The following is a 109,992-nucleotide window of genomic DNA, read 5'->3' on the forward strand; positions in this document are numbered from 1 at the left end:
GAACAAAGTAACTAGGAACAGTGCCAAATAAATAGAAGGAGCAACTATAATGGAGTAGAAGAAACAGATAAAATTTTAACTTTATTAATCCCAAAGGAAATTTGTCTCAGAGATTGCTCCAAAATTACAAACAACAGAAAGTAATAGAGAATTAAATATAAAGTAAAATATAAAATATAAAGTGTTTAAGGAGTAAATGCAAAACAACACTACCTTATAGAAAAACAATATGATGATGATGATGATGATTATTATTATTAATATTAATGTTATTATCATTATTATTATTATTATTATTATTATTATCATTATTTCACCGTGTACCCAGTACCCTGAGCAGTTCAGTTTTGCTGCAGGCCAGCAGATGGACCTCTACAGTGTTCAGACTGAGGGTGTCCAGTGATGCTCTTTGTAAAATTAATGCCGGTGAGCCTGAATGCAAACAGGACTGGGCGTGTGTTCAAAAAGCCCATCGCTGAATTAGTATTTGTCAGTGGGTCTGAACCTGACTGACCCCCACCACCACAGTTGTATAACTTTCGCTGTCGGGCTGTATATATTCGGAGTTTTAAGTAGCCTGTTGTTCGTACTGCCCCTTTAACTTCTGAGCCGATTTTCCAGAAAGCAACAACCTGTAACAGGCTCAGCGATCCTCCCCCTGATGGATTATTTAGCAGGCAGGCGCTCAGTCCCATGTCGCCATCTGCTATAGGAAGAAAAACACTGCGGAATATTCTCCCAGGCACATGATACACGTTAGCACACGGAGTAAACAAACACATTAAATAAAAGTACAAGTTTTACCGAGACACCAGAATCAAACTAAACTCGTGCAACAGGTGTTCAGCATCCTGAGAGGAGAAGACAAGAAGCGGAAAACAGTCACATCGCGGGGAAAACAAAGACAGCAGGTTAGTTTTGTCGCTCGGATAAAGAATGGAGGGCTGAGTTTTATTTCAACATGTAAAACTCACATATGAAGATGTGCGTGAATGGAAAGGGATATTGCTTTTGACCGTCTGGCTCTGTGAAGATGAGGATCGATCACTGAGCTGTCCTACAACATTAATCTGGTGACTGAGATGATCTGAGGCTTTGTACATACGATGTTGACCTCATCCGCACGGTGAACTGATCGGGTTAGACGCAGACAAGCAGAGGACAAGGAGTGGACGTCCAGTCTTCAGCAGTCATGGTGGTGGAGGGGGACAGGACGCTGCTGGCCGCCAGGCAGGGGGACGTGCAGACTCTCAAAGTGCAATTAGCGGCTAAAGCGCTCACGAGCGACGTGAAGGACGTGCTGGGGGCCACACCGGTGCACCACGCAGCCCGGGCGGGGAAACTCACCTGCCTGCGTTTTCTGGTGGAGGAGGCAGGGCTGAAGGGGAACTGCGTGGCGAACAACGGGGCGAGCCCGGCGCATGACGCAGCAGCCACCGGTAACCTGGCCTGCTTACAGTGGCTGCTGACCCAGGGTGGATGTCGGCCAGAGGTGAGTGACGTGAGCTTCAGATGGACACACTGAGGTGTAGCAGACAGTAGCCTAATTCTCTGTTTCCTCTGACCTGGATGCCATTGATCACCATTTTAGCCTGTACTAACCAACCCCCCCCCCCACATCACCTCACCAAGTGGGGTCGAGGTGATGTGGGGTCTATTTGAACCTGTGTCACTGTATTTTATTAAAAAATGTACACACGTGGGATGTTTTCTAACAGCTTCTGAAACATCATGAGACATTAAACCAATAATAATAAAATTCAACAAGTCTAGCAGCTCATATGCACACATTAGTTTCTTCAAATGAGGATTAAGGAGGCATTTGACTCCAAATTCAAAAATACATATTTTTCCTCTTGTCTGTAGTGCTATTTATCATCTAGATTGTTTTGGTGCCAGTTGCAGAGTTTAGGAGATACCAGCTGTAGAGATTGTCTGTCTTCTTTTAAATATAATAGTAGAAGATGGCACTTAGCTTGTAGTAGGGCTGTGCAATATAATATCTCAGTATTTTTGGCCATTTTGTGATATACATCTTGATATACACATTTTAAGTAAAATAACATACATTTTCAAATGGTGCAGACATGTGATTATATTGTTGGTCTGGGCAACAGGAACAAAATCAAATATCACAATATTTCTGACCACATACCTAGTTATTTGATATTTATTAATATTGCAACAATATTGTAGGGATGACTGTTGGTGTTTTCACGAAATATTAACACAGTTTTGATAAACAATCATCAGTAATGTGGATATAATGACTAAGTGGATAAAGCCAAATAAGGGAATAGCTAGAACAGACTGTAAGTTAAGAAAATGACAGTTGTACTGTAATGCAGCCTTTAAAACCAGGAAAAGACAACACTTATGCTGTATCACAATATAACTATCCAAAATTTCAGACAACATCTGGTCTTATCAATATATTATCTCATCCCTCAGCCCTAGCTTGTGGTGCTTAAACCAAAAAACCTTTAAACCACAGGGATAGACACTAATATTTGAAGCTTAACAGGCTAACAAGCCCCTAAATTTGGTGGCCAAACTACATTTTCGGTGGCCCAAATGTAAACTTATGTAAAATAAATAAATAAATACAGAAAAGATTTATAGAAAATTTAGCTTAACAGAGTTTTCCTTATCTGTGACACATTTGTGGCTCACTTTTACCAAGAATTTTGATGTGACGTTTTTTCGATGTGCTGACTCATCAGTTGAAGAAATTGGCATCCCACACAGTACATTATGTCCATAGAGTCTCAGATTCTAGACACTTCCACTCCTGTTTCTATTCATTCCCAAATTTCCATGTCATTTTTCATCGTCAGCCTTGTATTTGTCACTGTGAGGAATGAAAAATAAATAAATACAACTCAACTCAAAAACTCAAAAAACCTAAGCACATGTCACCTGGCAGGCATTTGACAATGTCAGAGTACCCCTCGGAGCTTTGTGACTTTTGTTTTGGTCTCACTTTAAGAAGTTTTAAATCCACTCATTATGGTGCACCGCCTCATGTTCTCATGGTAATGAAGTATGCAAATCAGGATTTGCAAATGTAATATCGTTTATACAGCAAACACACAGTAACTCATGAAGGGCACAGACAGAAATTACATGTGACAGTGTACGGTTTGATAGGACAGTGGGGAATTTGTTTGGTAAGACGGATGGTTAAATGGATTATGGATGTCATAAGGATTAAACCTTATGAGCCTTTATTACCTCATTTCCATGTCCGTGCTGGTAGTAAGATGCAAAGTACCCACACCAGGGAAGGAATGCAGCAGGCAGCGTGAGACAGTCTTAAGGGCTGTCCACACTAAGAATGGTAACTGCAACAATAACTGGAGTAATAACTAGAAATATATTGTTTTAAAAATCATTCTAACTCAAGTGGATTGCTGAGTCTGGACTTAAACTTCATAGTTGTGGTGTGGTGTAGTTATTGTTATTGCTCTTTAGTAATAGAGCTGTACAACACACTTTGGTGTTCTCTGAAGTATAATACTCTCATGTGTCACTAACTTTATATGTGCTGCTGTATTTACCAGCATGTGTGGATGTTATAGTCTGTTATGCCTCAAATTTTAGAAGTATTTCTTTAGTAGACTGTTATTTTTTTTAACAAAATATAATCCAGCAACAAACATTCTATTCCTGCTCATACTATGTAGGGTATGATGCAGGCTACAACAGCATGCTTTAGGTGAGAGAGAGAATACTCTCCAGTCTATCACAGAGAGACTTAATTACTATAAAGTTAAATGGATTATTTTGACTGTAGAAGGAAACCCATGCAGACATGTAGAGACCATGCAAAATTCACACAGAAGCCAGTTAGGTCAGACGTATCCTCAACTCCTTCTTGGTCTGAGGTGAGAGAACTTATGACTAAACTTTTTCATTTCAAGGACCCACAGTAGATGCACATTAGACCAAAGACCCATAGTTTGAGAGGATTTTGTCTTAAGGAATCCCCTCTGGGTAATTTTTAAAATGTTTAATTTTCATAGTCAATCAATGGTCAAACTAGAATCAATATAAATTATAATCAGTCAAAATGGCCACCCCCATTTCTTTTATTACAGTTCCAGCTTCCAAAGAAATGTAATAAAAGTTAAAATATTCAATTCATCCTTTTGCTGGGGACCCGCTCCTACCCATTCAAGGACCCCTATTGGTCTCTGAGACCCAGTTTGAAAACCACTGGATTAAATCACTGTGCTGACGCATAATTATGTCTTCTTCTTCAAAAATGATTTAATCTAACTTGGACTGCTAATTTTCCTTAACTGAACAGTAGTCAGTATTCTAGAAGTACACTAGTTAGGTGAAATATTAATTCATGACACACAAACAATTTAAATGACCATAATAATAAAACAATGAGGCTCTCTCTCCAAATGGCTGCTCTTGCCCGTCTGTCCTTATCCAATGAATGGTGCTGCCAAACAAAACCATGTCAAATGGGGCATGAACTGCTGCCATTATGGGACTAGCAAGGTAAACCAAACCAAATCCTGAGAAAACCTGTGACCTCTAGAGAAATGGTACACAAAACATGCAGTGTTGATGAATTTTTCATCAGTTGAATTCTTGACAGCAATTAAGCAATTAATGATTAACCATCAACATCCATAAAAGTCACAGAGCACAAACAAAAGTACCAAAACGGAGTCAATCAGGCACTCGATCTAACCTTTACTAATCTGTGATTCTAAATTTGAAACACAGTAATAAGAGCGCTAACTTCTATTTAGTGTCTCCAATACTTTGTTCGTCTGCCTGACGGACCACAGAAGAGCAACAAAGAACGTTCCATGCCACCAACTAACTGATAAGATACTTGGCTGACATTTAGTAAAACCTATCAATTACCACTTGCAGTGCAATCTGCTTGATGGATGGTGAATGTTAGCTTCCACTTTTCACTGTTGTGTCATTTGCTTTGTGTTGCAGTAGCACTTTATCTGATGTTAATGATGTTCATTTGTGGCACTCCACTGCCTCAGGCCACAGCTCTCTGTTGATAAGACTTGAGCATCCAGTAGGAGATTTGAGGGAGGTGAGGGGGGAGGCTATCCCCCTCTTTAGCAAAACTCTCCATACCCAGGTAGCAGAGAGTGCAGGGTCAGGGGGTTGTTTTGTTGACTATGTTGGTTTTATCTGGCTGAAGTTTGTGTAGGATCGAATCTGTGGCCCTGACCATGGCTCTGAAATATCAGTAACCGTAACTGTGACTATTTCTCTAAGTTCACATGAATCCCATGAATGGGACTGTTCATGAGTCAGTTCGCTAGTTCATCCATCCCCCTTTATGAAAATTAAGAAAACTCCTGAATGTAGATATAAAGATAGATAGATATAAATACAATTATTTTCTATTTAAAATTTTTTTAATACAAAAAACTTAAGTATGTTGCAAATAAGACACATTTTAAAGGAACATGGAAGCTGTACACTTGTGTCATTTTTATGGTTTGAGTTGGATGACAGGGTTGCAAAACCTATTATCTTTGTGTCTTTTTCACTTTCAAAAAAAGCTTAAAAACTTTTGTCAATAACCACTTCAGTCATGACAGGTATTTGGCTCTAATATCTAGGACCATTCATATTCTCTTTTCTTTTTTGACTCAGCTTATTACACTGTATGTTTGAGTGCATCTGTCAGTCTATGGTGTTTACATGAAGGTTTCTCATGAGGAGAACTGTGTATTTAACATACAAGGTATGTATTTATACAAAAGTTAAGCAAGGACTTATTTCTGAGCTAAAATATGCCTGCAGAATCATTCAAACCTACTGCGTATACAGTCAACACGAAACATGAATTTGAAAACATTGTATGACACATTCATTTCAAATAGCACAGGAAAATATATGATCTGTTCCCTTTCCCTTAATTTCAACAGTGTACACTACAAAATAGTACACAAAAACAGTAACAGTTACATCCTAAAACAAGCTGGGGAGGAGCAGCACCAGCACTAACCAGTCCACATCTTTAACAAGTTGAAAATTTGCTGGAAGGCACTGGCTTCTCAAAGAACAGAGCAATAAAATCCTAATGTGAAATCAGACAAAGACGTGGTTTCTACAGGAACATACAGTGCAGTTTATTTATTTTACAGTTGGTCTTGCTATATTGCCCCATGCTTTTATTTTCATTATAACTGTTTATTTTTAATCAGTAAAATAATGGGAAATTTAATTTCTGAACCCCATATTTCAGCTGTATTCCTCTTGTGTTTGATTGACAGCACCGGGACAGTTCTGGTGCCACCGTCCTCCACCTTGCATCCCGCTTCAGTCACCATGAGGTCACTGAGTGGCTACTGAAGAGTGGGGAGGTGGACCCCGGGGCCACCACCGACACAGGTGCCCTACCTGTTCACTATGCTGCTGCCAAGGGAGACCTGCCCTCTCTCCGACTGTTACTGGGTCACAGCCCAAAGTAAGAGCAACGCGGTTTTATTTTTACAGCGGCCTATAAGCTTCCTTTTTCACAGTCTTCATAATGTGAGCTAACTGTCAATGTGATTTATAAGTTGATTTTTTCTTACTCTTGTCTGAAAGTGATTTAATTTAGCTTGTATGATTTAAGGTGATTTTTTTGTGTTCAGGGAATCCTAATCATTTACCATGTATTCTCTAAGAGCAGGCTGGGTGTCATTGATTGTGTGCCTAAAATACACAGCACTCAACATTAATTCTGCAAGATTTTAATGTCCACAAGCATCCATATAACTGATCAGTGCTAAAATCCGTTAGTCTTTACGAGTTACTTTCATTCATCACCTCCCTATTAGTCTCATCCTCTGTGGTTAGTCACTGTTGCAATGATTCAAAGACATTTCACTGTACTTCTGTTACTGAAACTGTGAATTTCAAAATGGAAACTAAAATCTGAGGTTGTTTCTTAGCTCAAAAAACAGGACAGTTGTTAAGTGTTTAACATATAACACACAATATGACAAAGTTATATAAAAATAAATGTGTTATACCTAGTCCATCTCATCTACTACTCATTTTCTCCCTCTCCTTGTGTCTTTGACCTGGTGCCCTTCAACACCTCTTCACCTGTGAAGACTGCAGCACAAATTTGATTTTAAATGAGCATTTGAATGTAGAGACCTTATTTTTGTAGGCTCTCATAACTTTTCTCCCACTGTTTGTAACTGAGACATGGTGCAGACTGTTCAGATTCAGATTTCAGACACTTTAGTAGTCTGACATTGATAAATGATCCAGCTGATTTCAAAGGTCAACAAGTGAACTCATTTCTTTTCAGATGTTTACCAAACACATCAGCTGGAGTTGCGGTCAGTAGCACTTTTGGGCTCCTACTGTGGGTAGTATGTACAGTGCCAACTGGCACTGGTGGGCAAGAAATTTGTACTTTGCTTTTCTGATAATGGTGGAGCAATCTGCATTCTTTGTTTTCAAATCTCATTTAGGAAAAAAACCTCTTATAGGTTTAACCTTCCCAAAACACTGCACACTACCACACCATGTGCTGCTTATGTAATATATGTAGAATTATCTCCATAATGATGACACACGTCTGTACAGCTGTATGAGAGCCATTTCAACAATCATCACTGTATGTGATCCAGTTGTTTCGTTACCAACCTGCACAGTCAATAGCTAAATAGAGAATACAATCATTGTCAATATCGATTAACCTGCCTACTATTCTCCCAATGAATTGTTTGGTCTAGAAAATGTAAGAAAATTGTGTCCATCACAACAGAGAGAGCACAAGATGACATCATCTTGTTTTGTCTGACACACAGTCCAAAATCCTCAAATATTCAGTATTTGACATTGTAGTATTGAGGGAAAAGGCGCATTAAAAAGCTGCTAGGTCAGATTCAGTAAAAACATAACCTCACTGAGTCACCAGATGAGATATGAGGAAAATGTGCAGCATTTGCATTGTGAACTGCAGTTTTGATGAATAGTGTCTTATAGAGTATATGTAGGTATATTCAGTCATAACTACACATTATTGTGGTTTAAGTCCAGAGCATTAATCAATGGAAAAGTACTTGAACAGCACTAGAACAGTGACTGGAGTTCACAGTGTGAGGGGCAGAGGGAAAGCTTCATGTTATGACACTTAATCTTTCTAGTAATTGTCTGATTGTGTGGTTTACATATTCTTATGTAGCTATATTGCAACACTATATGCAAATGTATTTAAGTGACATGTGCAGTGAATGAACAGGGTGGATCCAGTGACGTGCATGGGGGGCATCTCAGTAGCATGTTGGTTGGTTGATTGATTGATTGATTCCTCCCTACAGACAGTATTCAACAACTTTAATTAGTTGTTTCCATCAGTGATAGTTGTTCACGAACAGATCCCCCGCAGAAACGTTAAGTAGGCGTGACTACTGGCCTTGTTTGGTTTGTTCAGCATTATTGATAGCAACACCTGTTGGGTTATAAAAGAATAAAAAAGGAAAATGGGGAGATAACTGTTGAGCTAATAGATGTTCTTTGTGCTGGTGTCTAATCCAACTACCAACAGTGCCCGCTAACTGCCGTCATAAAGAAATGTAAGGAATTTACAACTTAGTCTTTAAGCTAAATAGCCTTATCTGTTGAACTGCTTTGACTTTGATAACCTGAGCAGGATGAGCAGCTTGTCCAGGAACTAACCTTGTGCTCTGCACCTCCAATATTGTCCGGTTGCACCCCAGACAGGTGCATAGCTGCTGAAAATTTAATGAGTCTCAGGGACATGGTAGCTCCCTGATAGCTGGGCCCCATTCACTCTTCTCCACCACCACTCCCACTGTTGCTGTTTACCTCCATCTCCACGGCGACACACGGTAGCACCAACCAGCGATAAGATAATGAGGAAAACAAATCCGTTTGAATAGACGGGCTGCTTTCTAGTCACTGGCCTCAGGCATTGTTTATAATGGTACTTTGCAGAAGAGAGATAGCATTCTTGTTCCAGGTTTTATTACGACCTGCAAATTTGTATTAACGAGTTTTAAGAGGTAACTGGAAGGCTCAGAGTTTGTGCTACTTGAAAAATGACAAGGACAACACGACCCCCTCTGTTACATCATCACTTTAGTAACTGGCAGCCTATAGACAGTACAACATAATGAGAGCGTTGCTGTACAGAGCCAATAATACATACACTAACAGGTAATAAACTACATATGAAGTCTTTTGTCGCATTTTTCTGTCTGCAGCAGTACTCTAAACCAATGAATTTAAGTTTTTATTTCTCTCAGTGCCCATTCAGCAGAATTGGGACCAAGTTATTGTTTTAGAAGTCACAAGTAAGTCTCAAGTCTTTGCACTCATGTTGTAAGTCCGAAACCTTGAGTGTTGGGTCCTACAGAGGTCATTGAGTTTCCGGCCTCATTGATTTACAGAGCTACTAACTTTTGTTAAGCATTTGCTCACTAACTATGCTGATTTTGGCCTCTTCATATGTTTTGCATACTGCCATTCATTTTTGTACTAACCACATTTTAGTTTTTGCTATGCAAATAAAATTATCTTTAGTATGATTTTTTTCCAAGTGGCACTCAGTAGTAATAAAACATTAGGTCTTCATGTCCTCCTCTGCAACTTGACTGGATGCTGTAGGATTGGTTCAAACAAAGTGGATCTACTTGCTGGAAATTAATAGCAATAATTTTAGTTGGTTCAGGAAATGAAGGGAAACAAACTGATTTGTGGCACCTTTTTATTTTAAATTACAGACTTCTTAATCTTTGGCCTTAGGGGATGGCAGGAAGTGTTTTTAAGTGAAAAGGCTCAAGTAAAAATAATGTCACAAGTCATTACTGTTAAAGTCCAAATCAAGTTGCAAGTGTTTTTTGATTTGATCCAAGTTCAGCATAATGTTTGAGTCTGATTCAAATTCAATTTATTAACACCTCTGCCACTGAGATGGTTGCACATATTTTTTATGGTACCTTTGGTACTGTATTTGGATAAAAGTATTACAAATGTGAATAAACAAATGACTCTTTTTTTGAATGGCATTTCCACAAGTAAAAGTCCTCTGAAGTGAAGACAAGTATTTGGGAGACTGTCTGCCATGTTGTACTCATTAAGCAATCACAGTCTTTTTGTGTTACCATTGGCACAGCACAGATGCTGCATTGTTTCTCTGCATTTTAGCGTTTGTTAGATTTATAAGCGACATCTGAATTGGTAGCTCGTTTGCTCGTCCATCCCAGAGAACCATAACCAACGGGCTCATGTGCTGTGTCCCTGCTGATAGCCTTGGTACACAAAACAGTGGATGAATAAGAGAGAGGGTGAGAGAGGCTACAGACAGGTTATGCAAGCAATTAGTGCAGATTAAGATCTTTGGACAAACCATAATTCCAACATGCAGTTGAGAAGGGTAGACCTCTGCATGAGGATATTCAACTTAAGTTGGAAACGCACAAGGCCGATTCACTGATCATCTATTTTCTTCTTTAGTCTTATAGTTTTCTGTCATTCCTCATTTATAGAGGAGTTGCTCAAACAGCAATATGTATTGTATGACTGGTTCATCCAGACTAGCATAAAATAAATTTATACTGACATTCATTTCCTTACCCTAAAAAAAAAACAAAAAACAAAGATTTTGTTCTAAAGTGAGGCAGTTCATTCTGTATCCACATATCTGCTGTGGCAGCAAGGCAAAGGTTCAGTGCATGTATAGATAAGAAAGGACAGAAAAGTAAAGACAGTTTGATATATTAATTAAGATGGCAGATAAAGTGATAGATAAAACAGAGTATTTTCTCAGGACAGGAGTACCCTCCCTACTTCTTAATTTTTCATTTGTGTTGTTAAGGGTAGAGGAAATTTTGCATGGGCCCCTAAAGTCAGCCTGTTGCTTATTGTGTATAGATGTAGCAGCTCACAAAAGAGGTTCAATTATGGTCTTCCAATCTTTGAATTATGTAGCTGTTAGTTCTAATGTTAGGTGGCATTCAACGTTTAGACATGGAGAGTAAGGGGTAAATAGGTGAGTAGTTTTCACTCAGCCAAAGGCTGCGCTGCACTTATTTCCTTCAGCACTAATCTTCTTAATAACTTCTTGGTACAAGTTGGACAAAACCCCCTTTCTGTTCTCTTTTACAACAAGAGGTTTAGGCTGAGAAAATGCAATGTAGCGTGCCTTTTTCAGATGCTTTTGGGCCAAGGGCCCACAGTATTACAACTGTAAACCAAAACCTTTGACCTGCAATTCTTCAAATGAAGGACTACATGCTCCTCTGCAGGTTTCAAACCCCCTAGATAAACTGGTGAATGCATGGGTATTGATGTGAACACAAGGTTGTTTTATCTAGTTTTGATTATATGTAGCTTGAATGGAAAATACACCCTAAACCCCTGGTGCATTTCTAAAATGGATTTACCATAAATGTTGATCTTAAATATGACTCAAGCAGAAAACCAGGTATAAATAGTTATCTTAAAACTTTACTTTGACATGGAAATGATCTTAATCTCTCACATCTCTTACAAGCAACACACTCCCAAGCAATGTGTTTGGCTTCTCCTGTCAGTCCAGAACCTTTACTTTTCTTTTGTTCATGCTATTCCAGACTAATCCCTCATTTGTGTTGCATTATATCAGGAGAAATCACTGACTGTAAGATGCAGTAGGATTTTATGTTAATTTGAGATTTATAGATCACAGGTGCTTAAGTAACAAATTTTCCTGTAGTTGTTGGAATCTGCTGTCAACAAGCTGTAGCTTCCAAAAGAAGACATGGATAAGAGCTGTGTATTATGTAATCAGTCTGTTTGCATGATGAAAACTGTACACAAGAAACTTAAGTCAAATAGCTAAATAAGGTGCGAAAATTCTCCCACAACACCCTTCATTATTTAGACAGGAAAAGCCACTGAGAGGCTAACAAGCCTTTATCAGGCACGAAGACCATTAGTGTGACATCAATTACTTTGCAAGTAATGAAGATAACCTTGGTCTTTGTTACCGTGTACATGGGGGGAAGGGAGAGGGTGGTGTATAGACAATTACTGAGGTGAATTACTCATCAGAGCTGAACTGGAAATATATCAAATGTCTGCTACTTTAGAGTGTTTTTTTTCCTCCTTTGAGTGACAGTGTGACTGACGACGTAGCGCCCCGTGTGCCACTTGTTAGCTCTTGTCGTCACACAAGGCTAACCACTTTCTTAGCTCTTTGAAATCTACACCCGTTCTCCAAAAGCACCTTCTTTAGTGGCGTGTTCAGGCCTCTTCACTTTGGAGAGTTCTGACAAAGGCAGTGTATCCTTACCTTACCTGGCCTCAAATACACTCAACTCTGTTACTCTCAGGACATTTGTGGTTAGGATTAATGACAAATGTAAGCTGCTCTCCAGAATGGACCCCAGCGAGCAGGTGAACTTCAGCCCACTTTGGTTACATTCATGAATTATTAAACCGTCTACCCACTTCCTGATGACAGAACCACAGATTACATCCCCGTTTTATTCTGAAATATTTAAGATGTGCTTGTTTAAACTTGGAACTTTTCCCCTCAGTCACCCAGACTTCCATTGTTTGTTCCAACATTGTTTATTCTAACATTTTTCCTGAAAGATAAGCCTCAAACATAGCACATGTGCTTGGTACGCCTACATTTTCCACAGAAGTTGCTATTTTAACAATGTGCATCTCTTTTCTGGCTGAGGATAGGAGTTCATTGAGATTAATAAACAGACACATCCTTGCATGTTATGTTGTTTGAATGTGGGGTCTTTGCTAAACAGAGTTTTGGCCTCGAGCCACATCCTTTTGAGGGAAAGTTTGGCAGGGTCATGTTTGTGTCTACAGGATCCACTCGTCCACTTAAGCCCAGCCTCTCATTTCCCTCACCTCCTCTCTCCTCCTCTTCACCTACCCAGTCTGTCTCGGCCACTGGCGCAACCCTTCGTTAAGCAAAGCAAGTGGGGCAAAGCCAGTGGAGTGATAATCCTCTTAGGAGACTCATTGCTCATTTGTCAGTGTCCAAATAAAGCTCAACCTTATGGGATTTAGTGGGGAAGCACTCGTTCATTCCCTGACATCCCGCTGTGACTGAAAAGATCTGGGACGAGGAGGGATGTGGGTGTTGAGTGAGCTTTTGCATGGGAGGTGGGGCCAAAGGCCTTTAGAAATGAAGGGGAGCGGGATTTGGCTCAGCGTCGCTGCTGTCTGCTCTCAAAATAGCCGTATGTTGACACTGATGAAGGGATGTTTTCCTGTCACAGTTACCTGTTGACTTCAGACTACACTTAGCTACAGATCCACCCTCACAGATAAATCTAACAACACCAAAACATTTGTGTTTCTGCCGTCAGACAACTGAAAGAGTAACAATGATTTCATTGCAGAATCTGAAGAGCACACAATTTGTGTACTGGCTTATTATGAATGAATATTTTAAATGAATTGAGGTTTATGAATGTAGACAGGTCCCAGTTCTAGGCTAAGTAGACAAACCGCCGTTCCTGTGGTGACACATCACTTATAAACTTGTGTACAGCACTGTAATATTTGTAAAGATTTTCACTTTTTAAGCAATTTTGCCAAGAAATCTGCCCAGCAAATCACCTAGAACCAGTTATATGTTGAAATTACTAAAATGGTCACATATCTTTGAAATAAAGGTTATAGCCTTAATTTTGAAATGAAAATTTCATAATTTGTCTCAGGCATCTGTGACCTAAAGGTTAGAGAAGCAACTTTGTGACCAGAAGGTCGTCTGTTCAATCCCCCCGACCGCCAGGATCAAGGCTATCGCTGAGGTGCCTTTAAGCAAAGCCCTTAAAAGGAAAATTTGGTATACAGGCTACACATTTTTATAACTGGAGAATGTAAGAATCACTTTAGGCGTACAATGATAAATGAAAATGATTTCATATATTATTTAATTCTCAAACTGAGGGTCAAGCCCCCTGGGAGGTCGCAGAGCTACTTCAGGATGGGTGCGGATGATCAGAGGAGAAATATAGAGTGAAACAAAGTTGAATGAGAATTAATTATATAGGGGAAATAAACAAACAAGTGTTTGCTGATGCTATCATGCTATCATGGGGAGGCTATGCTTTCTTTGGCTTCTGAAGGGGGGCATGCCAGAAAAAGTCTGGGAACCACGGGTGACAGAAACACTCATCTAGTATGCTGTATGTGCAGGAAGAACAACAGATTTTACAGCAGCAAAAAAATTATTTTGGTTAATATAGGCAGCACTGAGAATTTAGCGCTTATGCAATAAATTGTTGACTATATGTCCCGTCAACACTGACTGGACACCTACCTGAAAAGTGACAAATTTTCCCTTTAACTCTAGCTGCTCCAGTGGAGCTGCTAAGTAGATCAGATTGTAATTGTAGAGGGCAGCTTCTGGGCGTGAATAAGTGTAACTGAGTGAATGTGATCAAGGAGTTCCTGCAAAGGAGATGCTTCCTCTCAGTGAAACAAATAAAGGTTCACAAAAAAACAAATTTAGACCAGTTTTAAGAGATGACAGGTGTCTTTTCTGGGCTGTGCTGTTATAGATGCTCCAACATAAATTGAGGTTGAAACAAGAAGTAAAAGCTGCAAGTCTCTGCTCCAAATCGAGTTTACTTTCCTAAATCTGCATCATTACTTAGTCCTCATATTTTGTTTGCATTCTGAGCAGCTCGCAGACAGGAGACTGAACAGTGGCCACTAAAGACTGAATCTCTTATCTCTTACTAACGTGGTACTATGTTTCCCCACTGAATTTCCATTTTTACAGTATCATGTGTTTCTTATTTTTAAATGATGAATTGCTTCTAACTACAAGGTAAGAAATCATGTAGCAATCATGAGCTCATAAGTAATTTCATGCAAGTAATTCACTGTGGTTGCAAGATGACATCATTTCTCAAAGCCCGTTATATCCGGTTCAGCCTCGTGTTTAGACACTGAATAACTTGCACATTTACATAGAGGATCTTCAGCCGTCAGGGAGTTTGACAGCTGACTGTGATTAGTGTCTCTGCTTTCATTGTCAGTGTAAATGTGTTCGGTTCCACTCGATCACCGCAGTAAAGGCAGCGGCGCTTGAGACTGCAACACATAAATCAGCTGCCAGATTTGTCTATGTAACTCTTCCTCACCCTGTCAACGAAAAAGATTTTTCCAGTCTGCATCTCGAGGTGGAAAAATTGCAAGAACTGAATTCTGGTGAAACACAGAACGTATTGCATTTTGAACAGAATTCGTTATTTTCTATTAAGGAATTAAATTAGCAATTTTCACAGTAAGCACAAATTGTCCTTATAGATCAAGTTACGTAAGTTCGTGAATTTGACTGTTTCTAGGCACAACAGAGGTGTTTTGTTTTGTTTTTTTGACAGGGTCTGCGTAATGGTTTTGCATTCAATTCAAATGTCACATTGTCATTTGAAACCAAAGCTCTCCTCTTTCATCGGTGAGGCCTGAAAAAACGATTGCTGCAAATAATCAATGCTTTAATTCTACTGTATTAGTAATATTAAATCATTTTCACCAAATCGTTTGCTTCTGTGTGCTAAGCCTTTTGAGATAGATTTGAGGCAGCAGTGGTTGTGGACATGAGTCAGTGAAACCATTGAGTCAACGTTTGTACCACAATACTATAACCTGAATCCATCCAACAGCTGAGATCCCAGTGAGCTGTAAACCTCACTGATGCAGACCTAGGTGTCATTATTGGTGAATAATTAACTCTTCCTCTGTTTCTGAACAACCAGTGATGAAAGAAGGACAGGCAGACAAATAAAACCACCATGATAGAAATTATTTACTGCAGGGGTGTCAAACTCATTTTAGTTCAGGAGCAACATACAGCCCAATTTAATATCAAGTGGGCCAGACCAGCAAAACCACTGCATAATAACCTACAAATAACAACGCCTCCAAATGTTCCTGTTCTGTCTTAGTGAAAAGATTTTAAAAAATCACAACTAATGAACCATTCATTACAAAATAGATGATGAACAACCTGAGGTGTCTTGAGAAAATGAACTGCAATTGCAACAGTATCTCAGTTTTTCTACATTCTGTCAGTCCACTGCCATTACATAGTTTGGAAGTGAACAACAATATTGTACTTTCTTTATGATTTCTATAACTGGTTGAGATCTAAAAAAGCTTTTCATTTTCAAAACATTTCTGCTCCTGTGTAGTTATGTAGGCAGTCAAGAAATCAAGAAAAAGGTGAAGTTTTAAGTTATGCAGTCTTACAAACCATTTACTGATCAAAATTTTGGCAGTTCCTTAGCAACAGCTGCTGATTGACAAGATTTTGAAAATGTTCAATATTTTTTAGTATGTACATTTTTTTTCATTCATTATCAATAAGCAGTTATTCTAGAAGAGTCACAGGGGGCTGGAGTCCATCATAGCAGACACTGGTCAAGAATTGTTTGTTGTTTTTTTTGTTGTTTTTTTTTTCACATAACTTTATTCTAGTCTGGACTTAATGACTACCCCAATTTCTTGTACTTAGTGTAAAGTCATCTAGTGGGCCAGATTATACCCTTTGAAGGGCTGGTTCTGGTCTGCCAGCCATACTTTAAAACCTCTGATTTACTATATTTACTCACATTTACTTACTGTTTATTTTCACTACAGTGTTGTCAACTCCCAAACTAAGAATGGTGCCACGCCGCTCTACCTGGCCTGCCAGGAGGGTCATCTGGAGGTCGTCCAATACCTGGTCAAGGATTGTGGGGCGGATCCGAGCATCAGAGCCAATGACGGGATGACACCTTTGCATGCTGCGGCCCAGATGGGCCACAACACAGTCATCACATGGCTGGTACGTTGGAATATCTGGCCACATCAATCATATTTTGCAAATAAATAAATTGATTTATTACTTGGTCCACAGGACATACTTTACTTTTTAAAAAACTAAATCAACTCTGTATTTTATATACAAAATCACTCTTCGATTACACCAAAAGACCTTTGTTGCATCATTATTTAAAACTAACTTTGTCTAAAATCTTTTTTTGTAAAGAACTGTCTAGAAAGCATATATGTGAAATTTAACATGCTACCTTTACTGCTTTATAATTTTGACTAAAAAAATGTTCCCTGACCAGGTTCTTATTTACTTTTTCCCCACAAGCAGCTTCCATTAATTCTTCCTGTTTTAGCAGATGACTGTAACTTGTGTCCTCTCTGCTTTAGATGAGTTTTACAGAGATCAGCCTGACAGACAGGGATGGGGATGGGGCCACAGCCATGCATTTTGCAGCCAGTCGGGGCCACGCGAAGGTGCTCAGCTGGCTGCTGTTACACGGTGGAGAGATCGTCACTGACAACTGGGGAGGGACCCCGCTTCATGACGCTGCGGAGAACGGTGAACTGGAGGTGTGTGTTTATGTCTTATAATGACCGGTGTAATGTAAGCAAATATCGTTCTCCTCAAACCAACCAAATTCCAAAAGTGAAATTAGACATTTTACCTTGCAGAACACAGGACCTGCTGGTCTGCAACTGCCTTGATCGGTTAGTTAATTAATGTGGCTACGCCTGCGTTGACAACTCGCATTGCCAATCACGTGACATACCTCACTCGAGATAGTACATACCAAACACAGCCTTTCAATCTGGCGGTCCATTTAAACTACTAAACCTCCCATTTCCCCCTCTGCCTGCATGCATTGCTGCCTGTTCATTCATCGTCTCAGCGTATTGGTAATCGGCTATTATTGCTCATATGATTGTCATCTTACCTGCTGTTGGTTGATTTGGATAACCTGCATCTGCGTCGGAGCTCGCGCACGGGCCGCAAACGACCTGCTGAATGTCCTGAACACCGCGTCCTGCAGAACTTTACACCTGTGGCTTTATTCCACCCGGCCTCGGCCACGAGGAGCTCTTCAGTTACCTCCAGATTCAAGGAAACTCCGCCACGCTTATCCCAAAGAAACGGGGAAGCTCCAGCGAGAGCAAGCCGCTTCCCAAGCAGTCTCCCCACGCAGCTTCTCCCACACCTGCAGTTTCCCCTAAAAGGCCGACACGAACACAACCCGGTACCTCCGCCGAGTCCGCCTTCCTGTCCCCTCTTCTCGAGTCAACATCGACACTCACCACCATGGATGCAAACTAAGTCCTTTGAATCAACGCCAACTTTTGTGCCGGAATGCAAACAATCCGGGTCACCGTCTGCAACGTTTGAAACGGGCCAAGACGCGCCGCTGCTGCCGACGTCACAACCCAGAGGCCTCTGGGAACTGTAGTTCCAATTCCACCATGGGTTCTCGGGTCCTGCCCTCTGCAGCTGCAATTCTGTTTTCCTGGGGGATCAAATTTTAACAGGTAATCTGTTCCGTTATTATTCCATATGTTAACTAAAGAAGGGGACAAAGAAATATTACTGTCTGATGTACTGATATTACATCACTAGTTTACTGGGGAAATATGAGTAAATAATAATCTTGTCAACTTTCTGTTATGCAGGTCCTAATCTGCAACCAGAGGTGGATGTAACCATAACCAAATACTCAAATTACTGTAATTAAGTAGTTTTTTGGGGGTACTTGTACTTTTATGAGTAGATTTTCAAGTCTGTACTTTTACGCATACTTAAGTATGCATCACAAGATATAATCTACTATTTTTATTATTTTCAACTATTGGTTCAGGAAAACACACAAAATCTGCAGCCCTAGCTTGGAGAGGTGACAGTGACATCAATGGTTAAAAGTAACCAATACTCTGCAACTGCAGCTTTAGCCTTTGTATCTTTGTCACCTTGCCAAAGGCATTACGCTGGATTCTGTACATTTGCAACTTCCCTTTGTCTTTCAGCTTTAGGATGAAATCTTAGTGGTTGTATTTCCCTCATTGCTGACAGTTCAGCATCTCCAGTTAAAGCTTTTCAGGAGTAAGGTGTCTTTCAGAACAGGCAGGCATAGGCCCTTCCTCATGCCTAAAATTTCCTGTTATAGCTCTCAGTAGTTTGCTATGCAGGCATCTTTAGCACAGGGCAAGCATTCATATCACCCTCACTAGTACTGGTTAATTCTGTAAACCTAAAAGACACTGGTCTTAGACAAAGGCTGTTGCCGTCTGTGGTTATGGCCTCTGCATGGCATGTGTGTTTTAGGATTCTGTCCTTCGTTAGGGATGTGCGTGATTAGTCAGCTACAAAATTGAACGTCACCACCCTTGCTAATCGGCATCACTGTCGTTAGCCACACTGTGGGGCAGGTTGGCAGCTGATGCTGGCAACGATTAGACTGCTTCTTGATATTCCACTGGTGTTTAGTTGGTGTCCAGCTCAAATTAAGATTGTTTCTCACCATACTGACATTATGCTGGAAGCAGTTCTGTTGATGGCTTCTATGGGTTATGCAAGTTTGGTGACTACAGTTTCTCTCCTTTAACCCTCACCATGATCTCACCTACTCAGATTTACTGTAGAAGAGCACTTGTACTCAGTTGCCTCAAACACTTAAGGTCTGACAGATCTTGCCAAGGCACTCAGTTATCTTTGCAAAGCCTAACACCACTCTCTGTCCTTTATTTTCCATGATGAAATTCCTCCGTCATCGATCCCTAACGCTTCTGTTGGCATACCCTTTTCTTCGCTGATGGTGGCAAACCCATGACAAGACTATAGTTCTCATCAAGCTGTGTGATCGCTGCCTGAGCTGCATCCTACCCTGAGTGCTATTCCCCTTCACTCCCTAAGAATTGGCACAGCTACAGCTTCTGCAATCCACCTGCTACATCAACCCTGACGTCCATGGGCCACTGGTCATCCTCTGCTTACCTGCTACTCCAGACTCCAAATGACTTTTGACTGCACAGGCTCTTGAGTCTTGCTCCCCCTAACCATCAAACCATTGTATTTGCTCAATACCTAAAATATCTTGCATATCAGGTGGTTGCTAGGTATAGCGTATTCATCCATCTCTGCGTTTGTTGGGGGGAATAGCCATACATACCAGTCTCTCTAAGTAGTATATTCCCTTTCAAGCCGTGGTGCTCATCAGGAATTGCCTCTAGGTGGCTGATCAGCCCCACACATAGCAGTTTCATGGATGGCCATGAAAGCTGGTGCCTAGGCCATCACTTAGAAAATCCTCACATTAGTAGCATCAGGCTTGATTCATGTTCTGCTGCTGAATAAACATTCTAAAATGTGTGTTGTCTGACTGAAATGTTATTGTGTGACTTTGATGTGTTGAAAAGATAGTTTGATTCACTGGAGTAATACAACAACACTAACAAACTAACTGATCAAGGCAGTAAATGACGAGCAACTCCTGTGTTCAATGAGAAAAAATGACTGATTTTGCTAAGGAAGTCTGGTGGCTTTGAAGAGAGCAGTAATCGGCTTATATAACATTCATTTCCTGTCAGAAAAGGTTGTCTGATGGAAAAGTATAGCAGTGAAAATATTCAAAATATAGTGTACACTTAAACTGATACAGATTTTTTTAGATGGACTTATTTTAAATGACTAAAATAAGATTTGTTGCTGACCCTGTCCACAACAGTACATTGCTTCTCTAAACTGGAGACATGCTGACTGCCATCTACTGTAGCTAATGCACTGACTATTGATAGGTAGTTATCTTCCAAGAGTCAAATAATACAGTGCGAATTTAATATAGTGGCATGTGAATATTGGAATATAAAGGCTTTCTGAGGAAAGATTTGGTGTTTGATGTCAGAGTTGTTCATAATCCAGTGGTGGAGTGATTTTGTGCAGAATGTTGGCTGTCCTGATCCTTTCTAAATAGTAATGGCAATGCGAGCAATAACAGAGATGACGTAGCCTAACAACAATTACATGTAAATGATATTCATCCAAGTTATGTAGGAGCTGTTTAATTCTTGATGGTCACAAATGCCACTTGAACCATCTGTTTTGAATGAATGGCCTCAAGCTCTCCACCACTCTAACCTACTACTTTGACTAACATTTTGTTGTATCCAAGTCAAGTCAGGTCTGTCAGCTGTTTCTGTCAAAGCTTGGGGTTTTACATATATAGAAAATTGCAATTTTTGTCTGACATCTGCAAGAAGGGTTTGAATGAACTTGACCTGAACTCAAATGACATTGACTCAAACCCTGACTTACAGGGTTTTGAAACTATAAAACCATTATTAAGAAGCTAATGAGTCAATATGGCAACACAAAGCGCTCTCAGTGTGAGAACAATAAGCTCAGCCTGGCTTCCACCTGGCTCAGGTCAGATGCTTTTAACTGTTTAAGTTTCTTTTGATCACGAACACAAATGCTTTGTGTTAGACAGGAAGAGGAAGATTTCCCCCATCAGTGGGAAACCGCTTAAGTAAAACACATCAAAACTTTTCTCTTAACTTTTTTACACTGTTTTCCACATAACTAATTATCTGCAAGTTTTTGGTGACACTGACCCTGTTATTTTCTCCATCTTATTCATATCTGACCTGTGTCCTGTCACTCTCCAGTGCTGTCAGATCCTTGTGGTCAATGGGGTGGACCTGGGCATCAGAGACCAGGACGGCTTCACAGCAGCAGACCTGGCTGAATACAACGGCCACTCCCAGTGTGCCAAGTATCTGCGCACTGTGGAGAACATGGTAAGAGACACAGCTGTGCCTAACACGTGTTGCTGACATGCAGCATGACCTCTGACATCCCCAAACCAAGAGGCAACTTACCAGTGAGGATCAAAGTATTTTAATCTACACAAACTTTGAATCCTGACTACAAAAGGAATCAAAACATAAATAATAATAAGTGGAGACTTCCTTTCTCATATTTTCACTGTTTTTGTGAAGTCTGGACTTTTTCATCTTTTTCAGTCCTCTAAAAATTCTCTAAATGAAACAATCCAACAAAGTAGTATCACTCTTTTTGGTTGAATTGTTCAAAATTTACACCCACGCAAAGACCATAATGTGGGACGGGGTGACAGGGGGTCAAGTGCACTTTTCCTCATTTTAAAGGGTCAAGAACCTTGAACACTGGGAACCTCAAATTTGCGTGCTGCATTGTTTTTGTGTGACAAGTTATTCTACAATATCTCAGACACTGCAGGTTTGGTTCATACATTTGATTTTATATTTTCTAATAATACTTAATAATTCCAAATTTAATTTATTTTAATAATTTAATTGGCAAAACATAATTACATTTAATTTTAATTATCTTCGGCACTCCTCCATGAAAAATTATTTTATCTTTGACTTATTTATTTACCCATTTAATGTACATAATTTTGTTTTTCTTTTTAGTAGCAAAAAGGGGACTACAACCAGCATCTCATTATACAACCCTGTGTTGTAAAATGATAAATAATTGAACCTTGTAATCTTGTAATTGTTGCACAGTTGGCCCCCTAGAGCTAAAATGCAACCTTGAAATACACCAGACCATGGATATTGCAACAAATAAACAGCTGTTTCTGAGCCAACGCGTCCCTTGACTGACATCAGTTTATCGCTGCTAATTACAAGATCTGTTAACACTTGACATACAGTGGCTTTCACAGCTTCAACCCACTGAAATTCCCCAGTGGCCAGAGGAATAATAACTCCTCCACACTGTGGGAAACATATTTGCCCCCTCTTGTGTTATTCCCATCAGAGACATTCAGCCAACAGAGTGCTCCGCTGTGGGAAAAGCAGAGGGCCCCAGAGCCTCTCTGATCAGCTGTGAGATGTTTCATTAGTGTGCAGTAATTAATGCTGTTCTCCTCACGTAAGTCATCAGAGACTGAGAGGTGGGATTTAAGAACTCATGAATGAACAAGAACATGATTCATATTAACAATTAATTTATCTGTATTGTGTCAGTGACACTGTATCATTTTATATCTGAATAAAATGACATTGTAAAAATAAGCAATTACTTAAGAATTACTCAGTAAATAAATGGTTTTATTGTTTTTTTATTGTGGAAATTATAACCACATATTGAACAGTTCAGTGAAACAGACATATTGATGCTTATGTCTATTAACTGTGTCCTCTGACAGAGTGTGGAGCACCGTGTTTTGTCCCGGGACCCCTCAACGGACCTTGAGTACAAGCAGCCAGACTCGGGCCTCTCGTCCCCAAACACCACCATGCCCCCCGCCAACCAGGCAGCACACTTTGACATCAGTTCACCATCCAGCTCCCTGTCCAACTACGACTCAGCCAACTCCAGCCAGTCCAGCACCGGGGAGAAAAGGAGCAGCTTAACAACTTCACGAGGCCCGCCTGCTCAGCTGAACACAGTCGCACACGCAGGTCTGCAACCCATATAGTAAAAATAATCAACTTTTCACACTTAAGACCAGAATTTTCTTCTCTGACATTAACCAACAAGGTGACTATAAATACCTCAATGAGCATTTTTCTATTGAAAAGACATTTGCAAAACAAACATGGTCACCAGTAAAAAGCTGTTCTTATAATCAATCAAATATTTGAAGTTGATTGATCGTTCACATTTATCCCATATTTCACAAGGATTTGCTGTGACTGCAGAGAGTGCCTGCATGAAAGTCCTGTATTTAACCCGCTCATAATATATAATATGTTCCAAAGCATATTTTTTTTAATAGTTGAAGTTTGTAACTAACATGCCTAAGTATTTGGCATTAGTCTGCAGCAAGAAGCACAGTTTATTATTTTTGTTACATACAGAACTTAATATTGTAATAATGTCATTATTACAATATTACAAATTCCTATTGTGATAATGGCCTTATTACAATAGAGGAGTTGGTTCCAAAAAGTGGTTTGGTTACCAAAGATCAGATGTACAATAAACCACAGTAATACACTTGAAAGAAGTGCAAGAAGACAACAAAATGGGGCAATACAACAAATTAATTTCAGCATCTCAAAAAGAGGCACCTGGTTTAGTGTGAGGAGAGCTCAATAGCTATAGTGAGAACAAACCACTAATATTTCTCAACATTTTGTCATAACAAATAGGCCTTTAGAGAAATAGCTTTACACTAATCAGTATTGTCTCTCTTTCAACCTACAATTGAACAAATCATCAGAAATATTAAACAAATTTGTGTTTTGTTTTAGCCAGTTGAAAAGAGGGCAAAAAGAGACATTCAGACCTAACATCAACCAATTTTCAACTAGAAATCACTGTTGAAATCCCACTTGGTGCTTACTGGCATAGTTTTTATGATATTTTTCAACCAATTAATTCCAACAATCATTTAGCCATAAATTCTCATCTGTAATTTCTTTTACGTACAACATTTCAGAAATGTTGGAATCCTCTGCTTATTTACTCAAGTGGAACTACAATCATGTTGTAGTTTGTTGTTCTGTCACAGGTGCGTGGCATACAGGTGCTGCACCCTAGTGGCCTGTGTGCAAACATTTTGTTTTGGATGGAGAGGTAGACCATCTAAGAGTTATTCATGTTTCTCATTCATGTTTGAATGGTTTTTTTTTTAAGAAAAACAGAGTAAATCTTGAAAGGTTTACTTGATGTTTTGTTTTGGTCATTGAAACCAGCAGTACTCTTGTGAGAAACTCAATAAGTGCCTACATGTGTCTTTGTCACAGGTGCATCAGAGTCTGCCATTTCGGACATGCAGGCGTATATGGACATGCTAAACCCAGACATTGGCTCGGACATGCCCAAGAAAAATGAGATACCTGCTGATGCTCCCTCCAACCCTCCGCCACCACCAGCCTATCCACCTCCACCTCCTCCACAGACTCCCCCGGTGCCCCCTCCACCCCCAAGCTACCCGCCACCGCAGCCCCCTAAAGAGCCATCTTCAGCAGAGTTCCTGAAGGTGAAAAGCAACTTGCGGCACGTGGAGAACAAGAAGGAGGTACGTAATGAAGTCAAAAACTGAAGCCTCGGCTTTCCTCATCTCTAACGAATTCCTGTCAATTACATTTTTATTGGATTTATTCCATTGCTTGTGTTTGTCCATCAAACAGTTTCACTGTGCAGAAATAGTGCTCTGGTTTATTGAAATTTAAGACAAGAAAATATATGATGATGATATGTAACAAGCATTAAGAAGAACAATGGGGTTGTGTGAGATAAATTGGCCACTAGCCTCCATTTTCCCATGTGTCTAATCAGTTGGGCTATAGCTCTTATGTAACAATGTGCCTTGTCTGAGTGCCCACAATGCTGTTATTGTATTAGCATGGCTAACGAGGCTAACAAAGATGCTCATTACTGTGGCAGGTCCTCTGGGTTGGCACACACAATGGTTGTTGTGATGGGTTTGATCTTAATTTCCAGTAATTAATCTGGCTTCAGATCACTCAGAAGTATGTTTAAAGAGCAGACGAGGAGCAGCAATTAATATTGGCGTCAACATTAGTTTCAGCGCGGCTTCTGGTGGTCCAGCTCTGCTGTGAAATTACTTTAAAAAAGGTTGTGAAGATGTTATTCTAATTGAAGTGTAATTGAGGCGCTCAGAGAACATTGTAATTACGACAAAGATAACCAAGAGAGATGAGAGATCACTTTCAACTGTTAACAAATAATTAAATTATAATAAATAGTATTTGCAAAGTAATATTAGTAAAGCTGTCATTTATGTTATTTTACCATTAGTTCATCTAATATAAAATAAAAATTATATTTCGCATCATAGCTTATAGGAGACGATAACAATTACATCCTTATTACATTAGTAAATAGTTTAATTGTTGCAGACATAACAAAAACATCTAAAACAATGTTAATTATAGCATTACTAATAGTCAGCATTATTATCATTTCACTTGTTATTAACAGTGAAACAACTATTAACTAATGCTCATATATTCTGTATAGGTGGTCCAGTTTCATACACACTGTGAGCCTGTGCAGTACTCGTTGTCAGGTAGCTACCAATATGGCAAGGCTACTTAAGTGTGGGTTTAGTAGCCCTACTCAAACTACTATCATGATTACAGAAGAAACCAGAAATACAAAAGGCAGACAATGAAGAAACAAAAATTTGGGAGTGAATAAAAGGAAGAGTGTAAGTGACTACAATATGACACATCTTAGGATGTAGTGCGGCGTGTGCTGTCAGTTTCCTTAACTAGTCAAGAAGTTGAGGTTTTTTTTATCAGATACAATTCTTTAAAGAAACGTCACATCGCAGTTCATGGGAGAAGTAAATAACATAAGTATGTTATGTGATCTTGTTAAGTTTATCAAATTTTGGGGCTTGTGTGGCTTGTGTGGCCATTGTTTAAAAACACTAGCATTTATAGATGTAGTAATTCTCAGATGACACCATCCTGATCGGCCTATTTAAAAGTGATCGGTGTTTTACTGTTTCATGTAAAACCAGAGATGCAGTGTCAAGTCACAGAGCTGCAGAAGCATCTGATTTGCAGGAAAAATTAATTATTCAGACAGAAAGACTGAGGCTGTGTGTATGGATTTGCTATACAAGGTCAGTTATTGTTAGTTAGTATGAAGTCCACAGGAAGCACTCATGTCCTGTCTCTAGGGTGAGCTCTGTGTGCGTTTGTGTGCGCACGCATGCGCCATCAGCCATGTGGGGGAGAGTTTTTAATTAGTGCCACCCCCTCTCCTCTCCTCTCCTCTCCTCTCCTCTCCTTTCCTCTCCTCTCCTCTCCTCTCTCCACCCACTCACCCTGGGCTGGTACCCAGGTGACCAGCCCGGGGCGCGCCCTCATTAACAATTTAACAAAAGCCAGTGCTTGGAACACTTGCACACATGCATGCACACACACACACACATACAAACACACACACACACACACACACATACAAACACACACAATTAAGATCAGCGTGTACCATATACATCGGGAAAAACAATCTACCTTGGGCGCCATAGTAACAGGGAACAGTAACCTCATCCAGGGACACAGCCTATCAAATGGAGCAATCTCACAACCTGTAGACGGATTACAGGCCAGTGTGCAGGAAACAGTGGAGGAAACCTGTGGAATGGAGTTGTAAGTGTAGTTTCAGGTATGCTTGTTTTTACAGCCTGTCCCTGCTGCTGCTTCTCTCACCTCATTTGTCTGTATTTGCTTTGACTGAAGTCAAATGTTTCGTGCGACACGAAACATTTGCCTCCCACATGTTTTTTATCCTCTAAACCTACTGTAGTCCCTTCTGGAAACTTAGACTTTGAGATCAGACTTGCGATTAGTAGATATTCTGACCTTTTTTTTGCTAATTCAGGGCAATGAAGGCTTGAATATTCTAATTCTGCTAAAGCCTGGGCGATTTGAGTGCAGTTGGCCATGTTGAGGGCAGCACCTGGGTCTCTCTGTTTTGCATAAGAGGCAGTGGACAGGGTTTGGGAGTGGTTGGTTTGTGGGCTGGTGGTGACATCATTACCACCACTGTGGCCAGCCTGATAGGTTATTGATGAGGCCTGTGGGTAAAGTGAGAGGGCAGGTAGAGTGACAGGCGTAGCACTGAGCAGAGAGGAGGTGACGCTCTGGATTTGGTGACAGCTACTCTCTGTGCTCCGCTGGGTTTTGTGGATGAGGCTCTGTGTAAACCGGAGGAGAGGATTCTTAACGCTAAGGTAAGGTGTTAAGAGGAGTAAGAAAGCTTTTTTTTTTACCAAAGAAAAAAGTGATGTAATGTAGAAGTATGGGCTGGAGACAAAGAGTAAAGATTTAACAAGTTGTTTTGCGTATTTCCTCCAGGCTTTCAAGCTGTTTGTGCTGCTGTGTGGTTCTATATTTAATTAGTTAGTTTTCTTATATTACATGTTGCATCTGTTGTCGTGTTTTGTGTACTTTCCTTTCCCTTTCTGTTATAATAGATTATTGTGAAGTATTAATGTAACTATTTACTTATATTAAAATGACACAAACACCCTTCCTGTGTATGACCTTTAATAATAGAGGCTTTTGCAGAGCCACATGCAAATATGCTGAATAATCAAACCACAGCCAAACTAAACAAGCTTAGAGAATACATACAATATTGGACTCTAGAAACAATTAAATAACAATGACTTTATGCTGACAGACAGATCCTTATAATGGGAAAGCTCTCTTTCTGTGTGTGTGCACAAGTGCTTTGTACATTTGCTGTTGTTGGCCCACATCCCTGGAGGATGACAATCAAACCATCTGTAGCGCTCGCCTGCTCACATTACCCTCCCAGCTGATGAGTGCTCAGGGACCATTTCTTTGACAGCAGACGTGAGTCAACAAAACTAAACAGCTTATAAGAACTCAGAACATGACACCACAATAGAGGAGAGGTCAGAGGTCAGCTGTCAATTGTTTCCACTTAGGTTAACATTGGACATCTGGTTTGAAGTTCTTGTCTGGTTTTTGTGAAAAGACATGGCTTCTGTAGGGATTAAAATGTAAATGAACGCAAGTCTGATTTGAAAGGCAAAGTAACTATACACTTTGCTTTGCTGGCCAAAATATGATTGACTTTACAGCTTTAAATGTTAATTTTTTTAACATACAGGTAAAAATGGCCTTCCTTTTTCACATCTGCACTCTGTTTTTCTGATACACTTTGTTGGTAAAAAATAATTCCTTCTAGGATGAGACTTAATGCAAAAGTTTTTTGAGCTGAGAACTAAATGCAAATGTGAGGCTTTTTGCATTAGGGAAATGTATCCACAGATTGACCTGAAGGAGCATGTTAGTCCTCTGAAATGCAGACAGTCAGGGCTGCAACTAACAATTATTTTCATTTGTTTATTAATTTGATGATTATTTTCACAATTCATCATTTAAATCTATCAAAAAAGTGAAAAAATTCCCAGAGCACAATTTTACATATTCAAGTTGCTACTTTTGCCCAACCAACTGTTCAAAACTTAAAGACAAAAAAACAAAACTTACATTTAAGAAGCTGAAATCATTGGCAATTTATTTTCTTTCAGCATACAGTAAAGACTCAGATTGACAGGGGTTTGATGTCCTGCCTTTACAGCTCCAGTTGTCTGAGATAGATGTCAGGGCGGAAAATGAGAGGGCTCACCTGAAAGGGCCAAGTTAATGACCTCTGACCGCACTCTGTGGACAGGAGGGTCTCTCTTACATTGGTGCAAAATCTACATGTGAACCCTGATGCTCTGTCGCCCTGCAGTCTTCACATGAAATATAAAGGCTAATGTTTTACTAGAACTGAATAAAGCTTTTGTTCTGCTATTCAAATAAGGCTGCTTTGGTCACACGAGAGAGCTAATCTGGTAACAAAAGCTACTGAGTATGTATGTCTTACAGTGTGTTGTCCCACATATGTCAGGTTTGTTCCATAAGCACTTTTGAGCCATGATAAAACCATTTTCTGCCATTCAGAACTCAGTATTTCTAAAATGTCTGTCTTTTTGTCAACCAAATATTCGTACTGCGATTATCCCTGCTGCTAAGCAGATGCTGGCTTTACATTGGAAACACAGAGTAACAAAAGCTCAACAGATTAACACATATATTGATATAATTAATAAGGAACGGTGGCAACTTCAGCTGGCAAGTGATGGCAGATAAAATCAAGGAATTACTGTAATCATCATTTCTACTTTTTGTTAAATTTTGGATCCTGGAGACCCATGGGATTAAGGTGGGGGGTCGAACACATTTTTGTTTGCCTTCATTGTGCTATTTTTACTCTTATCTAAAACACAAAGACAGCAAAAAAGTTAATCACAAAAATACTCAAAACCCTATGTTTAGAACTATCATTTTAAATTATAATCTCCACTTTTTATTTCTTTGACTCGTTTTTCTTTTTGTGCAGTGAATCATCTAAACAAATTTACTACCTTTTAATTTGTAGCTAATTTCACTTTGGCCTGCAAATATATATATTTTTTTCATTATTGATTAATATCCCAATTGTTTTCTTTACAGAATGATTTTTTTCTCTGTAAAATACCAGAAACTAGTCAGACCATTAGGCATCAGGCAGAGACTTGCAGCAAATCCTCAGGTACTGTTACTGGGGTGGTTATTCAAATGTCAAACAATTCACTTCAATTGACGTATCACTTAATCAACTAATCACTTCAGCTCTGATTTTACTGCTAAAAACAAAGACAGCAGTGTGTTATTGTCACAACCCTTTCCTGTCTACAGGGTTACTGGGATTAAGATTAACTGATTATTTCTGTACTACTAAAAAAAAAAAAATCTGAAGAACATGCAGATGCTAATGAATGTGTTAAATCAAAAGTATTTAAGCTATTTCTTATTATTTCGTCTCCTACACAGCTGACTCCTGAAGAAAGCCACGACAAACTTCGGCGTGTGGATTCAAACAGGAAGTCAAGAAGCTTTAGCAAGCAGCCCAGCACTGGGGACTACTACAAGACACTGGGCAGCGACACAGCCGAGCCCCGAGGGAGCAAAGGCATGGCGCCCAACGAGGAGGTGAGCCACATCTCTGCTGTTTATGACAATTTCAATATGTTCAGTGTTGTGACAACATTTGAATTGATTTGCTGTGTGTGGGAGGATTACGTAACAGTGGTTATGAATGTATTCATATTCCTCTGTACCCTCCTTTTTACCATAAATAAACAAGAACTGACTTGATGACTGAAAGAAACCATTATTGTAATGTTGTAAATGGTTTATGATATTATTCATGGTGGTGCATGGAAACACACACACTGAGATATCATGGATTACCTTCTTCCGTCAGAGGGGATTTGTCACAATTCATTCGCATGCACGTGTAACAAAAAACTCATGTTGGTCATGATTACTGCCAGTAAACATGATGTTACATCATCCACTCATAAAAAGTAGGCCTCAACTCTCAAAAACAGGTTACCACACAAACTTCACTGTCAAGTCATTTATTATATTATATTATATTATATTATATTATATTATATTATATTAAGATCAAATATAACATATAACACAGACAACAGTCTATGAAATGTAACTGTAATGGATACTGGTATAGTGTAAGTACCAGTTAATATACTGCACCCTGGTCAGTCCTTTATAAAGGTGTTACTCAAGTTTAGGATTAGTTTGGTGATGGTGTGTTGCTGTTAGGTTACCACACTGATTGCACTACTTGCCTGTACATTATACCACTCAGAATGTTACATAATCTTGTGACCTCTTGAGCTTTTGCTTGCCACCTGACGCAAGCTGACGCCTCATTTCCATCACCTCTTGAGTCACCATCCCATTGTGTAAACTGTCTAAGTACCTACAAACTCAGGACAGTCACAGACAAGAGGGCGCTTAGCAGGAAGTCACCAGTGACCAAACCTGATAGGAAGGAGAAAGCCACTGAATCTCATATTATACTTAAATTTTCTTCTATTGTCAAGGATATGTTATATGTATTAGCTTATGTTAGTGACAGCTTGTCCTTATGATTTCTTAATGAGTGCTTGTTATTTTCTTTTCTAATTGAGAAAGGGAGGAGGTTGACCTACAAACAAGCCTGAGATCACATTAAACACATTACATAAAAGGTTAATTCAACCCTGACATTCAGGTATTATGTGATGAGAACATTCACATTATTCCACAAACACTTTGATTAACCATATTTCGAGTTTGATATCTTTAATTGAAGCAATTATACTCCACATAGACTGCAGAGGTTTGTATCACAAGGCCTCCCATACTTGCCAGAGATGTAAAACCTGTGATGGAGACTTACTTCATATACTTTGGAATCGCTCTTATCTGGGGGAATTTTTGAAATATGTCGTTAGAATAACTTGAGACATTATAAGTAATGTACTCTTGTATTTTAATTTGTACTGTAGATGTAAATGATATAGAACTGTACTCTAGACTCAAGTATAACTAATTACTTTGGGTGTTTTGGCTCAAAAAGCCGTACAAAGCCTCAAACTACTGCTCTGAGGAGATGTAAAAAAGAAAACATTCTCATTCCTTTTTGCGTCACATAAAAAAAAAACTGTACTACATGAAATTCTAAACATTTTATAGAGGCTTGATGCTTGAATTTAGTATCTGGGTTACAGAGTCCAGGTGGATTCTAATATTCTGAGTTGATTTTTCTCTGAGCTGATTTTTGTTGTCGATCTAATGTGCAATACAAAAGATTTAGTTTTCATGAAAGAAGGTTTACATAAAATAACATATTCTAGATACTAAACTACAAGTTAAAATGTATTTGCCATTGTACTAGAGATGTAACAATTAATTAATTAGTCGATCGAAAAAGAAATTAGTTGCCAACTATATTGATAATTGTTTCAGTCATATATCAGTCAAAAATGTCAAACATCTGCTGAGTCCAGTGTCTTAAATGTGAGGATGTTCTGCTTTTCTTTGTCATTTATGATAAGTAAAAGTCAATGGGTTTTGGACCATTGATTGGACAAAAGAAGCAAATTGACGATTGCACTTTGTGCTCTGGTAAATTGTGATAAACATTTTTCACAATTCTTTTTAGATTTTTATATTCTGCCAGGTACTTTTGAAAATAATTGGCAGATTAATCAATAATGAAAATAATTGTTAGTTGTAGCCCTACATTGTACGTGCCCTAAAAATATTCACCAAGTGAAATTTCTGTCTGTTTGTACTCAGCATTATTAGTTAAACTACCTGTTTGCTGCCACATGCCTGCACAGGCAGCTGAATGAACAGATGAACAGAGTCTGTTAACTCTCATCAGTGTCTCTGGGGAGGTGTTCTTATAATCTCAAGGGTATCAGGGGTGGGGGTGTTATTGGCGATACAGGGTACAATCCACATTGAGCCAATTACGTCCTCAGTGGGGCCCCTCATGGTCTCAGAGGCACCCTAGCAGATGGACGGGCTAATCAGCGGGACCAACGGCACGTGCTGCCAGGACCCATCTGGACACAGCCCCCCCCCCAAGTCTCTAGGGGGTTTGAAAAGCAAAGGGGACAACAATGATGAGCACGCGTCAGAAGAATAAAAGAGGGGCGTGGTCGAGTTAAATGTCATGGTCCATTAATTTGCTTCCAGCAGAGTTGTGGCACGCTTTCAGAGCGTGTCAGACACGTGCATGCTGGGAGGGAGGGGTGCAGGGTGTGTGTGTGGGGGGGGTTAAAGCACTATCACTTGCAGTGACAGATGGCTTCTTCCCACTGTTTTCCCTCTCAATTTCCCCCCAGAGATTAGATCATATTAGCTCTGTTATTAGCAGTAGGGTATTCTGTCTTTATGAGTTGATTAAAGACGGCAGGAAGCAGAGAGACGACACATCTAACAGGGCTGCGTACATCTGTCACTGTCACTGTGGGATTTTAAGTGGCATGCCTACGCAAGGAGTCAATCGCAATCAAATTTACTGTCACCATTTCATGTTTAATTGACTATTTTCAATTAATGAATACATAATTGTTATTTTCTGTTTGCTTTTTCACAAGTAAAATGTATTTTGAAAAAAGCTGATGTGTTAAATGAGAATTTTACATTTCATTTTACATTGTTTTAACAAAAGTAGGGATGCATGATAAATTATCGGTCAATAATGGGAAATGTATACTATTATTTGTTATACTGCTAAAATTGAAATTATAGGCAAAAAATATCATATATAATACCGTTTAATTTGAATTCTTACGCAAAATACTCTATAAAGGCCAAAATATATTTGTGGAGTTTTTTTATGTACTTTACTAGAAAAAATAAATGAGTGCTTCCTGGATTCAAAATGAGTTTGAGGTACTCTTTGCATAGGGACATATGTAGACAAATATCACAAAAAACTCCAAGGCGCTCTCTTTTAAAACATTTAAATGCCTTTATTGTAAAGCAAAGTCTTATTGGACCTTAAGACAAACAAACTGTGATGCATTTTGGCATCTCGCCTCCAAAAACCACTTGACTCCCTGACAAAGTCCTCCTTTTTAAAAGAGAGTGCCTTAGACTTTTTTGTGTTTTTTTCTGTTCTTTGTTTTTGTTGTTGTGGTGATGTCAGTTAGATTTTGGTCTGTCAGAGATGTGGAATATTAAATCATCCAGCTTTGCTCACAAAATCTTAGTCTTTCTCATTCTCAAATGTGCATAAACTACAGGTTATATGAGCCAAAATACAAACATGTGAAATTATCTGTTATCTTATTGTATCGGCCAGGAGAAGCAGGTAATTATCAGTTATTATCCACATTATGCATTCCTAGTTTTAAGTTTTACACAGCTGGATAAAGTAATGTAATTGATCATCACAGACAAAAAGAGCTTTGGGATTTTAATTAGCAACGTTCAAGTGGTGTGTAAATTTAAGTGGACAATCCTTAAATGGGCCACCTGTCACGTCCTGTTATCAGTGACCAAATATTGGCCAACAGAGTATTACAACAATGTGGTTGCTAGGAGAAACCCTGTAAGGGTGACTACAACAAGCTAATGGGTATAAAATAAGACTGATTAATCCTCCTCTGTCCCTCCCTCTTCTCCAATCAGGGCTCTGTGTTATTGGAGGAACCGACCGACAGCCCGGCCCATAGCTCTGAGAATGGCACCACAGAGGACTCGGTTGTGCCCCCACCTCCTCCACCTCCGCCCCCTCTTCCCCCGAGCAACCCGACGCCAACACCCCCTCCACCTCCTCCTCTGCCCCCAGAGACGCCAACCACCCAGAATCACTCTGCCAGTAGCACCTCCACCAACCAGCGACGCCCTTCTTCCTCATCAGGAAGTAAGTCTCAACTTTTTTCCTCTTTCACCGTCTTTTCTTTTTTTTCTTCATTTCTTACTTTTTTCCTGGCACTACAACATCTATTAAAAGTTCATAAAAAAGGCAATACATTTATGCACATTCCTGGTGAAATTTATTTTTATGCATGATTGTCCTAGAAAGCAGAGCCCCTGGTAATAATCGGCACTATGTAATCTCTCTTGGTAAGGATAAGTAAAGTCCAACCCCATGCATCCTAAATAACAGATTATAAATTAATGATGTAGGGCTACCGTTACCCTGAGAACTGGTTTAGTGTTCAGCCATTTCCTTAAGTGCCCCGTGCTGCCCTGGATGCTGCTGTCTGACAGCGTATGTGTTGTAGCTGTAGGGAAGTTTAAACTGTTGTGTAATATTGTGACTTTTGAAAATACATGGAAATGTTAAGATAGGAAAATAAAAGTCCTCATCGTGAGATATAGTGTGAGAGTTTGATGAATGCAGCAACATCTTCCTCCAAATTGGAGTCAGAGAATTTCAACCAACAAGCTTTGAACATTGAAAGAGTTGATGCCCAATAAAACGTGTAATCCTTGTTAAAGTTCAAGATAGTTCAAATCTCACTGTTTCTCATAGGTATGCCTCAAAGGACTTTACAGAAAGATCTAAGTAATTAATAATCAACCACAATACAAAATTAAGGACTGAATTATATAAGAAATAAAACACCTATAAGTCAGTTAAGCACAACACACTATCATATAATGAAGCTCACATAACTTAGACCAGCCTGTTAACCCCAGCCAATTTTTGAACCTCAGAGAAGATGAAGAAAAAGGTCCCAAAGTAATCATTATTTGTCAAAAATGGGAGGAACCTTAAGACAGTCAGTTCAAATAGGGATCCATGATAGCTGGGCATACAACAGGTACTCAGATATTTGTTTTTATAATCGATTAATCAGTCACACAATGGTAAAAAATGTGGATCAGTTTTTCCCAAAGCCCAGTACGACTTCCTCAAATGTTTTGTTTTTCTCACAACCCAAATATATTCAGTTTACTGTCAAAGAGGAGTAAAGAAGCCAGAAAATATTCACATTTAAGAAGCTGAAATCAGAGAACTTTGATTTTTTTTCTTGAAGAAATACTCAAACCAGTTAATCAATTATCAAAATAGTTGATCGATTAACCATCAATTAATCGCTGCAGCTCTAAGTGACCAAGAAATAAAAAACAGAATTTTTGGTATTAATTAACAATATCATATAAATGCTGTTCTAGTTCAGTTTCATGATCCTCAGAATGAAAAACAGATTTATTGCCAGGTAGGTTTTCACATGAGGAATTAGCCTCAGTGTTGTTTAATTAATATATTAAGTGGAAAAATACAAAAAAAGATAAAAAGCAAGTGGGCCTACTGCAGGTTGAGAAGCACATATAGAAAATTGATCAATATAAAGAAAATAGTATAAAATATGTTCGATATGTTATTTAAATTAAAGTGAAGGCAACACTGTTCTTCTGCTAATATTGCTAAAATAATATTTTTTCTGTCCATCAACCCCTTAATGCACATTCCTGTTTTCATGATCCTCCTTTCACCTGCTCCATTTCCACCTGTTTCTCTCCATTTTTCGTTTGTTTTGTTTTATTTCTTCCTCTTTTTGCCTGCCGTGGTCTGTCCTCACTGCTGCTCTGTCAAGGCGGGGATATGTCTGCCTCTCAGGCAGAGGGAGGGGCACCAAGACTAATGAAGAGTAAGTACAGATTGCAAAACCGTCTTTTACTAAATGACTTGACTGTTACACATAGCATAGCATTTGACTTTTATATAAAAATGTCATTTAAAATCATAATCTAGAGCCTATAGTAGTCAGAAATGTTTTGCCGCCCTCTATCGCTAACATCATCTTTTTTTAAAGGAACAGGAAGAAAAAGCCGTTTGTTCAGAAAATAGTAGAAATGTGTATATAGACTGAGATCCACTGTGGCAAGACAGACAAAATAGCAACACCTAAAGGAAGCAGCTGTGCCACCACAGGAAGTTCACTGCAAATTAAAACACCACCGTAATTACCATATAACAATACATAACTTATAACAAAGAAAGATATCAACAAGACATGTGATTATATGTTTTTACAGTATTAAAATTTGACCATCACAGCAGAAAGTCTGAACCACAGACAACCTTAAATGTTTTAAATCTTGTTATTCTTTCAAATATTGTATTTTTATCTCAATACAGGAAAGAGAAACCAAAGAAAGGCTACATATAATAGAAAAGGGACATGCTAGTTTAAAACTGAATTTCTGGTTATACACAGTATGCACGAAAGCTCAATATCTCAAACAAAGGTGTCGGTAAAGGATCAGTTACAGTATATGGCATCAGCTGTGTGTCATATAGCTGACAAGCAGCTCACAGGACAGTTCTTTAAAAGCCAGTCATAAACAGCAACTTCAGTCAAGCTGTAAAACTATTAATTGCTTAATTTAGACACCTTTTAATAATCAGTGTATTTTATCTTTATGCTTTGTTCACCAAATATCCAATTGTCTCATCTGTTTATGCTTCACCTGCTGCCTATTGGTAGGAAAGCCATAAAATACTTAAAACTAAAGATTGGCTTGTGCTCGCTAATGGCATGATTTATGCTTCAGCGTTAATCAGGTAATAAACCTTCAGTTGGGCGGCCATAAAACTAAAAGCCACCAACACATTTGAGATCTCCAGCCGAGTTTACAGCTCAGATGCTTGTTGAGACGACAACAACACAACAGGTGGCTGATTGAATATGCTGCTGCAACCATTTAGATTGTTTGAGCTTCTCCGTTGTTTTCTATTGATCAACAGGAGGAAGAAGATAATACTTGTTAAACTGTACAGGACGCGTCTCTGTCTGAAATGCTAAGGAGCAGCATGTGTGCTTGCTAATGATATGATTTGTTCTGCAGCGTTAATCAGGTCATAAACAGGCAGTTTTGGAGGTCATAAAATTAAAAGCCGTCAACACATCTGAGAGCTCGAGATGAGTTTACAGCTCAGATGCTCAGTGTGATGACAGCAACAAACCAGGTGGCTGACTGAAAACGCTGCTGCAACACTATAGGCGGTTAAAAGTTCCTTGTAGTTTTCTACTGATTAACAGGATGGAGAGGATCCTACTTTTTATACTGCAGGAATATACAGGACACATGTCTATCTGAAGTGCTTTGTGACAGCTCGTAAAGATACAGCAGCTCTTAAAGGACCAGTGTGTAGAATTTAGTGGCTTCTATGATGGTGACCTTGCAGATCGCAGACACGTTAAGGAGAACCTACAGCAAATTTTGTGCATTTTCCTTGACAACTAATTGATTAATCAACTAACTGTTGCAGCTCGAAATCATTAAAAATGAAAAAGCCACGAAACACATGCCTTTTTCTCAGTGTAAGTGTTGTTTAAATAATTGAGCAGTACATTAGTTATGTGAAACATTCATTCATGAAGAACAGACAATTTAAAAACCTGTAAGGCTCTCCAAATGGATGCTCTTATCCGTGTGAAAACTCTGGAGAAATGACAAAAACTAAAAAAAAAAAACCCTGAAAGGCTCTATCCATAGCTGATGTTTGATTTGTTTGTTCTGAGCTAGTGTAGAAACATGGTGGTTCAACATGGCAGTTTCAATAGAAGAAGACCTGCGACCACTGCAGATATAAATGTCTCATTCTAAAGTAATGAAAACTCAACTATTCTTAGTTTCAGATGGTTGTACAGTAAGGAAAACATATGTATAAATATTATTTTCCAATTCTGCAATATTGTACCACTAAATACCTTGTGAATCTTACACACTGGACTTCTTACACCTTTAAATTTCTAACCCAGAGGAGAAAACCTTTTGTGCTGTGATGTCCATCATGAGGGGCAATTTGTCAAATGTTCTCATACCTGTCACAGCTCCACCCTCCCTTTACACTCACGCTGGCAGACCTGTTGAGTCCACACCCCTAGCCCAAACAGAATTTAACTAACACAAACACACAACCATTGATTCAAAAAATACAAAGGCGTATTGAAACAGATACTTGGAGTCAGAGAATTTCACCCAACAGTCTATTTCTTTTTAGCCTTTTACACAGAAAATCAGTTGTTCTGGAGCTCTGCAATGAAGATTTGTCAGGGGAAAATGGGTGAAGGTAGGCTCTATATATATTGCCTAAATCAGAGGTCATACTTTTTGTGCCTGACTCAGTGATATTTATGAATATTTTTTTTTACAAGAACTCTACAACAAGAGTTTTAGTTGCACTCATTGCACCTAGCAGTTAAGATTTATTGAACAATCTCTTGACTGTAAATTTAAAGAGCAGTCACATGTTGTTGTAAACGTGTGCCAGGGTTCAGTTTCCTTTTTACTTTTAACCATAATCTTCACAAGCTCCCGTTTAAGTGCCGGTCAACAGTCTCATTCTCTGTAATCCAGTAAATGTAAGTGAGATTGTGAGATTGTATGTATGTCATGAATGTGTGTATGACTGTGTGTCAGGTTTGCTGTGGTGAGGATTGGTCTGGTAGAGCAGACTAACAAGCTGGGGATTGAAGGGTGACTGTGTGTGTGTGTGTGTGTGTGTTTGTGTGTGCGCGTGTGTACATGCGTGTGTTAATTCCTGGCCAGCTTGCCAATGGCTCCCTGTCACTTCCAGTTACTGGTGATTCCTTTAGATTTCCCCCGACTGTGATGATGGGTCTTTAATAGAAAGCTGCTCTCTCCTCCCCGAGAGAGAGAGACAGAGAGAGTGAGAGCTGGCGAGAGTGAGGAGGGGTGGCAGGCTGGCGAGGCTTTGTGTTCAGCTAGACCATTGTGGTCGACTCAACAGGGAACATTTTTACGAGAGGACGTTGTTTTTTTTTTTTATATTCCTCAAACAGAGAATGAGAGATCAATGAGGGACTGAGGATATTCAATTCATTTGAGATTCACTAAAACAGGTGAGGTAGGTGCTGGCTCTGGGTGTATTGGGGCCAAAATATGTGAAGTTTAAATGTTTTAAAACTAAATATGTGTAGCTGCTGTAATAGTTAAGTCTAGATTGCATTATCCAGCCACATCTTAAAGTTTGTTGCATAGATCAAACTAAAATAACAGCTACATTGTTATTGTTCAGTATTTTGGTACTTTACCACCGATATTTGAGTTTGCTGTTTGAATATATCTGTAATGTGAAAATAAGTGTTAAGTGTACAAAATATGGTCTTGGCACTACTTTGATGTTGCCTGGCTGACATTTCAGATGTCTTTCATTTGGTCTTTCCTTTAAAGGAGTGAAAACAAACTTCCTTTGTAACAGCATTACTGTTAGAGTTCATAGTTGAAGTCTGTCTGAATTTGTTGCATTGTTCACAATAAGCAGATTAGGGTCAGTGGAAGCTGAATGTATATATTTTACCATAGACCTACTTTTTAAAGAGTTCAGCAGTAGCTTAGCTGTGTATACATCAGGTGACTCTTTAAAGGGGTTGTGTGCCTCCCCTCTTTGGATTCATTGTAGTGAAATAATTTTGAATTCATCTAATCTTGGCTCACTGCAACAGTTGCCTAATGTTCTGAAATCTCTTTGGTTTATTTTCATTGTCTTTAAAATGTACTCAGTAGAGTTTGGTAGCTGGGAAGCCATTCGATTAATCTTGATTGTGTGAAACCAACATATTTTAAGCAAACCCTGAGCCCCAAGAGTCATAAAGGTACACTGAAGGGAACAAATCTCGAAAGAAAGTCACCAAGCTTATCAATGAGGCAGCAGCTCAGTAAACCATAATGACCTCCCGTCACTGTCCAACATTCTCCAGGTCAGCATTGTTACCTGCCTGATTGGATGAAATATTTAACGCTGAAATGCCACCCAACCCGTCTCTCACTCCCTCCTCTTCAGTGTATCTCTCTCACTCTCTCTGTTCCTCCTTCCCTCTATTCTGTCTTTCTTTCGACCCGGTTTCACTTTTCTGCTCCATCCTTTTGTCTGCAGGCACAAAATCTTTCAACATGATGTCCCCCACCGGTGACAACTCAGAGCTGCTGGCAGAGATCAAAGCAGGGAAGAGCCTCAAGCCCACACCTCACAGTAAAGGCTACACCACCGTGTTTTCCAGCAGCGGACCCACGGGCAACAATGTAGGTTTACAGCCTTCCACCGCTACTGATGATATAATTATCAGTCTCAGACAAATACAGAATTTCTCATTTTAGTGAGTCAGCTTTTGCAATTACTTGCGGAGACAGAAATTAAGTAAATGTCAAAGGAGCAATTAGGTATCCAGTGACACGCCTGTGACGCCCCTCTACATCACTGTCAGTCAGTGAACCCCTCAGTAATGTTTGCTTCATGATCACATCAGTCATAATTTACCTGACCTCAATGGGTAGATCATCTCAGTCATGGTAAATGTAGTATTGTACTTACTGTCTCTAATTCTGAGACATTGGTCCTTCTAAATGGTGCATCACTCGACAGTGTTGTCAATGGTCCAGTAAGGCTAAGAAGGAACTGGCAACCCATGATCTCAATTACTTAACACACATTACAAGTGGTCAATGTGGTCATACGCCATATAAGTTCAAGCTACTTTAAAGCTACAGTAGTGAAAAGACTGACAAGAATTTGGGATAAATCTTGGCCATGTGCTTGGCTTGACTCAATGTGCTTTTGGTACCGAGTATTTTTCTTAATTTCATTTTCGTCTGAATGCAGTACCCCCTCAACATAATGGGCAGGATTCTTAGCTGATCCTCATAATGATGCCTGGTGATACACTGCTGCGACATCATGTTGAACGTGACACAGAAACACAGAAACAAAAGGAGGATATCCATTCATACTGGGATCCTTTCATTGACAGCCAAACAGAGGACAGGCTGCACTTTTGACTAAGACATGGTTTTGTGAGCTGACATTTTTTTAAAATCTAGGTCAAGTGAATTAAAAAACTGCGACCAGTGTGTGTCATGTAGACAATCTATGTGACGATTCTCTCTGACCAATCAGTGGTCTCTAGAGAATATCACATTAAGTACCAGGTATCAGATACTATCCACAACTTTTGCCAGTGGAAAACAAGAAAATGAACAGTTCCAAGTGCGTCAAGTCTAGCTGTACGGCATTATTTCCACAAGAATAAAGGTTAATGGCTAAAAAATCCACCAGGTGTCAGTTTTGTAACACCCCATGTTCTCCTGTATATCTGCATCTTTATTATTCTCTAGGGAAACACTGCATCTCCACCAGAGACCCGCACATCTAGTCCACCACCCAAGCCAACATCCCCTCCACCATCCAATACATCTGTCACCTCCCCACCTGCCACCCCAAGTCCCAGCCCCAGTCCAACTGGTCCCGGATCTGCCAGGACCATGTCGACCTCTGCAAGCTACGAGCAACTGTCCTCCAACTCTGTGGTTAATGGCGGCGGCACAGCTGGGGCAGAGTCAGGGCGGAAGATGAGCCTTGCAGATGTGGAGGCGCTAGTACCCACTCATGACGAACAGGGGAAAGCGATCCCTGAGTGGAAGAGGCAGGTGATGGTGCGAAAGCTTCAGGTCAAGATGCAAGAGGAAGAGGAACACAAGCGCAAGGTAGGCAACACGTTCCAAGGCTGTAGAAAGGTCCAGACGTTTTGTTGTGTCTCACCTATCCCATTTGTGGTCCTATAAATTTAAAATCCTCGGTATCCTGAAGCATATAAGGCTTTAGTTTCAAAGAATTAACTTCACAAAAGGGATAGCTGATGCTTGGATTTGAGTGTGAATTTTTGTGATTTTGAACAATGAGGTATATAAATGTGTTTTAAGTATTGATGCACGACATACGTTTTGCTCTTTTTGTGACTTGTCCAATAGTTGAGGGTGAAACACTCATTCATTTAGCATCTATTCTTTGACGTGATAGGTGAAGGAGATTGTTTCTGTATTGTCAAACAAGGCGCAGTTAGGGTACTTGAACAATTTTTGACCATTTTTGCCACTTAATTGCCATCACCTGCCTCATACTTATCCTCAGAACAAATGCCATGGCCAAAGTTATTCACAAGGGTTTTAGTCAGCATACTGAATTTGTTGTATAAAGAAGCTTGATTTTTTTTAGCTGTAGATACAATGACCTCTTGGTTTCTCTCCTGATGAATAGTCACTGCAGTGTGTGGTAATATTATGTTTATTTAGACAAGGTATTTATTAGTTATTCATACTGTAGCAATCTGAACACTTGTTAGTCCTGTGTAATACAAGAAGGACTCTATTCAATATGCGAATTGATTGATTAAATTTGACTTATTAATAATTTAGCACTATCAAGGATTGCAATTGTATACTCTTGAATTATCCAGCAGGGATAAATTTCTCCCCAATGTACTTTACTGATAGTGACATGTAGTGTTTTGTATATTTGTTGTGATACGGAGGAGTCATGAGAGTGTCTAACTGGCTGTCAGGCCTAAAAATAGCACAAACTAAACTTACCATAAAGTATTTTAGTAAATTTTTTGTGATCCCCTGTTAATCACACATTGGACCTATCTAGGTCTAAATCTAGGTGTTTATAAATTATTTTGTTTCTTAATTCATCTCTGTGCATGTTTCTTTTTTCATATTTTTTCATATTTATAGTCTTCATAAATAGACTCTTTGGGGTGCAGTGAGTTGAATACTTGGCTACAATGCCCATCACAACATTAACACACTTGACTAATGGATTCACAGTGTGGGCTGGTGTTTGATGATGGAGTTTTGCTGCTCCAAGTTTTTACATGCCGATTCAGTGGTGTGATGCCAGGCCCATTCACACTACAGGTCACTCATTAATAACAAAAATACTAAATACAATTTTAAAAAAAATAACTACATCTATATTACACTTTACACTTTAAGTTGCGAAATACTGCCAATAAAATATGTGTGCAGTGAGGATAAAAAAAAACTGAATTCCATCTCCTTTTTTCAGGCAGATCATGATACATTAAAGAGTAACTCTACACCAAGTTCCTTAATCAGAAAAACCTTTGTTGCACTGACCTCTTTAGGCTGACAGTTTCAACTCTGGTGCACCTCTAACCACACCCAGTGTGGTTTCCTATCACTGTTGGGTGTGGACTGAAGTGTGTCTGTCTGTTGCACTAGTGCCAGTGCTCAACAGTGATGTAACACGGCACTGTAGTATATATATTTGGGAAGCAGACAGATGCAAAATTCAATGGTAAAAGTAGTAGCAGCAATATCTCTCAGCATTTGTGTAGTTACTCTTTAAACTAACCAAGAACATAAAAAAAATACTCATAAAAATGGAAGAGGGATATTACAAAGAGGGGCTGAGCAAATAAAAAAAATCTGCAGGGTCAAGTGCCTAAATGTAGACATGTTGCAAACCTGTAACACATCAACAACCTATACATATCAATACTGGTAAGATACTTTGCCAATTAATTCAAAATGAACATATCTTTCTCTTTTCTCATTGACTCAAAATTACAAGTAGAAATTTCTGATTGTCATGAGGCAGTGCCATTGCACCACTAAATCCATGTAAATCCAGTGTGTCGAGGTGGATTTGCAAAGCGTGAAACGTGTGTTCACACCAGGAACTTCGAGCTGAAGGAATCCCTCCTTCCCTCCCTTTCTTCTTGTCTTTTGGTCTCCTTTGAACTCTGATATAGTTTGCGGCAAGCGGGCGCTACCAGCCTCAGGAATGGCACTACTCCCACGTCCACAATGCCATTTTGGGCCCATTTGGGGAACTGATGACAGAGGCTGACCTGAACCGTATAGAGAAGCAAATTGAAAATCTGCAAGTTATGCACAAGGTGTCAGAAGTTGAGAAGGAGCTGGAAGAACTGGAGCGGGAGCTTCACCAGCTCCTACCGGTTTCTGCTGCCCTCAATCAAGGGCACTTCTCAGTCAATCCAAAACAAGTGCACGGCCAAGCTGAAGATCTTCCAGCCTGGTGTAGCAAGATTTCTACCCTGCTCAAGAGTATGGCCATTCTTCTTGCCACCCTTGGGGGGAAAGAGATAGACATCCTGGATCTTATTTGTCCTGGATATTCTCAAGAAGAGGCCAGGAATGTGAGCACAGTTCAGTCTGAATCAGCAGGATCAGTTGGTACTGGATTTATTGGACGGTCTCAGTCCTTCTCAACAAGAGAGGATGTGGAGAAGGAGATAAAGCAGTGTGGAGTTTCAGTAAAGAATCTCAAGGCAAATTATGAAATTCAGAGTCAGTCGCAGTCTGCAGATAACAAAGCAAATAAGGTGTACAAACGCAAGAGGTCACTCCCTGTGGTAAGTGAGTCTAGTTATCGTCCAGAGACAGTTCGTGAAGATGATGTCCCTTGTTCCTCTGCTGAAGTCCCTCAGCCCCATACTAATGGAGATCTACCTTCAGTGGAGGAGTCAGTCTTACCACTTGTTGAAGAGCCAGTTATTGTTGCATCTCGTGCTCCTCAGACATACGCGCCTTCAGGAGTAATGGCCCCAACTAATATTGAACAGTTCAATCAGGTTCTTTGTGCAGACCCTATTTTAAATAATGGTCAACTAACGAGAACCTTGGAGGTACAAACAGATCTGAGTTACGTCCAAGAATGCATTGAAATGAGGAAAGAGAGAATCGTCTTCCTGTTCCTTGAACACTGGAGGAAGTACACCATCTCTGAATCTTATCGGACTAAATATACTGGCAGCAGGAGAGGAAATCATTTAGATGTTGGCTGGGAGGACTACAACCAGTTTAGTGCACAGCTTGGTGGGGAGATGCAGAGTGAAGATGACAAACTGCTGCTTTTCATGAAGTCAAAGCAGGTAGTAGGGAATCTGATTGGGCACTGGAGGACAATTATGAGTCAGGTGCCCACACGTCAGATCCGCAGACTGAGTCGTGCCCAGATGATATACTGGCCAGAGCACTTCTTGCCACATATCAACGGGGCACCTGTGAGCTACGAAAGCCTAACCCTTGACCTCTTCATGCTTGGATATTTCCAGTTGCTGGAAATGAACATGTCTCGTAATGAGCGCAAATTCCGCCATCTCCTGTGCTACGAGATGTTTGACCGTCTTGGTAGCCATAAATGGGAAGTCATGAGAGAGTTTCACAAGGAGGTAATGCTGGAAATTGAGAGAGGGAAGCGAGACTGGGTGGACGGTTTTGAAGACATAAAAGTCAAGTATTTTGGAGACTCTAATGATGGTGGAGGTGTGATGACGGCTTCGTTACATTCCATGTCTCCTGACATGTCCATTATGCCAATGCAGGAGCCACTCCCTCCCCCACCTTCTCATCCTCCACCACCACCACCCACCCATCCTGCACCCCCACCTCCAAATCAACTGTCTACTTCCCCACCAGCTACACAACTAGATGTTTCTCCACCATCATCATCACCTGCTGCAACCTTGGATGGTGTATCTGATGATGGCCAGTGTGTGGAGCAGAGAACCCAGAAGCACTCACTGGAGGTCAACGCTCAGGGGGATTTAAAGGCCAATCAGCAGATGTTACCACATGAGGCAGTGGTTCCTAATGGGAACAGTTCAGAGCAGGACCATATGCAGACTTCAACAACCAAAACTGAAACACTGCAGGACACAACAGGATGCTCAGCACCAGCTCCAGTGAAAGATGTTCCTCCTGTTTCTGTGAAAATCATAGAAGAACCTCATGTTGATAAACCTCCACCCAGAGATGAATATAATGACAACTCAATTAAAACAATCTATGAGCTTAAAGAGTTCAGCAATGAGGAGATCATCAGATACATTGATCGAAGCTTTGCTTTTTGGAAAGAAAAGGAAGCTGAGCTTTTTGATATATAACAACTACATGGACCACAGGGGTCCACTAAAAGCCCAGTTCACTGGTACGACCAAAGAGGAAATGCATAAAGAGCTGGCCTGCAAAGTCGAGTATGCTGAGAAAGGAAACTAATCTGGTTTGTTACCTTTTAGGCCATGTCACATAAGGGACTTACCTGTGGCAAAGCAAAGAGCATCCACTTAGCTGTTCTGACTTTACCATTTGCATATGCTGAAGTGGGTGAAAGGAAAGCCTGTGTGATGTCAAAAGACACACAAATTTGCTACAACCATTAAATTTTTGAATTGTGTTGAACCAAGAGCTTTTTGAATCTAGTATGATCGATTGCCATGGTATACTACTTATAGGATGTTGTTAAAGGAAAAGATTTGCCATAAAAGTCACAAGGTGTATTTGTTTAGATCATCTTTGTAATGAAGGGCATAATTGATTTGTTTATACTGAATACTTCAGGTTGTATTTCATGTTGCGATAGCCTTAGTGATCCACTATCTCAAAAAGACAAGGTATTCACTTCACAAGCAAAAAAAAGCATATTATTTCAAGCTGTCTTTGTCGTTTGAAATCAAGGGCAAAGAAACTAGTGGGTTTAATGTTTAAGGACAAATGGCCTTTGTCTTTAAGTCTGTGTCCTCCTTGTTTATACAATTTGTGCCTTTGAGTGTAGATTACAAAGACTAACAAGTATAGGAAATTAAGGACCTGGAGAAAGCGCTCAGAGTTTGTTACTGTCAGTAATTCAGAACTCGGCATTTGCTAATTTTTTATCAGCAAATGAAAGCATTCACTTGACAATGCTATTATTATTTAAATGACGCATCATATTAAGGATTTGCAATTGTTCAATGATGTCTGTTCCACCTTTTTGTTACTCTATTTATAAATGTGTTTTTTGAGAGATTGCTTAAACTTTCCACAATTTAAATTTGTGTTTCTTTATTATTTGGTTTCTACATTGCTGTTAAAAATAAAAAAAAGTTTGTTGACATTTTTGTGATTATATGATTTTAGTAGTCTTAACTGTTGGGTTCACTCAACTGAAACACATGGCCAACATAATATTTCAGCTGACATATTTAAAATTATTACACTGATATACGTACTAATGAAAGAGCCAGTGTGACACACCAAGGTACTGAGTGTGTAATCTTTTGCTTTGATGCTTGTAGCAGTGAAGAACCACACTATTCTCATAGTGTCTCTTCTGTAGCATCAAGATTACCTTCAAATAACCCTCTTAGCGCCACCCGCTGTCATGCTATCTGTGGCTTACAGGTGCTCTAAGGAGGTTACAGTGAATCTTGATCAACTCACAGCCAAAAGGGAAGGCAGTCAGCTGGTAAACTTAAAGGCATATATATAGATTTGTTATTATGTACAACAATTGTTTCAGATTTGGTGGATGGAAATAGCACAGTACTGAGTGTGTTAATGGTTTAATTCATTTAACATGTTTAGTGGCAGTAACATTATAAAAAGTACCACCAACTACTGGCACACGATAGCATAATAATAAAGCATCTAACTTAAATGTTAATAAATACCTAGGTCTTTTACTAATATTGGCCAGATTATCTCAACTTTTCAGAAGTTCTTACTCTGAGGAACTGAACAGTTCACAGAGTCATAATCCAGAACAGTATACAAGCACAAGCAAAGGTCATCATACGTGTTTTAGCTGAATTATTGGGAATTTTGAAGACTTACCTGATAAAAAATTCATTGCATCTATTATTGATTGCAAAGGATGCTTGCCAGCCTAATGCAATCTACACTCTCTGGCTCACATGGATGTAATCCGTTGGCACAACATGGCGACATGAACCTGACGTAAAAACTAATACCTTTTTGAGTCCTACTGGGTGTGGGTTGGGTAGTACAACCTTAATCGTATGATTGTATTGTGTATTTAATTGTAATGACCAGAGTACCTTTTAATTTTTTCCCTTTTCCGCTGTTTTTAACTAAAATGGTCCTGCAATTTTTTAGCAGTTACAACTGATTACCTTAACAGTTGCCTATACTACTTAGTATTTATCAAAGTTATTGGCCACATGCCTAAATTTTAAAGCTGTATTTCCCACAGCAGGTTATTTCTTCAGTAATAAAAGGACGGCTCAGTCAGTTTTGTCATTAATCCATCTGGGCTCCTTCCAATGCTCTAGTTTCCTCTCAAACAGAGCTGTGTGGATGGAGGATTTTACTAATGGTGTCAATGTTAATGTAAGCGATTTAGTGTAACTTAAATTGGCAGTGCATAATGGTAACATGAACTTAGAGGTTCAAGAAGACAATCAATATCAGTTTAAATGTATGCAGTATTTGAGACATTTCCCTGCTTCACTTTACTATTACACAACCTTCACCGATGGTGATCTGAGGCGGCCATCTTTGCTCTCTTAACAGCCACAAAACTCCATTGAAAAAAGCAGTCGTGTTCTCCTCGTAGGACAGGAGAGGTGCTGGTCTACAGCTGCCTTCATCCACAGCAAGTAATGTTAGTTTAGACACAAACAAACATGTTAAAACACAGAAATCAAAAACCAAGTAAAGTGGCAAAAATGTTCTACCTGTAGCGTACATTTAAACCGATGTTAGTTTTTTAAGGTTGTCCTTTGTTTAGGTGGCTAGAATACATTTTGCTGCTGCCCACATCCACAGCGGTCCACAGCAGTGTGTTGCTGAGCTTCTGTGTTGGGATTCCTGTGGCAGCTGTTAATCAAATGTGAGCTGACATGCCCACACACTTGAAAAAGGGTCTAAACCACAAACTGGGCTGTTTTTGAACCAGGTTTTCTAATAATAATATCTACTGCAGTCACCTGAAAAATTCAACTTTTTTTCCAGTTACTAATCATTAGAAATGGATACTGATAACAAGGTACATGTGTTTTGGTTATGTGTGTATCACTTAAGGTGTCATGGATGTCATGTCTCTGGCCAACATGACCCATTTTGAGGTAACTAACAGGTAAATCTGTGACTCGTGTCTGAAGTAAGTAGCCTTATTCCAGCATTAATACAATCCACATTTGACCATGGGAACTAATTTCCAGACGTTCACTCCAGCTCTCTATAGCAAATCAATCACCTAATATTTGTTTGGATATTTTTTTCATGCTCTGTAATTCCCAGGGGAATCATTAAAAATTCACTGTGTAGATAATCTTACCTGGATTCATGTTTGCCAGGGCAAGTGAAAAGCTTTAGTAAGAGGAATGCAAACGGGTAATGTATCTTGTCAGGTGAAGATGAGAAATCCAAGATGGCTGCCCTCTTTCTCTCCCCCCCGTTCCACCTCCAATTACAGCCTGAAAGAGAGAAAAGGATCCGGTTACTGTTTGTGTGCACTGTCTGAGAGACTGTCCTGTAAAACCGTGTCTTGTCCATTTGAAAGGCTTTATTTTATTTTAAAGAAACAGAAGAGTATTGTGAGAACTGTTTGCTGTTGTAAGTACATACATCAGTTTACACAGATCACATATGCAGAGTTCACTCGCTTCAGTCTGTCATAAAGGCCATTGGTCTACAAAGTTGACATTTGAGAAAGTATATTGGTTGGACTTACAGGTTAGGCTAACGTTACAATTGATCGTGATGAATGATTGTGGTTTTCAAAGCCCTTGACATAACCAAGCTGTTTTTAAAAAGTATTACAACCACTTTGAAACTCCACTTAACTCCAGTAAGCGGGTTTATTAAGTTATCTGGATAGTTTTACTTAATAAGGCGCCAGAAATATTAAAATAACTGCAACACAAATTGATGTAAGTCTTTTAAAAGTAAAAATAAGTGGTTTGTTTTACACATCTGGAGTTTTTCTGGTGCAAATTACACAAGTGTGAGATAGTTTATGACATTAAACAGCAATAAAAAAATGTTTTATGTAAAATTTAAAAGATGATAATTTTTCTAACTATGCTTGTGACAATAGGAACTGTGTTAAATGTATTCTTTCACACAGGGTTTCTGCAGGTCCTAAAAAGTTCAAAATCCAACAATCTTAATTTAAATTTCTTAAAATTTCTTAAATACTCGAGGTCTTAGAAGTTGATGTTATTATGTAGGTGACGTTACTTTTACAAAGTTGTATTGACTTAAGTCTTGATTTTAAATGTGCTTTTGAGAAAAACTACACTGATCACGCTGCAACAACTACAAAACAAAAACAATATTTTGCCAGTAAGGACATGACATAAGTCTTCATTTGCATTCGTAATGGTCTTAAAAAAGCCTTAAATAGTCTAAACTTCAACTTTTTGAAACCTGCAGAAACTGTCTTCAGAACACATTTGAAGCTTCTCAAGTATTTAACATAGTTAGATTCTTGTTTGAAAGACAACTTAAATGTCACTCAACATTTCACTTAAAATTTCTCTGAGGGCGATCTCTTCACCAGGAGATGAAGTCATGCAAAGCAGAACAGGAGGGACGCAGTTAAAATCCTTCACTGACCAGTATGGGTCCCCATCTCTGTCTTTCCCCTGAACCCTTCTGTCCCTTTACAGGCTGAGGAAGAGGCGGCACGTCTGGCATCGATGCCAGCCTGGAGGAGAGACATGATGAAGAAGAAAATGGACGAAGAGAGGTGAGTAAACGAAGCTGTGTTGGGTTGTTTGAAAATGTATGTTTTTCATGATAAGTTGTATATTATAAGACAATTGTGGTTATTGTTTCTGAGTATATTACTGTGTATCTTCACCAAGAAAAATGGAAATAAGGATGTGAAGTTCTTGCTAAACCACACTTTGTACCATGATTTGTTTTATCTTACATGTGCTCCTGACTGAGTTGAGGTATTGTACCAGTTAGGATTCTCTCTCTCACCTGCAATTGCTCCTGAATTTCCCAGAGAAAACGTTTAAAATCAGGCTGGAAATAATCCAGACACTCTTGTCTGTGCTGACGCAATGGCATTACACAGTTCGTGCTGAGTTTTGTTGGTGGCAGATTATTTAGATTAGATTTAATGCTGCCTCATCCACAGGCTGAGATCTGAAGGCTGGGCATGATCCTGAAGTAAAGCTCGTATGTCCTGGAACAATCATGATATGCACACATTGTAAGATGCCACAGTAGTTTGATGGAAACACCCCTTTTCCACTGCTTTGAAATGCATCTCTTTGTGGCCAGTGTTTATATAAGCTGTGGCATGCAAATAATACTAACTTGGTCTATGTGCCAAGTAAACATTGTCTGCACCATTAGACGACTATAATGTCCCATTCATTCCAGATAGATTGGACCCATGGACTCATCAGAAAGTGTATGTTGTTGGACTTTGTGTTTCTCCGCACAACACTGCTGTACTGATCCTTTTTATTATTAGTACTTTTATGGCTTGCCTGTTAGTTTGAACATTTAGTGCACTTCTCTTGCCATCTTTAATCGCTGATTATATTCACATGAAGAAATGCTTTGCTAAACTAATTAATTGTAGAGCATATTTTGAAGTAGCATATCTGGCACCAGTGCTCACAGTACAGTATGACATACATACAGTAAAACACCTCTTGTCCACTGGAATTCAAAGTAACTCAAGCAGTAAATTCATCTGCTATATGCACAGTTTATTACTGAGATAGTTTGTAAACCAAAAGTTTTCTTTAAAAATTGGACAGCATCCATTAAGCTGAGGGTGGTAACAATGTCTGATCATAACAGTTGCTGTGACTGGAGCATGTGGGTTTGGATTACAGATTTAAATAGCTCAGGATGGTTTAATTATGAGCGGCAAAGTTACGTGTTGGACAGAATGTTGGATATATCTAACTTCTTTTTAATTCATTTTAATTTTTAATGTTTACAACCTTTCAATCTATTAAAACCCTAAATAGTCTTCATCCATCTTGTATTGTGTTGTATTAAATATTTTGTTGATTGTTCTGAAAGATGTTTTTTTATTTTAATTCTTGTGTTTTATTTTGTCAGTGGCTAGCCGCGTAATAATGTCCTAATCACTTTAACTTGTGGAATTACTGCAGTTGCTGTTTAAGATATTTACGCCTTGTCTTCTTTTGCTTATGTTCTCCTGATGTGACAGGGAACAAAAAAGGTAAGAAAAATGATTTATTCCACATTGTACTGTTTATATAACATTGACTGTGTGTGATCAAAGCCTCCATCTAGCCAACTAAACTGCTTACATAAAGATGAAGTTTCTGCAAATGAAACAATCAAAACAAACAGGAATAACTCTTGGCCATATGTTCAAAAACTTTTTACTTATCTATAGCAACAACCCCAAAACTGGTTACTAACTAAGCCTGAGTTAAAACTAAAAGAGAAAGAACCAAAAGAGCACTGAGGAAGTCTTGTAGCAGTAGACCACTGATCACTTGTGCTGTGGTTTTGTTATAACAGCTAAAATCACTAGATGGCGCCACTTAGCCTTGTTTTTCTCACTGGCAAAAGTTGTGTATTTAATTACATTAAATTACTGCATTTAGGTGAGCCAGTTTCAGAATCCTGGTATTGTACATGCTGGCTCACTGGCATACTAGGACACTTAATTGAACTGAGCCATTTTTAACATAATTTCATTCACCTGTGCTTTTCCTGCTATAATAAGTCAAAATGTCTGACATGAAAAGGGGTTATTAAGGAGGATAGGCTGAAATACACTGTATTCCTGAAAGTATGTGGACACTCACCTAAAGTTCACAAAACTATGTACTTTTCCGTGGCTTGGGCTCTGTCAAAGAGAAACTTTATTCTTGTGCAGAAAGACTTGTCCATGAGGATGTTTTGTACCAGTTTGGTTTTAAAGAACCTGACTGGCCTACAGGGAGCTCTGACCTTAACCCCATCAAACACATCTGGGATAAAGTACAACACCAACTAAGAACTAGTCCTTATCACTCAACCTCCGTGCCTGACGTCAATGCTCTTGTTGCTGAATGGGAACAAATCCCTGCAGCCAGGTTCCACAGAGTTAGAAGAGAGGAGGCTGTTAAAGCAACATATTAATATTTAACTAAAGTTTCTGAATGAGATGTTGGTCATGTAATGTAATAAGGGAGGAAAAGACTTTATCCCACAAGACACCTTAGAGAATCAAACTAGAGTAGTAACTGTATTGTAACTAACTTTGAATGTTATTTTGTATTATATAAACTGATTTAGTGTAACATTTCAATTTTTTTTTTGAAGAAAACCTTCCTGTACAATTCTAATTTCTATTTTGTTTTCAATCCTTTGTCCTGTCTTCATGGACACATGTAGAAGAGCAGAACAGCAGGCCAAACAGGCCAAAGAGATTGAGGAGAAGACGGAGCAGGAGCGACTACGGACCCTGGGCTACGATGAAACCAAGCTGGCCCCCTGGCAGCGGCAGATCATTCTGAAGAAAGGGGATATAGCCAAACAGTGAACTGGGCCATCTCCCCCTCCTCAGCATTCCCCCACCCTCACACACCCACCCCAAGGCCTTCACTGAACACCTCCCCCTCCCTGATCCTCCACCCTGCACTGTACGCTGGACAGTGGGGAAGAGCTTGATTCCTGTCTCACTCTCTGTCCTCTGGAAAGACCAGGACCAGACTGTTTGCTGCCCTCCACACTCTGAGACTTTGAGCCTCAGCTTGAGTGAAACACGGAGGTGAAAACACCTCCCATTGAAAGTCTCATGGACACAAACTCTTTGTCTTTAGTGCTAACAATAGCAGTGATATGCACTGATTCTCCTCTCTTAAGACATTTGCTATAAATGCATGTCTTAAACTCAATGAAAGAGAGTTCGGATTATTTGTAGTGTGGTTGTATAAGGTACTAATCAAGATTAAGTGTATTAACTACAGTAGATTGTGGTTGGCACGCCCCCAGTTTGGAGAAAAAGGGAGGAGTGCCAGCACAGAAGCTAAGCAACGTACTGCTGTGGACAGAGGCAGCAGCAAAATGTATTTCAGCACCTAAAAAAAGATCAGTGTCAGTTTAAGCATATGCTATATTTTGAATATTTTTACCACTTTTTGACCAGAAACTGCCATAACATAAGCCAAATGTCGCTCTCTCCAATACCACCAGACTCCTTTTACAAAAGAAGTCATTTTACTTAGCAGAACACAGGAGTTGCTGCTCTACTTCTGTCTTAACCTGTTAGTTTGTGTGACTGTGGTGTTTTAAAGAGTTAGTTCAGAGTCATACAATAACACAAACAAACCTATCAATAGTGGCAGCAGTAGGACAGCAACTCCTGAGTTCTGCAGAGTAAAATGACTCTTTTTGTCGAAGCAGCCTGGTTTGTGTGGAACAAGCCATCTAACCAGCGATTTGACTGTACGGAGAAGGCTGAATTACGGCAAGTTAAAGCAGTGAAAATATTCAAAATGGGTCGTTTTGAACTGGTTAAAATATGTTTTGCTGCTGACCCTGTCCACAGCACTTCTTTGTTTAGCCTCCTACACCAGTACTCCTGCTGCTTCTCCAAACTGGGAGCTTGTCGACTGCCATCTACTGCAGCTAATACACTGACTACAGGTAAGTACCTCGTACAACCCAACCTCAAAAAACCTGAACTATCCCTTTGAGATTGTCTGTAGTACCTTTATATTTGCTTTCCTGCAAATCAATAGATGCTATGTCACATAGACAGGAGGTTTGTGATAGATGGAGGAAATGGGGGGAAAAGCCTGTCACCGCCTGTATATTTTCCTAATTAGCCACGCTCACCATTATGTAATGAATGGAAAAATAGCTCCTTAACAGTTGTGATGGCATGGACATACTCAGCAAAAGCTTATTAAACCCCAAAGCAGCTAATGCATTCTGTATGTAGACAATATCACATCTTTATCATGTTAAACTTAGTCATGAGATTTTTGTATCAAGCTCATAGAAGCACTTTCTAAATGGCTTCATTTTACTGCCAGAGTTGAAATCCTAACACTGCTCAAACTAATATGTTTCTTTAGATAAGCTTGTTGTTTTCTCCATGGATTATCTGAAATATTGACATATATATATATATATATATCCTATTTTAAATAATGTAAAGATTATTTAGCTGTGCAAATTTAATTTTATTAATTATCACTGGACAAAAGTTGCAATGTTCCAATTTAATTTTTCTATATATGACCTAAATGTTAAGCTGTGATGATCATGAATGTGGAATGTGGTGTGCATGTGTATCATCATCATGTTGTGATGTATTATTATTAAGCACATTTGACCCCAGGACCCTGGATTTTGAGTGAAAAACAGAACACACTCCTGCTAGGTTTCTGTTTGAACATGGCCTTTTTTAAAATGAAACATGCACACGTGAAGAGCAGCATCTTACACCAGACGTCTCATCTGCACACTGAATATTGCAAAAGTAGATAAAAGTCATCAGTTTGTCCTGTGTCCTGTTCCGGCCCTTGTCCCACAAACCTGGAGGTTTAATCTTTGATGAGCCGATCTGCTTACAGGATGCACAGCGCTATTTGTCAGCCAAGAAACAGCTGTAACATCTAAATGTGCTGTTCCATAGATAATGGCAGCTGTGTATCAGTAAAGTGAGACTGTGAAGAGTCCAGCTGTACGGTACCACATTGCCGCCACAGCAGAAAAAGAAAAATGAATCAGTATCACATTACAGCGTGAAAAGTTTACTCTTACAAGATATTTTTCACATTTTAACAAGATATTTTCATTGCATAACAAGATTATTTCATGCTATTGTGAGATTAAAAAAAAAACATGTTCTCATGTTAAAACAAGAATCTTTGCTTATTATAACTATAATATTTATCTTGTTATAACATGTTATAATGTGATAACTTAGCGTTATATCAATATAAGTTATGTAAGGGGTGATGTAAAGTGAATGGGTCATTGTTGCAAAATAAATCCCAACAGGGTGATGTGGGGTCTTGAATCACTCTGAAGGGGTTTGTTTCACTCACTTTACATTATCCTTCTTATTACATGGTTAAGGTCTGTTATTCAGAAGTGACTTTGGAGTGCGGTAACTGACCAATCAGAATAAAGTGTTCAAGGTATTTGACAAAGCTGTGTAATAACACATTATGATGGGATAACTTATATTGTTTTAACATGATGGGGAAAAACACATAAGTTATCCTGTTATAATATGAAATATATCATGTTACAAGAAATACTATATTGTTATAACAACAAACGTTTTTATAATGTGATAAGTATGTTGTAATAATGTGAAAATATCTGGTTATAACATGAAAAACATCATTTTATACCAAACTTTTCATGTTATAACATGATACTGATCAGTTCAAACATTTGATGTTCATAAATAAGATGAACAGGACTTTTATAATGTGCTGTATAATACACTAAAGACTATACACACTATAGAACTGACACAAATGGTAGGTTGGTCATTATACAGCTTATTATTATTCATAATTTCTCTGGTCTAAACAGTCCCAGGTTTTGAAGCAGTACAGGGATTCACACACTCGATGGCCATGGGTTCATCAGTTTGGGGCTAAATGTGGAAAATGTGGGAAATCTGTGTTGAATGTTTTTGGCAGTCATGTTAAATGTCAGCAGAGCAAGAATCTGTGCACTGACATTTCAGAGTAATTGAACCTCACAATCTGAGCATGACACATAAGTATTCCCACACGATGGAAAATATTCTCTCTGTTTACTACATATATGTAGGATGTACATTTTTTCAAATGTAGGGTATCAAGCACACACAACATGTCATCATGAGAGACATGGTCCTGGTTGGGGAATCATTTGGAAATTATTCTAATTTACTGTCATCGGATGCCATATGATGTTGAAAATGAAAATGATGTAAACGTCATTGCCATTTGATTTTCTATATATATATATTTCAACACTGTATATAGTGACCCTCTCAGAATTTTGTTGTTTCATTGTCTCCGTATTGCATTATATTACATGTCTCAGCCTTGCTTGAAGAGGATGATGGCTAATTCATGTATAATTATATTTTCAGACTGTTAAAAATGAAGACAATAAATCTTTAATCACCAAACGATGTTTAGAGTGCGCTTGTGTTGCCTAATTTTTAATCAGCCATAATGACAAATGATAATTACCTGCTTCTCATGGCCAGTACTAGCTGATATTTATCATCTATATTTTCATAATCTGAATAATGAATAATAATATAAATTTCCCGTTACTGGCCCTGATATTTATTATGCATCCCAAAGTACAACAATAAAAAGCCCTCAAATAAATGCTACCTGAAGCTAATGATCCTCCATTTTTGTTGAGGCTGATTTACCTGATGTGATTTTTGAGGCCTTCATTCGTGCTATTGTATTGGACTGAGATAGAGAGGCATTTTTAAGCTTTTTTTTAAGCATTTTTCAAACCAGGTTTTCTAATAATAATAATAATATTAGTAACATACTTTGTAAAACAATATATAATCAATTCTGATATGTAATTCAGGAGAATTACATATCAGAATGTGATTTAAAATACAATATTACCAAAATACCAATGACAAAAACATAATAATAATAAAAGGAAGAAGAAGAGGATGATGAAGAAGAAAGTTTTTTAAATATATAAATATATGGTTTACAAATAAGCAAAAACTGCTACAGACTTTATGTTACATTTGCTGTTTTTAAAAGAAAATGCAAGCCAAAAATCTATGAAATGTGGGAAAGATCTTGAAATTATACATTTTTGTACGTGGATTTTGCAGCATAAAGGTCTCTTTCACATTTGGTGTAGCAGAGCCTTTCCAGTGAGTCAATATGCACAACAACGGCTCTGACTAGACTCTGTTTGACCTGAATGGAACTGAGCCTTTATCAGTATCACTAGTAGCACCTACGTTTAGCCTCCTTTTTCATGTAAAAATGGCTAAATGCAGTCACACAAATTAATCTGTAACGGGGCTGCAGTGTCTCCTATTGGCCACCAGAGAGCGCCAGAGAGCTATTTGTTGCCAAACAGGTCGATGTCAACAAACAGAAAGAAAAATATATTCGATACAGGATCAAGTAAATGAGGACATTTCATCTCTAATGACTTATTACAATGCGGACTGATCAAACTCTAATTCTCCCTGAGATTTTAAATGAATTTTTGAAAACGGGTCGAGTTTTATGTGGTTGTAAAGTAGTCCAGCAGCGTCACAGAAACAGTTAAATCCAAATGTTAAGCTGCTTTTCTGTCAAAAGTTTCTCGCGTAGCTGCGAGCCGCCGCCTGCTTTCATCTAAATTTGCACTTTTTAATCGGAGATTGATTGACGCTCACCTGTAGTGACGTCACATCTTAAATGGCGCCTGCAAACAGAGGAGGAAGTGAGAAAGAGAGGAGAAATAAGTGACAGAGTCGAGCGGAGGACTACAGCTGCTGCTTCAGCTGCACTTCACCGGACAGACGGACGGACCGCAGCTCTGCAGGCACCCGGCGGACTGACCCGTCATCTCTTTTAATAAGAAGAGGACTGGTGTTTGTACGGTCACCTCACTCACACAGGTAAGACAGCTGCTGAACTGCTCGCACTCTCAAGGGTTTGCTGAACTGCGTGTCACCCCGCTGTTATGAACCATGGGAATGTGAGGCAGACATTTTTGCTCCCACCCTAATCCGTCTTTGAGGAATCAGGCAGCGACTGAACAGAGGAAAACAAGCAAATTAGCCTGATTTATTTTGCTGTAGCTGTTAAAACATGACGTGTTTTAAAACTGCTGTTAAAGCTATTTTTTTTACTACCTGTTACCAATGTCACTTTAGCCTGTCACCATAATAACATGTTTGCAAGAGTTTGGCCTGCATAATAACATGATTGTGTTCACTTGATATGATACTATTTGCACAGGGCAGGTTAGGAGTATTTATTATAAGGAAAAAAAGTGTGGATTTGTTTTCTTGTAGTTTCTGTGGCGCACAGATTTGCTGGAGCAGGTCTCTGTGTGTGTGTGTGTGTGTGTGTGTGTGTGTGTGTGTGTGTGTGTGTGTGTGTGTGTGTGTGTGTGTGTGTGTGGGCAAGTGCAGTGTAGGAGTGAGCAGTGAGTCACGGGTTGACTGTATATGAGTTTGAGTACTGACACAACTGACTGACGGACTGTTCCGTCCACTGACAAAGCGTGTGTGTGTATGTGTGTGTTTTTGTGCGCGTGTTTGACTGTGTAGAGGAAATCAATAATGATTATGTTTTCTTTATTTAATGCGGGACAATGCACATGAATTAACTTAAGTTCATCATGCAGATGTGCCAGATTTAGTCATACAGGTTTATTTTCATCAGCAGTCATTAAAAATTCTTGATTGTTTTGGTGTGAGTTGCAGAGTTTTGGAGATATCTGTCTTAGAGATTTCTGCTTTCTCTCCAGTATGATGGAGGTAGATGGCACTAGTCCTGTGGTGCTCAAAGCTCCCAAAGAAAAACTCACCACCAATGTCTTTTTCCAGCAATCTTGACCTGCTCAAACCAGAACTACTTTAGAATCTGTCTGAGCTACTTTCTGTTCCTACATGAAACTGCTCAGGTGTAAGGATTACCTTATGAAACCAGGTCATGAGTTCTGTTTTTGAATGATGACTGTGCACATGCACACATAGCAGCAGAGATGCAAATATTGCAGCAGTAAGAGTGTTCATGTATGTAGGATGTGATGGAATGGATCCATTTTTTTGGTAATCTTAATGACACTAATATCAATACTCAAATCAAGACTTCATATTAATACCATCGGTACTTTGGGGATCGATTGATTGTAAATCTGTAGTGATCCTGGTTTAATCATCAACTATTAAGACTTTATTATTTTCATATCTAAAAAAAAATGTTGAGGGGATTCCTCAAGTCAGAATCCTCGCGAATTGAGGGTCAGTGGTCTAATTTGCATCTATTGTGGGGGTCTTTCACAGGAAAAGGTTTTGGAAACAACTAAGAGATATGATGTTCCTTATTTTTAGGGGTGTAGGGAAAAGGCTAACTGACCAAAGGTACTTCTCCTATCTGGTATTTTACAGTCCACCCTGATTCTAGCTCTGGTAGATGAGTTTTGGTTTTGTTTAACAAAATTATTAAGTGGCATGAATTTGACTTTGAGCGGCACTGTGGTGCAGTGATTAGCACTGCTGCCTCACAGCAAGAAGGTCCTGAGTTTGAATCCCTTTCTGTGCGGAGTTTGCATGTTCTCCCTGTGCCTGCGTGGGTTCTCTCCGGGTTCTCCAGCTTCCTCCCACAGTCCAAAGACATGCATGCTAGGTTAACTTTTGACTCTAAATTGCCCGTAGGTGTGAGTGTGAGTGGTTGTCTGTCCATGTGTCAGCCCTGCAAGCAACTGGCGACTTGTCCAGGGTGAACCCTGCCTCTCGCCCAATGTCAGCTGGGATAGGCTCCAGCAGCCCGCGACCCTTCGGGAATAAACGGTTACAGAAAATGGATGGATGGAATTTGACTATCCAGTGTTTTCAAAGCCTGTTTTAGGGCTGCACATTTAATTGCAGTATTATCAAAATGGCAATATAGAAAATTGCAATATCCAAAAAACAGAACCAGAAGCATTTTTTTTTTTAAATGGAAAAATGTGTGAGAGAACAGCATTAAAATGAAGAACTGTAGTGCTGCAGAGATGCCCTGGCCGACAAATCTTGTTCTCCAGATGAAAGAAAACATGTTTGTTTGGTACAGACCCCAACAAATATCACATTACAATTTTAATATATTTGTTTTCATTAAATATGAACATTGTAATGCAAAAGGGATCATTCTCATTTATCATATTGTATATCACAATGGTGATTTAAATCAGAATAATTGCAATATACCCATTTTACTGTATCATGCAGCACTAGCTTGTTCATAAGGTCTCTCTACTCAATGTATGTGGTCCTGCCTGTCTGTGTCCAGCTGGTTAGACAGTAGATTATGTGTCATTGATGTACAGCTTTGAAGCCGCTGTAGTTAAACTGTTCGTAACGTGTTTAAAATTTGTCAGATTGAATTTGTTTCTGTTCACATCTCTTGTGTTTTGAATGTGAAGTGTGAATCTATTACTATGCACACGTATTTACACTCAAGCATTGCTGACAGTCTGATAAAATCATGAGTTAGGCTCCACTCTTCGATGGGAAGAGATGTGGGAGCCCCACTGTAGGTCACTGGAGGTATTTGAGGGTCATCCAGACAACAGACACTCATATTACCCCTGCTGGTTTCCCATGTCTCCATTTAAGGTGCTGCTGCTTCATAGTTTGAACTTTTGTCTTTTGGTTATGGATGTCATTTTCTTCCCTCCTCCTCTTCAGACTCCTCCAATGTTGTAGGTGTTGAAGAGCTCAGTAGACCAGGTGGAGGACGCCATGTCCCACAGCCAGTCAGACAGCTGCATGGGCAACCAGGCCCCTATAATCCTGGAGAGCCACTTTTCTACAGAACTCCATATATCTGAGCCGGGCGATGAATGTTACCAGCCACAAAGCTCCCCCACACCCCAGTGTGAAACACCCGAACCCCAGGAGGATGTAGTAGACAGGATGGTGGTGCCTCAGCAGGTGGTTCTAAGCACCCAGAGTCCTGCAGCAATGAAGACCGGCACCCACCAGCTCATCCCCAAGAATTTAGCTGTGGCCAGCCGGCCTAAGCACCGCCACCACACCACTGTGGTGACCTTCCCAGTGGGACTGGAGAACTCTGTCAGTGAGACCCGGAGCCGTCACTCAACCCAGGGGCCAGATGTGTCCTGGGAGGACTATGATAGTGACGGAGACGGCTTTGCTTTGAGGAGGAACCGCAGGAACAAGTCGTACAGAGCAGCTGTGACCAGCCTGGACATTGAAGCCATGTCAAAGGGACAAGGGGCTGCAGCCACACTGAAGCCTGTCAGAGAGGATAGAGCACCAAGTCCTGGTCCAGCTCGCAGCCCTGGACGCAAGGTACATCGACTGAGGGGTTTGGGGTCAAAGGGCTGTATGTGTCCATTTACTTTTAAAGGTTCAGTGTGTAAATATTTATCAGCAGAATATAGCAGAAATGAATTTTAGTATGTATAAGTATTTTTTGTTAGTGTATAGTCACCTGAAAATAACATAATTGTGTTTTCATTACCTTAGAATGAACCGCTCATATGTACAGAGGGAGCGGGTCCTCTTCCATTGGAGGACATGATGCTGTCTCTGTCCTATTTCTACAATTATTTTCATTATTAATTATTTTCAGAATTAAGCAATTAACTTTTTAATCCAGAGGTTTTTACAAAATTTTCAAAACACACAGTCCAAAACCCAGTGACTCTTCATTTACTATAATGAATTACAAATAAAAGCAAAGCTGAAATTGTAGTTGCAGATGGCTGACAATACAGTTTTATTCTTCTAATGGCCTCACAGGTCACAGGCAGTATGGTCAGTAGTGTTGGTGGTGATTCTCCTTTAGTCACAGTGATGATGGCGTGTTTCCACAATCCTATCTTCCAGACCAGCACCAGTGGTGAGGAAGTTCTCAGAGGGGTTTTACCAGACCATACTCAAGAAAATGCATCATTTAAGGATTGGAAAAAAGCAGCAGTGCTGCTGAAAAGAGAATGAGATGCAAGGAGATAAAAGATACTGTTAGCCCTGTATTGTTGACATTCAATTCTGTACACACAGTTTAACTCTGGCTGCACTGCTGTCTCCCCTCCAGAGAACCCTGGGGAGAAAGAGGAACCAAAACAAACGTGGGTCCTTCAAAGATGGTAGGTTCACTAATGTGTCACTCTGTCCACTTCTCTAAATTTGTTTACAGAACTACAAATAGATGGGAAAGAACAATGATGTTTAATTATTGGAAAACTGGACTTGACATGTGGGTGCAGCCATCTTCATGTCATATTGTAGTAAAGGTCCCTTGAGGCAACAGGAGAGGGCCAAACAGGAAATCTTTCACTCTGCACGCTCCCAGCATGTCAAACGTCAATCTGTTGAGTCCTGAATGTTAAACTGTGATGCCCTTTACCTTCAGACTCTACCACTTCTCCAGTCTCGAGTTTATTTTTGTATGGAAATATACAATATACAAAATATGCATCCCCCCATATGGTACATTTGTTACATCATTCAGAATTGTTTGATATTATTGAATGTAGAAATGCAGCAACATATGATAAATAATTAAGGAAAAAAATAAGTCTAGAAATAATTAAACTAAAAATGCTGTTGGGTCAATCATTATGATCTAATAGTGATGGCAAGATATCAAGAAAAGGGGCTCCGATAAGTTTATATTTTTTTCCTGACAGAATACAGTACAAATTTATTGATTCAGTGTTTCTGCCCTGAAGTGTTTTTTTTCCAGATTTCCATTCTCTAAGTATACATTTTTTTCACTGTAGTACTTGGATGCAGGATACAGTTTTGAGTGTTTTTAAAGTGATTTTCCAGTTATGATTATGTGGACTTGATAAGATTTGATTGAAGAGTTATTTGTCCACATGTAGAGCTGATATCTCACCGCTGCAGCTGCTAAAAATCAGGAAGAAAGGTGTGAAAATTGATTTTGTTAAATAAATGAACACTGACAGTTTTAATCCATTCTCAAAGATGCAAGAGTGGTCATCTTAGAAAAACATTACGTTCTTCTCTCAAAATCATGATCAGGTTTCACATTTAACACTGTGAGAATCAAACCTGTAACCTTTCAATAAGTTTATAGTCTCTGCATCTTTCCAGTAATGAAACACTCTAGTTAAGTAATCTGCATTTCAATCAGCTTTATTCCAAACAGATTCATTCTCACCTCCCACGCTTTATTTCTCAAAATGGCCTGTGTTATTATGTTTGCAGATTCCAACTCTGCCTCAGCCTTTCATTTGTTTCACCAAACAGAATACCTACAATTGCTTTCTTTCAATACATCTGACAGATTTATGAGTGAACAACAATAAAATACTTAATGCATAAGTCTGAGAAAATATTTCAGCTAGAAATAAGGGGCCATATTACAGGAATTCCCTCTCCTAGGTCTTAAGATAGAAAGATTTTTTTTTCTCAATTTCATTGTTTTCGATTATCATTAAAACACTGAGACTGTTGACCTACCTACTGCTGTTAGCAAACAATACTGTTAGCTAATTGTAGCAAGTTAGCTACTAGTTGGAAGCATTAAATTTCGGACAGCTCAACAGTCGTAAAAATTAGGAGAATGTATTCAAGATTTTGTGAAGTTAGCATGCTTGTGTATTACACATTTCCTATCTTAAGTAAGGATAGGAACATTGGGCCTCATGTAAGAACCACTTGTTCAAACAGATTTTTTTCTTAAGTGCTGCGTACGAGTGAACTTGTGGCGCTCACCACTTTTCTTATACTTTGGATTGTCTTTCAGATACAAACACAATTTATGAGTGGTCCGGACCTGTTGTAGAGTCATGTGCAGTCAGTCTGCTGTTATCCAAACCAAAGTTTTTCACTAATGACAGTATATTTCATTCGTTTGAAGACATTTTGAGTTTGAAAAATAAATTATGCTTCATAATTATGTCGGCCCGCAACACAAATGAATGACTTATTATTACCTTCTGTCAGGTGTATTGGCTTTATATCTTGACATGCAGGTTTATGAGGTCTCTGTCCAGGCCAACATCCTCACTTATTCTGTCCTCTGTCTCTGTGATGAAAACCTCCCCTTAACCCTCTCCTCTCGCTGCAGTTATCACCCTCACTGTGGCTGTGTTGAGATGGTTTTTTTTCTCTTTAGTCATTTTCATATTGAGCCATTTCTTTCTTATTTCAGTGACAGTCCGACCCTCTGCTAACATGGCACACGTTTCTTTGCTTTAGCAGTTCTTTTAATTTCACTGCTGACACTGTTAAAATAACTAAATATCTCTGAAAGCAAAACGTCAAACTCCAAGCTCGAAAAGTTCTTTTTTTCGCAATGATTCCATTTTCATGAACATTTCCTGACATATAAAGCAGGAAGTGCAGCCATATATGTGTTTGTATGAGCCCTTTGTAAGCAAAAAAGTAAGAGAAATTTAAGGCAAGAATATGCAAATATTCTATAGCCCACTGACTTAGGAACTCTTCATCTTGAATAGTGTTTTTTGCCTAAATCAGGTCCTAACCCTAACTACTATGATTACCAAGCAGTCAAAATAAATCAGGATGTGTTGCGTGTTGCAAAACCATAGCAGGTAGTGAAGTGATGTTTGTTGATGTCGATGCGACCCTCAGCCACGCCGCGCCTCTACCAGGAGATCCGTGAGCGAGGGCTGCACTCCACCAACCAGGATGAGCTGCTGGATGACTTTGTGGTGGTGGAGCCTCCTGTGGAGGACCAGGGTATCGTGGTGAAGAGCTACCGGCCTGCACAGCTCACCTGGAGCCAGCTGCCACAGGTAAACATCTGTCCGCTCTGACATGCAGAGTGTCAACAATGAGGAGAACGAAGTCAAGTGGAACCTAAGAGTTCTATGAAGGAGTCAGGATTACTAACATAATTGCACTACACTAAAAGTGTTTTTCTACATAAATTCATTTTAGTTGCTGCACAACGCTGACGGCGAGTGTGTCTTCTGATAAAATATTGTTCCGTCTTTTGGCTGCTACATTAAGTCTCGCACTCCATGACCCTGTGTGAAAATGTTGGTTATGTTTGCTCCAGATGTCAGAACAACCACCAAGCTTGTCTTACAGGCTGGACACACTGACATTTTTACCATTTGTATGTTGTGAACTATCTGCATATTTGAGATGAGCTCTGTCTCAGATGTCCAACAAAATGCACATTAAGTTTTCTTTGTATTTCTTACAAAGGTGAAGGACACAGGAATCCTGAAATTGATCTCACCTCAGGAGAGAAAAAGACAGGAGGTAGGTGTGTGTGTCTGCTTGTGTGTGTATATGTGTGCAGGTGTGATTCACATGTACCTCCAAGTACACCTAAAGAAATGACCTAAAAGGGACTGTCATTTACTTTATTTTTCAGTACTAAAAAATCAAAATAAAACATTGGCTTGTTTCTAAACTCACCATTTTGCATCACCATCCGACAGTCACGCTAGGAGACAAACACATAAGAGGCCTATATGCAGACTTTCCCATAGACAGTAGAATGTGATGCAGCCATAAGTAATGTTGCATTTCAAGCAATAAAAACCGGTGGCTTCAGGTTCTTACGTCACACTTGTTGCCGATTGGACCTGGCTTGACTTCCAGACTATTTGTGATGTCATAAATCATGCTCATAAGCCTGCCCCTTAAAAAACATTTTTCACTAATCACAGGTGAACTTTTTACTTCGAGCAGATGAATGTGAAAACAGCAATCTACTGTCAAACTCTGCACATACATCATTCTATAAAATGAATTTCAAACATCCAACTGTAAAAACAAGAAGAAAGACATATTTTTGAATGGAGGGAGGGCTTTAATAATATATTTTTTTAAATGTAGTCCAATGCTGCACTTTCATAAAATCATGGACTCACAAAAGACAACCACTATGATAGATAGATAGATAGATAGATAGATAGATAGATAGATAGATAGATAGATAGATAGATAGATAGATAGATAGATAGATGTCATCACAGAAATGAAGTTCCTCTTGAAAATCTACTTTATATTCATATTGATTTTTATCCCACACATACCAACATTATCTGGCAAGAAGTTAAATCTCATTCTCAAAAGGTTTTCTGGGAAATCACTGAGCAAAAGCAGAAGTAGATAAAATAGCCGAGTTAGTGTGGATATAACAACAAAATCAGTAACATTTCATGACAAAATATTTCCTGGAAATCAGCTGAAAATCATAGACTGATGCAGCAACACTATCCGAGAGTGGTTTTCCCCTTTTGTAATGTGTCTTCGCTGGCAACAACAGATGTTGTGTCAATACCAAAGGTCCACCCTGTGTGCACTGCAGTCCCTGAGTAAAGCCACACCCTGCTAGTGTGATCACACTCAGTCCATCTGCTGAGCAGGTGCTAGTCTCGCTCTTTTGTACCCTCAGTCACTGTGTGGGTTTTGATTTAGTGCTTAAACGGTGCTCCAGCCATCCATGGCAGCTTTAAAGTTCCTTTTTCAGGGAATTTGAAAACATTTAGCTGAAGTTTAGGGCTAACTTAGTTTAAGTAACAATACTGCTCTTCTAGTTTTCATGCTGTAGGAAGATTTTAGCAGAGCAAAAAGTTACTCCAAGTTAGTTCAAACAAACCAGGAACTTTACCAAGTCAATCAGCCAAACTGTTTACTATTCTTTAGTGACATTTTGAGCTTTTAGTCTGAAATGTCAGTGTTGCTCTGAGATTTTCAGGACGTAGTGTTCTTGGTTTACCATAACTACAGTAATGCCCTCTGGCCCTATCTGAGCCACTTCACCTTCACAGGAAGTAGGCGTGTAGAAGGTGTGTCAGCGCCTACTTGCTCACCTAAGATCCTGACTACAAACAGCCAAGGTTAATTAAAACCCTGTATTTCAAAATACTCCAACTGTCATGCCGTAAAAACTAGTTTGAACACTGCTACAAATTGAACACTGCAGATATGTGTCACATTTCTGGACGTGTTTTGTTTGTCTGCTGGTAAATGTTTCTGATTCCTTCAGATAAGAACAAACTATTATCCTACAGTATGTAGAGAAAATTGAAAGTGTCGGTCGAGCCTAAAACATCACCTGTAAACATCAGACTTTGATGTCCTCACTATCAATGTCCTCTTAGATTCACTATTTTGCTCCAATATTCAACATGTAGGTCGGGCTTATTCAACAACTTCTTTAGAAGGACCAATGCAAAAGAGTTGGACGTTTACATTTCCTATGTCTGACCTGTAAGTCAGGAATTTAAGTGTGTAAAACAATTCACCGTTTTACTTTTTCTCCAGTCAATTAGTTTCACAATTAGAAAAGGAACATTATGTATAGAAGTACAGGAAAAACAATGTGCCTTATTTAATGTTGTATTTAACATCTTTTTTATTAAAACATTCATTCAACACTAATTTCCTTTTGCTTAAACAGCCTGAGTTAAAACTTTTTCCTGTTTAAAAACAGATATAATCAATGAATGGGCTAATTAGCCTACTACTAGGTGATGATCTTCTAATAAACAATGTAAACACCCATAAACTTTGAATGTTAGCAGGTTATTAAATGAAAACACAAATATTTATGATTTTTGTTTCTTATTTATAAATCATCAGAGGGCCTGATTTAGGTCTGGATTCAGCCCACAGGCCAACAACTGAATGTTGATGTAGGAAGTAGTTTGTAAAGGAGATCAGAAATGCAGATTTCTCTATTAACAGCTGTCTTAAGAGCCCAGAATGCATTGCAGCCAAAGTATATGTTTCATTTTGTGTCAGGAACATGCCTGCTGCACTTTTGTGATTTTGAAAAGGTTTGTTGCTGCTTTCTACGGAGCCCCTCTGGTGACATTGGATGAAAAAAAAAAATAATGTGTGGCCACGTATTAGCATCTCGTGGCCACGAGATAGTAATGCGTGGCCACACATTACTATCTCGTAGCCACGAGATAATAACGCGTGGCCACAAGATAGTTAATGCGCGGCCACGAGATAAAATGCGTGGTCGCGAGATAGTTAATGCGTGGTCACGAGATAGTTATTGTAGTCATCCCATGCAGACTGTTGGTTTTATCATGGACAAGTTTGATTTAATTTCATTTTATTTTAATATAGGAATGAATTACAATGACATACTTCAGTCACTTGTGGCAAGGCATGGAGTAATTCTTAGCGAGAGACTCGGAGCCCCTATGGTGACATTGGATGAAAAAAAAAAATAATGCGTGGCCACGCATTATTTTTTTTTCATCCAATGTCACCAGAGGGGCTCCGTAGCTTTCTTCTGTTTCTATGTGCATAAAACCCCCCCGGCTGAATGCAGAGAAAACATAGAGGCCATCGAATGTTGTTGGATGTTGTCAAAGAATTCTGGGAAATGTAGGAAATCACCAAATTACAAAGGGGAGAAAGAGCTGGATGAAAGAAAGTATGCATGAAAAAGCCTGCATGAAAAAATAACAAATCATCAGAGATCTAACCATCAGAGGATCACAGGATGGCATTTTTGTTTACTTATTTCTTTTTGTTTATTGAAAGATGCATTCTATACATAAAATATGTAAACATTGCCACTCGTGTATGAAAAAATGGATTTATAAGAAAGGAAAAGGAAAAATACATGTGTAGAGATACACACAAATATACTTGTAATAAAAAGTAAAATAGTAATGACATGGCATGTATGACATATTACTAATAATAAACCTAATCTATCATAATGTAAATGAATGAAAACGTCTAAAGTAGGGACAACAAAATGAAAATAAGAACACACCTCCTTATAGCAAATACATGGGAATTGCTCCTTCACATGTACACTTACTTGTATATGTGTGCTTCTTTAACAGGCCATTTTTGAGATCATCACGTCAGAGCATTCGTATCTGCACAGCCTGGGCATCCTGGTGCGTCACTTCAAGAACAGTGAAGCTCTGAGGAAAACAATGACAGCCACAGAGCACCATCACCTCTTCTCCAACATCTCTGTCATCCATCAAGTCAGCAAACGGTAGGCACAACAGTCTTATCATCGTCTGTGTGTGTGTGTGTGTGTGAGAGAGAGAGAGGGTGATGGAAAACTAGTTGGGGGGAGGTGTACCACCTCATAAAAAGGATCTGATGATGTTATCAGTGTGTGAAGCAGAGTAATGGACTGTTTATCTGCATATGTTTTTGACTGTTCTTTGCAGACTTTAAAGGTTGTGTTGTGTTCCCACTGTGGTTTCAAGGATAAAATGGGTTGATTTCAAGCTTCAGATTGGGTATTTGCCCTTAGCATGTCTTCAGTATCCTGTAGGCTCCGTTGACATGTTAAAACACGCAAGCTAAACTGGTTTTGCTGCCTCTTCTCTCTGAGCGGTATTCCCGGGCTTTAAGATGATAATATGCTTGAGAGCAGCTCATGTTGCTTGTGTGTGTATTGCTGGCTTCATTAGTTTGAATGAGAATAAATCCAGTTTTAGCGGTAAGCGGTGAAGTGTCCTTCTATCTTTGATCCTCTTGTTTTCAAGATCTGTGAGACTAGAAAGCAGCAAGTGTCTCAGAAGCTGCTGTTTGACCTGTTTGACTTACAGCGTCTGTGTGTGAATGAGGCCTGTGGCTGCTTCCTGGGTTGGGCTGTTTTCCAGGTGTCATTTTACTCCTTTTTGTTAAAAAGGCAAGGGTGGGGCCGAAAGTCATTTATGGTGTTGTTAATAATGCTAATAATGGAGAACTGTAGCAGAGATTTGACTGAGAGCAGGATCACTTGAAACCAACACAATCTAATCAGAATAACATAGGCTTTAATATTTGAGTGTACTGTGAGTGTGAAATTCACAGGATGCCTTTTGTTTTGAACTTATGCTCAAAATAATTTCTCAAGTGACACAACAGTTACAAACATTACTTAAAGGACCAGTGTGTAGGATTTAATGGCAACTGATGACACGCCCCTTACCCTCTTCTTCCAAACATGTAGAAGAAACATACGCTGGCAGCGAAACACCCACAAAACAGAGCAGATCTAAAGTTATTGTTTACTTTGTCCGTTCTGGGCTACTGTAGAAACATGATGGTGCAATATGTTGGCCTCTGTGGAAGAGGATCCGCGCCCTCTGTAGAAATAAATAGCTCATTCTAAGGTAACAAAAACAGTATAATTCTTATTTTGAGGTGATTATACGTTAATGAAAACATATATATGAATATTAATATTCTATTCTATTTGCTAATAAATCCATGTAAGTCTTAAAGGGACACCATCCTTTTATTGTAAATAGGCTCTAATATAATATGTGTATTTGACTTGAACATTTAACCCTAAAGTGATTAAGTTACTAGTTAATGTTAGATTGTCTCAGCTAAGATTAAAATGAAAACGGGTCATACACCAAGACCCTCACAGTTAAAGGTCTAGTGTGTGAGATTTAAGGGGATTTTTTGGTAGAATAAGACAGAAATGGAATATAATGTTCATAAGTTGGTTTTCATTAGTGTATAATCACCTGAAAATAGGGATCATTGTGTTTTCATTACCTTAGTATGATCTGTTTTATGTTTACAGTGCATGCCGGTCCTCTTCCATAGAGGCTGCCCTGTTGCACTCCCATGTTTCTACAGTAGCCCAGAATGGACAAACCAAAATTTAGGGCTGTATTCAACCAAGGAAAATCTTGGTTCACTGAAATTCTACCTACTCTTAATCCAATCGATTGATCGATGGGAGAAAAAAATCTCTAGATTAATTAAATCAGCTGCAGTGTACTGAGTGCCCTTTACCTAGTAGCCTAAATGGGAGCTAATCAAAGTTACACAAAATTGCCAAGCACATGAATCTGTGCAGTCTTACCACTTCCTTTCCACATGTAGCTATATTGTTACCTTCAATGTAATTTACTCTATCAAATAAATTTACTTACCACAGCAATGTGAATGAGGATCACAGAGCAGAACTGGCATCAGTTTAACAACAAAGCTAACACTGATGCAGCTTGCGTTGTAGTATAATGTCCACAAAAAACAGCATGAAAAAATACTTACTACTCTTGTTATTTAATTGGTTTCAAATGAGGCTTAACATTAAACGTTTTTAACATTTCTCTTCAACAAATATTTCAAATTTTTCAAATCAATATTTGTCCAACTTTTCCCCAACCTGCGGAAGTAAATGCTAATGCCAAATTCAGCAGGTTTACCTACAAAATAAACACGAAAACAACATAAAATCTGGGATTATTTACAGCTTTCAAGTTTGAAGTCGTGTCACAGATGTTAACATTCATCAATGAGCTTTAACTGTTATTGGTTCTCATTGATAAAGCAGTCAGACAGAGTAAAATCCACACCTCATCAAAAATAAACTTTTTATCCACTCAGCTCCTCTGTCCTATGAGACTGAAGGCCGATGTAGGGGTTAGTGCTGACACTTTGACGTGGTGTCAGTTTGGAGATGTGGTCAGACAAGAGCATATCAACCACCCAATTGACCAAACAACCAGGAGGTGTCATCCCTACCAAACACTGGCTCTAGATATGGCCTTTCATGTTATGCATGAGATTCACATTCTCCATACGTTCTAAGAGCGAGGGAGTGAGACAACATGCTTATAATCTGCAAGCTCATTGTTAAATGCCACTAAATCTGACACACTGTTCCTTTAAAACCATGAAGTTATCATTCAGTTCAGGCTGAACATCCTCTCACACCTCATGTTCAGGTAATCAGTCTGTGGGAGGAAAACAGTTCTCACCTCTTTACCAACCTCCCCCTCTCTCTCCACTTCCAGGTTTTTTGAGGACCTGGAACGGCGTCACTATGACAACCCAGTGATCCGGGACATTAGCGATATTGTTCAGAACCACGCTGCCCACCACTTTGAGCCCTACATTGTCTACTGTTCCAACGAGACCTTCCAGCAGAGGACGCTGCAGAAACTGCTGTGAGTACCCTGCAGTAAACTGTTGCGGGCCGTTGGGTTTTTGCAGTAACGCTGCAGGATGAGCTGAATTTCCTTCTGTCTTTCCATCTGTCAGGACCAGCAACACTGCATTTAAGGAGGCCCTGAAGCAGATTGAAGGGAGCAGTGAGTGTGGAGGCCTGCCCATGATCTCTTTCCTCATCCTCCCCATGCAGCGAGTCACCAGACTGCCACTGCTGCTGGATGTCAGTTTAACTTTTACTGTCTTAGATGAGCGACTCTCATCCTCTGTGGCAGCTTGTTGCAGGTTTAACCCTGCTGCTCATGAGTTATCATCAGTTTATTGGAAGACACATAACAACTCAAACTCAAAATAAATATTTAAATAATTTTAACAGCTTAAAATCACCTGATTTTTCCACTGTCATTCCATACAGATCACTCTACCTAATAGTGTTTTCAGGGCTTCTGCATGTCCTTAAAAAGTCTTTCTAAAATGCAACTATCTAATTTTGAGCTTTAAAATGTCTTAAATATAGCCTGACAGGTCTTTAAATTCATTGAATTATGAAGTTAACATCACTTTTTGAAAGGTGGATTTTACTTCAGTCTAACCTTAATGTTTTTTGGGTTTTTTTTGCTTTTATGAGAAAAAATGTATTGATCACCCTCTAACTACAACTACAAAACAAAACCAACATTGAACAACCACTAATGCAAATTGTGTGTGTATTTTGTGCCAGTATGGACATGAAATATATTGTAAATTGCATTAATTATGGTCTTAAAACAGTCTCAAAATAACTTAAATTCAACTTGTTGAAACGTGCAGAAACTCTGATCATTTAAATATGCATCTATATATCTCTGATCTCCGTTCTTCAAATCTGTCAATCCTTATAAAACTATTTCATTTTGTGATTTATGAAAGCTTGTTAAGATGCATCCATCAAAATCAAAATACTTATATTAAAATATTTAACACTTATTTTATGTTTATTTATGAGTTAATACGTTTTTAATTATGTAGGAACTCCAGATTTAGCTTTATGGTGTGTACTGTGGTGCAGAGGGTTGTTTTGCCTGCAAAAGTAAATAACAGCTACGCTGAAAGTTTCGTGCCTTTGTTTTCTCCTCACAGACAATCTGCCAAAAAACTCCAGACAAGACAGCGGAGTACTTTGCTGCTGTTTGGGCGCTGCACGCCATCAGTAAGGTAGAGATGTTGAGAACAGCTGAGTTGAATACCTGATCTCTCATTTAAGAACAGATGTCTTTCTACGCTCATGATTATCATTCTGCCATTGTTGTGATTGTTACTCCAACAGTTGGTCTCTAGCTGCAATGACGGAGCGAGGCGGATGGAGAGGACAGAGCAGATGTACACCATCCAGAAACAGATGGAATTTGGTAAAATCAAGGTAGGAGCAGGCCACTGTCACTGCAAACCCGCCTTTAAGGAAGAATATAGTGATTATACCGTAGAGTTTGAAGGGTTTGACATGTTAGGTAAAATGTTGGGCGTGAATGAAAGCAAGGAACGTAATGAAACTTGGACAGAGTTTTGTAGTAATGATGCAGCTCCAGTACAGATGAAAACATTTTAGCCCAGTTTGCTAACCTGAACTCACAACGCCTGTGTTCTTGCAGCCTTTTCCTCTGGTGTCATCATCGCGGTGGCTGAAGAAGCGCGGCGAGCTGGCCGTCTGCACTGAAGAGCTCAGCATCTGGAGGGCTTTCAGCCACAGGAGCTACTACCTGTTTCTCTTCAATGACGTGCTGATCGTCACCAAGAAAAAGAGGTCAGCACGACTAAAACACAGAGTTTTTAGTCTATAATCATATTTGCGGAAAAGGGGTTTTATAAAATTTAAAGGGACAGTTCACCCCAAAATCAAAAATATATATTTTTCATTTTACCTGTAGTGCAGTTTACCTGTAGTCTAGGTTGTTTTGGAGATATTGGTCATAAACATGTCTGCCTTCTCTTGAATACAACAGAACTAGATTGGCTAATAGTGCTTAAAGTGCCAAAAAAAAAGTGCTCAGTGTCTCTTTTCAGAAAATAATGACCCAGTTACTCAAGATAATTTACAGACCTCATTGTGAGCAGTTTCCCAAAGGAACTACTTTTTTTCTATGATAGAAAATGGTTCCAATACAAAAATGCATCCACTACACTGACTTTGAGTTTTTCAAATGTATTTTTTGGCAATTTGAGCACCACAAGCCAAGTACCATCTAGTTCCATTACATGTGAGAGAAGGCATCTCCATGGACGACATCTACAAAACAAACTCACATGTTTACATTTGTACCTAAACTGTTCTTTTAAACTGACCGAAACTGACAGATTTTCTTGCTAAATCACAAAAATATCAGCAAACATCCTCCAGTATGTCAACATCACAATATAGGATCGCTTTAAGGTACTTTCAGCCTCTTTTAATATCCTGTTGACAAGTAGTCTTTTATTAGCAACAAAGAAACTGTCTTTTAACCTCCTGCGACATAATGAATTGTGAATTTCAAAACTTGATGTTTGTCTCACAAACCAGATCACTCTTTAGATTAGAAAACAACCTAATCAGGTATCTGCTGAAGTAAGGGATGCTAGAGAAGACAAACTTCAGAAGCACAACCAGTTTTTGAGGGATTTCATGAACTTGGCGTTTTTTTCCTGGTGACTCCTGTGGACACTGAGTAGATCCAGCTGCTGGCCGGCAGAGAACATGAGAAAGAGGGAGAAGACAGGAGAGGTAGGGGACAGAGAAAGGAGAGTAGTATGGATGTGGTGCGTGCATACTTGAGATTTTTCAATCTTGTATTCAGCATGTCAGCTCAACAGACTACAGCTTTCTGTTTTGAATTAGGGAGAAACCAAACAATGTGAGCTCAGAGGAGGGAGCTGCCTACAACACTGGAGTCATTTTCAGCGTTGTAAAGTCCACACTGTCACCCAGTCTTTAGGTGATAATATCTAGGAAATGCCATTAGCAGACAGTCAAGGAATGTGGTTTGAATGTGTGCGTTAATATGTGTTAACTCACTCGTACACAGTCACGTTGTAGCTGAGTTTAACTACACTATAATGTGCAAAAATTGTCATTTAAAATCACATTATTTCTGTTTATACTCCGCCAGTGGACACAGCTTGTCTGATTAAAAAATATCCTGCAAATGGACATATGAGTAAAAATGGTTTGTTTGTCCAGTGAGGAGAGCTTTGTGGTGATGGACTATGCCACTCCAGAGAATGTGGAGGTGGAGGTCGGGGAGGATGCAGAAGGACGGACATCTCCGCCTGCCAAGAACAGCCACTATCTTTCCTTCAGACTGCTGATGAACAAGAACAGCGAGGGCCGAGTGGAGCAGATCTCTCTGGTGGCCGAGTCCAGGTACTGACATACCAGGACATATTAATCCTCAAGTGGGAAATTATACTTGAAAGAACATGATTTAAGTATTATCAGGTAACATTTGGTATAATTTCATCGGTAGGAAGGACACTTGGAACATTTTGCTAAAAATCTGAATTCTTTCTTTCACATTCTGGTTTATACCTAAATGCAAATACAGTCTTGCTCCAGCAGATTATTGATAGTTATGGTTAATGTGGCCTCAGGGAAACCTGGTCATGCTGTGATTTATTTAAACAACATTCACTTGCATGACCTGTAGAGTTTTTACAATCATAGTTGAGGTAGTAGCGGTAGTCGGTTCACTGTATCTGGTTTCTGTTTGCACTATTTCCTGTAGTATTTAACACTGATTCACTTATCAAATCATACAAAGTATGTCCATATCTGTTCGAAACCTGTATTTATTGAAGCATTATGTGAAGCATGTGGCATTTCCTTTCTCCATGCAACTTTTTCACAATAAAAGCATCCCACCTGTTAGCCAGTATAAAGCTTTTAATGTGACATAGCTTCAGCAGTAACTTAAATGTGCCAATACAGCTGAAAGTGATCAGTAAACCATAAAATAAGGCTGATATGTGAAAGTATGAGCTGAATCCAAATGTTCAAACAGGAATCATTGATTTTTACTATTAATACTACAGATGGGCACGTCAATTCTGCAGGATCAGTACATTCTTACAAGCTACTCATTTGACATGGATTCCTTTAAAAAAAAAAAAAAAAAAACTATCGATAAACTGTTATATAAATACAAAACATGGGTGGCGGTATCACTTCCAAACATTTTCAGTTCAGTGTCACATTACTGTGGAAACCTGAGGCATGAAGAAACCAGCACAGTCACACACTTCCTCATCATGGTGTGGTGCAATGTTTGCCCTGGAGGCTAGATAAAAAATACAGCAAGATGTGCCATTTGTGGAAAATAGTGCCACACAGCAGCAATACGAGTAGCCTCTTCAAACATTAAAAAAGAACACACCCTGAAAGTTATAGGGAGGATCATAAAAAAAAGGATTTTTTATTATTTATGTATTTATCATGTTTATTATAGTAATTTTTTACATTTAATCACAGAAACATATCTATTTAATCGTATTCACTTATGCTTTTGTAATAAATTTGTTATTAATGTGTTTTTCCAATCTTTCCCCCCCAAAAAATCGGTAATCATTTGAAAAAATTGCACAAAAATCACATTATGGCAAAAAAAAATCTGTTGCCCATAATTAATATATGTTAAAGCTGGCCACCTTTAATAATTACTACAAATGCTTCAAAACAAGAGATCTTAAAAATCTAGATTTTCAAGATTTTCTCCTTTCCTACTTTTCTACTAGAAGCCAAGTCTGTTGTTTTTCTGTGTGTGGCTCCCTCTAGTGACAGAACTCTTAAGTGACAACCTAAAATGCTGCCATGGATTTTGTTCATTCAAAAGAAACAGACTCTTTGCGTCATCACACGCACTAAAAGACAGGAGTCATTTTTAACAGTGCTCTTCTGTCTCCGTTGCCAGGGTGGACCGGGCTCGTTGGATAGTTGCTCTTACAGAACACAAGCAGGCAGGTGTCTTCACTCCTACTGCTGGTAAGTCGGCACGCTTTATTTACCAAGGGAGTCATTCTTTTTAAATACACCTTGAGTTAACTCTGAGACCAGACCAGACATGTAATCTTTAAAAGTAGTAACTATGACAAATCTGCTTTCATGTGTAAATGATTCATTTGTCATAGAGGGCAGTGTGGTGTGAAGAAAGCAGATGGTTCCCAGTCATTTTCCAATTTAAATGAGTCTGCAACTATTTAAAATTCAGTCTTATTCAAATACACATCAGAGCTGCACAGGTTCTCTTTCCTTTTCAAGATTTCTTAGACTATTTGAAGCCTGACTTTACTTTAATACGCAACAACATCGTTCATACTTGCTCACATTTGACTCACATACCAGAGTGGAAAACATTCTGGTATGATGCCTCTTTCCCTGAATACATACTGTGATCCTACAGTATGTGCCAAACATGCTTTGGACTTGTACAATTTAAATTTCAAAACAGAGCAGTCAGATTCTTGTGTTTTAGGCCATAGTGTTGGTAATATTTTAGTTACATCAAGTCAGTTTTATGTATAGAGCTAAAAATAAGAATTTTCCTCAGAGGGCTTTACAATCTGTACAGTGTCCAACATCATCTGTCTTTAGACACTCAGTTTGGGTAAAGAACCCCGCGCCCCAAAATGTTTTAACAGGGAAAATAAATGTTTACCAAAATCGTCTTTAAAGTAAAGCAGTGATTTTGTTTTTAAAAATGCACTCTGCCCAAAGATACCATGTCTCATTTTAATAACAAAGTAGTCTTTAGAAAGCACAAAGAAATATCTTGCTTGCTTTAGTATCACTGTATTTAATAAGTGTTATATAATCACGATAAAAAAAAATCGATGCTGGTCAAATTCATCTTTACCTTTGTTGAACTTGCGTTTTGTCTCTGGCAAATAAACTACACTCAAAAATAGTGTGTGTGTGGGAGGTGTTAGAGGAGAGAGACAAAGTGAGAATGGAAAGAAATGTAAATGATTTAAAGTGATAGTTCACCCAAAAACGAAACTTCAGTCATTATCTACTCACTCTCATGCTGATTTGAAGGTCAGTTCAGTTTTTTTTAATGCTGCTGGAGTTTCACAGGAAAACAGTGCTGCAGAATCTCCCAAACAATGTAAGTGAATGGTGATGGTTTTCAAACATTAAAAAAACACATAAAATGCCTGCATACTGCTCATCTGGTGTAATCCACATCTCCTAAAGCCTCATCGTGCCAAGTTGGCTTGACGGACATCATTTACATCATGTTTTTAGCCTAAATCGTCACTGTAGAGCCTTATCTTGGAGCCATGTTCATGTTTGCGTGCACACTGTCTGAACTGGGTGTGTGTGTGGTGTGACAGTGTACACACACAAGTGAACAGCATGTTTGGGCTTCAGCAGACTTGGATCACACCAGACGAGCAGTATGGAGTTTTCTTCAGCTGTTTTCTTTTTTTAAACTGGTCACCATTCACTTACAATGTTTGAGAGATTCATCAACGCTGTTTTCCTGTGAAACTCCAGCAGAGTTTTGTGGACCAAGATACTAAACCTGACCTTCAATCGGCATGAGGGTAAGTAGATAATGACTTTATTGCCATTTTTGGGTTAATTATCTCTTTAAGAATATAACGTATGCTTAAGAGGCATATATTTGTATTATCAACAAGATATCAATGTCATATTTTTTCCAAATATCACGGTTATGTATTATACTGTATATTGCAAAACCTCAATTTGTGTATCTGCTGAACTTGCCCAATTGTCTTTCCATGCTAAATTGGCCGTCCTCTCTTTTTGTATGTCTGTGTTCAGAACACCAGGAAGACTACAGACACATCCATGTGCTTCTAATGGGATCTCTAAATAAACATGAACAATCATGTGATACTAAAACCAAGCCGTCACACAGAGAGCACTCATCAGAGGTTGTTTGTGTAAAGGTCACTGTTTTAAGAGCAAGTATATCTCTGTTTGATATGTTATCAAAGGGTGTGCCTTTCCAGGGAATGACACATCCAGGAAGTGATGTGATGTGCTGTCAATATTCACCAGGGTGGAACTAGCGCAGAACTTTTTAAAAGTACAGGCAACAAGATTCTTACCTCATCACAGCAAGCCAATAAGATGAACCACATGCAAAGCACTATAAAACAGACAGACTTTGGTTTTATTAACCACATGGCCTCATGGAAATGTGTTTCAGGTTTGCCACAGTACGAGGCCACTAAAGCCTACATGCCAAAGGAGCCTGATGAGTTGGGGTTGCAGCAGGCTGAGCTCGTCATCGTCCTGCGCAAAGAGGAAGGTGAGAACTGTGTACTTAGCTCCATCACTACCTGTAACATGACATCAAATCCATACTTCATGCCCAGTGTACCACCTTTTACAATTCACAAAAAAAAGTGTGCTAGGAAGGTTTGTTCTGATAGCAGTATTAGTGAGTATGCCAGTTATTATTATTATTGGTGCCAATAATGTTTTTACCGCACTGGTATCAGATCAGCACTCAGTATCAATGCACAAAGTTCAGGTACCAGAATCAACATCAGGAAGGAAAAAAATGTTATTGGAACATGTTGGGGTGCTTAAAAGATAATTTTATCTGTCATTCTCATCTTCCCAGCCTGGTGTTATGGAGAGAGAATGCGAGATGGAGAGAGAGGCTGGTTTCCTGCTAGCTGTGCCACAGAGATCACCAACCCCACCGCAATGGAGAACAATGTGCAACGGATGAAGCGCCTGCGCAAAGAGACCAATGTTTAAATGACTCTTTGTGGCTGTACGCTGAAGGTGGACAAAATTACAAAAAAAAAAAAACTTCCAGTATATCAGTCACACTGAAACATTCAGGTTTTTGTGACTGTTGGTGATGAATTATACTGCACACAGGAAAACCTTTAATTATTTTAACAGTAGTTCAAAAAGGTATTTCCAAGAGACTGAATGTTTACCAGCGTATGAAAAGCCTCAAAAATGGCCATTAATGCTGGCTTGGTGATCAGTGTTCATGTTGCTTTCTACCATCCAAACTAAACATTTTTAAACATGACCATCAGGTTGAATTAACAGTTAAATCAACAACAAATCAGATGCAGAGCTATCGTATATTAAGGTGTTTTGTCCATCCTCTACATGTGCAGCCATTATTGAACAGACCTTTTCAGGATTTACTGGTCAACAGTGGACATTTTACTCCACTTGTACAGCACCACCTGTTTCTTTCGTGGCATGAATGTAAATTTAAACTTAGTCGCTGAAGCAAATAATGAACCTCTGATGCAGCCCAGGATTTAATTTAAAATCTAAGAGCCACAAAACTTAATATTATCTACATATACTATACTATGAGAAGTTGCATGCAAAAAACATTGAAGTGTACTACCTACACTTTACTTTCATGGTGTCAAATATGTGTAGGGATTCTTTGTTATCCTGTTGTAAAAGGAAATGTGACCATAGAATTATCAAAGCTTTAGTCACACATTTGCCAGTTTAAATGCAGTTTATGATACACTGTGCCATTGTTGAATTTGGTTGATTAAAATAACACTGCATCATTCAAGGTTGTATTTGTTAAATATATTATCTGAAATGATAAGACACTCCAACTTAACTGTATACTATGTAAAATAAATTCCAACGTTTGTGTCATTGTTTAGAGCCCATATACTTGAAAAATAAAAGTAAAGCAAACACTTGAGACAATTTTCCTGGTTTCTGGACTTTTATTTGAGCTTGCGTTTTGTTAAAATGTTTAAATACATAAAAAGTTATTTAAAAATGTCAAACTGACCAGATATCAAATTCCATTTTTCTTTAAAAACCATTTGGTGTAAAAACTTAGGACAGATTTAGAAAAACATTTGCTGTTTCCCCAAAACTTTTTGTAGCTGTCACGTAAAAATAATGGAAAAAAAACAGGTCTGCATAGATTCTGCAGGCAATCGGTGGTAATCTGGTCAAATGCATGGTGCAAGCTTGTGACGATCGTCAAGTCAAATCTTTATTGCTCAGATCTTGTTTGATGTTTCTTCTTGTTGACAAAAAAACTGTAAAAGAAGAAAATTAACAAATTAGTCCATAGTTCATCTGTATGCTGCATTTTCAATCATTTAGTCTAGTCATGTGGCATGCTGCACCATGAGTTGCCTGGAAATGTGCATCATCACCAGATAGCAGAAAAAGAATTCAAAGCTCAAAGCTGCTGCTCATATGGAAAAGAGACAATAGCGAGAGGGATCTATGGTGCCAGACAGTTTGCTTTATCAAATCCACTGCATGACCTCATGCTTTGAATCATCCACTACAGAGTGCAAATCACAAGCTGGCCAGCCTCATTTAGAAACTAATTCATCAAGGCAGCTTTTAAACTTTAATGATGCAAGTTTCCTTGTATATACTGTGATTATCCTTCACTGTCAGCTGTCTGAATCCAGATACTTGTTAAGCTTAAGTAAATGGAAAAGATCAAGACAGACCCAGGTCACAAATCATGAGCTATGAACTCACCCGGACGATGGTAAAAGATGGTAGGTGCCGGTGGGCAGGTTCTTTCCTACTCAGCCCCACCCTGCTGGGCCTCGGGAGCGGACGTTTTCTCTGCAGATGGGTCACCTCCTGTCTTGGCCTCCTTGGTTTCCTGGCCGGGTTTGCCACCAGTCTGTGGGCGTCTGCGGCGGTAGTTGAAGTTGCGGCGGGAACGCCGCTGGCGTGGCTGTTGGTTCTGACCACCCTCGCCGCCCTGATTCTCCTTGTCCTCCTCACCGTCCCGCACCGGTCTGGGACGGGGTGGACCCCTGGAGTGAATAAGTGAAAAGCAAATGCCTGAAGCAAACATGAAGAACATACTAACAAGTGGCAAAATCATGCAAAGAACACATCAGCCACTGAGATAAGATGCAGTTTAAAAGACACAAGACAAATGCTGCTTTTTTTTAATTTTTTTAAATATACTCCAAATTTGAATGCATAGCTGCAGTTTGAGGTTAGGCTGCAATAAAAGGAGAGCTTTCTGGCCAAAGTAGGTGGCATTTATTTTTCAGATTAATTTTAAGAGGCAAATTTCAGTTAGTCTATGGGCTATGATTCAGGCAGCCCAGTTCTTTCCTCTCCCATTGTTGCAGCCCTGCATCAATGAAGCCAACATGCAAACCTTGGTCTGAACCTTGGTCGGAAGCCTCTGTAGTAGTTCTGCCTCGCTGGTCTGTTGCCCTGGTCTGGACCTCCCTGGCTCTCGTCACCCTCACCTCCCTGAAGGCAAACAGATCAAACAACTCACATGCAGCTTTCTCCAGAGTCAACAAAAAGGCAAACAAACTTTAGAACATTTCCTATATAGTGCACTGTCCTCAGTTGTAATCAAACTGGCCAGTCTGCCATTTAATGTTGAGGCTGACAGAAGTGCAACAACAGGTAGCTCCAATATAGCTGAGATTAGGGGTTTATTTGAGTAAATTTGCAAGATATTGGCAAGACCCCCGATACACCAAGATTAATTGTTCACAACCACGTGAGTGTTCAACAGGAGAGGATTTATAGTTGTGGATGACATCAACATATCAAGGGTCCCGACTTTGTTATGGGACTGCTGGGTGCCTGCTTCAGGATAGTAGCCCTGTGACGGCGTACCTCAGTCATCTCTCCGCGTGGTGCGTTGGTGTACGGGGGCCGGCGGCCGTAGCGTCTACGTACAAAGTATGGCGGGTAACGCCGTCTGCCAGGGTAGGCGGGCCTGCGCTGCTGTTGCTGCGAATCTCCTTCAGGGGCGCTCTCTCCCCCATCTCGGCTGCCTTTGTCACGGCCTCCACTGCCTGGCTCACCCTCTCCGTCACTCTGGTAGTTCTCTGGGTAGTCTCCACCACGGGGAGGGCCCCTTCTCCTGGGATAGCGCCTGTAGCGGTTCCTGTCAGCGGCGTATTTGCTTCCCTGGACTGCAGTGCCTCCTGGGCCGGTGACATTTGCCGCCTCTGCCCCCTATACACAGTGGAAGAAATAGAATTGCTCGGATTAATAACTTAGGGAAGAAAAGTTGAGAGGATGTTTTTTTTAGTAGACTAAAATCACAACTTTGGATCTAGTCACAAAACAGACTGAATTACTATTCAATGTTGGTCTTACCTTCTCTCCCTCTACTACATCAAACTCCACAGTTTCTCCATCTCCAACACTGCGAAGGTATTTCCTCGGGTTGTTCTTTTTGATGGCTGTCTAAAAACCAGTAGTAGTTCAGATGTGAGATTTTTATAGTCATGGTCATTAACAAAATAAATGAGAAAATAAAACTACCTACTACTTACCTGGTGTACAAAAACGTCCTCTTTTGTGTCATTCCTGAAACAAAGGAAGAATATCACTGTCGGTTAAATATGGTCAGCAGTATCTGGCTAAGCCACAGAATGCAACAATGTATCTATGAACAGATTGCAACTAAACCAGCAAGTGTAGAATTAATTAAGCACTGAGCATAACGACACATGGACACCAGCAGAGAAATCGTCTGGTCAGCTTTGTAAGCAAATCAAAGCTATAATAGGATTGGGAATGTTCCTTTACACACACAGATGATATCAGAGTCTTTAGGAAGCAGGGATGGGGGTGGGCTCCACTTACCTATTGATGAAACCGTATCCATTCCTGACATTGAACCATTTGACTGTACCCAGGACTTTTGTTGCTGCAATGAGACAATAAAACTAAATTACTAACCAAGTTAAAGCTTCAGTCATTTCCTTTTCTGTATTAAACTGTAAAGATAACATACAGAGTATAAATAAAAACTTTCAAACTAGCTCCTCTGCATTGATGACAAATCGTGAAGGAATCCAATAACGACAGATGATGAAAAACCAACTGAGGCCACAGATAATGTGGAAGTTATATTTAACTACCAACTGTCATCCTTTTATAGATCCTGATGCTTGGAGTGCCTTGTGCCAGCTGCACTAAGTGTGAGGCATGAACCAACAGCATTATGAGCCAGTAATGACTACACTATTTCTTACGCCGATCTTCAGATTTCTTACTACCTACAATAATGTCCGTGCTTCGGTCTCATGGAACTGCTGTAGTATGACATACCAGTGATTAATGCAGTAACAAGATATCGGTGTAGTACGCTCTGGTCGCTGACAACATTTCAAAGTCCAACTACTACAGACCTACTGCCCCATTTTAAGCCGCACTGCTCAGCATTTGAGCGTTCACACGTGGTAACTGTAGCGCCCGGATACGTTAGCAGCAAGCAGCGTGCCCAATTGGCTTGTTAGCATAGCAGCTAACTGGGTCTCAACCATGTGGTTGGATTAAAGCCAGCAAGGGGAAACTGTCGTTGCATCTCAGTTGACATATTTTTTACTAAACGTTACGCATGGCTAAAAAGAAATTTGGCGTTTGTTATCATTGTTTTCAACGAACAAACGCCTAAATGGCGAGAGAAATCCGTGGAATAATTCGGCGGACATTTTGAGTGGCCCCTTCGGCCATGTAAATAGCAAGCGTTAGCTGCCTATGCTAGCAGAGCTCGTTAGCCAACGAGCTACCACCCCTGTTAAGTAGCTAGGCCAAAATGCTAACACCAATATTCGAGCAAAATTCCTCAACCGGTGACAGTTGGGATGTGGTATATTAAGAGAACAGCCTTTATATTACTGTTTCGCCCACAATTATAGGTACAGGCTTGCGTGTGCGTTTCGACTATATTTGAAGAAAAAACTACTAACACGGAACCAACCACTTTAATGTGAACAAAGGGACGGCCAGCAGCTAACGTTAGCTTGCTTGCGACGACAGTTAACGTTAACTTAACCAGATAATTTGACAGTGTAAAATAACTTCATGTTCCACCGCGCTTTGTAATTACCGGCTAGTAAATCAGAGCTAATATTAACGGTGTAACGTCTCGATGTCTACTGCCCTTGCCCGGCAACATAAAATTCAATGAGGAGTGGCACGAACGTTAGCGAGTATACACTGATCCTGAAATAACCTCAACGGCCGTGCATGTGTTAGCCAGCCGGCAACATGGCACTCTGTGGCGGCTATTGGACGTTAGGAGGCCGAAGAACAGGAGAGATTAACTGGTTAAGATTGAGGATTACCTTTAACAATCGTACATTCTCACATGAAATAATATTACTAACTAATCAGAAACCGATTAGTTACAATTTACAGCTGATATCAAGCAAATAGCCAAGTAATAGGAATATTAAAGCTAGCTATATAATCCATCTTTCAACTGACATTTTTTAGTTTGGGTTGATCGCCAACGTTAGGACTATCGTTTCAGTTCTTGACAGTAGAGGGAAATGTATGTTAACATGACTTTTTAATAAAATTTCCAATCGTCAGTATCCCATTTTAATCAAACATTACTATAGCGTTAATTGCACACATCCCACACGTTATGCAAAATCGGCAGAAAAGATGTAGCCACTCAAGAGCAAAAAAATCTTGTCATTCGACCATTTTAAATATATTATACGAGTTGTCGGGAGCATAATGATACCAGTGTAACGTAAGTAACTGATCCGCTCGTTAACGTTAGCAACCGCCGCTTTTTGCGCATCGCCTCTGCTGTGTCCCAAACCATGTTAGCTACCTTTGCTAACTAGCTCATTTTCAGCAGTCTTACCGATGACCTTCTTATCCCCCGCGGAAGCTGCGGCTGCCGGGCTGGATGGGCTCTCCGCATCGGCAGCAGGCTGCGGTGGTTGTTGTTGTGTCTCGGCCTCGCTGCTCATGGTTACTACTGGTTGGTAATGGCTTCTGCCGGCGGCGGCTCTCTGCTATGTTTCCCGGTGCTAGATGGTAACCTGGGCCGGCGGTGGTGGGGGCTACTGCCTTCGGGCTCTCTGCTTTCCTCTTTCCGCTCCCGTTGCCGATCGAACTGGGCAGAATGAGAAACTGTGCCGGGGAATGTTCCTGGTCGAGAGCCCGCCCAACGCGTTTTCCAATTGGTTGGAATATGTAACGAAAATCAATACCCGTTCCTATTGGCTAAGGCAAATGTCAATGTCATTTGAGAGACGAGTTTGCTAAAACTGATTGGCTTAAGGAGAATGTACCTGTCCATTCTCACCGCCCCATAGTGATGTCAAAGCCAGACAAGTCAGACAGATAACCGTGACACCTTTTGGACAAGTGTCTGCTGTCATGCCATGTTAGTTATTTGACGAAATTTAATGATATGTACAAATGCTTGCAAAACACGCTCACTAGAAGTATTATTATTAAGCCATTCTTGCACTAAACGGCGTCAAAAAACTATCGATACACATTGCATAATTTAGATTGCTACAACATTAAAACTATTTTAATGTTTGAGCAAAGCAGGTCTTTAGCTGAGTGGACTTATTCTGCTTTCCAGGTACTGTCACTCGGAGATCCAATGATATTTTCCCATTCAAAATTAAAATAAAATGTGGATTTTGAACCAATATCCAGTGTTTCTCAAGCTTTAGAATATAATGACCATTTTGTAAACTGGGTCCTAAAGTTGAATATGAAAGTTGCTTATATGGATGTGGTATTATTCTGTGCGAGATCAACCCAGGACTGTTATGAACAAAGGTCACCTCAGGACACCTACGATCAACAATAACCATAATGTTTCTTTAGAATTTCAACACCAAGCATGATATTTGATCGTGTCTACATATATCAGGGTTCACAGAGATGTTTAACATGACGTCTTCATACTTTTCTGTAAAGTCTTTCACGGATGATTATAACAATTCTAATGGTGCAAAATAGCTCAAACAGTGACAATGAATTATGATATAATAACAGGATTTACGTGTCCTCTCCTATCGCTCTGAACAATAAACTGGTTAAATGCAGTCATAATCCTGATTCAGAAAAACTCCACTTCCACTAGCACAGAGCAGACAGACCCAGACTGAGTGTGAGACAACCCCACCACAGCCCCCCTCCCATTGTTATGTTAATACTCCACTGGCACTGTTTATGAGCACTGGCTGATGTGTGAAGAGCTCGCTGTTAATGGCCGGGCTTCGTTCTCCCACACAAAGATGGGCTTTAGCATTGACCCCAGAAAGCCTCCCCACGAAGAGACCCCCCCCCCCCTCCTTCTCCTCCTCCTCCTCCTCCCTAAAAAAAAAAAAAAAAAAAAATCCTTCTTCCTGCTTCCATAAGAACAGAGTCTCCATCTGAAAGGATTCTTTTGTGCCAAGGGAACGAGGTCCAAGGCAGAAGAGGGACAGCGTGGATGGGGGAGGGGGTCTGGTGGCTTGGATTTGTATGGATGGCCGGGATAAGAAGAGGTAGCCATAAGTTCAGCAGAGGATTGCTTGGCACCGGAGAGTGCGCCTGAGGACTCTCGTGCCTTTCACTGTAAAGTGTTTCCCCTCCCTTTGCTCCAGAAGAGTACGAGCATTACACACTGTCATTTCATGTCACGCATTAATAAATTGAATGTCACAAACCAAAAGGAGGAGAAAATGAGCAAACTAAAGCTACCAAAACAGTGCATATTACACTGAGTACACAGTGTTCTTACAGGACTGAGATGAATTCAGAGCCGTTTCAAACATGGTTATGTGACTAGTTTCTTAAAGGCACATGAAAGGCATAAAAATATGGATTGAAACAAATGCAAAGACACTTGTAGTTTGAATTCCTCTCAATGGCTACTGTTATAATATTTTAATAAACAAATATTATATTAAATATAATATTATATTAATTGGTACCGCTGTAAAATTAATAGCCAAACTAAATGTGTGCATACCTTAAAGGGATATTTCAACCAAAAATGAAAATTCGCACAATATCTACTCACCTTCATGCCGACTGAAGGGCAGGTTCAGTTTTTTTAGTCCACAAAACACTGCTGGATTTTCATAAGAAAACAGTGTTGCAGAGTCTCCCAAACGAATGAATTGAATGGTGACCAGCTTTCAAGCATAAAAAAAAACTACCAATAAATAAATAAAGAACAAACCATAAAATGCTTTCATACTGTTCTTCTGGTGTAATCCAAGTCTCCTAAAGCCCCGACCAGTCAAGTTGAATTGAAACACATCATTTACACCATGTTTTTGGCCTAAATCATCACTGTAGATCTTTAGATTGGAGCCTCACTCACATACATGTGCACACTCTGAACTGGGTGTGTGTGGAGTGATATGAGCGCACAAGTAAACAGCATATCTGGGCATTAGGAGACTTGAATTACTCCAGGCCAGCAGTATGGAGGCATTTTATTTATTGATTGATTTTGGCTGTTTTTTTCCCCATTTGAAAACTGGTCACCATTCACTTGAATTGTTTGGGATATTCTGCAACACAGTTTTTCCTGTGAAACTCCAGTGGTGTTTTGTGGACTAAAAAACTAAGTCCAACCTTCAATCAGCATGAGGGTGAGTACATAATGACCAAATTTTCATTTTGGGTGAACTATCCCTTTAAGTAGCTTATACATTTTATCTATTTGCAGTTGAGTGAATAAAAACTTTAAATACCAACAATATAACAACACACCAATGTTAAAAAAAAATAGCATTATGCTATTTACAGATTTGAACAGTGATTTTCAAAAAACAAGCTCTCCAAATGTTCTAAAAAGTAAAACAATTTATTGATCATAAATGAGACACACTGTGTTAATGAATCAGAAAAGTGAACCTTTCACAACAAATTCGTTCTCTAGGCTTAAAAAAAGTCAAATTTTCTTATTTGTCTTTAAGAAAAGATACATACATCACCTTCATTTGAACGTGGAAAAAACATAAACAACAGTGAACATGAAGTTTCATAAAATTAATTTTATACCCAAACATTAAGTACATCCTGTCAAATACACCTGGTATGTGAACAATCTTTAATGGGTTTCAATGTAGCAGTCAATCTGGAATCAGGTACATCAAACTGCCAGTGGTCAAAGTGATGCACTGCTTAACTTTATAACGTCCTCCGGTGTGCATTATGGGAAAAGGCATCCATACAGTCAAAAATATGCAGGTTAATGTTTGCTGAGGGCTATGAAGTCACTCTGAGACACTTCATGTGTACAGAGACATGTGGTTCACATCTCTCCACACTGAGCGATGACGATGGGGAGCTTGGGCTTGTTGTTGGGTCCCGTAGGAACATTCTGTTGGGAGCACAGAGCACAAATTTAGAACAAAAAAACTCATCATAATTTTTATTTATGTATAAAATCAATAGTCTAATTACCTATTACATAACAATGGCACAGTTTAAGATTAATTTACTACAAGTGTCAATGATTGGGTATGATTGGGAGTTGACTCTTTACAACATCGTCAGATCAGATGTCAGTTAAACATCTGGTCTCCCCCTGTCCCCACGTCCTCCTGACACTTATTTTGTTTTGGTGCCTTGTTTTTCTCTTTCCAGCTCCGACGATATCCTTTCATAAATTTCTGTAATTAGTCTGAAAGTTGGAACCATCCAAAAACTAAAGTTCTTTGTTCTGCGTTGCAGTCTGAGGGAAGTTTCACGCCTGTAATTTTGGTCCGGATTAAAATGAAAAGTCAAGTTTATTGATGTAAATCAAAATTAAATAGTGTGTAATCAGTGCAGCCTTGTTTGTATTCTCATGATAGCTTGGAAGAAAAGCTTTGATTTCTCCTCCTTTGAGAAAAACTTGTTGGTTGAATTAATGGAGAATTATAGTCAAATAAGAGAAGATTAAAAAACAGCACAGTAAGAAAGAAGAGACCGCCTGGCAGCAACTGGCAGACTGTTTCACCGGACCAAGTGGAGTCAAAGAAAACTCGGTCTAGTTGATACTGTCATTTAATTTTCTTTGAAGAACTTGATAATTTTGCTCAATCCATCTCAAAAGGCAGACATTTTAAACGTTAAATCTCCTCAAGTGTAAATTTGAAGTTAATACTAGGTCACATTTTAAATTGGAGTTTTGAGTTTTGGTGCAACTCAATTAAATGCAATCTCAGTTTAGATTAAAAAAATAGTAAGATTTAAATAAAAAAATTAAGGGCAGTTTTGAGTTTGATGCAGTTGCAAATGCAATGCAGATGCAATTTTAAGTAAATCAACAATTTAATCACGTTTAAAAATTAATACTTATAGGTGCAACCCAGCCTGGGGGTAGTCTCTCACTGTTTTGCGTAGTATCTTATGTCTATAATTTCTTCAATGATTTATTCTTGCCAAAGGAACCACAGACACTGAAATCAATATATTGTTATAAATGAAAATTACAGTGAGTTTTTACCTCAATTTTTCTCATGATCAGCAAACCATCGACCACTTTTCCTGAAACAGTCGTATAAAAAAATCAGTTTATTTGTGGCACATAAACAAAGTAAAATGGAGCTTTAAATAAACATAAATGTACAATTAAAATTGTGGACTGACTTACCAAAGACAACGTGTTTCCCATCTAACCAGTCACATTTAGTGCAGGTGATGAAAAACTGACAGCCATTTGTCCCTGGACCACTGTTTGCCTGCGAAAGACACACATTATTGATAAAGAGTGGCTATTTTAAAACACCAATTTGTCTGTATTGGTTAGGATTAATTCAGTTTGACAGGATCAATCAAATTCTATTGCCTATAGAGGCTGCGGTCAAATCACTTTGACTGGATTCATCAAATTTTAATTAACTTATTATTTAAAACAGGATAACACAGGATGTACAAATGACTGCAGAATACATCTTGGTTTGGAGAAATGATCTAACATACCATGGACAGAAGACCCGCCACAGAATGCTTAATTCTGAAGTTTTCATCTGTAAATGGACCCCTGTAGATGCTGCAAATACCAGTTCCATCACCCTTCACAAAGAGACAAAAAAACACGTAGTAAAGGGCTCACAAAGTCAAAAGAGAAAGCAACACAGTTTAGATTTGCTGTAATTTGCCACACGTCCACCAGAGGGTGGAAGTTTTTACTGCAGTTTGTCCAACATCATGTCAGGACTGACTTCATTTAATGAAGACAAGAAATGGCAGAAATGTTCAGAAGTGCTTCAGAGATGATGCCTCATTTCCTACAGCAACACACTATGCTTTTCATCAATTAAAGACACCTACCACTTTTCATTCAACAGCTTTTAAAATATTTATCTCTTATTTCTTTTAAAATTGCTCACAGGAAAATCTTACTTTGCCTCCTTCCACTGTCAGATCTATCAAACATTGTTCCGAAAAAACATATTGGTTCTACTAAAATCAGGTTCTCTGGACAGATTATACTTAACATACTGTCCGTATCTGTTTTTGTCATAAAAACATTAATTGCTATGGAGCAATGATAATGTTTGAGTGTCTGAGTTATTCTCATTTTAACGTAGCAGTCATCTAAGCCATAAATCCAAAGAAGTACAGATACAAAACATGAAACCTTGAATAACTCTTTACTATCACTTTATAACAGATGGCAGAAGAGGTGTGTGTGTACTACTTACATTTACAAAGTCCCCGCCTTGTATCATAAAGTCTTTGATCACCCTGCCAATGGACCAGAAAAGTATATTAGTGCTGTCAGATTTGCTTAAGTGAAGGCTGATAAAGCAGTCTGACTGGTAAGACATGCTGACACACCGCCTATAAAAAGTATTCACTTTACCTGCAGCCATGTTAAATCTACTTAGATTACATTTTGTAAAACAATAAAATGTGAAAACTTCAAGGGGAGGGAGAACAGGCACTGTAAATCACATTAAACACTGCACTTCACACTCCACCATAAATAGTTTATTTTGATAACTTACTATTTAGTCATACATTTATTTTATTTTGATTTGTGACTAGCATAAAGGGACTAGAATTTACATTTTGTTGTACAACCCTGTGTTGTAGAATCATAAATAAATGTACCTGTTCAATCCAGGTGATTTATTTAACATACTGTACATTTATTTTTTAAGTATGTATTTTAGATGGTGCATATGTATTTTGTAAAAACTTAAATAAATGTCATAATAATCTTGAGGATGCAGTTTAATATGATTGCAGGTGCTTTGTTGCTGCCAATGGGCTGTGATATTTTACTGTCCTGATTTAATGTATTAATGTACAAACCTCATTAACAAACCAAAGTCAGCATTATTATTAGTTTATAGTAATGTAGTTATTTTATCATTAGTTTTTATTTTGTTTTTAATTTTTCTCATACAAGTGCTAGTAGTTCATTCTGTGCCCAGGATCATACTTCTTCGTGAGAAATTTTGCCTCTAGAACTAAAATACTAATGAAAAAAATGGACAGAAGCAGCCTGATGCCAGGGCTGATAGTGGACACCCAGGGGAGATTGTTCCTGAAGACGAACCTGTTAAATAACAAATCTAAAAGCTACCACAGGGTGTTTTTCTACTTGAATTAAAATCATTCAAGAAATATTAAAAATCTTTCCAACATCAGAGGATGACGTGAGCTATAAAAGCTGCCACGCTGTGTACCTGTGGAATGTGCAGCCTTTGAAACCAATGGGCACGCCGTCCTTCCTGTAAGACAAGAATGGCAGGGAACAAAAAGTGACTCAGCAATGACATATCACAAGCATCTGACAAAACAGATTTGACTATGTGACCCTGATGTTTGCAGTAATTCTTCTGTCACACAACAATTAAGTTAGAATGAATACACACCCCGCTGCACGCAAAGATACATCTTTGACTGAGATGTTTATGAAACAAATCTTTAAATTTGACTATTAGTGCGTCTGGAGAGAATATCATTTTCATGAGGGAACAGCATGAAGGAGCATTGTTGGTTAGATAAAGAGTACCTGGTGCTGTTAAATGGTCTCATATGCCACCAATGTTTGACAGTCATGCAGAGCATTTATCAGCCTCAGAGACTCAGAATAGCTGTCAGTTAACAATGCAGAGCCACTACCCTGTTTAACAGCTGGCACCATACAGTGTGAGTTAAATGCGTCTTTTGGCTGTCTCCAAATACGTCCATTCAGATGTAGACAGTAGAGACAGACAGCTCATTAGACTTTTTCTTTTGTGTTTGTGCTTCTTGCAGCAGGTTATGGCTCATTGCCTCACATGGTGCAGTTGGTGCTGAGATTTGCCATATTTTAAAGGAGAACTGTGATACATTTACTGTCATAAATCACAGTACAGTCACAACAACGGTACAGCCGCGGTGTCCTCTCTTGAAAATTCCATTCTGGGCTGGAAGTTTTGTTTGTTTTACCTTAATCAGAGTTCAATATAATGCTGAATATTCACCAAACAAGCAAGAGTTTATTCATGAATCATAAGTAATCATTAATAATCATTTCAAAGGAGAAGCAGACATTGAGCAGCGTATTAATGGAGTCTGTCAGGTAGTAAGGTAGACAGTCACTGAACTCCAACTACAGAGTGTGTATTCTCAGAACAGTGGTCTTTTCTTTCAGAGTAACAGGCTTAGATTTAAATTGACAGGCTATTGACAGTTATAAACAGCTGATCAGCTTGCAGCGCAGGACTCCTTGTCGCTTGTTGTTGTAAAATGTTGCACTTTAGTCTGGGGAGGAGCGGACAGGAGAAAACAACTTGCTTCAACCACTGATCATATATTAAAGAGGTTATGGACATTGTAATATTTTTCTCTAAAATATCCTTTAATTTTGAATTTGTTTTCTAGTCCAGAAAAGAAAAACAATGCCTCTGCAGTCTACTCAATGGTTACACTGAGTAGGTTAAAACTTTGATTTGTCACTCCGTAGTATGTTCAGCAGATATTCAGTGATCCAAATCCAATAGCACTCACCCTACACTAACTTCTACTGTAGGAGCCATGTATTTGATTTCTGTTTAACGTACTTGGTTTGATTACTTGGTTACTGTGCTGACTTGGTGTAGAGGATAGGTTTCAATCAGTATCAATCACAGGTGTTGCAACTGAAAGGAGGCAATCAGTTTTTGACTGTGGTTGGTCAGCATTGTAGCTGTATTTTTGTTTAAGTTGTTTAAAGTGCTGGATTATTGAATATGAAATGCAGTGTGATGATGATAAGGAACTGGTGAGCCTGGACCTCATTTTTCCGAGTACACGTCTGAACAATTGTAGCCCAATTAGCCCAGTAGCAGCTAAAGTATAGGAGCTAGTCACAACATCTATTTTGAGTTTTTAAGAACAGCTTTGTTAAAGCAACACACCAGTTAATTCCAGCTTGTTATTATTGTACATTATTGTGCACTTGGCACTGAAACAGGAACCTGTTCCTATTTATATTCAGAGATTTTGTTGCTAAGCTTTTGAATTTCCCTTAACCTGCTAAAGTGAAACAGGTTTCATGTTTTCTTTCATGTTTCAGAAATCAGGTTGCTGTCAATTGCATGTTAAGACAATGTATGAATGTGTGGTGGGTTTACTGTGTGAGTTAGGGTTAGTTAAGTTGTGCTTGTACACCATCAAAAAACACAGCTCTTCACAGCCTTACCTGAACTCTCCAGTGCAGAACTGCCTGTAACAGAGGATGAAGCTGTCAGCAACATATTCAAAAACTCAGAAATAGTCTAATTTGTATCAAGATGTATAACCTGTGATATCTCTTTTCTTTCTCTCTCTCTCTTGTTTGTTTTATTTTTTTTTTCAAACAGACCATGTACTCCAATAATGTGATGCAGACGTTCTCCTTACCGGAAATTCTCAGCTGTCTTTGGAACCACATCAGCAAACAGCTCGATCTTCATCCGTCCAACATCCTGACAAGCAGTTGAGAAAACTTTGTGTAAACAGGTGAACACACAAAACAAAGATGTACCAACTTAAGACAGACACATATACGAGGAGTCCATAAATGCTGTCAGGGTCAATACTGGCACTGATTATTAGTAATCAAAGAACCAAAATAAATTTGCAGTAAAAACAGAAATCTTTGTGTTAAAAACACAAATGTCTTTGAAATACCTTCAACTACATGTTCAATTAAAACAGAACTTTTCAACATTCACCCAATCAGATGGACAAAATATTCCGTTCTTTTGCCCCTTTTCTAACAAAGACACTAAGCTGTTTACATGAAATGAAAATGAATATTCCTATAAGTAAAGTTTTCAGCCAGGGTTGAGGTTGGCTGAGTGTGAGCAACTCCAGATGGATACAATCCTACAGCAACCCCTGGCTTAAAAGTTTGAAATTTTGATGCATGGAGATGCATCAATAATCATTTTATTATCACGTTGTAGTCCTCAGACTAGAATCGACTCAGAATCGAATCCACTCCTTATGGTTTATTCCATAAATTACAGAAATGAAGACTGAAAATGTAAAGAATGAAAAAAATAGCTAAATAAATCAGTACTACTCACTAGCACTCAATTGCTAAATATTTTGATACTGCCAGTCCATTAAGGGCAGGTTGTAACACAAGCAGCTTCTCAGGAAGTAGCTTACACCTGTCAGGCATGTTCCCCATTGTAACTGGTCCTAAAGTATCTCAGTAAGCCCCTGATACCCTCATCTGGACAAACCAGTTACACCCAAAGACTTGGTAACAGCTTTTAGCTATTGAATAACTGGTATAGGATTTCTTCTTCTTTACCTTCCCTCTACTTAAATACACTGACACATTAGCTTATTCCTTTTACAGCTTTCAGTTCTCCTGACTTTGCAGAAATCATCGAGTGGACTCAGTTTCATCTCAACAATGCAAGCTATTTTGTCGTAGCTCTGGTCACGTTTCTCAGCGGTCAAAGCATATGTCATAAAAAGATGTAAAGACACCATAATCTCTATGCAGCACATTAAATGCTCTATGGGCTGTGTGTTATGTGTGTCTGTCCACCCAGGCCTCCCACAACCCAGAGGGGCACGCAAGTGGCCGACTGTTACAACAATGTCCGCGTGTCTGCATCTGTGTGTGAAGACAATCTGTGTGTACTGCTGGTGTAAAAAAGAGCGGTTTGTCCCTGTGACATTACTGCACAACTGTCCCTTCATCCATGCACATGACGACTCCCAGTTACACAAGAGGCCATTAGATCTCCTGTCTTTGCTTGGTTTAGACAACGCAGTATGTTTATGGTTTCCAGGACATGAAAGGCAGAAGCTTGCGTTGACATGGAACAAACAACCACAGGACGTTTTATCTGCTGAGTTTGACTAACAACAGGTAAGACAGCTTATAACATGTTAAGAAAATGTTTCTTAAGGGTTTACATCTCGATGAATGTATACTGCTGGACAAGTCATGTTGAAGAGTACAAACTCCAAGGTCTCTAAGAAAGCCACAGCTACTTTAACTCCCCTACAACTTCCTCTATAGGTTAATATTAACAGCCAGAGCAAACAGTCACACAGAGCAAACTAATTATTACAAAAACACTGACGTTTGAGGAAAGGAAGTAACAAAAAACACTGGATAAAAATGGAAACGATCATCAGCTCAATTTTTACCATTTTGTGAGGTTACATTTTATGTGCATGATGAATCTAAAATGGGCAATATGATTGTCAGATCACTTGAAAATGTGTTTCTACATTTTTCATTTAACATTTATACAGCTCTTTTTCCCCATTTACATGCATTTTTATCACCTCAATTTTTAATCAATTCATTTTTGTTACTTCAACCCCTCATACTGAGAAAGTGAAACTAACAGATGAGGTTCTGTAAAAAAAAAAAGCTGCATGTGAGGATTTGACCAGAATCATATTAGGATGTGTAGAGATGCATTTGTGACTGATTATTTCTAATTATTAAAATTTGTCATTGTGTGACTACAGCCTTACTCTTACAGGCTGATAGTTCTGTCACTATACAGTATAGTCAAATTAAATTGTTAGGCAATTAAAACAAGCTTTATTCAGCTAGTTCACATTGTAGAAAATAAATAATTTCATCATAATGCACTTAGAGCCAGACAAATATCTCCTGATATAGCTCTATATCGGCATCCACATCTATATACGTTTCATCTATATAAAGTCTGTCATCATTATATCTGCCTATATTGGGCCAATAATATTGGCTGACCAATATATCAGGCTGGCTCTAATTTTATGTATCTTTGATTCTTTTCTCTTATTTCAACTTGTTCTATTTGTGTATTTTTTCACTTATTATTGTTATTTATAATAGAGAAAATATCATAAACGCCAGTGAAAGTTTACTGTTTCAGTATGTATGTATAAATATCTCCTGGTATACGCTTACTGATATCAGAATTTTTTTTTACTCCCTATTATTGGTATTGGGCACAAGAATCCAGTATCGGCCAGGCTCTAAATGGGCTCTAAAATTAACACACTTGTACTCATTGAGGAATCATCACACTGCTTTTCAACTTGAACCCCTGAGCTGTTGCCTCAGGAGTATTTCTGCATACATAATTAATGCTGTTAATTAAAGAGGCAAAGTACAGCAGGTCAAACACCCTTCACTGTGCTCACTTTTCAACAGACTGAGGAGTTCACTAAAACCTATAAGGTAAAGCTGTTTTTTTGGTGTTTTTTTTTTTTTACAGTCAGGTAGGTAGGTATGTATTTGACAAGGAAGGATGAGGAAACATCCACAGGCCCTCCAACAGTCAACACTTGATGCTGTTTCCTGGGATTCTGGTGTAATTGTATAGGGATATCGTGCAGGTGAACAAAAGCAGTCCCAGGGTGAGGTTTCAACTGACAAGCATTGTTAGGAGAAGAGGAGTTTCCATCGTGGTTACCTATAGGATATGCAAATCCACATTACAGGAGGCAGACACCTCTGGGGCCTATAAAAGTGAAAAACAACCTGTGAGCTTCCTTGAGGACACAGAAGGCGTGTCAGTTGTTTGCATTCACAGTGACAAGGTGGAGCCATAGAGAGCCACCTAAAGAGGAAACTGCTCCACCTGACAACAGTTACAGATGAGTCTTCATAAAAGCAGGCAGGGCCTCTAACTTTCATTGCTGCAAGAGCTAAGCATCTGGCCTTCCACTGAAACTCACTGGACCAGGACAACTCCAGCCACAGACACACTTTGTAAGGTTACGCTTTGTTGTGTTGTTTCTAATTTTTTAAGCAAATGCTGCATGTTTCAAATGGCAGTACCTGTTTTACCAGTCATCATAGAGAAATCAGGAAATACAGGTTGGTGTGTGTGCTGCTAGGATTATGAATACCAGTTGTGTAAGGCGTAGATGTGAAACAACTACATGTGCGGAAAAAGGGGAAGTGAGAATTGATTAGTGACAAAACCACATACTTTAGTTTGATTATAACATATTTAAATATGTCGTAATCATCTGTGTTTTAGACATGGCTGACTGTGAAGCTGACAGAGGAGGATAACAAACAGGACTAGTTTAAGATTGCATCAAATCCAGTGGCCTAATAATGTTACCAATCAAATCCAAATGTGACCTCTCTTTGGTCTACACTTGAGTTTCAGCAACTTTTATTAAATTAACTCAAGAGTTAAATGTACCACAAGGAGTTTTCTACTGGTCTTGCTTACTGATCTTACTTTGTCTTCTCCATCACCAGAAATCATATCTGTCAGCTTCATCACATATTTGTTATGAGCATTTCACCACTGTCAGCGTATTTTAATAGTCAGAAAGTTTAATTTTGCATTAAACTAGCATATCAAAACACCAGATTCATGCACCAAGACTTTGGCAATATTATTGAACTTGACATTTTCAGCGTGCATCATTTTACACTTTACAATAAGGCTCCCGTTTGCCACTTCTAAATGTTAGTAGTAATTAATAAATGATAATGGGTTGTACGATTTGAAATACAGCTCCTTTTTGCCAGTTATAAATGGTAGTAAATCATTAGATTAGTTAGCAAAAATTAGGAAAATGGGAAGTGGAAAATATCTACAAAAATACAATATTTTGCATCTCTAATGCTTATAGCTTACTAATCTAACTGACTGCTATGCCCATACCAATTAATTGATTAATTATTAATCATTAAGATCCCTATGAGCAATCATGACATATTGCAAATTTGATATCCATTTCAGACACTTTAAAAAAAAACATCCACACTACAACAACACTTGCATCACGTGTGCATAATTTAAGTGTCATCATATCATCAGAAATATCTGCATTTCTAGCCGATAAGACATTTCATTTTAAATTCTTTATCTGCCAATACCTATCACATGCCGATAATATTGTGCATCCCTCACAAGCAGCAACTGAACATAGTGAGGCCACACTAATGTGTGAAAACAGCGTTACAACTTGTTTAAAAACCATTCATTATTATAGTGTTTATTACTTAAAAACCTAATTAAACCATTTATTCATCATTTTTGAGGGTTGTATCATTATAAAGTTGTATTGATTTTTCTTATTTCTTCTTCTTTTTTTTTTTAAACAAGATATATTGTGGTTATGGCTGTGGGAACACTAATGCTTTTGTCCTTATGGGCCTCCAAGAAAGTTCCTGTAGCAACATTAACTTTTGTCTGTGAAGCAAAAAAGTTTCAGAATGTTATTTTCTGTTTGTTTAACTCGGTACCACCTTAACCATATCTCACTACTTCGTGCATGAGCAGCTGACAGCTGTCGCTCCATTCATCTACAGGCTTTTTCTTATTTCCTCTAATAATTAATTGCAGTCTGTATGTGTATATATAGCCAAAAGGATCCTAACCAATATTTCCTTGTTTTCCACAGTATTCCCTGAGGCACCTCTACGCTGGGCTCAGGACTGTTGTAATCACATCAATGCAGCCCGAATCGCCAGCATCTCTGGGAACTCGTCACACCGTCAAAATGCTGGCCATTTTAGAGGAATGGGATGCGGGGTCTGGCTGTCAGACAGACAACACTGTGAAGTATCTGTTGCTTATGTTTTTCAAGTTAGCACTGGACGCAGTGGTATTTTACTTATGCTGCCGGAAGCTGTACACCTCCTTCATAAGCATGTGCAGCCTGTCCATCGTCCTGGCGGACCTGGCAATGGTGTTTTCTATGGCGACCGTGTGGTTTCTTGGTGGTGAAAGCTGTCCTGTGTCAGCCTGCTTCCTCTTGGCTCACGCCTCTGCGACATATGGAGCCCTGCCACTGCCCATGATATTCCTGGGTTTACTGGACTACTGTTTAGAGGATAACTGCCTCTGCAAGCAGAGCGCCTTCTGCAAATTTCTAAGAAACACAGTCTTGACCTTGCTGGTGTGGATGTTAGCGATTACTTACTCCTTTGTTTCTGTCAAAGCCGAGCTGATGGAGCTGGATTATATGACAAAGATAAGGGTTCTAGTGTGTGAAGTGCAGGAGTGTCCACTGATTACCTATTTCACTTTGGTGCTTTTCACAGCAGTCCTTTTTTCAGTAATGCCGTTTTGTTCAAATATTCCCCGGTGGGTGAAAGAGGTTGACAGGTTATCTGAGGCGAGGGAAGAACAAGAGAACCAGAGGAGCGACTTGTTGTTCATCTCAACCAGCTGCACAGAGACAAAAAGCAGTGAGGAGGACAGTTATCTGGAGGACACCACCTGGCTGCGACCACCTCTGTGGCTCAGCCTAACGCTGGGTTTTGGTATGTTTTGGATGCCTTATCTCGCCGTATCTGTGGCCTGTCTGCTCTTTGGCTTAGGAGTACCTGCTTACATCACTGTTAACCTTCTCTGGTTGGAGTGCATTAACAGTCTACTGATAGGTGTGGTGTTCTGGGCGAAGAGCAACACGCTAGGGCCGTACAACCATCTACCAGAAAACGTGTGCTTATGGCACGTTTACTGGCATTTGAGCAAAGGAACACGACAACACCACCTCCCTGTAGCTGTATTCAACCCATCAAAAGGGAAAAGAGCCACTCTCTTCTATGTATAATAGGAGAAAGTAAATAAAGACTTCATGGAAATGAGCAAGGATCTATGTGAATGCTGTGCTCGATGTTTAAACTGACTTGTGACTGACAGTCAAAAAGCATGGACACAAATGCATCCCTTGCTGCTCCATCAGCACATGCAAAAGTGCTTTTGTGCAAAGAAATTGGCAGAAAAATATTGAAGCTGATAAGAGATTGTAAGCAGAATTACAAATGCATTTCTCTGAAGTGCTCTGAAGCAAAGTGTTGCTTAAAGCTGTGGTCAAGCTTTTGTAAATACCTTGATGTTTTCTTTTTTCTACACTCATCTGTACATGATTACTTGTCATACAGCAATTTTCAGACTATGGTGTGGCTTTATGCTTCTTAATAAATGTAAAAATATAAACAGTCTCTCATTTTTCTTTCATTAAACAATGTATTTTTCTACGCTTGCTTTAAAAATACCCAATCTGTAATTTTTCAGCTTCATAAGTTTAATGTGTATCGATTTATTTGAAGAGGTTGTTCAAAGCTCATTTGTGAGCTAAATGTTGATTGTGTGATGTGATCAAAAGCTCCCGAACAGCTAAAAAATAGACTTTGTGATGAGATTGGTTTTCTTTGTTGTTGTTTCCAAGGTCAACAACGAACTTTGAAACATTTTTATTCCAACATGGACAAGAAATCCAGGCTGCAAACCAGACGCATCCGCCGAGCTCAAGTTTTCATTTGCTCTGGCACATATAAAATGGCAGATTCACCTTTGTGAAATTGTAAAAGTGTTACAAATTTGGGACATCTACAATTCCATGACAACTGGGCAAATCCAAGGAAACCAAAAAGTTTAGTTTTTAGTGTCTTTGGGCAATCATCATCACTCAATCATCATGTGATGAAGATCAAGTTAAAGTTACAGAAAAGCTACATCAACCTTGTAGCAAGAGTCCTCAGTCATAATTGGACATATAATTTTTTTTCTTTTACTTTACTTAGGGACTGATACAGCATACAAAACCAAACTGATACACAATGCATATGCAATGCATTACGTTTATAGACTATGCTAATTTGCAATTCCTATCCCTAGAAAGGGTTTTATGAAAATAATGAGATAAAGGGCAAACTAAGTACAACCAGATGTCATAAAGCTAAAACTTGCTAGTGCTTAAAAACTAGAATTTAGTTTTGGCCTACTGTTAGTCGACATTAAAAGCCCTGAAAACTTGCCATTTTAATCAGCTTCCTACCAGAGCTACAATGATGAATTGATTATTCAACTCATCACCAACTACTTGGATAATCAATTTATCAGTTTGAGTATTTTTTTAAGGGAAAATTAAACAAACATCTTCTTATTTCAGCTTCTTAAATGTTAATATTTTTTGTCTTCTTTATCCCTCTGTGACAGTAAACTGAATGTCTTCAGGCTGTGTGTTAAATGATTCATTTTAGGACATCATCTTAGGTTTTCAGGATCAATGATTGACATTTTTCACTCTTTTCTGACATTTTAAAACAAAAAACTACTAACTGAGAAAATAACTGACCAATTATCTACTATACAACTATGAAAATAATCATCAGTTACAGCCCTGCTTCTTACTGTGAACAATGGATCCTAATTGAACAGTTTTCAGTTGTGTTTTTTTTTTTTCACATGACAGGTCAGGTTTCTGTCTGTGCTCTTCTCACTCATTTCCTTATATCAAAATCCAATCTAGTGTTTTTACTGTAAAAGAAAATCTGATGTGGGCTTATGTAGACTTATATCAGCTGATTTCAAGCAATAATATAATGACATCCACTTATCAGTCAATCTTGAACTGAGAGTTAAAATTCATCAGCTAGAAAACAGCAACAGCACGGTACATTGTGTTATGACACACCCACTTTGAAATGAAAGCCTATGTTGTGTCTGATTTGTTTCACTCAGAAATACAGCACAAACTGGAGCCAAGATACGTTTGAAATGTCATTGTACTTAAAAAAGGAGACTTAATCTTCCAAAGGCATACCAGAACCAAAAATATCCAAATATCCTCACAATGTCTGTATTCACTAACAGAAAACTACTATATGCTGTAAACATTCACTGACATGTTCACTGATAATACATTAATGTTCACTCAATTACGTTTAATGCATCACTATCCTATTTAACACATCCTATTGGACAATACTGTATTTTTTAACATTAGAAAATTCAATGATCATCTGCAGTGACATGTTCAAGTAATGCGTTACCACTGCAGAGATCTGGTTCTTAAACCTCCACAGATTTTTCTTTTCCCACTGTGAGCATTACAAAACCTCAGAGGAAGACTATCAGCAAACAGGAGATGAAGTTGAAGTAGAGCAGACAGTGGAGGAGGTGAACCAGAAATGATTTCTGCAGGTATTATGAAACATGCCGCACACACCACAGTCTGGTTTGGAGACTTAAGTGTCACCTGTCCAAATTATTTTATGATCTTATGTGTTCCATCCTTTTGGCCACTGTGGGGAGGACACTTGGTGCTCTGAATGGGCTACTTTCTCAAGTTTGCTACATGCACGGACATAGAGCTGTAACAGTTCTTTTATTAAATTAATCAAACTATTTTGATATTTGATGAATCGTTTAAGTAATTTCTTAAGAGAAAAAAGGCAAAATTCTTTGATTTGAGCTTCTAAAATATGAATACTTTCTGTATTCTTTACTCCTCTCTGAGAGTACACCGAATATCTTTGGGTTGTGGACAAAAAATGCAAAATATTTTTCAAGTGACAAGTGATTAATTGAGAAAATAATCAACATATTGATCGACAATAAAAATGATCATTAGTTGCAGCCCTATACTTAAACATGCAATAGACCAATAATTTCAGCAACTAACTGCATTTATTTAGAACTGAGTGAAATTAAATTATTTAATATCGAGACACAACTGGTGGACAAGTATATAAAAAGAGGACATGTAACTTGGAGAAAGCTTCCTAAAGTTGGCCAAAAAATGTATTAAATCAAGATTTTAAAGTTCCAAGATTAAAAAGCTATAAAGCAAGGCAATAAATAAATAATTCTGTACTAACTTTAATTACAGTTAATTTCAGTTTTGAACACAATTTACTTTTTTTTAAAAAGCAGGATTATCAAAATTGCCCCTGTGAAACTCGTTTAAATATAATTTTGAAGATAGAGACCGAATGAATGAAGCTTTTGAACGATATCTCGTGTCTAAATCATACCCTACCATGAAGCATTATGGGTCACATTTTTCTTTTAAAAGTACAACTAAGTAAAGTCTGGACGGCTCTGGTGATGAAGAGTCGGCTCGGCTTTAGTCTTACAGACCACAACCCGAGTTCAGTATTATTATGTATTAATAATACTAGCTAACCAAAACTACTATCAGACTACAATTTCAACACTTGACCTGTAGCTACCGTAATTACACTGCAAGACTCTCACAATATAAACTAAGAGGGAAATATAAACATAACCCGCATATTGTTCATTACTACGTTTATCAGACGTGTGTGTTAAAAGGAAACAAATTATATAGCGCAGAAGTAGTTCACTGGATCACAACTTCTACACAGAATCAGGTATATTCCGTTATATGACAAGATTGGTGAGACGTGGTCGCTAACGTAAACGTTAGCTCGGTGGCTCAGTGTTTGAGAAACTGTTTCCTCTACTCACCTGCCCTCCGATGGTTATGTCGAAGAACACAATCGGGTTAATGGGATTTGATGGTTGAACAGACATCGTGATACTTTCTTTATCGTTTAAAACTAAATAAATGCGCTTTTTGACCAACTACACGCGAATGATTTGAAATGTCCAACATATGCGCTGCTACGGTGGCTCAGGAGAGACATATTCCGGTGCGCAGTTAGGGACAAAATACTGCCGACGCGAAAAGCGCAAGAGTAGGCTTGAATATATCCCCCGGGTTGCCAGATATGGAAAGCCATTTTAATCTATATTAAATGCATGAATGAATGAATGAATAAGCACTTTTATTTTTTAGGGGCTTTTATTTCCTAATACTACATTAACAATACCTTCATATTAACAGGTACAAGATATAAATCTGTGCACTCAACAAATATAATGGAAAACAGCCTACCACTAGTGAAATGCATAAATGTATTTTTAAATATGCTTTTTTACTTAGAAGTACAAGCTATAACGCTGTACTGTACTCAACTAATATAATGAAACTTTTATTTAAAACATCTTTCCACTGATGAAATGCATAAATGTATTTTAAATAAACCCTTTATTAAGAAGTATCAGATATAAATCTGTACTCAACTAATACGATGGTCTGTTGTTAATTTGCACTTTCTATTCAAAGGAAGAGGCCTTCATTGTGGGCATACATGTGACTCCAGCTCTTATCAAGGCAGCTGGAATTTATTAAATCAAAAGTATTTTTAGACTATCATTGCCACTGTTTTTTTTGTATTATTAGTACTGACAAAAAATGAGCAAAAAAACTCATTTCAAGTTTTCTGGGGGCCCCCTGGTGGCCACAAGGACCCAAGGAGATGCTTCACTTGATTGTGCAACAAGCCAGTTGTAACAAATTCCCAACTTTATTGGAAACAGGGTTGTAGCATTTCTACTTGTGTGCAACACTGTATAAGTCTTTCCACCACTGCATCCTCTACATTCAAACAGGCTTATCAGCCAACACTTCACCCAGATGGAACATCTCACAGACATCAAGATTTCTGGTGGTTTTATTTTTCACAATAAAACGTAATTTACAATTTAACATAATGCAAAGGTGGCTCCAAAAAATAACAAATGGCAAAGACTACAAAGTTTTGTCAAAGCTGTTCTAAAGCACCATGGTCAAAAAAAACATTTAGCAATAAAGGTATTGACAGACTACAGGGTCAGCAGGGAGATAAAACTAGCAAAAGCAAAAGATTTTAAGACAGTTCTATGTAAAGTAATATGGTTTCTTGACATTGACGCCATATTCTGTGAGGGCAGGCGTCAGGTCCTCCATAGTCAGAGTGTACTTCTTGTCCTTTACAGAAAAGAGAAAAATAATTAGAAATAATTAGAAACCAAATCAACAGAGCACTTAAAGACAGATGGCACAACTACCTCAGTAACCATCCTCTCTTTTCTCTTACACACAGCACAATCAAGAGATTGTGTGAGATATTGTTAAGAATTAAAGAAACACTGACCTTTGTCTTACTCCTTGAGCTTCCTGAAGCAGTGCCCTTCATTTTACAGTACTGCAGCGCATCATTGGCAATGTCTGAGATAAACTTCTGAGAAGCAAGGGAGATCAAACGGATTCTAAAGAAATGAAAAAAGAAAATCATTGGTGTGGTTTTCACTGTCTGTATGTTACAGCAAGCCTGTGATCTGGGTGTCACACTTGACCATATTGCAGTTTCAAAATTTGGATTTTCACACCTACAGCAACTATTACAATGTGTGTTTTTCCAAAATTATTATAAGCATAAGGAAGCATACTCAACAGGTTTCAGTAATGATGCACTATCAGTATGATCAGATTTGTTTAATAATTTAATTACTGACTGGCTGACTTTATCAATCTCGTCAAACATAATTCCCAGCTCTTGTCTCAGTTGACAGTGTGTCACTGCTCAACTTTGTGCGAGATTACTGATTAAACACACAGCAAAGGGTCATATCATCCTTTCTGCACTGCCTGTAGGCTTCACAATGGAATTGTTTTATTCATCACTGAAACACTCAACTCAGAGTAAATTTCTTGGAACTTTAAACTCTGAACAATCATTAAAAAAGATAGTCTGGTGAATTGACTGCTTTCACGTTTTGAACTCTTAACAAAAGGTTTTACCATGTATCCATAATACATTACATTAACCCATTCATAAGCACTCCACCTGCAGCTGCTCAAGTACTCTATATGCCTGCCCTGTAATTTGGTGGATATGAGTCTATCTTTTAAATGTGACAACTAATAACAGCTCTGTGATTTGTGTCATTTGGTTCCATGGAGTATAGGCAGACCCACTCATACTGAAGCATGAGGTTAGCCAACACTTTATAGTCAGTTACTGTAGAACTTACATTCTTGGATCAGAGGCCTCAAAGCCAGCCCGGTTGAGGTAGTAGCCTGTAACGGCATCAGGAATCTGAAAAAGAAGAGCAGACTTCAGCTTGTGGTAAATATCCACATAATCTAATTTCACTGCCACAGACATTTATTTGTGAACAACATTATTAATGTTTGGCTGCCATCCAGTGATAGTAAGTCAAATGAATTGTATCCACAACACACTAGTACACTGAGGTAAACTAATAGCGTTGTCTAAGAAGGACAGTGGTTTGCAAATAACAAACTTTCATTTTCATCAAGATTAGGGGATATGAAGTTGTCATGAATGTCAATTCAATGTTGAATGCTATTTTATAATTTTCTGATACTGTCTGTAAAGAGGCAAAGTACTCTATGTGCCTGCCCTGTAATTTGGTGGATATGAGCTATATATCTTTTCTTTTAGTTATTTCTTTTTCTTCTTGTTATATATTCTTTATAGCAATATTGGATTTGCAAAATTCTTGCATCAATGAGACTGAGTGCTCTCATTTTTTTCATTTAATTCACTTTATAATTTAAAAACAAACATACAGTGCCCATTTACATATGTTATATACAAATATTTTTTGAGTGAATTGCCATTTACTTGTGTAATCAATCAGTTAATGTGACAGAGTTAACAAACTTGCCAGGTATCTCCAACATCAAACAGAATTTAGCTGCTAATAACTAACTGGTACTTACTTATCCTGGAGCAATTCACATCCTAAATGCTGCACTGGTTGTTTGTGCAACCACATGAACTTTTAACTTGGCACTTTAAGAGCATGGGCCTTATGAATTACAGGATTGTATTTACTGTACCATTACTGTCATTTTTGGGTGCATAATATACACCAAACATGAAAGTCAGATCTTTCGGATGGCATGTCCATATCTGTGGATGAAGCATATAGTAAGATGACTGGCAAAATTTGACTCACCGTGGGAGTGTACTCTTCCAGCTGCATGAGAAAATCTGCCAGGGGTGTGGTGGAGACAGCAGGCTTTACATCTCCATTGGTGATGCCACCAGGAACATAAACGCCGTTAGAGACAGATGTGTCCGCTGATGGTGTCACCATAGCCGCTGAGGCTGAAGCTGCAATACAAATGTTTGGAATGACTATTATATTGAATTAAAGAAAAAATGTACATATAAAAACTGTATACATATCAGCTGCATTTCACAAATAATGAGATGTTACACTTTTTATTTCTAGGCAGGGGTGTTTAGTAGTGTTACCCAAACTACGGCTGTAAAATTAATGGAGATACTCTATTATTGAAATTACAATTGCAATTTTCAAATCAGAGAAACCGCACTATTTTGATCAAGGAAAATGGGTGACAAAAAACAGCTTCATAATGCAGTACTCTAGGGCCGCAGAGACGCCCTGGCCTCCATATGTTGTTCTCCAGGTGTAAGAATTTTTCTTTTCTCAGTGAAAACAAGTTGTGATGCAAAAATTATTATCCCCACTAATGGTAAATCATATTGCAATCGCAATGTCTGTCAAAATTATAGAAATAAGATTTAGTTTTACCATTTTGTTCATTCTTAGTCTAAACTATGGTGGTCCAAACGCCATTTACAAACAGGTGTTGCACAAACTTCCAGGTCAACACGTAATGGCGCTTGAGCAATGTTTAACATAACTTCATATAGATATTGTGACAGGCAAACAAGCAATTTATCTCTAGTGAAAAAAGCTAACTATCCTACCTTGACCTAAGTGTTGAGCACAAAAACATGAACAATAACATTAAACAAAGTCACATAACGTTACCATTACTCGTGACCGGTGGGATGCTGCTGACGTTAGTGGTTGCACTGTCATTTGCGATACAGTTGCTCGAAGTTGAAGACGTCGTAGAGGACACTCCAGTTGTGACAGACTGATTGACGTTGTCAATATTCATGTTGTTAATGTTAGCTAACGCGCTAACCTTAGCTAGCTAGCAAAGAGAAACGTCCAAATATGCCCAGATGCGCGAGTCCGTGCTATATAGCTCAAAGAACAGTCTTTAACAAAATACTGTTTCGTTATTTAAAGCTACTTTTGTAACTCAGACGATAGTAAAATCACAGAATGTGGCGCTAGTTAGCATCGGAAATGTTTGTTGCTATCGAGCAGCAGAAGGCTGAGCTCATGCTGCTGCAGAGCTAATGGCGTCACGTGACCCTCGGTATGTTCGGATCTGACGAAAGTAGCCGAAAGACCCTTTGACGAGACGCTTGATGGTCGTGTCAAGAAGGGAACGCCAGACCCGCGAAAGATCTCGCGAGAGTGACCATTTAAATCCATTATTTTCCCTATACCTAACCAAGTGTTTTTATCGCTAAAATCACCCTGAACTTAACCATGGCACTGTCACTCTACAAAATGAG

General features: G+C 38.9%; 6 protein-coding genes across 12 annotated transcripts; 3 read left to right on the top strand and 3 right to left on the bottom strand.

Annotated features, from left to right (window-relative positions):
* Positions 1 to 338: 338 nt before the first annotated feature.
* Positions 339 to 56,311, top strand: espn (espin). Of its 3 annotated transcripts, XM_084721494.1 has the most exons (15): positions 339 to 1,492; positions 6,273 to 6,466; positions 16,630 to 16,816; positions 17,194 to 17,376; positions 21,457 to 21,588; positions 22,989 to 23,244; positions 24,535 to 24,809; positions 30,166 to 30,324; positions 34,336 to 34,570; positions 36,255 to 36,308; positions 40,565 to 40,710; positions 41,800 to 42,168; positions 50,907 to 50,985; positions 52,432 to 52,453; positions 53,623 to 56,311. In XM_084721494.1, the coding sequence occupies exons 1-15, from the start codon at positions 1,193 to 1,195 to the stop codon at positions 53,768 to 53,770; spliced, it is 2,739 nt and encodes a 912-aa protein (XP_084577620.1). In that variant the 5' UTR covers positions 339 to 1,192; the 3' UTR covers positions 53,771 to 56,311. The 3 variants fall into 3 exon arrangements, with proteins under 3 accessions (XP_084577620.1, XP_084577618.1, XP_084577619.1); XM_084721492.1 differs by lacking the exons at positions 36,255 to 36,308; positions 52,432 to 52,453; positions 53,623 to 56,311 and having other exon boundaries at positions 50,907 to 51,360; XM_084721493.1 differs by lacking the exons at positions 36,255 to 36,308; positions 50,907 to 50,985; positions 52,432 to 52,453; positions 53,623 to 56,311 and adding an exon at positions 44,241 to 47,351.
* A 2,350-nt stretch (positions 56,312 to 58,661) lies between these two features.
* On the top strand, positions 58,662 to 81,500 carry arhgef16 (Rho guanine nucleotide exchange factor (GEF) 16). 2 transcript variants are annotated; one of them, XM_084721496.1, is made up of 15 exons: positions 58,666 to 58,846; positions 61,628 to 62,254; positions 63,003 to 63,054; positions 65,534 to 65,697; positions 66,116 to 66,172; positions 69,739 to 69,899; positions 72,658 to 72,810; positions 72,905 to 73,034; positions 73,931 to 74,005; positions 74,118 to 74,210; positions 74,440 to 74,591; positions 76,005 to 76,187; positions 77,731 to 77,801; positions 79,999 to 80,100; positions 80,419 to 81,500. In XM_084721496.1, the coding sequence occupies exons 2-15, from the start codon at positions 61,682 to 61,684 to the stop codon at positions 80,556 to 80,558; spliced, it is 2,106 nt and encodes a 701-aa protein (XP_084577622.1). In that variant the 5' UTR covers positions 58,666 to 58,846; positions 61,628 to 61,681; the 3' UTR covers positions 80,559 to 81,500. The 2 variants fall into 2 exon arrangements, with proteins under 2 accessions (XP_084577621.1, XP_084577622.1); XM_084721495.1 differs by lacking the exons at positions 79,999 to 80,100; positions 80,419 to 81,500 and adding an exon at positions 79,608 to 79,992 and having other exon boundaries at positions 58,662 to 58,846.
* ybx1 (Y box binding protein 1) lies at positions 81,501 to 86,692 on the bottom strand. Of its 4 annotated transcripts, none has more exons than XM_084721499.1 (8): positions 86,425 to 86,692; positions 84,405 to 84,468; positions 84,092 to 84,125; positions 83,913 to 84,002; positions 83,487 to 83,768; positions 82,948 to 83,045; positions 82,305 to 82,591; positions 81,501 to 81,844 (listed from the first exon to the last, which is right to left on the bottom strand). In XM_084721499.1, exons 1-7 carry the CDS (start codon positions 86,531 to 86,533, stop codon positions 82,351 to 82,353), a joined length of 918 nt encoding a protein of 305 aa, XP_084577625.1. In that variant the 5' UTR covers positions 86,534 to 86,692; the 3' UTR covers positions 81,501 to 81,844; positions 82,305 to 82,350. The 4 variants fall into 4 exon arrangements, with proteins under 4 accessions (XP_084577625.1, XP_084577624.1, XP_084577623.1 ...); XM_084721498.1 differs by having other exon boundaries at positions 82,960 to 83,045; positions 83,424 to 83,768; XM_084721497.1 differs by having other exon boundaries at positions 83,424 to 83,768.
* Positions 86,693 to 89,838: 3,146 nt separating this feature from the next.
* ppih (peptidylprolyl isomerase H (cyclophilin H)) lies at positions 89,839 to 105,385 on the bottom strand. Its single transcript, XM_084721502.1, has 9 exons — positions 105,200 to 105,385; positions 95,394 to 95,458; positions 95,194 to 95,217; positions 93,212 to 93,256; positions 92,219 to 92,261; positions 91,494 to 91,586; positions 91,165 to 91,252; positions 91,018 to 91,058; positions 89,839 to 89,907 (listed from the first exon to the last, which is right to left on the bottom strand). Exons 1-9 carry the CDS (start codon positions 105,263 to 105,265, stop codon positions 89,839 to 89,841), a joined length of 534 nt encoding a protein of 177 aa, XP_084577628.1. The 5' UTR covers positions 105,266 to 105,385.
* On the top strand, positions 100,198 to 101,867 carry LOC146325454 (putative G-protein coupled receptor 160). Its single transcript, XM_084720035.1, has one exon. It carries the CDS (start codon positions 100,428 to 100,430, stop codon positions 101,532 to 101,534), a length of 1,107 nt encoding a protein of 368 aa, XP_084576161.1. The 5' UTR covers positions 100,198 to 100,427; the 3' UTR covers positions 101,535 to 101,867.
* An 845-nt stretch (positions 105,386 to 106,230) lies between the features above and the next one.
* On the bottom strand, positions 106,231 to 109,788 carry taf10 (TAF10 RNA polymerase II, TATA box binding protein (TBP)-associated factor). Its single transcript, XM_084721503.1, has 5 exons — positions 109,391 to 109,788; positions 108,545 to 108,702; positions 107,591 to 107,655; positions 106,711 to 106,825; positions 106,231 to 106,544 (listed from the first exon to the last, which is right to left on the bottom strand). The coding sequence occupies exons 1-5, from the start codon at positions 109,521 to 109,523 to the stop codon at positions 106,455 to 106,457; spliced, it is 561 nt and encodes a 186-aa protein (XP_084577629.1). The 5' UTR covers positions 109,524 to 109,788; the 3' UTR covers positions 106,231 to 106,454.
* Between the last annotated feature and the right edge of the window lie 204 nt (positions 109,789 to 109,992).

The sequence above is a fragment of the Lutjanus erythropterus genome, chromosome 6 (assembly GCF_056507025.1).
Source record: "Lutjanus erythropterus isolate fLutEry1 chromosome 6, fLutEry1.hap2, whole genome shotgun sequence".
Lineage (NCBI taxonomy): Eukaryota > Metazoa > Chordata > Actinopteri > Lutjaniformes > Lutjanidae > Lutjanus > Lutjanus erythropterus.

Coding starts and splice junctions, on each gene's coding strand:
- espn (XM_084721493.1), top strand. CDS start 1,193: ATGGTGGTGGAGGGGGACAGGACGCTGCTGGCCGCCAGGCAGGGGGAC. Junction 16,817..17,193: donor ACACAGTCATCACATGGCTG/GTACGTTGGAAT, acceptor TCTCTGCTTTAG/ATGAGTTTTACAGAGATCAG. Junction 42,169..44,240: donor AAGAGGAACACAAGCGCAAG/GTAGGCAACACG, acceptor ACTCTGATATAG/TTTGCGGCAAGCGGGCGCTA.
- arhgef16 (XM_084721495.1), top strand. CDS start 61,682: ATGTCCCACAGCCAGTCAGACAGCTGCATGGGCAACCAGGCCCCTATA. Junction 74,006..74,117: donor CGCTGCACGCCATCAGTAAG/GTAGAGATGTTG, acceptor TTACTCCAACAG/TTGGTCTCTAGCTGCAATGA. Junction 77,802..79,607: donor TGTCTTCACTCCTACTGCTG/GTAAGTCGGCAC, acceptor GTCTGTGTTCAG/AACACCAGGAAGACTACAGA.
- ybx1 (XM_084721497.1), bottom strand. CDS start 86,533: ATGAGCAGCGAGGCCGAGACACAACAACAACCACCGCAGCCTGCTGCC. Junction 83,046..83,423: donor CACGCGGAGAGATGACTGAG/GTACGCCGTCAC, acceptor GTTTGCCTTCAG/GGAGGTGAGGGTGACGAGAG. Junction 82,592..82,947: donor CGACCAAGGTTCAGACCAAG/GTTTGCATGTTG, acceptor TATTCACTCCAG/GGGTCCACCCCGTCCCAGAC.
- LOC146325454 (XM_084720035.1), top strand. CDS start 100,428: ATGCAGCCCGAATCGCCAGCATCTCTGGGAACTCGTCACACCGTCAAA.
- ppih (XM_084721502.1), bottom strand. CDS start 105,265: ATGTCTGTTCAACCATCAAATCCCATTAACCCGATTGTGTTCTTCGAC. Junction 92,262..93,211: donor AAAGGCTGCACATTCCACAG/GTACACAGCGTG, acceptor GTCCATTGGCAG/GGTGATCAAAGACTTTATGA. Junction 91,253..91,493: donor TGGCGGGTCTTCTGTCCATG/GTATGTTAGATC, acceptor TGTCTTTCGCAG/GCAAACAGTGGTCCAGGGAC.
- taf10 (XM_084721503.1), bottom strand. CDS start 109,523: ATGAATATTGACAACGTCAATCAGTCTGTCACAACTGGAGTGTCCTCT. Junction 106,826..107,590: donor GAGGCCTCTGATCCAAGAAT/GTAAGTTCTACA, acceptor TCATTTCTTTAG/AATCCGTTTGATCTCCCTTG. Junction 106,545..106,710: donor GCTCAAGGAGTAAGACAAAG/GTCAGTGTTTCT, acceptor TTTTCTGTAAAG/GACAAGAAGTACACTCTGAC.